This window comes from Cygnus olor, chromosome Z (assembly GCF_009769625.2).
Source record: "Cygnus olor isolate bCygOlo1 chromosome Z, bCygOlo1.pri.v2, whole genome shotgun sequence".
Lineage (NCBI taxonomy): Eukaryota > Metazoa > Chordata > Aves > Anseriformes > Anatidae > Cygnus > Cygnus olor.
The window spans coordinates 51801527-51945705 of record NC_049198.1 but is presented as its reverse complement, the minus strand read 5'-3'; the positions used below and the strand labels follow the sequence as shown (position 1 = coordinate 51945705).

At 43.1% G+C, this 144179-nt stretch overlaps 2 protein-coding genes across 5 annotated transcripts; one reads left to right on the top strand and one right to left on the bottom strand.

Annotated features, from left to right (window-relative positions):
- Positions 1-21891: 21891 nt before the first annotated feature.
- Positions 21892-26888, top strand: TMEM271 (transmembrane protein 271). Its single transcript, XM_040542174.1, has one exon. It carries the CDS (start codon positions 21931-21933, stop codon positions 23047-23049), a length of 1119 nt encoding a protein of 372 aa, XP_040398108.1. The 5' UTR covers positions 21892-21930; the 3' UTR covers positions 23050-26888.
- Positions 26889-61938: 35050 nt separating this feature from the next.
- Positions 61939-143327, bottom strand: PIGG (phosphatidylinositol glycan anchor biosynthesis class G). Of its 4 annotated transcripts, XM_040542172.1 has the most exons (10): positions 143151-143327; positions 140453-140665; positions 131202-131419; positions 128228-128509; positions 117512-117969; positions 110304-110495; positions 104950-105259; positions 94328-94491; positions 63606-63722; positions 61939-63347 (listed from the first exon to the last, which is right to left on the bottom strand). In XM_040542172.1, the coding sequence occupies exons 1-10, from the start codon at positions 143239-143241 to the stop codon at positions 63122-63124; spliced, it is 2271 nt and encodes a 756-aa protein (XP_040398106.1). In that variant the 5' UTR covers positions 143242-143327; the 3' UTR covers positions 61939-63121. The 4 variants fall into 4 exon arrangements, with proteins under 4 accessions (XP_040398106.1, XP_040398107.1, XP_040398104.1 ...); XM_040542173.1 differs by lacking the exon at positions 63606-63722; XM_040542170.1 differs by lacking the exons at positions 61939-63347; positions 63606-63722 and adding an exon at positions 88303-91927 and having other exon boundaries at positions 143151-143326.
- Positions 143328-144179: the final 852 nt, after the last annotated feature.

Here is a 144179-nt window from a genome sequence, read left to right as displayed (position 1 = left end):
TTCCTTTAGCGTAGAAGGACAAGTTTCTGGAGGTGCTCCATAATGTTGGCACTGTTCAGAAAGCGTGAAACCAGTATGATACTACAGAAATGACCGTGATATGCTGGGAAAGGGACCCCAATTAGCTACAAGCCAATACATTCCCCAACCCTTTCTTCCACTAAAGTAAAAAAATGAATAGGAAAAGCATAATCCCACCCTGACACTACACTACAGAGAACTAAATGGAAGTGCCTGCTTCTTCCACACACCAGGAAAACTTTGGCCTTCTGGTGAACTTCATGCATTGCATTAACCATGTTTCTCCATGACCAAAACAGAGCAGACTCCCATAAAACAGAGCCATTGCCCTGCTTTCCACTCACTGTGACCGCAGCACCCTTGAGGGGCAGGTGGGTGAGATTGTCTGTTCTCTTGCACCCACCACCTCTGTTTAGAGTATTATCACACCATGCAATTCCAACAAAATCCTGCTGTCTGAAAGCATGCATTTCTTTCAAACCCCCAGCCCTTTCTGTTTGAGAAGTATGTGTTTTCCCCTGCACTTTCATTATTTTGTTGTCCATAAGGAAACAAAAAGCAACAAAACTGACCCTAGAGTGGCACAAACATACATGTGGGTGTGACTGGCTAACAGGATGTACTTCATGCAAAGGCTATGAACAATGCTCTTCTGCCCAAATTGAAAAGAAAGGTGTCAGGATGGCAGCTCATTCATGTCCCAAAATTTCACATCCCCCTGCATTTCCTGCAAGAGTCACTCACAATGAAGGTAGTGAAGAGCCAACCTGACTAATTCATAGCTTTAACAGCAAAGGTGATGAAAAAATGACTGTAGAACATGGACACAAAAATACACACAGCAGAAACAACACAGTAAACCAAGGTGGCAGTGAATAGCATCACGAATAGCAACACTGGGAGGGCTGCCAGTGAAATACATCCTGATTTCTTTCAGTGGCTCTGACAGTTGTGCTTCATAAAACCACATGAAACCAAATCCTGCAGTCCCTGTTTAGCTTCTGTGGAAGCAAACTTCCCATTGACGTCAAAGACCACGTTACCTCGTAAAGGACTGCGGGGCTACTTGCAGAGACATCACTCATTACTCTCTGTGACTGCGTGCATGCTGTAAGACTAACACGTCTTCATTCTCTTCTCATGCTCTGCTGAGGAAATTAAGAGCAGCCTCCACTGATGTAAGACCAACTGTAAAATCAGTGCAGAGGTCAGGCTGCTGCAGCACACTGTTATGCTAGATTATACAGATACGTACAAATAAACACTACTTACCCTGTGAGGTAGGGAGAAATATCTTTAATTTCCAGTTACAGTGCAGGTCTCTCCTCAGATGCATTCAGGCTTCCTGCAGATTCAATAAACGCTTCTGAAGTGTGCAGCAAGCTCTGCCCACATTCCCAGTGCAGCCGGTGTGGGATGACAGCAGCTGCAGGTTGCAGGTTTCTGGCCCCTTTCCTCTGCAAGCTGACAAGGGTGGCTGAATGGGATGAGAACATGCCCAGCTGCCATGGCTTACAACTAAGATGAAGAAAGAAGGACCCACAGGGTGTCTGCAGGAGGCATGTCCTCCTTCCAACACCCCTACACTGGGGTGAAAACTGTGGCCAGTAAGCAGAGGTGGAAAGCAAGTGAGGAAGTACTCTCAGACCAGATGAAAACAAGAAGCTTAGTGCTAAATAAAATAACTTGTCAGATTCAATGAATTAGTTGTCAGCAAAATACTGGAAGAGGTCACGCAGGCAAGAAATTTCAAGCACAAGATCAAGTGCTTAAGCAAATAAACAGAGACCATATTAAAATGGTCTTATGTATCCAGTTTGACATGTCAGCAGGGCTAACATGATATTCGAGAATAAATTACAATGCATGCCAAAAATGGAGGCACCGCCAGGGTTAGGTTTAAGCAAAACCTGACTATTATCTTTCCATAATATTTGGCAAGACCATAACACCCTAATCTGTTTTTTAGCAAGCAAACAGAACTACATAAACCAAAAAAATTATTATTGAATATAAGCAAGATTGACAGACTCTGGCTTGAAACTTTATTCATCAGAGATAAACCCATCTTACATCATAGTCTGGGCTTAATATTGCAGCATTTTTTCACAGGCCATTCACAAGATATTGCTAAAATAAACAGGTGAGGATGAATTAATTCTTTTACTTAGATTTACTACTTGCAACTTTCTCTCACACCATTGACTTCCTCTGATTGACTGCAATTAGCATTCAGAAAGCAGGAGTCAGCTGAGTACATCCAGAGGTGTTACATCTTTGTTTGGTAATTCAGGTCAGTTTGCCTTTACAAGTCTTGCACCGTTTTTTCACTGTGTTCACCAGACTATGAGGACAAGGAAGGAGGCTCATGCACAGCACCAAACCAAGACCTTAACCCACAGCTATTTCCTACGAGCTTTGGCTGCTAGCTTTGGCATTTCTGGCAAAAGAATAGGCCAGTGGAAAGTGTTGGCAGATGACTCCTGCTCCGAGCTTCATATTATTTACCTCATCCACATTATACCGTGGGGTATAATATATACATAATAATATACATAGTGCAAATCCATGCAGAGTGATAAGTTATAGCTGCTGCATTTGTAACACTGGGTGTAAACACGTATTGCCACTTTCTCTATGAATTATCTTCTGACTCCATTCACAAAATTAAAAACAGAACTGACTTCTCCTCCCCCATTTTAAAAGAGCCTTTCTGGAGCTGCAGCAGCTGCACCTTCCCCTGGAAATGCACGGGCTGAGGGCTGGGGGTCTGCCAGGATCTGTGTGAGGAAAGCATCCCTTCACGCAGCAGCACAGCGCAGCTCTTCCCTGCAGGCACTCTGATCTGCAAGGCTGGTCCATGGGCTGTGCTGCAGCTGGTCCTGGTGCCGGCGGTACTCTTGGTTACACTGCTGATCCCACGCTGACTGAAATCCCTTCCTTCTGCTTCAGGAGAACTAAAATCCTGCCAGTGACAAGTTTCACTGCAGTATTCAAGCGATTTTCCTTGCTGGTCCTCAAAACACATTATTCTTTGAATAACCCTTGCCAATGTCTGAAAATAATTGGTCTAACTCTTTTATCTTTGCAGCAGCCTTTCATGTATGGGTAAACATCACCTCCTTGTCTTTCTCCCCTGACTGAGCACATCTGACTGCCGGAGCCCTTCTCTGCAAGGCACAGCTCATTTGGCAACCTCTCTCATTTCCACAGCTGAAAGACCTCCAGCTTGCTCCCCTCCGCAATGAACAGGGGCCTGAAACCTGTGCTAGGGATCTGCCCAAGGGCAGATTTTCTCGTGCCACCCTTTGGCACCCCCAGGGTAGCGATCTCACCGTATTCCCCCATTTCTCTTCTGCACCCACCAGGGAAGACCCCCATCACAGCCTGCATTTCCAAACAGTTCTCCAGATGTTTTTTTCCTATTTCCTGGGCCTAATCTGGAGAATATCACTATTTGCCTTCCCCTGCTGCAAAATACAGGCCGCCTATCTCACGCCACAGGATTTGGCATATAGTGAAAGGATCACCAAAGACAGTGGTGGAGGCCTGGGGAAGGGGGAAGATTACTGGCATTTCCATTTTTTGTAGTGGTCTCCAAACCAAAAAAGACCTAACAGTACTTGCAGCACTACCTCCCTGCCTTCCTCCACCTCATTTTCCCCCTCAATTCCCCCCAGTACAGTGTTCCTCCTCTTCTCATCACATCCCCTGCAGATGTCTTATTTCAGTTCCTAAGACCACTTGTGGTAGGAGGGTGGGGTGACAAAATGTCACAGAACATCACTCGCACAGATAGCTCTAAGCAACTCTGGACACTCCCAGCCTGTCACACAAGCAGCAGCACTGCAGTCCAGGCAAAAAAAAAAGGACTGATGGGATCAATGAAAAAAAATCCTTTTATTATTTCTCCATGTTTGTGCCAGCCTCCAAATGGACAGCATTCCCTCTGCAAGCTGAGCACACTCATCAATCAGAGGGTTTAAGTCAGCGACCATTATCACAGTGCCTGCATGAATGAGCAAGACGAATGAAAAAAAAAAAAAAAAAAAGTGGGCTTCACAGTGCCGCTAGTATATCCTGTTTCTGAAAGGGAAACAAAACTGAAAAATGTTCTCGGGGAATGCCTGCTCTGCTCCACCGAGTTGTTTGCCAGCCCCAGCTTTTGAGGAGAGGCAGTTCTGGAGATGAGATATCACCGCTCTGCTCATCGCCGCTACTGCGGCAAGAAGGCTCTTGCAAGCAGAGAGAGCAAGTGTGAGGTTCTGACATTTGTGTGGCTGCAGGATTTCATCTAAGGGAAAATAACGGCACATCTGTAGTGCCTGACAATGCTAAATACTTACAAATGGACACAGTGTGAGACAAACAACAGGAGAAAGGATGTTATCTCATTTATAAACTTCGTCTCCATTGTTGGAGCTCACTGGAGAGGAAACAACATGTAGAACACCAGCTATTGAGTAAAGCACCACAGAGATCTCCCCACCAGGGACCACAGCAAGGGAAGACCCACATGCACAGATATTAGCCCCATTCTTTACTCGCGGGTAGGCATGATCCGATCCTGCGGTGACAAACACACTAACAGCATGGAAGCAGTCCTCCTGCTGCAGGAACACAGGTTTCAAGACCAGCACCCAAACAGCAGCAGCAGCAGCCCAACAGCCACCCTATAACCTTTCTGAATGGCAAAAGGGAAACAAACAGCCCAATGCTATTTGCACTGTGCTGCTCATACGCTCCCTGAGTTACCGAGTGCTGTCTTCACCCACACACGGACGCTGCATCTCCAGCTGTCTCTGAACCACTGGGCTGCACTACTGGGAGGGGAGCCAGGTGCTGACTAATGGGCATCCAAGCAAGTCGTGGTACTGCTGCTGGTTCAGTTACCTTCATCGGTGCCACTGGTGGCTTTTGTCTTCTTGACCCGGTAAGCACATGACTCCTACTCTTGGTTGCACTTCTTTCTCCTTCAAAATCACTCTGGCAGCCTCTCTCTAACCCAGAAAGCCAGTGGGCACCTGCCAGGTGTAGGACACCAGCAGGGCATGCTGCTCACAACCCTGCAAGCACACAGACCTTAAGTCCCACTGAAGCTGTCATCCATGAGCACATCACCATCAGGAAACTGAGACTCAGCATGGTTAATGGCACCAAGATCTGCTCAGCACGGCTGGGTGGTAAGGAGCAAAGACCACTGCAAGTAAATCTTTCTTCCAGCCCCAGGAAGGGACTCTTATATCCCTTTCACTTCTGCCTATGCATGCAGCATGCAAGGACATTCATACCTCATGCTCCGATACCAAATGCCATCAAAGTAAATTAAAACAATAAATATAAGATGATGAAATGGCTAATTTCAAGACTTCAGTTAGAGTGCATGATGTTAATCTTGAGTCCTCTTTTCTGAAACCCTTTTTCCTCTCCCCTACTTCAAGTGCACGGTGTCCCTGACAGAGCCACAGGAGAAATTATTTGACTTCTGCAGGCTGCATTGCTAATGAGAAAATTGTTTGTTTTTATTGCAACTTGATGTATATAAATATCACAGCAGGATAAAACTCTTGAAAAAAAAAGTCTCATTTTCAGTGTGTCCTGGGACACAGCAGGGAGCGACAAACAAATTAATTCATAAAAATCTTGACATTTGGAAAACATTTTTACAAGAAGGCATCTCCAGTAACAATTCCAGCTGGAAAAAAGAAAAAAAAAAAAAAAAAAAAAGATCTAGACCACACAGGCATTCCCACTTCTCTTCTGAGGGAGTTATGGCACAGAAAAAATAAGAGGAGGTGCAGAGCTCCTTCCCAACAAAAAGGGTGGTTCCTGTTCTCATAATTTTGCACTTCAAGAGGAAAGGTTGGGGAAAGGAAAGAAGAGAGAGGAAATACTTCGATCATCCACCAGTCCTCCTGATAGCATGTTCATAGGTCAGGTAGATGATTTCAGGGAAACTGAATCATGCTTAGGAGTTTCCACTGAAAAAGACACCAAGGTAACTGAGGAACTGACAAATCTTACCCAGGAATCAAAGCAGGGCAAAATGGACAATGGCATGAAGTGGGATAGAGAATAAACATGTAAATGACAGAGATGTGCACTGCTTTAGTTCTGCATAATAGCAAAGATAAGACTGAGTACACTCACACCATAAGGCTTTTAAGGACTGCACTCTGTAATGATCCACCCTAGTCTATTTCAATACACTTCAATTCCAAGTAATATTTCCTGAGTTAGACTTTATCCATATTTTTGGTATCTTTCAGAAAGTGGCAATTATGCCATGCACAAGTTAGCAGTTTTCCCCCTGAGGTCTGGATGCACAAGCAACATGGCCCTGTTCACAGAGTACTCTGCACCAGTGAAGTCCCTAAAAGCCTCAGAGGGATTCTGATGCTCTCTCCCTGGACACAGAAAAGTGGTGAATTTGGCAAACGGAGTGTGCATGAAGTTCAGCTAGTCTAAAAATGTACAGCAATGCACTCGAACAAAAATAGTTCAAACATTTACGTAAGCTGATGGACTGCGAGTGAACTTTTATGTTCTGTCAAGGGAAAGCCCTCTGAGTCACTGCACAAAGTTTAACACAGTCAGATGCCCAGAAGCAGGTAAGTAAGCAGCCACGCTGTGCATATGTGCTACAAAACATGCCACCACCAAAATGATCCTAGACAAGCGGGTATTCTCTTCTATCTGCAGACATCAGCTGTGCTCGGATGCAGTCCCTAAAATGTTCCTCCCACCATAGACCAATGTGAGGCTTTCCCAGGAGATGATAGAGCAGCAGTTAGGGGCTGCTTGTCCCAGATTAGCTTTTCAACTCTTCAAGCGGATAGACAGTGCACAGACAACTGCAACAGGCTTCAGACCACAACATCTCTTTCAAAAGCGGAGCAGGGAGTGGTGGAGGAAGGGAGCATGTTTCTTCCCTCCTTCTGGAAGTCTACATCTGGTGGGAAGGCAGCGAGGCTGTGGGAATGTAGAGCACCTTGTGGCATCCTGTCCTGCTCTGACATCTCACAGTCCAATGTGCAGGTCCCATGCAGGTTGCGGTGCATGACAGGTCCAAGAGACACGTTCCAGAAATGCCAGCCCAGTTGTGCAGTTGTGCCTTTAGCATGCAGCTTAGTTGCCTACCTGTAGGATTTGTTGTCTCCGTCCCACTTGACAGCTGAGACACTTTCAACACCACCTCTGTTTGTGTTCTGTTTTTAAACAAACAAGGTTTGCTGCCCTACAGGAATAACTCGGTGAGTCCCTGCAATCTGTAGGGCACAAGCCTCCCTCCAGTCTTTCTTCCTTACCTGCTCCCATCTTGCTGAGCGGTGAATCTAAAGAAGATGCAGCCTGCACAATCCCCATTGCCTCCAATTTAAATCTAGCAGCAATTTCAGGAGCTTCATTTTTCTGCCCCGAAGCTGTTGGTGATATTTGAAACCACACAGACCAAGGTAATTAGAGGGCTTTTAATCTCCACTTTCCAATGCTGCACTGAAGGCAAGGTCTTGTGCCCTCCCTCCCAGTCTCCACAGGGTGCTACATTAAGTACCATGTGAAGGTTCCCAGGTAACAAGCAAATCCCAGAGGCTGAGGGTGCCTGTGGTTGGGAGAAATCCCCATCCATCCCCACCAGGCTCACAGCAGAGAAGGGACTTCTCATTCCTTGAAATTACCAAGCACCAGTCATATTCAATGTACAGCAGAGCACCAACCTCTCAAAAAATCTTGCTAAAGAGACACCCAGCTGGACCAGCTCTATCTGAACCACCGATAACATCTTTTGCCCACTTCATTAGATACTTCCAGTAATGTCATTTCCATATCCTCTCAAGCTATCTATTTATTCCCTGGTTCAGTCTACTGATCACTAGAGAGTTTTACCTACATCCTATGTAGAGTGACCTTGCTATCACTTAAACCTTTGACTACTAATCTTCCCAGCAGATGTGACAACAGGCAGCTCTTTTCTTCAGTATGGTAGCCTCTCTGGCCTAAAATACAAACCCTCTGAGGGTTTTAAACAAACTGTTAAAAACAAAGCCTCTGAGACATTTCTCTAAGACAGTCGGAGATTCGGCCCATTTCCAAAGGAATTAATATCAACACATCCTAGGCTACTCAGCATGTCTTTCCAACAGCAGGCTCTGCTGAGGACTGGATCAACATGGACACCAAAGTCCCTCTCCACTGTTGCACAGATTCTTTCAAGTCAGGCAAAGGCAAGGTGTATGCTGTGGAAAGAGCACTTCATTCCCCAAAATTTCAGTGAGCTGTTCATCAACAGATCTAAATTATCCTTCTTTAAAAGCCGTGAAAACAATCCTGTCCTCCCCTCAATACAAATGTGTCCACATGCATAAAGAGACTAATTCTGTCTATTTGTTGATTTGGTCTTTTTGAAAAAGAAAAGTTGCATGAGATAACAACACTGCTGCTAGCTTCACCAATTGATAGGACTTTCTAACTACCAATGTTGGCTTTGGCAAAGAACGTTTCATGTGGTCCTGACCAGGAAGAATAGAGATAGGCCAGCACAAGGTTGTTTGAAAAACCCACTTTACAAAATCAATTTTTAACACATTGGATTTCCTAGTGAGTCTTCAGAGACAAGTGTCTGACATTTGAGTATTCCTGGGTCAATATTAATTGCACATAGCTTCTCATCTGCATTTATTGCCACGTTTCTGCAATTAAATTATAAAAACTAAATGAAATCTCTAAGCTTCGTAGCTAAATCTGCATGCTAAGTTAATTAACACTGTAATGGAAACCATATAAAAACTAAGGCCTGTCTGATCCAAGGCCTATTAAAATCAGTGACAGCTTGATTACAACCTGAAGCAAATTAATACCCATGCAGCCTCAGAAAACTGGAGAGCGATGAACTGTTTCATAGACGTTGGGAAACTGTTTGGTTCAGAGGCCAGCCGAGACACCCCTTTGTGCCACTGCCAGCACTCCTGGCATCCATCGTGACTGCACTTTCTGTTTTCCATGAACAGAACACAGGGTAGACCTTGCTATACACACCAGCAGTCTTGTAGTTTCCAGCTGTTATTTAGGGGATTATATGCTAAGAAATATGTACGCCAGTCCCTAGAGGACCAAGAGAATCCTTCAAACACCAGGCTGAGCTGCAAAGGAGGACAGCAATTTTCCTTCATTGGAGATACGGGGTGCTGGACACCAGGGGTGCTGCAGTATGCTGTGGTATGCTCCTCACACATAAATGGCATTAGTATCTTTCTCCTATTGCCAAACTGAATTTGTCTTTCAATCAATCTTCTGTTTTATATAACTTCTTAACATGTCACACTTCGAAGCACCTTCTAACAGGAACAACAAAGCAACTACAAAATAATGCTAAAATGAAAACGTAGGGGGAAGCAGGTTCTTAAAAGAATAAAAGAAAAAAATTTGGCTCTGTCTTTAAATGAGCAAGGCGAAGTGTCATTCACAATATGCGATACTCAGAGCTTTGTTAAACACAGCACATCATCCCCTAACTAGCTTTCGCAAGGTAAGGAGTTAGTAAGCTGAGCACTGTAACAGTATTGTAATCAGCAGCCTCCTGGTTTTGCTATGCAAAGAGCACTGAAGGTGAACTGTAAGGATCCTGCATTCAGAGGGGAGGAATCCTCCAGGCTGCAAGTTAATTATGCAGACAACTGAACGACAAATGATTGGATTCAAAGGCACAGTACAGAAATGAAAAAGGGGACACCTGGAATACGAATGAGTTTGTAGAACTTGAACCTGCAAATGTGGGCTTGTTAGTCACAAAACCTATTAAAGCCAGCTTCAAAATATGGCAGGAGGAGTGTTGCAAAACTTAATACTGTTAATTGAAGTTAATTATACCTAATTATGGATGTGCCATATTGCAGAGAGTTATCTAGAAACAAGTATGTTTAATAGCTACAAACAGCATGTATAATATGGAGCAGTATGATGAAGATTTACAGAAAAAACACGTTAAATATGCATAAAAGTGGACAGTGTTCCTTTGCTGACAAGCCACGACTGCTCCTAACAGTCCTCCAAAAAACACCTGCCTGGGTCTGCACTGAGCTCCGTTCTGCCCCTGCACTTGTTTGATGAAGACATTTGCCACCTTCCTCCTCCCTGCCCCGTGGACAGCACCCTTCACCAGCAGCTGCCCTGGGACCTGCAGTCCCTACAAGCCAACAGAAAATGTCACTGCCAGGGTGATCAAGTGGACAAAGAGGAGTAAGGAAAGCTACTCTGTCTGTCAGCAGGTTGGTCCTGGTCTATGGCACTGAGAGAGATGTGACCAGTGACCTGATGGTCAGGTCCAGATGCTCCACAAAGCCACTGGACAATGAGCTGCTTAAGAAAAATGAAGTGTCTGGGCAGAGCTACCTGAGGATGGCAGGGGCCATTAGGAATGGTGTAACAGAAAAGAAAGAGGAAAAATCAAAGCCATGACCCAAAAGACACAATTTCTCAAAATGGTAACGGCGGGATTCTGATTTAGTGACTGCCTAAGTCTAACAGAGATCACTGAGTCTCCCCAGGCAGCTGGGAAGGTCTGGAGGCTGTTTCAGAGTCCCTTACGGCAGTTTGTATCCATGTAGTACCAACATCTCCTTGCTTAACCACCATTGGGTTTCATGCACTTCAGACCATTCCTCTTCCTCCAAGGCACAGTCGCTGTACTCCATGGACATGTAACAGTCCGTCTTCCCTATCTCTCAGCTCCAAGACTGGGTTTCCTCAGCTCCAAGCTGGGTTTTCTCCTGCACAAGAAAGCAGAATTATCTAGATGGCATTCCTCACAGACCAGCTCTGAAACCTGCAACTTTGTGTGGGGCTATTCCCATTAGAAAAGACCACTGCCTACCAAAGGAGCCAGCAAGGACATCCGTCATGTCAGTTCACTTACAGCACAGCCCTGTGTTGAAAGGCAGCAGGAACAGATCTAGGGAAAAAACAGAAATTCATTCATTCTGAGATATTGTCTAACCAGTTTCTGGTGATCGATATGGGCTTCTCTCCCCATTATAGTTCAAAGTTTAATATCACCGCCTCAACAAGAATAGACATAAACAACTTGAGCGTCCTTCAAATAATAGGAAATAGCAAATCCATACCTTCTTTATAAGGCTGACAGCATATAGCTACAAAGCCTTTGCTGTAAATGTTGATGTCCTGAGCTCTGGCACAAGAGAGACAGTAATAATAACCCAGTATTATTACCAGAAAAAAACAAGTCTTTTTCTTATTTTTTAAACTTTTTTGTTCCCTAAGATAAGCCACAAAAGAGATTCTGGGACATGGGATACCACTATGAGCGAGTGAAGCCAAAAAAAAAAGTAATATATATATATATATATTATTATTATTATTATTATTATTAATTTTTATTAATAATAATTATTATTATTAATATATATATATATGAAGGCAAGAAAGAAAAGACTGAAACGATGACAGTGATGGGAAGACCTGAAAAAATTGTAGACGTCAACAGCAGATGAGAAGGATGAGGCATTCTGAGCATCCTTTACAGCTTTCTTGTGAAATAATAATAATAATAATAATAATAATAATAATAATAATAATAATAATAAAAATCCCTGAGAAAGACACTTCAAATTGAAACAGGAATATGCAGCCATAGCAGAAGAAAAGTAAGGAAAGAAGAGGATGCATGTAAATATACAGAACAAAATAGGTCTTTAGCTTTGGTCAATGCACACGGCAACAAAGATGCAGTAAAAGAAGACTCACCTTAGATGAACAAAACTAGAGTTGAGGTACCATTTGCGTGGAGGTGAGATGGATTGAAGGAATTTTAAAAAGGAGAGGGATATAGCATGGCCAGAAAGAAGGGGGCAGCAAGTCTGACAAACAAAAGAAGGAGAAAGAGAGGCTATATAAACGGTAATGACGAATTAATGGGACTGATGAATGATAAGGGAGAGCCACCTCTAAACCAGGAAAGGGCAGATAAACACAACAGGGAACTTTCTCAAACAAACACCACAAAATAACAACAACAATAAGTAAGAAGAAAGAAGAAGGAGAAGAAGGAGAAGGAGAAGAAGGAGGAGGAGCAGAAGAAGAAGAAGAAGAAGAAGAAGCAGAAGAAGAAGAAGAAGAAGAAGAAGAAGAAGAAGAAGAAGAAGAAGGAGAAGGAGAAGGAGAAGGAGAAGGAGAAGGAGAAGGAGAAGAAGAAGAAGCAGAAGAAGAAGAAGAAGAAGAAGAAAAGAAGAAGAAGAAGAAGAGGCAGCATTAGAAGAAGAAGAAGACAAAGAAGAAAGAGAAGAAGAAGAAGAAGAAGAAGAAGAAGAAGAAGAAGAAGAAGAAGAAGAAAGAAAGAAGAAGAAGAAAAAAAGAGATCCTTAAGACAAGAGTGCTGGCAGTCAACCAGGAGTAAGCCATGATGCAGAGATGAGGATGAAATGAAGCACATGGAAGCGGAAGAGCAAGGATGGCAGAAAGCCTCACTCACAGATTTGGTCAAGAATTGGAAAGGAAAGTGAGAATTAGCAAACTGAGCAGAGCTACACTGCACAAAAGGACTCAACAAGAAAAAGCACTTGCCAGTTATGGAAATAAGAAGGTAAGAATAAGAAGATAAGGAAAGAAAACCTTGAGCTGCTGGGCAGTAAGTTAAAGAAGGGGAAAAAAAAAAAAAAAAAAAAAAAAAAAAAAAAAGCATTTTAGAGAGTATCCTGCATTGAGTCCTAGACAAGCTTTCAATAAAGATGGCACTGACTCTGGAGAAAAAGCAGGACCTGCCATAGAAGTGAAAACACTGAAGACAAGGAAGCTGACACAGTCAAAGTGTAGTCCAAACTCACAAATCTTCATATACTAAAATCAAGATGTATGGACAGCTCCAACCTAGTGTTACAGGAAGACGAGTAGAAGCAGGCATACAGGCTAGAGACACTCACTGTAAAACAAAAGATTTGAATGTGATTGAGAAAAAAAAAGTATTTTTCTTCCTTCTAAATACCATAAGAAGGCTGAGTATGTTTTTCAGACCCTTACCAGGCACCAGAACAATTTTTTTTTTTTGGGGGGGGGGTGAGGAGGGGGTAGAAGGTAATAAGAGACACATTTTAAAATAAGCAGAGATAAAACACAGTATAGGATTGGTGGAGTTTGAACACACCAATCTCCTTTGGTGATATCACTATCCTCCAGGCTGTCTCTCTCTCCAGGCTTCAGTAAAGTATGTGAAATTGCATTATGCTCTAAGCTGACTGTTAAAGTGACAAAAACAGGTACTAGAGTTGAAAAGTAAGGAGCTTCCTAAGAGGGAGACAACAGAAGGTTGTACTGAGAAAGCAACTACCAAAGTGAGTGAAGGTAACAACAGGAGTGTCATGAGGACCAGAGAGCACAAGGACATTGCCAACACAGTTGAGGTTCAAAGTACCAGAAAGACAAATGTTGAATTACCTTGAGGACTGGAATAGTTGGGGGGGAAATATCAGTCCAACAAGGGGAAAAGTCTTCAGTGAAAGGCTTCTCTCCACCAGGAACCCAACAGCTGGAAACAACAGTGGGGGACAAAGAACGAGCTGTGCTAGGTATGGATATAGCCTCCCATGGGAAGAAACTAGGCAAAAAGCAATCACAAAGTCAAAGATAATTGGGCAAGGACTCTCCGTTATCGGTAAGGAGGCTCTAATACCATCATCCAAGGCCTTGGTAAGACCATGAAAGGTGCACTGTGTTGTCCTGATTCATGCACAATGATGAATTCAAACTGCAGAGTACAGAGAGCTTTTAATGTTAAAAAAAAAAAAAAAATTGGCTTCTCTAGTCTAGCAAAATGAAAGCTCAGAGGGGGTATGTTTGCTGTCTACAGATACATCTGGAGAGCAATCATCAGAGAAGGAGAAGAGCCATTTAAGTGAAAGGACAATGTTGGCACAGAACAAATGAGTGCAAGCTGGCCATAAAATACATTTAGTGCTGAAACAGTAGGGAGTTTTCCAGCCATCGGAGCAAACAGGCTCAGTGCAGCTTTCCAAAAGGCAGTCAGAGGGGAAAGTGGATGATGTTCATGAGAGATATGATAGCAACATGATGCATGCAGGACAGCAGTCTGCATGGGCTGACTTACAAAGTCCTTTATGTTCCCTTATGCTGTCCACTATGTACTAATAGTTTCCAACCTTCTTTAACTTTAAAACATTTCCAGTGGTGCTGCAGAACCTTATACAGTAAACTTAAGCCACCTGGCAAAAGTTTGTCTACCATCAGCCCCTTACAAGCGGTCTACAAATATCCCAGGGACTCGAGAAAATTGGTGTACTGCCCTGTCATCATCCTGAAGTATTCCTAACACACAGGCCATGCAAGTCAGGATGCTAAACGCAAGATGCCAGGCTGCAATGATGGCTACTCAAGGGAATTAGGAGCACAACTCTAGCAGCAGCTGCAGTAGAGACTACCCCTGGAAGAGCCCTGTGACCCACAGGTGGAGGAGCCAGGCTGCTGCATCCATGCTGGCTGGGCAGGTGGCTTACACCTGGTCCTGGGTGGCTGAGCAGGGGGCCATGAAGGAGGCAAAAACTATTAGCCAAGAAATGCCAAGGGCAGAGCAATGAACCTGGCCCTCCCTGGGACTTGAGCAGAGTCAGATCCCCCCAGCAGCTTCTTCCATGAGTGAAAAGGACAGCGTACTCCCTGTCGTACCAACTGTGGCTCCTTCAGCTCTTCTGGCTTCTCTGCTCACTGCTCACCAACCCACACCTCTAAGTGATTTTGACTGACATGGAGAAGGATGCACTTTGATCAGGATCACTTACAGTAACAGCCTAAGGAAAAATCAGAGAAGCAGCACAGCTAGGGACAGCGACCTCTCTGAGGGACAAGGTGTGACAGGAAACTAGGACAGCAGCTTTGTTACCAGGCCAGAGCGGGAACCACAGCTCACCACAACAAGACCTCCAGGCAGCGGGGAGGTAATTCCCAGGCTGCAGATCTGGGTAGCAGAAATCTCGTGCCCTGAAAGCAGGTTCGCTGTGGCCTTTGCTTTCAAGGACTAAGCAAAATTACTCCTTGTCCCATCATGCAGCCAAAGGAACAAGCCATGATGCAAGCGAGTTACACTTTCCCACCACATTTTTTTGCTACATACCAACCCCTGACAGGAAAACGAATCCCATATTATTGGGATCAGAGGAGATCCCAAAATACACCTTGCCAGTATCACAACTCTCGCCTAAGCAGCTACCTGCTCTCTCCCCTTCCTTTCCTGTCCTGCAGTTTTGTTCTGCACAAAACTCAAGGTTGCTAAAAAAGCAGCACCAAAAAAGGGACGAGAGTTGAGCATGGCACTCACTAGATGGAGAATTTCAGCCCCTGCTTCAAGAGTAGTTTGACCTTGACAAGAAACAGTCATTGAATGAAATACGACTTAGGTGCATGGAAAGCTTTACAATTCAAAACTAAGACAAATTCTAAGGATAAATTCGTCTAGGACAAAGTAGCACCAATGTAAGGAGGTGCTATTCATCACCAATGAAGATCCCTGTGTAAAACCCAGCGCTTAAATTTGGATTGGGGAGCATGAGATTGACCAGACACCTCATTCAAAATCTGAACAGGACAAGATGACATCTGACCCATCTCATCTCACCCAAGGCCCATCTTTTCCCCCCTCAGAGGCAGAGTAGTTCTGTGCCCAGTTCACTGCAGCATACAGCACCAAACAACAGGGCACGCTGGTAAGCAGCCCTATTACCAGAGGAGGACACAGCTCCCATTCACCTGAACCTGCAGCAAGGACTGCTGGCCTCTCAAAGCTCTTGGAAGCATTCAGCAACACCTTCAACATTCGGCAGGTGCAAAAGCAGAGGAGCATGACTGATGCTCAGGTCCTGTGCTCAAGGCCTCACCAGAACTTAAGAGATGTACCAGCCTTAAGTCTTTGCATGGGGATGATTTCAAAGTTACTACCTCAAATAACTGGAAAAAAAAAAAAAAAAAAAAAAAAAAACCACTTTGAAGTAATCAAAGAGACCACAGAGAAGGATTTTGAGAGTCCTTTTGGCTGAGTGTGTTTTCAGCAATCTTTTCTCATTAACCTAGCAGTTTCCCAGAACACACACAACCAAATGCCATCCAAGCCCCACCATTAGGACAGCAGTTAGGAAAGCATCAGGTACATTTTCTGCTATTTGGTTATAATTGAACAACTCTGTGAAACTGGCAATGGAAAGAGGTCCTTAAGTAATTGGACAAATAATGCCAAATAACTGATTTTACAAATGTCACTGCAAACATTAGACTCTCTCCAGAATACCCTGTGCCCCATTTTATAGCCCTGTAAACACAGAATGTTCCTCACGTAATTACGACTTGACTGAAAAGACAAAATCCTTCTGCACAGAAGAACCACCCTTTTTCATTCCAATCCTGGATCATTTGAACTAAAACTTTGATAAAGGCCATTCACAGGCCTCTGAGCAGGTCTTCTTAGATGCCTCAGCATGGCTTGGGGCACACTTTTAAGCCAGGACAGGGGAGCAGAGACAAGAAACAAGCAAGTTCTGAAATATCTGTTGAAGTGCTCAGATTAAACAAACACTGTCAAATGCTGCTGATACAGGCTTGCACGAACCCTTTTACCATTTTGTCCTCTCTTTGAGGGAAGGCTGGGCAGAAACAGTTGTATGGCAGACATAGTGCAAATACAAATCTTGAATGGAACAATGGGTTGATGGCCACATATGATGACCACATGTCACTGAGGTGGTGGGGCTGGAGCACTGCCCTGCGAACAGGGGCTGCAGGGCCACAGCGGGTGCTACTTGGAGCTGGCATGGCTTTAGGGCTCCTAACAGCACCCCATGGCCTATGGGGTAACAAGAAGATGGGGCAGGTGTTCACAGCGGTGTGTGTTGGGATGTAATGGACAGCAGGTATAAGGTGCAATGAGAGCTTCAGACAAAATAAAAGGAAAAACTGTTCCTCCATGAAGAGAGTCAGGCAGTAGGGCAGGTGGCCCAGAGAGGCTATGCCATCTCCACTCTCGGAGTTCTTCAAGACCTGACCAAACAAAGACATGAATAATCCAGTCTGACCCCAGAGATGACCCTGCTTTGAGCAGGTCAGAATAGACACCTCTCAAGGACCCTTCCAACCTAAATTATATCCCATGGTCCTATTGTGCAAATGACGTTGTTGTGTCCATATCCCCAATTTCTTAAAACCTTGATTCAAAACTCCTAGTGTTAGCAGTTCACCAAGCAACCATACACCTCCAGCTTCAAGCATAGGATCTGCTTTCTCTGTTTTAACACCTTACATTCTCTTTCTGATCTCTCTGCTCCCTATTTTAAATGTCACCCATTGCACTACCATCTCTAGACCTTGTTGTTTCACCATTGCCAGCCAACAGTCAGCTCTAAGATTTAGGGTTCAAGCCTGATTTAGGGTCTTTCCCAAAATGTGTTCCTTAGAGTGTTTTCCATAAATTCCCTTTACGGATGAGTAAGATGATGTAAAAGTATTGTGACAGTGGGAGATGAGCAGGCTCAAGCACTTGGAAACTTGCAGGTGTATCTTGAAAATGGAAAGAAACAAGGACCAGAATGAAACACGATAGGTTCTGGTTTCGGAGTTTCAAATTTTTAATTTATAGTGTACTCCTAATAATTGGGCATAAAGCATTTTTGTACAAAGATTTCACTGTTCACAGTGTCTTCTACAGAACCAGAAAAAAAAAAAAAAAAAAAAAAGTGGTAGGCAACAGAATAAGTTACGGGAGGTTACATAGCCATCATGACTGAATAGTCAAAGCTATGACACCCATTTATCAAACTGGCATTGAAATAACAACACATACATCTTACCATAAATGCAGTGTGGGAGGAGAGGTAGACAATAAAATAATGCAATGCTTTGCACTTTGGTGCCATGAGCTAAAGATCTCCTTTTTTACAGATATACAGTTTAGCTTCCCAGCCTGGAGAACAAATAATTAATGGCTCTGTCGTCCTTTGTGCCATTGAGTCACCACTAAAAGTTAAGAGGCTGATCTGCACCCAAGTGCAAACATCCAGCTCTGCTCACACTGTGCAAAGCAAGCCTGCTTCGCCGGTCATGACGGTGCCCACCTCCCTCACCTCCCCTGTGAGCTAAACAAAATCTGGGCCCAAACTTTTCTACTCCTCTGTGGGGGCAGGATCTGACCACAAATCACCTCCTCTGTAAGACATGGAAAGCTCCATCTGTGGTTGTGAAGAGCGTCTTTGGCACACATGTCCCAGGCTGGTGTCCCACCAAAGTTTACACACATGTTCTGAAATCTACTAAAATAATGATTGAAAACAACTGTGATAATTTTTCATTTGGGAAATTAAGGAGGAGAATGTGACTAATAAAGCCTGAAGACAAAACTGATCCCCAGAGACTCATGTGGTGCCTATGATACCTTATACTCAGCAGCTCTAGCACAGCTCCACCAGATCCTACCTTTGCTGTTCACTGAGGATGACAGACCGACTCGCCAGCAGTGATTGACTTTGGTGGCAGACTGATGTAGCCAAGTGGCTCACAAACCTATCTCCTTGTGTTGTATGAAGCATCCACACACACATACTCTTTTTTTCCAGCAGTCAGACCTAGCCAACCAATCAGGCATACATAGACCAACTATGAGCAAAAAGAGGGACATCTTAACCTTGGCCTGAAGGGGCTATGAGCTGGGTGTGTTGTCAGCTGTACCCCCTGGGACCCAGAGAGCTCTGCAGTGACGTAGGCTGGAGGGACAGTCACTTTTTATAGTCATTCCAACAAATTATTCAATGTAAGATATAGATACGATACAGCATTTTGCAGAATCTCATGTTTATTATTATTAATGTAACAACTTTATTACTGTGTTTTCAAATATTTTTTTCCAAAGAGTTGGACTTGAACATGCAGAATATGCTAATGACCTTATTCTGTGTGTGTGTGTGTGCATGTGTTTAAAAAGTCTCCTCTTACTGAATATGTGCCACGTTGCAAAGTGCTAAACAACCATATGAAAAACTGTGCTAACTCAGAGTGACACTGAAACCCGGGAGGTTTATGAATAATAAATAACACGTGGGGGAGCATGTTGGTAGTGGAACTTCTAGCCTTGCATATTGAGCATAGTGCTTGGAAGCCAGAAAGTCCTTCTGGGGAGGAACAGGCAAGGAAAGGTTTGAAAAAAAGGTCAACAGTAGCAAGTTGCCCCAGAGGAGAAATAAAAAGAAGTAGCTGAATTACTAATTACCTTATTAAACTTCTTTGTTGGCCTGGCCTCTCACAACCCACAGCTTTTAGGGATGTTAGCCAAGATCAGTCTGGTAGCAAACACCAGACAGAAAAGTGCCTCTTCCTTCGGAGATGACTTTCAAGATGTGGAAGACCAAGGAGCTGGAACATGTGAATGACCATGCTGGAGAAGCCCAGCTGCCCACTTCTGACAGCTGCCGAAACAGGAGAGAGCCATCAGGTGAGTCTTTGTAGGTCAAGGGAACAAGCTGACCCCGGTGGAAGGCTTGCTTTCCCTTCCCTACCCATTGCCAACAGAGGGCTGACTAATAAGTTGACACATAAGGCTGAGATCCGTTCTTAATTTTTGGCCTATTTACTGTTAAGTGAATGTTCCCACTATTCATAATAGCTAATCCTTTTTTGAACCCCATTAAGCTCTTGACAGTAACAATGAAATGATACAAATCACATATTTCCTTCACATGTAAGTACGTTTATATTGTGTGTCAGGGAGTCAGACACTTTGCCCATTCTACATATAATTAGTTCATTAAGTGTTTACTTCCCACTAGCAAGAGCTCCTTTCCCTCCACACCCACACATGCAGTGTGTCTCCCGGGGCCCTCTGAATTGGCAGCTGGATTGAGAGTTTGTGTGCTTTCCAAGGCAATGTTTAGAGTTCAACAGAGACCTCAGGAGACAGGTGCTGTACTTTGTAAGAAGCTGCATGCCCTCTCCACGTTTACTTTTTTGGAGTCATAATGACACGCGGCAAGTTCTCTTAGATACGTCTGAAGCCCTGACCTTCCCCGGCAGCCCGGGTGCTCAGCGTGAGCAGAGCCAAATTTCCAGAAACTACAGCAAAATCTTCACATGGTCAAGGATCGTCAGACCCATGTGTCCCATTGCTCAGGAGCCAGAGATAGTCTGGGAAGGGGAAAAGCTGATAATGACTGAGGGTGCCCGCAGTGGCATGACAAGGTTGGTCCTTGTCCCATGGGACGGGATCAGGTAAAGACACCACCACGCAGCCAGAGGCCAGCCAGCCCCACAGGGAGTGCTGTTCCCTTGCACAGCTGAAAAACCATCCTGTGGGTCCTGAACAGGAGGGAGGAATCAGAATCACCTCGTCCTGGTGTTCCCCAAGGGATGACACGTCCCATGGGTGCGCCTGATGCTTTGGGTCAGTGCCACTTGGGGGGGACGGTGGGGACCATGCTTCAGAGCATCACCGAGGATGCCCCAGCAAGCAGAAGCGTCCCACGGGGAGGAGCAGCAGCACTCGGCAGCCGGGGGCCGCGGAGGGGAGCGGGCGCTGCCAGCCCCGACGGGCCGGGGGGAGCCCGCAGCGAGCGGGGCCGGCCGAGGTGCCCGGGCTGGGGGAGGCGAGCGCCAGGCCGGGACCCCCGCCCAGCCCCCGCCGCAAACAGGTGCACTGCCCCTGTTGGAAAGGGATGAGAAAACGGCTTAGAAATGGTTTTCTCTCCCTCGCTTGCTCCCCTGAATGCTAATCAGCGGCGCCGGCTAAAAATACCCAGCAAGGCTGGCGTGCGCACGGCAGAAGGGGAAAAAGGGGGGAGCGGGAGGCTGCAGCTTCCCGGAAGGAGCAGAAGGGACAGGCGTGGAAGAGCTCCCGCGAGCCCCCTCCCCGCCCGGCGCACAGCTCCGCGCCCGGTCCCGGTCCCCCGCTGCCCTGCAGAGGCTCCCACGTCCCCTTCGGGGGGCGATGCCGGGTGCTCCCGAGGGGCTGCTGGCACACTCCGTGCCCGGGTGGGAGCGGTGCCCCCCCCCCCCCCTTCCCCCCCCCCACCATCAACACCACCGCCACCGGGCGCTTTTCCCGGACGGGGCGCCCAGGGGGTGCCGTGTCGGGCAGCATCCCCCCCCGGGGCTGGCCGAGCACAAAGAAAAGGGGGCGATGGGGGTGGACGGGGGGGACGAGGGGGCTGTCGCCGGGCAGCGCAGCACCGGAGCCGCCGCCACGCTGCAGCGCAGTCACACGGAGGCACCGCGGGTCTCCTGCGGGAGCAAGCGACAGAAATAAATAATGAATGGCCGTAACACGAATGTAAACGGGTTTTTTAAAGGGAAGAGAGGGGGCGAGCACGCAGAGAAGAGGAACATCCCCCCCGTGTAGGGGCGAAAAGCCCCCCCCCGCAGCCCCGTGCCCCAAGCCGTGCGCCCCGGCGGGGAGCCGGCCGGAGGCTGCCCCCCGCACGCCCCCTCCCCGTCTCCCAGCCTCCGGCCGGGGGTCGCACAGCCCACCGCCCCCCTCCGGCAGCCGCGTCTCCCATCTCTCCCTCCCTCCATCCCTCCCTCCATCCCTCCATCCATCCATAATTAATCGCCTCCCCGCAGCCGCCGCGATAAGAGAGGGCGGGCGGGGACGAGGAGGCGGCGGCGGCCGGGAGGCGGAGGGGGGGGGGGGGGGGGAGCCGGAGGGGGGGGGGAGCCGTGTGCGCTCGCCGCGCCCGGCTCACTGCGGCCGGCGGCTGCCTGCCGTGCGGAGCGGAGCCGAGCCGAGCCGCCCCGTCCCGTCGGGGAGCGCCGCCGCCCGCATGGCCGCGCCGCGCCGCGCCGCCGCCGCCGCCGCGGGGCCGGGGGGGGCCGCGGGAGGAGGATGAGGCGGGCGGCGGGGCGGCGGCGGCGGCGGCGGCGCGGAGGATGAAGTGGAGCGTGCGGGGAGCCTGCGCCGCGCTCTCCAGCTGCCTCCTGCTCGCCTGCGCCCTCAGCGCCGCCGCCGTGGGCCTCAAGTGCTTCTCGCTGGGCTCGGAGCTCAAGGGCGAGCCGTTCCGCCTGGGCACCGCCGCCGGCGCCTTCTACTCGGGGCTGCTGCTGGCCGCCGGCCTCTCGCTGCTCGCCGCCGCGCTGCTCTGCTGCCGCCCGCCCGACGAGGCGCCCGCGGCGGCGGCACCGGCCGGCGGCGGACCCGGCGGAGCCCCCGGCGGAGCCCCCGGCGGGGGGGAGGCGGCATCGGCATCGGCTGCAGCATCGGCATCGGCGTCGGCATCGGCATCGGCATCGGCGGCGGCGGCCGCCCCGTCGGGGCCGGGGGAGAAGGCGTCGCCCGGGGGGCGGCAGAACTTCCTGCTGCTGGGGGTGCTGGTGTTCATGCTGGGCGTGCTGAGCGCCTTCGCCGGCGCCGTCATCGACGGCGACACCGTGTCGCTGGTGGAGAGGAAGTACTCGCACTACTGCCTGCTGCAGCCCGGCGGCGCGGCCCGCCCGCGGAGCGGCCCCGCGGCCCCCGACGGCTCGGCGGCGGCGCTCCGCTGCCAGAAGCTGCGGGACTACCAGCGCGGCTTGGTGCTCTCCACCGTCTTCAACGCGCTGGAGTGCCTGCTGGGCCTGCTCAACCTGCTCCTCGTCAAGAACTACAAGGCCTCGCAGCAGCGCGGGCGGCGGCGGCGGCGGCGGAGAGCGGCCCCGGCGGCGGCGGCGGCGGCGGGCGGGCGGCGGAGGCGAAGACGGGGCGGCGGCGGCGGGCGGCGGGCGCCGCGCCACAGCCAGGGCTCCCTGTTCTCCGGCGGCGAGCCCGAGCTCACCCCCGGGGATTGCCCCTTCCAGGCCGTCTCCTACATCAACGTGGGCGTCTTCCACGTCTTCGACGAGGCCGGCGTGGAGGTGCACTGCGGCGGGCACCCGTCCGTCGAGCTGCCCGGCTACTCGCCCATGGATCCCGAGCTGAACGCCTCCTACCCGTACTGCTACCCGCTGCCCAGCGAGCAGCCCCCCGCCTACGAGGAGATCTACCCCGGGGAGCCCTGCGCCCACGGCACCTAGCGCCGAGCCCGGCTCCCCGCCCGGCCGCTCCTCGCTCCGACGGCGGGCACCGGGACGGCACCGGCACGGCACCGGCAGCGCCGCGGGGCTCAGGGACAGCCGCGGCCCCCCGACGGCACGGCCCCCGACGGCACGGCCCCGCCGCCTCGGGAGCAGCGGGTGCCGCCGTGCCTCTGGCTCTGCGGAAGCTTCTCCTCCTGCCCTCTGCCCTCCCTCCTGCCCCTGCTCTCCGCAGACTCCCCCCGTTACCCCTCCCCGCCCTCCCGCACACCGACCCTCCGTCCGACCCTCCGTCCGTCCGTCCGTCCGTCCGTCCGTCCCCCTCCGACCGCCGGCGGCTGAGTTTTCCAAAGGCTGCGCGAGAAACGCCTAAGGGTTGGTTCCTCCTGCCGCCTCTCCTCCGTAGCCAAGTTTAGTTCCCTTCAAGTGATTCATCAGTCTCCAGCTTTAGCAGTCCAGAGTTACCCATTTATGATAACCAGCCAGTGTAAGGAAAAGGTGTCATGAAGCTTCTTTACCTCTCAAAAGAGCTAAATTTCTAAACAACGCAGAGACATTTGTGTCACGTTTACTAGAGGTGTATTGGGGATCTTTAACGTTTACACTACTCCTCGGGAGAATTGAGTTCTGTTTTAAGATTTAGTGAGTTAAAACATTTGTTGGTCTTGTAAGATGCACATTGAGAAAAACCTGCACTTTGAAAAAGAAACAGGAAAAAAATCAACAACGTTTTTGTACACTAACGTGCCTGCTTTTGTTGATAACTTCTTACTGTAAAAGCTTTCAGAAGTCTATAGTGAAAATGTTTGGTAAATTCACTGCAGTTTAAAATCGATGATTAGTTCCTTTACTAAAACAGCTGAGATGTTGCTAGGATGTGGCAGTTAAAAGGAAGTCCAAATGTCATACACATTCCTTTTTGTAAACAGGTTCTGTGTTTTTAATGCAAGGCAGGATTTCTTTTCGTTTTACACAGGTGAAGGTTTAATTCTATTTTGTACAACTACATGGTTTACCTTGTAAAGAATTCCATTTTACCTGTTACAATTCATCAATCTGGTAAGCTTGAATATTAAAGTTTTATTTGAAATATATATATATTGTAAAACAGCCTTAACCGGTGCAGTGGTCACAGTTTTAAAGGGAAAAAGAAGAAAAGAAAAGAAAAAAAAACATCTTGGAAGTCATCTTCCAAATGTGTTTTCAAAACGGTATTTATACTCCTATTACAAAGTAAGATTTGTCTTTTTTTTTCTTTTTTTTTTTTTTTAAGAGGCCACTGTAATTCCTGAAGAGGGGAAAAATTAACGGGATTGTATGCTGTTAACTCTTTCTGAACTTGGAGGTATTAAAAAGGCTTTCTGCAAAGAGAAAAACTGCTAGATCCTCCTTTTGGATTCTGCCGTGGAACGCCAGTATCAGATAGTATAAGAAAGTGCCAATTAAGGGAAGCAGGTATGACATATTTTTTACATCTTTTGAGAACAGGTGAAAGCTTAATTTCATGTTGCACAAAGAGCCAAAAAGCAACTCTTCAGATTGCATTTGGTTCAGTCGTCCCTCCCCCAGTTACCCTATACTGAAATGAAATATTGCAAAATAACCTTTCAGTTAATTCTGCGTTTTGAGCCTGCTGCATAATGCCAGTGTCTCAGATACCCGGAGAGAGGGAGAGTTAAGGGAATGCAAAGTTACAATGTATTTCTGTGGTCGATGCAAAATTATTTTAAAATTTTTAGCTGCAGAGAGACTGACGTAATTTACAGCCTTAGAATTGGAGAGGGAAGATTTTAGACTAAAAATAACCAAGTCTCTCTGCACCGTTTTGTTTTCTAAAGTGTTTTGACTTGCACACTTTGTATAATCTAAAATGCAGAATGCCTTAGAAGTCTTAAAATTGCAAACTGTTGTCTGTGAAGCTCACAATTAAAGCTCTCATCTAGGGAAGACAGCTAGAAGCAGCAGTTGCCAAGTTGCCGCGTAGTTCTACATTGCAGAAATGTAAAGCGCAGATCTTTTTGGCCAGCAGATTTCCTTGTGCAGAAGGCCAGCCTGAAACATTTGCCCTAGCTAAGTCTGGTTTTAGTACCGAAGACTGGCTTTGTGCTGGCTCTCTGCAGATGCAGCTCTTTAACCCCTTGCAGGGAAGTTATTGGGAAGTCCTGCAGTCTTCACCTACAGTACTAATTTAGGCACAAACCCGAATCCACAGCCTACCGTACTGCTTATGTACCCAAATATTTTGCAAAAATGAGTAATTAAAGTAACGAGGCTCAATCCTTAGACCAGTAGGTCTCCACTTAGATGAGTTGTGATACAGCGTAGTATCCTGTTACGGAATCAAATAGGAACTGCCAGAGCGATTGTGAAAGACAGACCAGCTAGGTGCCTAAATACAGAGTCAGAAGTGTAACAATAGTTGTTGGCTTTAAAAAACAAACAAAAAAATTGGCTGTATACATTGTAGTTCATGGAAGTTGTATCTTAGTTTTACTTAAGGAATTGATTTTTGACTTAAAAAGACAGTATTTTACTTAACTATTTTAGGAATTATGAACTAGACAATTCTGAAACTCCAGATGTTCCAAAGATCAGTGCTCAGGGAAATAAATGGAAAGTCAAGAAAGCTACCTATTATACTCAATTGTTTAAATGTAAACAATTTTAAACTATGAATTTTTAAGATTGTTAAATTCATAACTTTTTTTTGTGTGCGTGCGTGCGCATGTGTACGTGTGTATGTGTGTTTCGTGTTTTATTTAAATCTGTTCAGAATGCCATTGAATTAGGATATTTATTTGTGGCTCAGTTTCAGTTCCCGAATTTCTACTTTTCTTCATTTGGGCTTTTATCCCCTGTAATATTTTAGTTTAGTGATGGACAGATTGCCAGAACAATGTCCAAGTTGGACTCCCACAGAAGCCAGTAGGCATCATTTCATTGACTTCAGTGGGTCTGGGCACAAACAATATGTAACACCTACTCTAAATAATCTCTAAAGTAATATTGATCTTCTGGCATGACAGGATGCAGCAGAGGCATATTATTTCTCAGTTATTTATTATTTGTATGGATAGCGGTATTAAGGGAGGTCACCTATGGTATTATACATATTAAAAAAAAGAAAAAAGAAAAAAGAAAAAATTGGCAGGCAAATTGACCAAACAAGCCATGTTTTCTTAAAAGATGGTATACAAGTGTTTCAGGTATCTGGTGACAAACTTTTCTGATAAAACACTACACGTATTTATTTCTCAGTGAGAAGAAACTTATAAATACAGGATTCAAGATGAAGCTTCACAAGCATGATTGCAGTATTGTGAAGCCATTTTTAGTAAACCTGAATCATCACTCTCTCTTCTGAGCAATAATGTTAGAGTGTATAAACTGTACTGTGCCGAAATTGAAAATAGGCTGGTGTGGGAAGCATTGGAGCGTAGGTTAATTACCTGAGAGGACTCATACCATCCCTCTGTTTTCCATTCCCTGTCACATGATTGTCAAGGCAAATGCAAACCTGATCGATTCATGTCACTGGAGGATGCTAATTACAAGGCTTTTTCCTTAAATAGCAAAACCAGGGAGAACGGAAGAGAGACATCGTGTATGTGCTATCAAATCTCCATTTTGCTTAGCTGAAGTAATGACAAGACTGCTTTTTGCCCCACGGCTTGTAGTTTTAATTTGCTCACAGCTTTACTCACATCTGTTCAAAGGGAGGGAAGAATAGACGCAATACTGCTCTTTTGGTGACAGTGGAGTACTGATTTGGTAGCAGACTGCTCCCAGCTTTCCAGTCCCTTTTACAGGTAATAGCGGCTAGTCAAGGGATGAAACAGTGGAAAATCAAATCTGCTGTCTTTGATGCAACGCGATTTGCCTTCATGTGGAAAAAATGTATTCCCACTAGCCTATTAGCAATTCACATGAATTATTTTCACACTCCAACATCCTTGCTTAAATCTGTTACTTATACTTTGCATTGTAATTGACAGAATATATGTGAATCTAAAAACAGGAAAAAATGATGCTAGAAGGAAATCGTATTCAAATAGTACAGATTTTACTCAAAAGTTTGATTTCACTGTAGGACTTCTTTGGTTCACCAAAAAGCGCTATGGTGGCTGGTATAACTTAGATATATTTCAGACATAACGTTTAATCATCAGAAAAGGTTTCTGAATGTTCACATGAGGAGGGCAATCTGTTTCTGCTTTTGGACATAGTACATATGAAAACCTTTTCTCCATTTTGCCATTTAATCCAAGATTGATCCTCAACAAAATGTCAATAATTGATCTTGTAATTTTAGGATCAATAAAATACGTTTTAAAGCACAGCATATCCTATAAGAAAAGCCTAATGCTCTTCATTTAATAACCTCCATTGTCTTAGACTGATGTCTAATAGCACAACTGAAATTAGGGGTTTAATTACCATTTTCATTACAGAACGTGTTTTCCAGGCACTTACAACTTGTATGAGTGGAACCCTGGCATAAAGTCCCAAGTTTTGCCACAAAGTTGAGTCTGTTTCAGTAAGTTTAATATTTCCTGGTTACAGGATGTTCTAGTATTCTAGATAAATTCCCTTGGTAGAAAGATCTAGATCTGCTAATTGTATATGATAGCAGTCTTTAAGTGTGCTAAAGTTACCTCTCCTTAATACAGGCTTATATTTCCCATTAAAGTGTGTAAGAGTAAGATTGAATTCCTCATGGTCACTGTTCACTTCTTGAATTTTTTAGTTTTATTTCTTAATGACATGTGACTAGTTCTCAGTATATATTCCAGAGTCAGTAACAGCTGATTTAAGAACAGTTTACCAGATAAAAGGTGGTCTCCAGGAAGCCTGCAGTGCTGTGGGAAAATCTTCAAATACACGCTGCAACAACTCGGTGTATGGCGTGTTCTGCCCAAAGGGAGGCACTACCCGCAGAAAGCAACTACAGGAGATCTATCTGCGTGCTTAAGTTACAGGCAGACCTTTTGTATGTTCTTCCTATTACAATACCAATACTGAAACTCCTCCCCTACATGGATTTCTAAGAGTGAAATCCTGGCCAGGCCAGATGCCCTACAAAAAAGCTGCACACAAATCGCACTTCCCCAAATTTGGTTCAAATAACAGCCACTCTTTCTGCTGGCCAGCTGTGCTATGTCTTTCCATCCAATGTCTGGGCACCTGGTGAAGTTTTGCTTAAGTTTACCAATATGTCACCCTGACGTCATCCTAGATAACCTGAAACTGAAGATCAAGTCATTTAAGAAGTCATAAGACTCTCTTAATAAGAGCATATTCTCCTGTACAGAGGAAAACAGAAACAAAAATTGATGTCCTTTTTCATTCTTCCTTCAGACGCAGCTGCCTTTGACTTCAGTGAGTTTATCCTGAGGTAAGGAGTGGAGATGACATTGCAGACTGCTGCTACTCCTTCACTCACTGAGTTTTAGAAGTCTGGAAGACCTCCATATGCTTTATGGAATGAAAATGCTTTTAGTAAAAAATGCATACAAAATGGGTCTGGCCCATCAACAGACCACAGAAAATTCAATATCCTGAGTGAAACTATCCAGTAGATCTATCCTGGTAGCGATATAATCTAGCACAAGTTCCTATCGTTTCACCTCTGGATTTCTGGACCTGGCTTGGTTCCATCTAACAGGGACATTAGGAAGTTTGTTTCATGATCTTGGAAAGTGAATCATTTGTTTCAGTACAGTACGTAGGGATTAAACACCTAAATACCACAAGCATCCTCACCAGTTGTTCTCCTCTGTGGCCATTGTTAGCAAAGGATAAAGTGAAGTGTGGGAGGAGGGAAAGTTTATTGTGATCCTCTTAATGGGTTTGGAGGACTAAACGTTCCAAAGCATTCGTTTTATATTAAGACACTGGACTAGGGGATAGAAGAATACCTATAATATCTAAAAGCATTATCGCCAGGAATATATTTTTGGAAATCTAATACTTGGGTTTAGAGAAGGTTCTTTCAGAAGTTTCTTTTTCTCCCAGGTTCTACATTCTAAATGAAAGCTGATCTCGCTAAAATACTCAGTGAAATCTCCAGGATTTAAATTATTAAATTTAGGGAAATTGAGTAGAGCTCTCTCCTACAAATTACCAAGTGCCACTAATTCCTATAGAGGTCATACAAGGCATCTGGCACATGTGTAAACATCCATATTTTGGCTTTCCCTCACAAATGAAGAGGGAAACAGCACCAAGTTGTGTTATGGAAAGAGAAGCTCCAAATGACCATATCCCGTCCCAGGCAACTAACCAGTCACGGATTTTGCACAAGCTACATACAGTCTTAAAGTATATGAATTACCACGCATTCATGGCTAAAATGAATGCCCTCACAAAGACTTCCAAAAGGTATTGTCAGTGGCAGATCTAAGTAGAGGCCTATTCTTTCTATCTCTAGGCCAAAAATCTTCTAGAAACATGGAAAAGTTCTGCCAGAAGGAGTTCATGCTTGTACCCAAAAGCAGAAAGCCACCAAGAAATTTCTGCTTTGCTGCAATTTGGAATAACTATCTCTTCTTTCTGAATGACCCAGAAGCTACCATCATATGTGTCATGGTTTAACACTGATAGGCAGCCAAGTACCACGCAGGTCATCTGAACTACATTCCCAGGAAAACACAGGAAACTGAAATGCGAGGGCTGAAAACTGCTAAATCTGTCCAAAATTTTACAATGTGTAATCGAGACCTGTGTTTATTACAGGAGAAGTACTTCCTGACCTTTTTAAGAATACACTGAGATGCTGCGGAGGGTGAAAGCCCTTTTTATGCAACACTGCGCAGTCAAAATCATTAGTAACCAAAAAAAAAAAAAAAAAGACTACTACCAAAATAAGACTGGGAGAACATCATATACTGCCTTCTGATTCTTCTCTTGCTCTAAATCAAAACGAAAGAAACTCAGATACAGCTCTTCGTGTACCAGTTCCAAAAAAAGGACCCAATCCAGAAAAGGGAAGGATTCACACTGTCAAGGCTATTCTAAAAAGCAGCTACTGGAAATGCAACTTGAAGCTGTTGCTAAGAAATATTGTTTGTTACGCTGAACAGAATAGAAGGGTGCTTCTTTCAGCATTTTGGGAGTGGATTGCTGCTCAGAACAGCATTTGGCTGGCAGAGAGCCTTCCTTTTCAGTAAAGTCTTTGGAGAGCTACCAGAAAATACTGAAGGACACCATCATCACCCAGCCTTGGGTGGACCATTGCTTGGTGCATTGAGCTTCATGTTCCTGTATACTGTGGACTACATACAGTCTTATCTTGCCTGTGGTCACAAGTAGTTGTCTCTTGTGGCACCACTAAGCGAGCACCTTCTGGATAGGTGCACTGAGCTCCTGAAGCCCCAGAAATGTGCACGCTGTGGCACTACTGGGAGAAGGTAAGCCAGGATATGCTGCAGCCCATAGGAAACACTGTCCTGTGCTACAGGCTGGGGGAGGCTTGTTGCTGTCGTGATGCCAAGGCTCTGGACTTGCTGCAGTATTCCTGGGTGCACAGAGGTCGGTCTGGGCTGTGAGTGAACTGCTCCATGGTCACTTTTGCAAAAGCAAAATGGCCAAGCCAAGTGGAATGGGGTCTGTCTTTATTTTCCCCTGAACAAATCGAAAGTGGTCAAGTTACAGACCTTTAAGGGAGAGGTGTTAAGTGCTGTCTGGGGTTCACTTTTCATCCTTTGCTCCCCGCAGCAGCTTCTGCAAAGGAAGAGTGTGCACATAGATTTAGGATGGCAAAATGCATGCTCGCTGCTGCCTCTCTGCTTAGGGGGAGCAACAACTAATGGTGGGCCAGATTATTCCATCAGTTAATGAGGCAATAAATAGAAATGAGTGACAAAATATGAAAAACTTTTGCCCATGCCCTATGTTTGTCACATTACAAGAGCTACATGACACCCTGGGTTATCCTTCACTGAAGGTTGTGGTGGTAGTTAGCTGCCTAAGGTCTGCAAGATCTAGAGCTCTAAGAACAAACATTTCTGTTGGAGGTTTCCCTCCACAAATTTATCTCAAAAGTCAAAAAGCAACTCTTGTCCTGTTTCAGTAAATGCATCTCTGCATCCAAGCATGAAAAGAAAAGGCATCAACAGGGCAGAACTGTTCATTCATTCATAGTTCATTTCTTTTTCATCAAGGGCAGCAAAAAGACAAACATTAGTGTTAGCATCTCGGATGCGGAGAATTACTTCATTGTAAGAGGTTTTGAAGCTGCTTGATAAAGAAACAGCAGAAGTTATTTACACCACAGGAAGATGGATATCTCACAATTCTGCTGTCAGCAAAGACTAACAATAACAGGAATTTCAACTTGTCTTACATATGCAGCTGGAAATGCTTCAAATCTCCAGATGACTATTCAAAAACTATTTTATATGTGACTAGACTAGACTTGCAGTCCAGTACCAACTGTGTGCACAGCTGCATGTTGGTACTTTTTAGTCTTGCATGTGCACAGCCAGAATAAGTATGCTGGCTGTGGACAGATGGCCACTTCCATTAGCCAAGTAACCGCCACTGGTGAGGCAAGCTAGCCATTCTGTTTGGCAGTACAGCAGAGCAGGAGAGAGCCCTTACTCAGCCACCACATTTCCACATCTCAGTGTCCACACAGCTGCTCCCAGCACCATGGAGCCACACACGGGGAAGTAGAGGGGAAAAGAGTGAGAATCGTGCATTTAGCCAGTTAATCTGAGCACTGGGGTACCAGCTGAGGAGCAATTTATGGACATAAAACGCACAGAGGGAACCGGGAATCACATCCCCATCCTGACCAGTGAACAAACCTAGAGAACCTTGGGTGTGGGCGGGAGGGGAGGAGGGGTGACTCTTAACAGTGGAAAAGTGGAAATGTCCACATATTTCCACAAAAATGTCCTCATGGACAGTAGGTTAACCATGAGCCAGCAATGCACCCTTGAAGAAGGCCAATGGTATCCTGGGGTGCATTAGGGAGAGCGTAGCCAGCAAGCCGATGGAGGTGATCCTGCCCCTCTGCTCAGCCCTGGTGAGGCCACACCTGGAGTATTGTGTCCAGTTCTGGGCTCCCCAGTACAAGAGGGACATGGAGCTACTGGAGTGAGTCCAGTGGAGGGCTACTAAGATGATTAGAGGATTGGAGCACCTGTCGTACGAGGACAGGCTGAGAAAGCTGGGCCTGGTTAGCCTGGAAAAGAGAAGATTGACGGGAGACCTTGTCCATGTGTACAAATATCTGAGGGGAGGGTGTCAAGAGGATGGGGACAGTCTCTTTTCAGTGGAGCCCAGCAACAGGCAGAGCATGACAGAGCACTGGAACAGGCTGCCCAGAGAGGCTGTGGAGTCTCCTTCTCTGGAGATATTCAAAACCTGCCTGGATGCCATCCTATGCAACATGCTCTAGGTGATCCTGCTCAGCACGGGGGTTGGACTAGAAGATTTCCAGGGGTCCTTTCTAGCCTCGACCGTTCTGTGATTCTGTGAAAAATGTTTATCTTATCACACAGCAAAATGGAAACCCACAAGAAATTCCCAAGAAAAGGGAGTTCAAGAGGAGAAATCCAACACAAATAGGATAGAAACTGATCTCTCAAAATTTCACACCTCTTCTTTCCTTTAGAACAGGCATGTCAATTTGTTCTTTACATTTTCAGCTCCAGCTCTCAGGCAAGAGAGAAGCTGGTAGGAGGCAGACACTGATAAAGGCTCTACTGGCAATGTGTCAGGTAAAGGGAAACCATTTTTACATTTCTGCTCTGACAAGAGAGGACAATATATTCTAGCCTGGAAGCTTAGATGGCAGAAGCAGCAGTGATTAATTGCTCTAATTAGGGCTCCAAATAGGAAAGAGCGAGTTTCCTGAGCTATTGCGTGCTAAATTTCCTCACTTCTATGAATAACTGTATTGCTCAGAGGGAAAGGGAACAAACATTTACCCACTTTAACTTAGAAATACAACCAGGACCTCAACACAAATAACTAATACAAGGAGACAACAGGCTATTTCAGCACCTGGGAGGCAGCATACTAGCCTGGTTCAACTGCTTCCTGAAGGAGCATGATAAATCCTTGCATGAGCAACTGTGCTGAAAATGTGTGTGTGAGTTGCTGGTCTGTCACCACCATGTCTTTGTTTCAGAGAAATACCAATTTCTTCTGGCAGCATCAGCACCAACGGGACACAAACTAAGACATCTCTACAACAGGGCTGTTACCTTGATCCTTTTGTTTTCTGCACTGAGGCTTGTTTTTCCCTTCTGCCCCCACACACCTTTCATCCAGCACTGAACTTTGTGACATCACTGGGCAAATACCAGGTCCTGGTTTTGAACTCTATGATGAGTACAAATGGAAATAAATCACTGTAGTCAATGGCATTACACCAAAATCTGTCTCTTTTCACCAGAAAAAAATCAGAGCATGTAAAATGCTGACTATCAGCTTTGCCCAATGCCTTATGGGAAATTCTGAATTCATTTCTTAAAAAAAAAAAAAAAAAAAAAAAAAAAGCTTAGCAAAAAAGAAGAAAAAAAAAAAACTTTAGTTGGAATATATCCTACGCAGTCCGGGAGTCAGCCAACTTTAGCAACACTCTTCTGTCATATGCAGAAAATGCTTTTGCTTCAGCTGAGTCAAGCTGCCTCTTATTGACAATCAGATGTACTGGCACAGAGCATCTAATCTGGATTGTGGCCATCTACAAGTAGCTAGAAGCGCACAAATAATAAGGATTCATCACTGCACACTGATTTATATGAGAAGGGCAGTGAGATGCGTATGTCCCATTTTTTGGGTGTTTCTTTGAGCTGCTCAGTTGGCTCAGCAAGTTTGGGTTTTAGTAGGAATCAGCAACAGAGGCCATCAGGAGAGGAGGCACTGAGCATAGGTGCATGCCAGCAGTACTTCGTGTGCAGTAAGTACAAAACTCCTGCCACTGCTTGTGCATATCACAGGAGTCTACAGCACTACATCCCCAGAGAGCAGGTCCTCAGGGCTGCACAGGACTGCAGGCTGGTCCTAGAAATGTTCCTGCTGGTGAAGCAAAGTAGAGCAGAAATGCGCAAAACAAGCTCCACTGCTGATTGTACCCTCTCATTTGTATGCTCAGCACCCTTCCAGTAATGAATCATCAGCCCAAGTTCTGCTCAGCTCATCATGGCTGCAAACACTGCAATAGCACTACAGGGAGGGGGGGAGGGGAGGGTGCAGATTCATCCCCAAATCACCGAGCATGGGGGACACTGGATGCCCATGGAGCTGGCAAAATTCCCTAGCTTTTCAGCCTGCCGATGTGCAAAGAGGCATAGCATACAGACACCCATAGCACAGCTCAGTAAAGGAGAGAAAAACCATGGCTAGTTCTCTGCAGTGCAATGTGCATCACTGGTACAGCAATTTTATTCCCCTTTAGTCAGGGTGATTAAGGAAACAGCAAAATTACCCAGCTATGGATATGCCTCCTTTCATCAGGAAAACTGTTCACTTGAAGACAGAGGAAGTATATGCTTCCTTTGGGGAAAGGGTTCTCCAGCCCTTTCCAATCATTAGGACAGTCTAGGTGAAAACCACTGAGCTTTGGAAAAAATGCTACCAGTTCCACAGGCACCTGGGACCAGATATGAACTCTTTCCCAGGGATGCCATCTCTGGAAGAAGACACGCCTGTGCCTGCCAAGAGCAGAGGATACATGTGGAGATAACAGTGCAACACGGTGTTTTTTCAAGACTTTATGTGGAAGGAGTGAGATTTTTTGTTAACAGCTCAGTTTTGGTTACAGATGTTTATGTGTCAGTCCAGCCAAATGAAACAAAGCATAGTGCTTGAAGAACTGGAGGGAAGCTACCAAATGTCACATTTGCACTTGGTGATCTTAGAGGCCTTTTCCAACCTGAATGATTTTATGATTCAGTAAATCTCAGATGCTACCTTTAGCTGAAGATGAACATTTGCAAAGTGCACCTCATCATGATGCCTTTTGGAGGAACTGCGTCAGGCGAACATATCCCAGATGCAGAGGAATTTAAAGATGTACCAGTGACTTAGATGATATGGGGAGAAATACCTAAATACAATTAAAAACCTGAAATCAAATTTGTAAGGTGACTTTTGCACATGGAACCATTTGTGTTCATCGTTAGTGGTTTGCATGTTGTTTTTGAAAGATTTACCATCAAGGAAATTGGGGATCTTTTATAAAGCCAGTCCTGAGACAACTGAGAGGACATTTTCCCATCTTGTCATAGTGACCCACTTACAGCCAAGCAGGAAGAGAGACAATGACTAGATGAAGTAAACAGAGACAGGAACAACAGGAAACAGGAAAACTCTAAATTTGGATGAAGGGTCAGCTAAAGGGAGTTAGCAAATAAGGTAAGGAACTAGAAGAAGTGGAATTCTGTGAGAGCAGAGAAAATGGAGAGGTCGCACCAGCTACACTCTATGTGGTGTGCAGGTGGAACACATGTCCCAGCTAATGACTAGAGAATAATTTCCTCATGGAGCAACCAAATGGTCCCTTAGACCACAACTACTCATATTCCTCTTTCTCAGTAAAAGGAATTGCAGCCTTTGTCATTTTTGCTGTCTAGCACTGCCACGGAAGGAGGTAGCACCTCTCGATTCCACCACAACTGAGCCAGACAGCACCCTTGGGCCCATATCCCTGCACAAACACACTCATTCCAGGATTTAAAACACTTCCTTTTCCTTCTGCATGGTTGCTAGGGAGCTCCTGAGGTTCCCCTGGATACTGTGAAAGGGATAATAAAACACTCATCTGCCTGAGCTGAACAGTAGCTGCTATCAGCAATTCATCTTGCCTCTTTTCCTTTTGGCTTTGTTTGATTTACACCATAATATCCTCCAAAAACTATGATATTGACTGGGGTTGGCACAGGCAAGAGGTCATTAAGCCCATGCACATCAAACCTCATTGAACTGAATCTGTTATGCATGTCAGCATGTTAATCTTAGTCTGCTGGGAGAGACAGGGAGGTGTTCGAGGCTGTGATCAAACATTTATATCAAGCTCAGTCCTCCACAGTGACGTATCAGATGAGCAGCATTCCCAGGGTGCATCCATGGCACATCTTTGCCTCTTAGGCACCCTTCTTTGTTGCCTGAGGTATCTGATGCCATTCTCCTCAAAATGTGGGTGGTGAATTAGTTTTTGAGATGGAGCCAAAGAGCTACATATCTTCTTATGAACCACCACAAGCCATGCGCTCCCTGGGAGGACTCAAACTGGAGAACAGCAGAAGAGGAAAGGCCATAGGAAACATCTTGGCTGAAATTACGAAGTAATACCAGAAAAGGGAAAATATTCCAGATACATCTGTAATTCCTCTCCCAGCAAAATTTGGAAAATATGGTTTCATCTGTAGTATTTCCAAATGACCCAAAAGTCAAACATGCAGTATCACTGAGGTCCCGTTCATGTATCCTTCAGCTTACCGGAAATCTCAGTGTTTTTCTGTACCCATAATAACTAATGTTCAAATCACACCACAGATCTTATCTGCAGAAACCACACAATGGAAAAATCTGCAGGACCAGAACAGCAGGTACAGACAGTCACTGCATCAGATCTAGCTGAGATCAGGTACCAATGGTGATTCATTAACTTATCTAGTCTTAAGCAATAATAAAAAGCTGTCTATCCAAGGCTCTAACACATCACAGGTATCCTAAAATCCCAGCAATATTAAAATAATTGTACTAGCCAGCTCCAAAAACTCTTCAGTACTCTTCCATTGTTCCAGGGGCCACCCAGAGCCCTTTTGTCAAGGCAGTCAAGCACATCTCCAGCCACTCAACAGGAGGCACTCTGCTTACCCTCAAAGCCTGTGACACTGTGAAAATTAGTTTACTGGCTCCCTGCCAGGAGACATGAACTTTCTTGTGGTCCTTAAGATGGGGAGAGGTGGGTGGTGGCCAAGGTGGTGTGACCCCCTCTCTCAAAGTGTGCTGCTAGGCCAGGACAGAGATGCTGAGTGACTGCTGCTTGAGTCTCCATAATCCTTCAGTGAAAACCTGTGACAGGAGCTTTCTGCTTACTTATTCAATGTGGGACATGACACCCACAGAGGTCTTGTTGGCACTCCAGATGGAGCAGGCTGGCTTGCCTCTGCACTGAAAGGAAGGGGTTGCGAGGTCTCAGCTCCTGGTGGGTTCTGAACCACCAGGTACCACCTGAAGCCCAGTGGTGTCTTGCTGCAGTAAGAGGCAGCCTCTAAGGCCAGATCATGTTTCCAGCAAGCTCAGAAGGGAGAGTAGGTTGCAGCCCTTCCTCTCTGGGCTGGGCAGGAGCCGTGTGCCCACTGCTGCCAGGTCCACTTCAGGCTCTGGCAATGGATTAACCAGCTGATAGACCCAGAGTGGCAACTGGGCTGAATTGCCCAAATTCAGCCAGCCCAACAGAGTCCTTCAAAACCCAAGCCCGACTGAAACAGCTTTTCACACAGCCCTTGTAAAGACTATGCATACGCATGTCAAGGTAATTTCTTTGCTTCCAAGCTTTCCTCCATTCCTAACAATCTTTTCATCCAGATCAGCAGCCAGAGTAGTCAGGTAAAGCAGCAGCAGTAACGTCATTAGCAGCAGCATGAAGGGTGATAGGACTCCCAGCCCCACGGGCAAAGGCGAAACATACCAAGAAATGCCCAGACAGCATCCCAGAAGGTGCCCAGGTGCAGGTCTCTGGGGAGCACCTCATGGTCCTCATACATGCTCTTTGCTAGGATGAGGACATGGGGGGCTGCTGGGTGAGACCACCCATGGGGCATAATACATGCTGGTGACAACGCTCATCGGCCACTCCAGGCCAGGCTAATTAGAGGCAGAAAAGCACCATGTTACCAATATCTTGCTTCTACAAAACATCTGGGGCAGGAAAGGATTCACCAGACCTACGCCAGCAAAGCATAGCAACATCACAGAATCACAGAAAGGTTTGTAGAAATCGCTGCGTCCTGAATGACCCAAAGTAGATAAATGTCAGGCAGAAATTAGCACTGAGTGCTCCCATTGTCCCCAATTCTTCAACACACTGATCTGAGATGCTTCGGCAAACTAATGACCCACACACACCGTCACACGGTGTCTTAAAATGTCTCGACCAATTTCAGAACAGACACAGACTTAACGCTCAGCTTGCCAGAGCTTTGCACTTCCACAAAGAAGAGGAAGGGAAGGTGGGTGCCTGCAGCACAGCTGCTGCTCCCTGTAGCTCAGTGCCAGCTCATCCTTCTTCCCTGCAGCCAGCTTCTTCCCAGAGATCCTGTCCTCCTTGCCATAAGCAATACATACCCACAGGCATAAGCATAAACTGAGCAAGGATAGCAGATATAGCAGGACATGGCAATAATGATTGTGATGCTGACAGGGCCCCCTTTTTATAAGGCTCTGTTCCTCTGGGTTACGGCCACCATACGTGTGCTGCTCTTAAACTACTGGGGACAAATCAGTCCTGCCTCTTCCTGGGGCCCCTCCAGCAGCAATACAGCAAGACATGCTGTTGGATGCATTCAGCAAACCTCACAGCCCCAGCAAAGCCCAGGTTTTCACCAGCAGCAAGCAGACCTGCAAGGGATTACCGCAGTGGACAAGCACAAGAAACCCATCCATTGCGGCCCTTTTGCACCCACCATTTATGGATAATAACTCAAAACTGTAAAACATAAACTAAACCTGGTGGCCACTTACTGCATAAATGATATAAACCTGTGAGTGGTGAAGTACCTGGTGAATTTTGTCTCCTCTTCTCTTCACAGACCTTATCAGGACGAAAAGGTGATGTCCATTCATTTCTTCTCCAAATACCATTTTCAGACTTACAAAAAGTTAGAAAAAAAGTTGCAGTAAAAATAAATAAATAAATACATAAATAAAAAATCCCCACAATTAACAGATTTTTGGTACTTCCCTGTAGCCCAGCACTGATGAAAATGGTGCATAAAATACTTTACCAAGATTTCCCTGTAAAGAAGGAAATCAAGGCAGGTCTTTGCAAGTGTGACTAACACTCATGTCAGCATGGCCCTGATCCTTTGATCTCCCTTGTCACCCTCAGCTTTCCACATCCCATCCATACCCCTCCTAGACCTCTGTTTCTGAGAGGATGTCCCCCACAAGGCCAGCGACACATGGTTCCTGTTTCCAGGCACAGACCAGGGGAGGAGACCCGTAGCACATATATCCAGCATCACCTAACTCAAGTGTGTGAGCTGGAAGCATGTGCTGGAGAAAGGTTATTAGAGAAAAGGTCTTGCAAAGCACAAAGCAAGGCAGGAACCTGACTTATACCGCACTGAATCGCCCTCTGGAGAAGCACTGTGGTGCTTGCTGACAGGATAGGAAGACAATCTCCCTATATAGTTAAGGGTTTGCCAAAGAGACCTGAAATTATATTTTGTGAAAGCTCACAGGCACCAGGAATGCCACAAGTGCTGGAAGCAGGATCCAGCCCGGCTCCATCACGGCTGCCCCCCACGCGCTGCAAGAGCTGCACATGCACGGCTGTCCCTGGCTTCAGACCACTTTCCAGCTTTCTGAGTGCCAGCTTAGAGGAGGTCTGCATTGCCACAGGCTCCGAAATCAGCTGTGCCTGCAGGCAAAATGCAGCCCTGCCCCATGGCTGCTCAGAGGGTGGCTTCCATTACCGCCAACCCCCCGGGGCAGGAGACAGGAGCGTTTCAGCTGCTTGGCTAAAAATAGAAGGAGATGCCTCCTTTTTTGCCTTTGGCCTGCTCAATGAAAGCACTGTGTGCTGACTCAAGACACATGAACAGCTCTGTGCTGATTTCCCTCCCCAGCCTTTCCCAGCTGCCCCTTCCTCCTCTGACCTGCAATTCTCTGCCCCCAATTTCATGACCAGCCTCTCCATCTCCTCCCTGCCATGCCCTTTCAGCCTCTTGCTACATTTCCTTGCTTCCCCAGTTGCCTCCTACCCTTGCAAGTTCCTCTTCTTCCCTAGCAGGACAGTTTAGGGCATCACAGGTGTGATGACTAGGACTAATTTTGCCTAAATTCTTGGATTTGCTCCATATTAAAATGAATCCAAAGGACATCAGGATCTGCCCCTATTTTCAGGTTTTGCCACGTGCTATTGTGCGGCTCATTCCAGAAGACTTTGCTTTCATCTGTAAACACAGAATCTGTGATAGTAGGCAATTACAGTGGCATATCCAGCTAAAATTCTTTGCCCAGAGCCAGCTGCTCCATGGAAAGACATGAGAGTCTTGGGCACTGCTTTATTACCAGCTGAACTGCTTGTGGGAGGTTCCTTTCCAGCCTCCACTGAAGCTAGAGGCTGGTCTATGCCTCAAAGCAACTACACAGCACTGAACGTGCTGACTACTTCCATAAAGCTCCTCCTTTTTGTAATCCAAGGTGAATACCCATTTTGGTGCTGCTTATAAAACTTGTGGGCTTTAGCCCACGAATGAGCGCTTGGGAATGCAGCCATCAGCTCGGAAAGGGCCATGCTCGCCAGCTCTCCGAGTGCCACAAAGAAGCCATTGTGGCATTCCACATGAAAATTCATAGGTAAAGACATACCTTCAGGAGACATTTGTATTCTGCTCCCAAAGCTACCACATCATGCTTATATAAGAACTGGAGTGCTGACCATTTTTTCAGAAATTAATTCACTCCTTTAATGTTTTTGAAAACTCAGTCCTGTCATAACTGTGCTATACAAAAAAATGACAAGTTTATTATAGTAACATTGGCATAAATCAGGAATTATTCTACTGAAAATATGAATCACTGCATATTTATTCTAGATAAACATAGCAGAATCTGTCCCATCCTCTGCAAAAAAAAAAGTGCAGTGAAAAGCAGAATTTACACTAGCTGAAGCAAAGCATCCTTGGTGTAGGAGATACATAATTACATTGAAAATATATCTCCCAAAGGGAAAAAAATGTCCTACAACTTCTCATTAGGTAATTGCAGATACTGTCATGAGACACATGTTATCTACCCAGTGACTAAATGGCTCTCATCCCTCCCCAAGGTGTGAGGGCAGAGTCACAGTTCAGAGCTGCTTAATAGATTACCACCTCTCAGAGGAACATGAAACACCAGCCCTGAGTGGGACGTTCGGTGCCAGCTCATTAAGGCAGCTTTCTGGAGTCACCCATGAAAGCTCTCCCTCTTTACACAGCCCAGTAGCCACACGGTGGACTCGCGCTAAACACGTAAATATGCAACAGGTTTCTGCTGATTTTGAAAGAAGGAGTGGTGCTTGCTTCTTTTTGAGGGCGGGAGGAGTTACCGGTTGGTTTGCTGTTCATCTCTTGTGTGAATTAGGGTAAATGAGAGTAGGAACTAAGCGTTTGGTAACAAGATGCTTCACATTGCTGCAGAAAACAGACATGCTGACTGCTATAGACACAAGTGTGGCACTCTCACAAAGCAAGCAGTAGACACGGTCAACCTTCAGGCCCTATTTTGTCCTCCACTCCCTGATAGCACCTCCTTATTTCCATCAGGTGGGACAGCATGGGCAGTGCAGATCCTTCTTACAGGAACAGAAAGAGCACCAACAGGAGGCTATCAACCTTTTACCAACCAACACTATCACTCTTCACCACCGAGACTGGAAAAGAGTGATGTTCTTTTCCAGCTGAAAAGTCAGTGAAATCCAACCAAGGCTTCTCTTGAGCAACTAGAGCTGTAGCAAACAACAGTCTCTCCACCTAGAAAACCATAGCATTAGGAAGCAAAGGAAATACAGAGGAAAAGACAGACAACCCCTACCAATGGAGACAATGGAGACTGCAACATCCTGGTAAGGGGACAAGCAGGTTTTCTCTCCCTGCTTTGGTCATGCCTTTGCAGCAAATGCAGCTCTGAGCTGGCTATCTAACACTGCATCATAGGAAGCACGATCTGAAAAACCTCAGGTGTTTGGCATATGAAAGCCAGATTTCTGATCCAGGAGAGCTATCAAGCAACACTCCCAAGCTCTTGGTTGAACAACTGGGAGCCTGAAGAAAAAAAAATATACATATATATATATGTATATATATACATATATAAATATATATATATATATTTAATGAAGGGTATGTTATTAACCCAGGGCTTTTTTAATTTCTTAGTTTAAGCAGAACAAAATATTTTTGGAAATTCCAATATGAGGCCCACCTTCAAAAAAGAAGCATTTTTACTGCCAACCCCATAAATCTTGGGATCTTGTCAAAAGAAGGATTGTTTCCCTTGATAGTCTGAAATTCTGGAATCACACAGGTACAGCTTTTAAGTTTCTAAACCATGTTCTGCTACACAAAAATTTGAGAAGCTTCATAAATACTCTTACCTGACCCTTGTCTTCCTTGACCCCACCAAGAAAAAAAGAATAAAAAGGAGCCCACTATGAACTTCACATCTCTTTCACAATATATAGGGGGTCATTTTAACAATGCTTGTCGGTGGGAAATTTATAAAACTTTGTTGCTACCGCTAAATTTACATTCCCTGATAATAATCTAGGCTATTAAAAGAGATTTTTCCTTACATAAAAGAGACTGGAGCATTTAAATTAGTCTTAAAGGATTAGATTGAGATAATTTTCTCTAATTAACCATTCCAATTTCTTCCTAAATTACTTCCCCCAGTAAGTCAAAGATACTTCCCTTCTTAATTCTGCTACTACCGCGTCCAAAATAGGTCTATACTCAGCTTTATATTCTATTTTCTGCTATGGTGAACCTAACAAATCACCTAATTTACAGAACGCGTGGTGTCCATTGGCTTCAGAGGGTAATTTAAGTTTTCTCTGTCACCTTCATGTCTCGGAGTATCAGGGGCGTTTTGCAAGCTCACTTCCCAAAAGTCAGCAAAGAGACTGACAACTGGAGGTAGCAAAAGGGTGCTTGATGTGCTGTGCTACCATGAGCAGAGTTTCAGATCTGGGATAGAGGGTGGGACACAGCCATGCTTGCACAAGTGACCTGCCACCTTGTGCTTCTGTCCCTGGCACAGGGACCCAAAGCAGGCAGCAGGGCCAGGGAAGGGCCAGGTCCTCAGGAGGGACGGCTGGGGAAAGTGAGGACAGGCATGGGGCAATGGTGATTAAACTGCTGACCCACACCACCAAACAACAGCCATCCATAAACACTGCAGGTGCCTGCCCCCAAAACAGGCAAAAGCATTTTTCTCATCACAGTCAGTAACACAGCTGGTGCAGGTGCCAAGACCGGGATGTTAGGTAAGTTGCCATAGTGTCACCAAATATAGCTCCCATTTTGTGTTTGTCTACTAGAGCATATGTCACTGGTCCTAGTCTGAGAATGGGCACTGGATCAGGATGGTCTGTGGTCCCACATCCAACACATGTCCCACCATGGACAAGCTTGTACAACAATCCCTTGGCATCCTGCGCACACATTCCTCTATGCACCACGTACAACAAGTTCAGCACATTCATTTCAGCGTGGAGAAAATCAGTCACCTGCACAGAACACACCAGTTCATTTGCAGCGCCTGGGCTCTGAATTTCTGCTCAACAGCTCTAACCAGGCCACCGAACATCTGGAATTACTGGCAGGCACCCAAAGGCTGTAAATTTCAGCCAAACATCATTTCCAGCAAAGATGGCATATCTGGAAAAGCTGGGAGCATAACAGCTTTACAAACCCTCAGCCAGCCCATCCTGTCAGAACTGAAGTCTCCTACTCACTCATTAGAAAACCTGTTTTCCTTACAACAGAAAACAAATTCTTTTTGGCTTTTATTAAGGAATTTCATACAAAGGAGAAGAGTGGTCCAGTCATTCTTTTCTCTCCCCTCTCCTGCTCAGGTGTGAGCTCCCTACTTTTCCTAGCCTTCCCCACTGACCCATCTCTTTCAAAGCCAGTGGAGCCACTAAAACTTTTTCTTTCCATTCAAGCCCTGAGCACACACGCAGTCTCTGTAGAGTTTGTCGGTGCAGGATTTGCCTTTATCTGGTCCAAAGCCATTAAACTGCGTACTCCAGGGAGGCCTCTGAGTCAACTAAAGGAAGCTCCCTGTGTCCCCTAAGGCTCACTTTGTTCCTGCACCTGCAGCCTGGTGTGGAAGTACAAGCACCAGCAGGCCCATAGGGAAAACTAGCTGCCACCAAGGAAAACGCCAGGAGTAAAGAAAAAGGAGAGAAATCGCAAGAGCTGCAGACAAGCCCCCCAGAGCCCATGCCCCAGGAGGAACCTGGAAAACAGGGACCACGTTTCTGCTGGTGGCTGTAGCCTCCAGAATGACTGTGGGGTCACTGGTGGTGCACATCATGCGGGTCTGCAGCTCCTAGTCTGAACTGTGTACGCCACAGGCAGAGACAGCATTAGACCTCTGGTGGGAGGAGCATTGCAGCTTTGGGCAATAAGTAGCCCCCTCATGTTATATAGCAGAAATGTGTTCAGAAAGGAAAGAAAATTGGGTGTAAAAGCAACTCCTATCATGCATGCAGTATTCCTCTCAGCTCCCTCCAAGGGAGAAAGGTTGAATCCAACTGATTTTTGATGCTCTTCCCTTGCAAGCAGAAAATGTCTTCTTTACAGGACTTCAATGTTACAGCACACATTTCACTAAGAAGAGCAGAACATCCTCTCCTAAGGAGCAGGAGTCTGCCATGAACAAATAGCATATTTTACTGAGTAGTGGAGCGGAGCAGCTCACAGAAGAATTCTGAGCTTTCCCTTTTTGTTCAGGAAGTCACACAGTGCTTCAGAGACAGTATCAGCTACTCCCATAGCTAGGAAAGAAAACAGTGCAGGCATCTGAGCACTAGAGTTAATCTTTGAGATAGCAATGAAAATTTTGCCACTTGTCTAGAAAGGAAAACCCTGCTGAGATTTTGTGCAAGGTCTTATAAAACACAGCCGGGCGCAGCAATAGCTGTGAAGCAGTGCTTCTATGCAGCCACAGACAAAGCCATGCCAAAAGCCCAAGCCTAGGTGCTCAGCTTGTTTCACTCCCAGACTCTGATCCCAGGCTGGCAGCAGTGATTTCATGCCATCTGACTCCCTCTCAGAAGAAACTCACACACAGCTACCAGGGCATTTTTTTTCCATTATCCTCTCCAGACAGACAGACTCTCTCGGGAGCCTTGTGTCCAGGGTTGCTCCCCATGATCATCCTGCATATTACTAACCCAAAAGGTTTTCTTGGTTTAGGGGCATGAGGACAGTGCATGGGATCCAGAGGACATGAGAGCCACCTGCCGTGAAGCATAGGTGTCCTAGTCCCCAGCAGGACAGACATGGGCCATCCACACTCATGTGCTAGTGCTCTGGTTTGGTGAACTATAACTTGCACATCACCTGCAGCACCTCAGGGTCCCGGTGACTAAAGCAAACCCCCCCAGCCTTCCCCCACATGCATGCAAAGCAGGGGGTGCTCCCCCACTGACTGCCCCTCCCTGCTGGCAGGAGCACATGCAGGTTCAAGAGCAACCTCTGGAGCAAGGCTGAGACCCCACCATGGTCCTCAATTAACCTCGCTGGTAAAAGCTGCTCTTCACTTCTGCTTTGAATTTGTTTTCTTTTAACCTGCAGCTGCTGGGTCTTGCCTTCTGTCTGCCTGCTTGACCGACGAGCCCTCTGTCATCACATCCCTGCTCCCAGCAGCTACTTACAGACTGGGCTGAAGCCAGCACTTGGCTTCCTGGCTGATAAGTCAAACAAATTGAACTCCCAGCTCTTTCATTACAAAGGCAAGTTTTCTGGTCTCCTAATTGTTCCCATTGTTCTTCTCAGAGCCTCCTCCAAATTATCAGTGTGTTTGTGAACTGCAGGCTCCAGGGCTGGGCACAGCACTTCTGCTACAGTCCCTGCAGCAGCAAGTCCAGAGGTAACACCCCAGTGTTAGTGCTTTAATTTTCTCTGTGGGTGTCCCAAGGAAGCCAAGTGTTACCACAAAAGCTACCTTTCAAACACAGGGGGGCCGCTGCCATTCAGAGCCACAAGAGCAACCACATCCCTTCTCAGAAACACTCTCAGAGTGTCCATCCTCGCCCAACAAAAATCCCTGACCGTCGGCAGCAGGCTTTCCCCTTTTCCTAACAAGAAGGGCAAATCTATCCAGCAATGAGCAATGGGCTGTTGCTCATCCCAGGCCACCTCAGCAGCTTGGTCCATTCAGCTGTCTGTCTGCTGCAGGGGATTTCTGGCACCATGCTCATTTTTCTTCCTCATTATGTGTTTCCTCCAGTGTGCCCATCTGAGCAGCTACAGCAGATTTAAAGATTGTGCTGTGCACAAGTGCGAGCCCAAAATGCTCTGAGGCACTGGGGCAGGGAGAGCACTGAGAGGGTAAACAAGAAAACACTTGTTTAGTGTCTTTTTGTTTAAAGACATTTTGATGGAAAGTTCCACTGGGGTCTATTTAAAACAACTTCTCATGGTCCATTTAGCATGGTCCAGCTAAGGTATGAGCACAATGGATTTCATTTTTATTTGAATTATTTTTACTGCATTTCCAGTAGGTGCCGATAACCAGTGCTTCTGTTTGTTAACAAATTTCTGCTGTATGAACCTGTCAAACTAGAAAAGTATTTTAATACCTTCCAGAAGCTGTCTGCCTCCACTGTTACTCAAGACATTCTAAAAAAAAATAAATAAATTAGTATTTAATTTGCCAAAAACAGAGACACTGTTACAGGGCACTACACAAAACACAAAGAAGTTTGAAGGGTGAGGCAATTTGGGGTCAGAAGAAAACCCCAAGTGCAGACCTTATCTTTTGTTTCTAACAGCATAGCTGTTGGCTTAGTGTGTAAGGAAAACAAATCATTAAATTTGATGTGCTCAGGGTCATTTTTTAGAGTAAATCCATATTTTATTTTGTGGGGTTGTGTTTTTTTGTTTGTTTGTTTGTTTTCTTTTTTTTTTTTTTTTTTTTTTTTTTGGGGGGGGGAGATGAAGAACCACCAAGAGCTGTCAGATTTGCCTGTTTGTGTATGTGTCTGTGATGTGTGTTTGTGTTAAATTCCCTGGTTATGTAATGGCAACTTCGGTAACAAGGTGGACTTACGAAGAGGTGCAGCAGTGGCACAAATCCAGCCACTTCAGTCCTTCAGGACTGCACAGTTACAGAGATATGCATGAACCACTGGATCCAACCAGCAGGAGAAGAAAAATAAAGTGCATGAGATTTTTACCATGCTGTGACTTCAGCCAACCTCTTTGTCATTCTCCATTTAATGTGTTTTGGGGAATTACTGTCTTTATGAACACAATCTGACAAAGTGCCAGAAATGGGGATGTGCTCACACAAATAAAGGGAGGTCCACCCTACACACTGAAAGCAGGGCTGCAGGGACGTCCACCCAGGGACTTAGCAGGGAAATGGACACTGGTTTTACCATCCCTACAGGCTGTCCATACTCTGTAGTACTTCTTTCTTTTTAGACTACCCCCAGAAAATTGCAAAAATGTGCTTGCAACATGCTGCTGCTCCTCACCACACCATCTGAGGTGTGGGTCTCTCCTCCTCTGCACCAAAGCCAGCCCAGGGGACAGCAGGCAGGAGGTCGCCAGGTTCAGCTGCTTCCCCATGGCATCACTGTCCTTTTCCTGAAGGACACAGGACGAAATGCTTTTGCTACTGCATTGGGTGTGGCTGGGATGGAGTTAGCTTTCCCCACAGCAGCCCATACAGTGCTGTGCTCTGCACCTGTAGCTAGAACAGCACGGGTATCACACCGGTGTGCTGTCTACTGCTGAGCAGTGCTGGCACAGCACCAGGACTCCCTCCAACCCCCCAGAGCCAGCAGGCTGGGGGTGGGCAGGAGGTGGGGAGGGGATACCACCAGGGCAGCTGACCTAAACCGACCAAAGGGATATTCCCTAGTGTGGTGTCACACTCAGCAATAAGAGGTGGGGAAGGGAAAGGAGAAGGAGAAGGAGAAGGAGAAGGAGAAGGAGAAGGAGAAGGAGAAGGAGAAGGAGAAGGAGAAGGAGAAGGAGAAGGAGAAGGAGAAGGAGAAGGAGAAGGAGAAGGAGAAGGAGAGAAGGAGAAGAGAAGGAGAAGGAGAAGGAGAAGGAGAAGGAGAAGGAGAAGGAGAAGGAGAAGGAGAAGGAGAAGGAGAAGGAGAAGGAGAAGGAGAAGGAGAAGGAGAAGGAGAAGGAGAAGGAGAAGGAGAAGGAGAAGGAGAAGGAGAAGGAGAAGGAGAAGGAGAAGGAGAAGGAGAAGGAGAAGGAGAAGGAGAAGGAGAAGGAGAAGGAGAAGGAGAAGGAGAAGGAGAAGGAGAAGGAGAAGGAGAAGGAGAAGGAGAAGGAGAAGGAGAAGGAGAAGGAGAAGGAGAAGGAGAAGGAGAAGGAGAAGGAGAAGGAGAAGGAGAAGGAGAAGGAGAAGGAGAGAAGGAGAAGAGAAGGAGAGAAGGAGAAGGAGAAGGAGAAGGAGAAGGAGAAGGAGAAGGAGAAGGAGAAGGAGAAGGAGAAGGAGAAGGAGAAGGAGAAGGAGAAGGAGAAGGAGAAGGAGAAGGAGAAGGAGAAGGAGAAGGAGAAGGAGAAGGAGAAGGAGAAGGAGAAGGAGAAGGAGAAGGAGAAGGAGAAGGAGAAGGAGAAGGAGAAGGAGAAGGAGAAGGAGAAGGAGAAGGAGAAGGAGAAGGAGAAGGAGAAGGAGAAGGAGAAGAAAAGGAGAAGGAGAAGGAGAAGGAGAAGGAGAAGGAGAAGGAGAAGGAGAAGGAGAAGGAGAAGGAGAAGGAGAAGGAGAAGGAGAAGGAGAAGGAGAAGGAGAAGGAGAAGGAGAAGGAGAAGGAGAAGGAGAAGGAGAAGGAGAGAAGGAGAAGAGAAGGAGAGAAGGAGAAGGGAGGGTTCTAGTCATGAAGATGTCTGCCCTCCCAGACAACCGCTATGTGTGTTGAGGCCCTGCTTCCTGGGATGTGGCCAAACATCACTCATTGGTGGGAAGTAGAAATTATACAGTATAAATGTTTTTTCTTCCCTCTGTGCTTCCTCACAACCTTTCCTTGCTTGTTGTGTTGTTGTTGTTAGTTTTGTTGTTGTTGCTTTTTTTTTTTCCTCTTTCTTTTCCCTTTAATTAAATTATCCTTATCTCAGGACAGGGATAATTTTAAAAAAATATCCTTAATTAAAAAAAAAAAAAAGCCTGCGAGCTTTTTTTTCTTTACAGAATACTTTCTTCTCCCTCCCTTTGAGGAGGGGGAGTGAGAGAATGGTTGTGGTGTTCAGCTGCCCAGCTGTGTAAAACCACCACAGCCACCTCCTCATGACTGCAGGCTGGAGAAATAAGGTCACAGCCGAAAGATGTAAATACAGGTGCCAGTGGGGTTCCTGTTCTAGGCTGGCTGGATCCTAAAACTCTATGGGGCTTCCAGAGGGAAGTAAATATGAAAAAAAAATCTCCAAAATCATATGGCTCCCAAGGGACTACAATGAAGCCAAAGCTGTGCCTGGCAGAAGCTCACTTCTGCATCATGTGGCATTGGCACATGCCTCTCCAAACAGTGTGAAGACCCAAGCACATGGTTGTTCTCTCCACTGTGGCAGTGGTCATTATATTCCCACTGAAAATAAAATCTCTTGCTACATACAGTAAAAGGAAATAATAAAACCTGCTATACAATAACAAATTACAACATTATTTGCTTTAAATTAGCTGAGAGTAGTAGTTCTGTATGAAGTTCTCAGATCACAGAAACTGACTCTTAGAGTGAGTAGCTTTTAAACCAATTATATGTGGATGGATATTAATAATACCATTGCAATGGGCTGAGAGAGTGCACACATAAACACTTAATACTAATTCAGAGCACATACACACTGCCAGCTCGCTGCATTTCCTACTCTATGTCTTTCAACTGCTGAAGTCACATTATGATCATTTCCAACTCTAGGTATCTTAATTTGGAAATAATCACTTCAAACTATGTTAAAGCTTTAAGCATCCCACACAGAACTGATTGCTCTGAGATCTCCATTATTCTTTTTAGCATAGTGAATGCACACTTAATATTTCCTAATAGGTACTAAGAAGCTCAAGGCAGAAGAGACTTCTAAAATAGCTCCTGCTATTTTAAGATAATCCAATTTAAACAAGTGCCAGCTAAAATATTTCTAGATTGAAAAGTTTTCTGTAGTAACTTGTAAATGCAAAATCAGTCACCAGACCAATTCTATCTGCCATCTCTTTTTATCACAGAGTTACACTTCAGTCCAGTTAAAAATTCCCCATTTGAAAATAGGAAGGTGTGGGTTGAGCACTGGATTTTTATCTAAATATTTCAAAAACATACTAATGAGTTTAAACCACAGCTTGCAGGGAGGTTGAAGAATACCGGAGTTAGCTCAGGAGCTAGCGCACTCCTGCTCCAGCAGCCACCAGAGGAAGCAGAGCCATGGTCTCCAAACACAGGCTCCCTGTTCAGGCTCCTGTCGATGTCTAGCCTGCAAGTTCACAGCTCCCAGGGCCAAACACTGCCTTCTCTGGGGCGCTCACATTGGGCTGTAACATCCCAGACAAGTGCATTAGCATGAGCAAAAACAGTAGGCCCAACATATCTACTTGATTTTTCATCCTGGCTCCTCATCTAAATCCCCACTGCAAAACAAGAAAAGGCTTGTTTATTGTTAAACAGAGAGAGAGAAAAAGGAAGGAAGGAAGGAAGGAAGGAAGGAAGGAAGGAAGGAAGGAAGGAAGGAAGGAAGGAAGGAAGGAAGGAAGGAAGGAAGGAAGGAAGGAAGGAAGGAAGGGAGAAAAAGAAATTAGACTGGGACACAAAAGGAGGTGAAAACTTAATGTCAGGCACGCAGGCGATACATCTGCTGGGTAGTTTTGTTGTTTTGTTGCTGCTAAAGCCTGTGGGAGATGTTGTGTTTTCTGCCTGTTTGAATGCTAGGCTGCACATCATGTGTTTTCAAGTGCCTGCCTTCCAGTGGGTGGTTTTCAGGCTCTGCCCTGCAGCCTGCCATGACCCCATCCCTTCCAAAGCCACGAGGTGTTGTCCATGCCCAGACAGCCACAGATTGAAACCAAGCACCCAAGAATGAGGTTGAGGGATTTCTAAACAGTGGGATGTCAAAAGCTCAGGTCTCTGAGGGTGCTGCTTTGGGTTTCTCCCAGTTTGCCCTTGAAGGACACCTCCCACCAGCTGCTGCAGCCTGTGTCAAGAAGAGAGCAGGAAATAACAGGCACTTGAACCCCCAGAGAAGCAGCTGCCAGACAGCAACACTCCACCCTGGGTGGATCCAGGCTCTACATGACCTGCCAGAGAGCAGGGCCCAGTGGAAGAGAACATCTGAAAACTTGTGGCCTGATGCTGGAAACCCCTTGAGATCAATCCCACCAGGCACAGAAGAGCCAAAGCAGAGCTGCAGAGCAGTGAACTGCAGGCTTGTGCCCACATGCCATGATTCTGCTCAGCATGTCGGTGTGAGACTTCTCTGTGGGACACCGCAAAGACCTGCTGAAATCAGCCTGCCAGGAGACCTCACCAGTTCAGGCCGTGTTTCCAGGCCCAGCGCTGCAGCTTCTCACCCTCGGACAGTCACAGCATGGCTGTCTGGGCACAAGCACAGCAGCCTCAGCCTGGCCATCCATGTCTGCAGAGCTTGGCCATATCACCAAGGACCTTCAGAAGTTTCCATGACCTTCCAGCCAGGTTCAAGCCAACGTTATTCATCCTACACAGTGCTATGTGAGGCCTTCAGGGCAGATTGCTGGGAGACGAGGCAGCAGCGCTGGTGCCCAGCATCACAGATACAGGCCTTCTGTCTTCCCTCAACATCCACCTGTGCTAAAGCTTCACACTCAGAAAAATAACATCTTCCAAGACAGCACTTACATGCCTGGAGAAGCAGTGGTGACTTTCTGTACTGCAGGAGACAGCCGCGCAAATTAAGAGCTCTCCACCTGCTATTTCAGTTACCAAGTCTCATCCTTTGGCACTCTGGGGACCTCCAAGCAAGGTCCCTGGTGTACTGCACTCTCACCTGTCAGCATCTCATCAGCCAACTTCCTGCTTTCATGGGCTGTGCCCTGGGGAGCAGCATGCCTGGCAGCACCCTCACCACCGGGTTAGACACCAGAGGTCTGGACGTACCTTCAGATAACTCTATTTTTAACAGGCCACGAGTCTCTTGTAACACTGCACAGTTTTTCTTTCAGGCTTTCCCTCTGCTTCAGACATACGCCTGCTCATTCAATACAGTTAGAGAAAAACTTTTGCCTTTTCTTCGCAAATCTTGTATGAAATCATGAAAACACTTGGTCTTGGTATCAGGAAAGTCTTCGGCAGTTGAAAGGAACCATCACAGTGTCACCTGTAACACACTAGAACAGCAGACACACCGAAGAGCTTACTTACATGAGCACGGACATTCACAAGTCAGGGTGGGACTGATGAGCCCTGACTCAAGTGCCACCAGCCTAAATCTACCGCCTAGATCACAGAGGTCTTCCCTGCCTCATGCCAAATGGCAGGGACTGCTCCCTAGGGTGATGTTTCCAGGCTTTGTCCAGCCCACCTGCATGCTCTTGCAGAAGGCCACACATCAGGAGACATCATTAGCCAAGGTTTCTGGGAGGCTGCAGGTGTTTTCCTTTGGCTCTGCCCCCTACCCCTTTTACTACTGCTGTACCCCTCAGATGCATAGCCTTTGTGCACACATGCATACCAGAAAAACTTGCCTGATTTTTACGTTACCTAATAAAATATGTGCTTTCTCCCTGCAAGCCTTGATTCATTCCTCTCAGACGCATTACCATGAGTTGTGACATTTCCTGCCAATGCTGTCCTTGTGCACATGGGCATTTCATCCGAATCCCTGCAGCTCACACTGCAAGCTCTGCTGATGGCAGCTCCCCTTGACTTCCCACAAAGCTTTCAGCTTGCAGAAGTCCATGCAGTAGCCCTAACTGGTGGAGAGGGACCTCAGTTCCAGTGGCCTCTTTTCTTACTGCCCTCATCTCTCCTCATGCAGGGCCACAGCCTGGACACTGGAATGCTGTGCTTGCCAGGCAGAAATGTTCCCCCTGCCTCATCAGTTACCAGCCTCAAATATCCAAGTTTTCATAAATCTTGTCTCACATGAAAACCAGCAGTAATGAGGAAGCATGCAAAAGAGGCCGGTCTCTGTTGTTTGCTTTGCTGAAACAGGATCCCAGCACCCCATGTGTGTACATACCCACAAGGCAGTAATTACCAAGTGGAGGTAGGGGCACAAGACTGCTATCCAAAAGAGCTTTTCCCCTCCTTGAGACCAACCTGGGTGTCTTTCAACATAGGTATGTGAAATGCAAACACACACACACAGAAAGACATGGACAAGGCTGTGAGATGGAGCTCAGAAGAGGTACATGGTAGTGGTATTCTCACAAGCTGGCTTGTATGCAGCTGACTAGTGCAGAACCCTGCACCTGCAGTAGGTACAGCAAGAGAGAGTAGAAGACACATGAGAGATACAAGAGTTGTCGAAGAAATAGAAAATGCAAGCCAATACGTACGCTGTCTTCCATTTGCAGTCATCTTGTATATTCCTGTAAGAGGGCATGTTCAGAAAAGATGAGATTTCCCAGATGTAATACCTCCTTGTAGTTACCTGTTGTTTTCTCACCAGCAAAACTCTCTCTCTCTCTTTAAAACAAAGAAATTCCCAGCCACTTTCAAGACTTTGGGCTTGGTCCTTCTTAAAACAAGCCTCCCTCCTTTATTCACAACCTGTTAGAGGGCCTTTCTTCAGGGAGCAAGCAACTCAGTGAAATAAGAGCCATCAAATTGCTGTTCTGTAAAACATTCATGCATGAAAAAGGAAATTGTTCTGTACTATTAACTCTAGCAATACTCAGGATGTAATTTCTATGGATATTTGTACATTATATTTACAGCTTTCCCAGCCCCTCCTTGTTTTTCTGCTTCCACTGCACCAAGACACAGTGCTCTGAACACATCTGTAGCTGTGAGGGTGACCACGATAGGATCCCACGCAGCGCTGGCTGGTCAGCAAACAAAGATGAAGATTAATAGGCAACCCAAAACACTATGGATTATCAGATTTCACCACACTAAGATAGTAATATGAGAGAATGCTCATGAGAAAACATGCAATATAGAAATGAGTGAATGTTTCTCAAAATGGAGAGGAAGGGTAGGGTGTGCAATAAAAGCAGGCAGTCTGGACTGGCAACTCTCATACATGTTACTGATCTTCAGACTGGACTCTATTTTCCAGGACTTCATATTGTCCTTAAGCTACCTTTCCAAATCCCCTTTCTTTTCTTGATATTTCAGTTCAGCAAGACACTCTAGTGAAGGTAATCACAGCAAACCCTCCACAAAAATCTTGAAAACAGATTTGAACCTAATGTTTTCATGTTACCACCAGTAAGCTGAAGACCACTGTCCACTCAAACCTAAGATTCATACATTCCCCAGTCTTCCTTTCTACTTTCTCTGCATTTGGCTTCCTGGCATCTTCTGTGCCCCATCTGGCTATTTCCATCTGATTCCAAACACTCCTTCCCCTCTGCTCTTCTCCTTCCTGCACTTGTCCTCATAAGTCCTTCTCCTTCCCTTCTGCACAGCCTCTCCCTACAACAACCAGTGCTGCTCAGGGAGGACAAGCTGCGTGCTTCTGCTAGATTCAGTCTGCTAAATATGGAGCAGAGCCTTGAACACAAGAGTATCTGGATGCCTGCATCATCTCTTGAGAGGGCTTTCTCCACATGCTTAAGCATTTGCAGGATTTGGATCTTTGATTCTCAGACCCTTGAGTCAGAGAATGCATCATTCTCTTTGCATGATCAACAGCACTTAAGGCAATTACACTCAGAAAATAATACTCAATATGCATATGCCTACATAAAAGCAGCATGACACTGACATTTCAAATGCAGAATTAAACTGATTTGGCCTTTATTTTCTAAGAGTACTTAAGACATTTTAAACAATAGAGCATCAGGCAAGCAAAAGATTTCAGTGATGGGAACTGGAAACGATTTGCATGTTAGGGCTCTCTTGGCAGCATGAGCAAAGCTCCCTTGATTTCAGTAGCAATGGAGCAAGGCCATTAAGCAATAACATTAAAAACACCATTCCAGACAAATGGTATCTCTAGAGGGTTTCAGGAGGATGACACATGTATAAAGAAAATAAGACGATCTAATTGATCTGAAGAAGAGGATCCAACAATTTATGTTAAGCATCCAACAATAGGTAAACACTACCAGAGAAGTTACGCTTGCTCTGTATTCAGTGAAGGCATTTTCAAACCATCACATACAGAAATGCGAACTAATTATAATCTTTGCATCAAACAGGAAAACTGCCCAATCTCTGTGCTTTTGTTTCAGCTAATCTACGTTCACAGCACTCTTCATGCAAATGAGTACATTTGTTGCAAATGGAGTAAAATTACTTTGCTAATCATCTAGTATTTTATCATCAGAGTTTCAGGCTTTAAATAGCTTGTTTGTGCTATACCTGTGTGCTAGCCATGCTCCCTTTTGGTGTCTCACATTGGCTCTGCCAAATTCACCATGGGGCAAGCAAGTAGTCTCTGCAACGAGTTTTCCAGGGAAAGATAGATTGGCCTTTCTTCAACCGTGTCTGTGCTTATCCACGAGGTGGGAGAGCACTGTGTGTCCCTGCTGGTAGCAGACAGCCCTCAGGCACGTCCTCACAACACTTTGTAGAGGGAAAGAGGCTTTCACTGCAACTCACAGTCCAAGTCCCTGACTAGAAGTGTGGCTCTACAGGGCTCCCTTTTTGAGGTGAGTCTAGTGCAAATGGTTTCTCATATAATGATAGATACAGGAATGCAGAGAAAGATGGAAATGGTGTCTCAGCTCTTATCTTTCACCTGTACTCAGAAGCCAAAACAGGTAACAGCTATCCAAAATTCACCACAAGGGTGCTAGGGCAGAGCTGTACGCATTGACTAAGGAGCCTACATAAAAAGCCCAATAAAGCTCTGTTACAGAGGCACATTTGCCAGAGGACTCCTGCTGCTACTCTCTTTCTGGAGTGAACATAGAAGAGCTTGCAGGATTTTCTTCAGTATGCATTTAAAGCAAGCTGTTCCAGGGACAGGGGAACCAGCAAAGCTTGGTTGCAACATCCATCCTTTGCTCAAGGCATACTTGCATGGACGTGTCTGGACCAATAGCTTCTTTTGCATTGCCCGGACACTAGCTAAGTCATGATTGTCTAGTCCTTAGCAGGGCCTTGCCCTGAGGTCCTTCAGAGGTACAGGAGCTCAGAGTGATCCTAAGACACCTGCTTTTCTCCAGGTTTGGCTGAAACGTGTCAGCAGTTTGATTTAGATTGCATATGTTTTGTTTCCTCATGTCCCCTCCCCTGCCCACACACTCCAGTAAAACTATTTCTCTGAGTAAGATGTTGGGACAAAGGCATGCTGGAAGGCAGCTATTGTGAGCTTATGTATAAATGAATTATTGCTCACAGTCAAAGAACTGTCATGATTTCATGTGGTTTTTGTTTGTTTGGTTGGTTGGTTTGTGATTGTTTGTTTTTTTTTTCCTGGGATTTTCATAAAATGGCTTAATCTGGCTCACTAGAGATGCTGCATGTGTTACGAGTGCAGATGGGATTTACTGCACTCCTCAGTGGCCTTGCCCACCCTGCAGAAACTGCCACAAAACAGGCAACTTCCTCCCTGTTTCCTCCAGACTCTTTCCCCACACCTTCCTCACCACATCTGTACCTTCCCTGAAGTGCTCTTCCCATCCCCCTCAGGGATCATCTCAGCCCTCTACTGAAAGGCCAACAAGGAGCTCCAGTGCCCTCACAGGACTTCCCCAGAGCCATGTCCCTTGCTGCTCTTCAAGGAAGGATTGTACCCGGCACAGGCCCACAGAGATTATAGTCAAGCCAGAACTTTCACTTCAGGCTTGATATGCAAGATGAACATGCTGGGGAATCGTCTGTATCATAACAACAGAAGCAATGGGAAAATGGGACCCTTCATCACTGAATCTGAGAACCCTCAAGCTACAGAGGCACTGTAGGTGGCACAGCTAAGGGCAGATGGCATAAAACCTCTATTTCTTTTGTGACTCTTACTTCTTGGGTCTAATGCATAAATATATGGCTAGATAAAATAAAAAATAAAATCAAACACAAATCACCAGCTTTAAGCTGCAATGTATACTTTATTTCTTGTTGGCTACATTTTTTTTATTATTATTTTTGTCACGAAATCAATGACAAATCTTTGACTTCAGGAAATAGCCTGTAAAACAGTCCATAAAAATGTCAGAGCTAACATTAAATGTAACAAAACCTCAGAATCCTTGGAAATGCTGGCTGGAAGAGCCTCTGCAGCACACCCAGTACAACCTCCTGCCCGCAGCAGGGCCAGCTCAATGAAGCAGCTCCAGGGTGGAAAGGTCTCTGAGTGTGGAGGTGCCCCAGCCCAGGCAGTAGGCATTCTCCTATGAAAACAGGTTCTTCTGGCCTCCTGGCAGCGCCTGCTGCCACTTGTGCCTGTTGCTTTGGGGCCTGTCCCCTCTGAGAAGAGTCTGCCTCCATCGCCTCTGTGCCCTCTCTCCTGGGAGCTGATGGTGGCCGAAGGAGTTCCCTCCTGCTTCCTCCCCCCCTTCCCAAAGAAAGGCACTGATCACCGTGTACTTACGTGATGAAAGTCTGTTCATGGTTAACATTAGGGATAGAGAGGCTAAGGCAAACAAGGACATGGTGAGGATCTCTACTGACCTCATTGCTTAATCATTAATTTCATTAGACTAACTACTAAGCAGTCATTCACTAAGCAATTAGACACTTGCACCTGATGTGAAACCCACCAGGCTGACTCAACCAAGGAAACGCCTCTCCTGCAATACCTGGCATACAGAAGGAGGTTACTGCCTGAAGGACCACATGACAGGATGCAGGGGGAAGAGAGTCTAGGGACTCTGTAAAACTTATTATGGGGTCTTTTAAGGGGATTGAGAGAATATGCAAGAGTTATAATGTAATGCTTAGGGAAAGGACCCAAAAGACGAAAAGATTGCTCAGCAAGGAACAAACATGGGAAAACAGAAGATAAAGTGGACAAAAGAGCTGGCTGAGTGTAAACAGGTTAGTAGCACATTTTACAACAGAGTCCATCATTTGATTATTGCTGTGCATCTGCATTGGGTTTATTTGGCAAGGGTTTGGCAGCAGGGGCTGCAGGGACAGCCTCTGTGAGCAGAGCCCAGCAGCTGCCCCATGTCAGAGCAGAGCCAGCTCCAGACAGCTCCAAAGAGACCTGCTGCTGGCCAGAGCTGAGCCAGGGAGCGACGCTGGGTGGGCCTTTGGGAGAGCAGATTTAAGGAAGGGGGAAAAAAAAAACAGAGACGAAGCATCAGGGACTGACCACAGCCCCATTGCCCCTTCCCTTGTGCTGCCTGGGGGGAGGAGGTAGAGGAGGGTGGATGAGAGGTGAGGGGAGCTTTAGTTTTAGTGGTGGTTTTAGTTTTAGTTCTCTTTGTTCTAGTCTGTTGGTGATAGGTAATAAATTAATCTACCAATGCTGAGTCTGTTTTGCCCATGACGATAATTGTTGAGTGATCTCCCTGTCCTTATCTCAACCTTTGAGCCCTTCCCATCGTATTTTCTCCTCTGTTTCCTTTGGGGAGGGGGAGTGAGAGAGCGGTTGTGGTGGAGTTCAGCTGCTCAGCAGGGTAAAACCACCACAGTACTGCATCCTCTCATTAAAACCTATTTCTAAGTATATTCTGTGAGTGCAGACTATTCTTAGTGGCTATGTGTGAATTCAGCAGGTATGTCTAGTGAATTCCAGCTGGGCTCACCAGTCAAATGAGAGCTGTGTATACCAGCAAGCAGAGCATGGCTGCAAACCTCTGCAGTTCCTCTGTTCAGGTGCCAGCAGCAGGGGAGGACACTGGGATTTAAGCCAGATGATGGATAAATTGAGTGTCTGTGCAAATGTATATGCGCATACGTATGTAGCTGTACACATGTGTTCCTTGTTTCCTGATCAGCTGGACAAGAACAGGATTGGGCTGCCAGAGCTGCTCAAGGTTTTGTGAGTGCTGTGCATTTATGTGAGCACTGGAAAAGCACTCTTTCCTGTATTGGTCATGCGTGGTTGTGTGCAGTGTGATGCTGTGTGTCTGCGAGTGCGGATGTGTGCCTAGCAGGAATACATGCTCCGTCTCACTGCTGGGATGTGTCATGTGTCATACTCCAGCTCCTCCTCATCCTGGTGGCTTCTGCCATGCTTACTCCACTCAGTCACAGTCTTGTCTGAGGAACCCAAACTGCACGCAGGGCTCCCCGTGGCACGTTTGGGCTCGCTGGTGTCTGTCTATAGAACAGAAAGGATCTCTCCCATCTATCATCTGCCCACACCCTTGAAAGAGCAGCCCAAGCCATTGTGGGCCCCTGAGGCTGCAGGTCCCGTGGACTCCTTGCTGCCCACCAGGACCCTGGCGCTGGTCCCCAGCCCGTGGGCCCCCATCCTGCACCACTACCACCCAGGGGCTGGGCCAGCATTTGCCCAGGCTGTGCTCCAGGAGGATCCCAGCAGCCCATTCCTCCAGCACGCAGAAGCCCCTCCAAAGGGTGGCCCTCCCCTCCCGTGTACCTACTGCTCCCCCAATTCAGTACCACCTGCAGACTTGCCCAAAGTGCCCTCCATCTCCTCATCCAGCTTGTTAAAAAAGACCGAGGTCCCCAACCACGGGACCTCTGTCCACTGCAGACAACACTTGGATCCCAGATATTCACCCCACCTTCCAGCCAGTGCCCCACAGCTCACTGCTTGGGCACCACGTAGGCCATACTAAAAGCCTGGTTAAAGTTGAGTTGTCTAACATTAAGTGCTCTTCCCCTTCTCCACAGCCTGCCGTTGCTTCAGTGGGCCAGGCACAAGTTGCTTTGGTGAGTCCCCTCCATCCTGTCCTTGGAAACTCCTCTGCCAGCCTTTCACCAGGCATCAGAAGCCTCCCCCACTGTCAGCCTTTACTTAAGAAGGAGGGCAGCCTTCAGGCACATTGACCAAGTCCTTCCCCTGCCCCACTGAGCACCGGGACTGCTGTTTCCCCCCTCTCCCTGCATTGCTGAGGCCCTCAGGGGAGCCTTGGTTTTTCAGAGGAAGCTCTTCGTGGCAACTTGCATCTGTTGCATCCTGTGACTCTATGACTCTGTGGTTGTGGAGGCAAATCTCATTCAATTTGCAAATGTTTTATGTATGGAATTCCAAAAAGCCGTGCTCTGACCTTTATAGGCAGCACCACACAGGAGCAGTGGCTTAGCACCTGCCCATCACCTGCACCAAAGGCTGGGATGCACTGGGTGGATGTTCTGCTGGCTTATGTGGAGCAATGAAAAGCTTGGTTTTGTCTACAGGGGAGAAATATGGATATATAGTACCTGAATAGGAGTAGATAGAATTTTCTTATTTATTAATTTTTGTTTGCTTCTGAAACCTAAATGCCTTCACGAGAGTCTCTTCTTAGCTTGAGCTTCATCATGCTCTGGATCTTTAGGACTGTACCATAAATATGTTAGAAACTTTGAGTGGAGTGAGCTGCACTGACCATGGTGATCCAGTGAAACTGAGGAAGTTACAGGCCACTGTTAATTGGCTGAACCCAGCTCTGACCAGCAGTGAAGACGGTGAGTGGAAAAAGCTACCTTGGGCCAAAACTTCATCCAAGCAGAGAAGTACACAACATCCCTGCTTCAGAACATATTTTAGGAGAAGGCTATCTATCCCCATGCACATGTACTCCTGTCTTCAGTCCTGTCTTTCAGTTTCAGAGGAGAAAGGGGACACTGTGATTATTTAACTAAGTAATCCAAAGAAGTTCAACCATAAAACATATACGCCAAATCAGATTCCACTATTAGATAGGCAGGCTAGAAACAGCAAACAAAATCATTAGTAAGGAATACAAGACACTGTGGAGGTAACCAAGAAATCCTACACTGCTTTAGCATTCTGCACCCCAGAAGCAACTTTTCCCCAACCCCTTCCATCTCTTCATTAGCAACCTTTCTGTCTGAGGCAAATCTCTTAGAAACATATTCTGTATTAACACCAGGGCGGATTGTTCAGGAATTAACCAAGTAAGCAAACAGAGATGTCAATAATCCACATACTGTTGCTAGGCAACAGGTAACCAGAAAAACATTGAGAATTATGAAAATGGTAAAAGTGTAGGACATGCACAAACTATTTTAAATATTCCTTAAGTGAACTGAAAAATAACAATTTATTAGAGGTACTTAATCCTCAAGCTTCTAATGGGTCACAGTGAATGGCATTCAATATCCAGTAGTCTCTTCTCCAGGTGAACAGCAAAACACAGCCAGGATACTCAAATTTTTGTTGTTACACAGTTCAAAAAATGTCATTATTAGTGGCCAAGATGCCTTATTGTTAACATAGGTACCATGTATAAAAAACAAAGGCCTACTTTTGAGATTTGCTGAAATAGGACATGGAAAGCATGTAAGTGATCCTAACAAATGTGCTGTCACCTACATATGGCTTATAAGCGTTTTATTTTCAAACTCTTAAACAAATTTCAAATTTCCCTATGTGCTCCTCTTCAGATACACCTGTAATAAATACATATTAAATCCTAATGGTTGCCAATGTGGACATTGGCAAAACTGATGCTCAGGATGGTCATCATTGTATAATCTTCTCAATTCGAACAAGGAAAACGTCGTTGTTAGGAGTGTGATGTAGTGCCCTGTCTAGCCACCACACCTTCCCTTAAACACACCTCTAATGCTGCTGGTATCTTAGCCCACTAAACTACTTCTGTGCTCATGGCTCATAACTCTCTACCTTAGTGTGGGAAAATTGATCCAATGTTCAGTACAGCGGCAACCAACCTGATTTAACATTTAAAAATTCATAACAAGAAACACACGATCTTAGCAGAGGGAAATCCATCAGTTAATGATTACACTCAGGAAGGAAATACTGCCTTTAATAGAAATGCTGCTTATTAAAAGAAAACAAAAAAACACCCCTTACCTGGGATATTTGTACAATTATATTATTTAATGATACATTCAACACACACATAAGAAACAAACAAAAAAAGTCAAGATTAATGATTATAAGACCTTGTGAACAGCAACAAGAAATCCTGCATATTGCAGGATGCTGTAAAAAAAAAAAAAAAAAAAAAAAAAGATTTTTTCAGTGCCCACAAGAAACTGATCTGTACTTACATTGAGATCTGTATTTTTAAATTCAAATTGCATTTATATGTATGTAATTATTTTAATCAAACCAAAACCATTGAAGTATCGCCTTTTTTCAAGTTTCAATAAGTAAACCAACACTAGGCTTGGTTTTGCCTAAGCTTACTGCCTTTACTAGTGTCTTCTTCCTTACAGTGGTTTGTTACATAGATGTGTCAAACAAAAGCTTTCCCAGCACAATAAACTGATTAAAATGGGCTGTCTCTTGTGTTTTCTCATTATCTCTGTGCTAAAAAAAATAATAAATCACATTTGCAAACATATACAGGTAAGTTGATATAACTTTACATAAGGTTACAAGTTACTACAAGATTCTGTTTTGGGGGGACTGCATTTAACGAACTTTTATTTCTTCATCTTCTAAAAAAAAAAAAAAGTCAGACATAAAAGTGAATGTGAAAAAGCCAGAGCTCAAGAATGCCTGAATATGAGACATAAAGTGTTCAACTCTTCTCCAAAGTATTTTTGTTTGAAACTCAAGAATGTTAATTTCAATCAAGCCTCCAAATTCATTTAAAAATTGGAAAAAAAGCAGTCTTTGATATCTAAGTTACATATTAAAAATACAACTTTGTATTTGGCATACAGTGAAATTCACTGTCATGTAACATTGTGACTCAGTTATTCAGGGATTGTCATAATGACAGCTATAGAATAAAAGTTACCTATGAAAAAAGTTTATTTCAATTCAACAGTTTTAAGTAAGTGCAGTTTAACACAGGACAAGCCCTTCAGACCCTAAGTGATACCAGCTAAAATACACAAGGTTACTCTTCCAATTCTACCCAACAGTATTAAGCCACTGTTTTCTTTCTTCCATTCCAGTGACACACAGGGTGTCTCAGCGCAGAACTGTGTACTGCACACTTATTTTCAGTCTTGCACTTTCTGAGAGTGGTTCTGATCCATGGCTGTGAAGAACAAGCAGATCACGGCTGTGATGAACACATGCACTCCCTCATAGAGCAGCTTTGGCGAGAAGACGCTCCATATGAACAGGTGGTAACGCAGGCCTGTTACCAAAACGACGTAGATGGCAACTGGAATTGAACGCATTAGAGCGTAGCAGAAACAGCCATGGCCCACTGCTGCTGCATTCCTGTAACAAAAACAGAGGAGTTCCTTCTCAGGCAAACTTAGCAAACGTCCTGGTTTACCCACTCATTAGTATTAGTTCACGTCAGGAAAAATATGCAGATGATGTCCACTTGGTGTTAGAAGACTGGTTACCGATGCAGTGATGCAGCTAAGAACACGCTTTTCCTTATCACCTCCTCTATCCTACGGAGTGTGTAAGTATGTTAAGTATTCGCATAGCAACTGCAACCTCAGTAAAGGTAGACACCCAGTAGTTCACCTCAGATGGAGAAGTTTCTGTGTTTTAATACATTTTTCTCTAATTGCTAAAGCCTCCTTTAAGCAGTTTCCAGACAGCTTCATCCCTTGTTGGCCTTCCAGTGCCCTTGCACAGAATCTGGATGGTGACAGGCAGAGAAGAAAGACTTCAGTACCCCTTCACAAAGAGCCTAGCCTGTACCTAGCATCTGATAATCCGATGGAGCCTGCTCCCCTTGTAAAAGGCACAGAACTTGTCAGAGCACACTACTGCTCAGAACTAGTAATGTATAAAAAGCAACATAAAAATTGAGCTATTATAAAACCTTGCAAAGCTAGCTTAACCACTCTCCAGAGAACACCATGTTCTTAGGCTTACATGAGCAAAACATCGTGTTCCTGTCACAGGAGCTTAGCTTAGCTGAGCCCACTGTATTACAAGAAATGTCCACCCCATACACAACCTACATGGTCCAAATCTGCCACACTAAGTATTTTTGTGGTTGTCAGGAGTCAGGTGAAAATGGAAGTGAAAGGGTTTTCTGCACTATGACTGTTCTCCCTTCTCTGAAGTGTCAGCACGTCAGCAAAGATACTGGGCTGATATATGTTCCCTTTCCCCAAACCACATCTGCAGAGACTAATTCACACCAAATTCAGATGTTTACCTGTTTGGACAAAAGGAAGGAACAATGCTATTTCACTGTAATAATGTGCAGAACCTTTTCCTCTCCTCATCAAAATGTTTTACTTCATCAGTTCCCAAAAGAACACACTGGCAAAATGATTTACACTGAAATTCTCTTATGAGAATCTGTTCTGCTCCTCCTGGTTTTTAATTATGATCGTGTTCCAAATAATAAAAATTTAAGATGACTAGCACTTCTGTGAGATGTAAATTAGTCACTTATGACTAAGTAAGCTACAGAATACAGTGTTTTACATGAACCACTAAACCTCTTATTCTTTAAATCAAAATAATTAGGATACAGTCCTGTTTTCCAGTGAAAGCAAGAGCAAAATTCCCAAGGCTTTCAGTGGAAGGAAAGAACAGGTCACGAAAGCAGAGCTGAAAAATGAACTAAGAACAGCAGGTGCGAATGACCGAAAAACATACATTCAATTCACAGGTAACTATTTCCCTAGCTGCTTAGCCAGAGACAGTGACTTGGGAGTGAACTAGGCTCCTCCCTCCTTCTGTACCACTTAGCTTTCAGTGAGTTTGTGCAAATAACTAGCTTTATGTCTAATAAGCGATTTTGTTGATAAAGATTAAACAAGACGCAGTTCATTCAGTCTTAGCTGTCTTCATGCTGCTATGAGTAAAAACAGTATTTGTAGTAGTTAGATAATAGAATTGAATAAGCAGAAGAAATGTGTTTTTGTGTTGTTTTTTTTTTTTAAATGCGACAGGCAAACAGGCAATTTTTAAGCCATTTTTTAGAACAGATCATCTAGATGAAGATTATTGGTACCCTCAACACCAATAATAGGATTTTATAGCTCCATAAAAGGATTTTCAATTGAATCATAAAAGAGAGGAGTGTCCATGAAGTTATAAATCTAGGTCTTGCAAGAACCCTGCTTTTTAAATTTAATTTTCAGTTCATCTCTTTTTCCCAAGTTCATGCTCACGTAACAACACAGTTAGAGAAAGCTCCTAGCTGTAAATCAATTATATTCCTTTTTTTTTTTAACGGCTAATTTTTAATTTAATTTAACAAGAAACTGGTTGTAAGACTATTTTGAATGGAATCCATGTGTGTTTACTTCTTTGGCTCAAAAATTGGGCAGACGTAATATTTCAGATACATTTTATACTGGAATAAGAGCACACAATAATCTTCATCATTAACATTTAAATTCTCTATTTCTGCATTATGCGTTCTAGCAAACAATCCCCAAATCAGAGAGCAAATGGTACCATTCTTTCTCTAACCTGATATAGTAAAAATAATGAACTGTTTTCTGTTTGTGTAATACACATTTACTTGCAAAAGATTTCAGCACTCACTTCGTCTCCGAACAAAATATAGTCACCTACCTGCAGAGGGAAATCTCGGACAGTTTCACAGTACAATGCAGCGGTGCAATTTAGAGAAGGCAACAGAAGCACCCTGTTTCCAAGTTAAATTGTTAGTGGGGCTCAACAGCAGGATAGTTAGGTATGTTTTGGAGCTGGTATAGCAGTTCACACGCCTGTTGTTGCAGAAACAGCACTGGAATGACTGAGCACAAGCAGTTAGCACTACTCTGCTACCCTGACGCTAAGGCAGCACCTTAGTTCTTCTAGCACAGCACCTTTCTGTGTGCTTCTGCTGGGAACCCAGTTTGCTGAGCATCTAAGCATAATGGCTTTGTACGCTTCTTCTCCTTGCTCTACACACACAGAAGGACCACGGTGTAGAGGGCTTAGCAAGGCCACAAGGAAAGCAGTTGCCAGGGCTCAGGCTGCTGCTGTTAACGTGACCAAGTTTGACCACCCAGTTGGTTCAGCTGGTTCCTCAGTTACTCCAAAAGAGCCACTAGGAGAGCAGGCCACACACCTACCCTTACCATTTATCAGCTGCATCAGCCACAAATTAATAATCATGTAATCCTTCAGCACTCCTTCAGTGAAAACAAAGGAAGATGACAGGGCACATCTAAAGCATCGACCTGCAACTACTCCATACTGAATTATCTCTGCAGAAGCTAATTCCTTTTCATGTTTAAAGGGGAAAAAGCAGAAATAGAGGGAGGTACACTATACATATTACTCCAATGTTCTAACAGAACCAGCCCAACATTCAGACATCTGCATAATGGAGTTTAAAAGGAGTATATATATACATATATATATATATATATATACATATATATATATATATAAATATAAAGAAAAGTACCCAACCTCTAATAGTGAGCTCATTTAGCAAGCTGACTTCTGGAGACTCCACTGAGAAATCCAGATGGAGTAAAGGTGATAACGTGTAACCAACCTTTATGCGAGATTTATGTTGAAGATTGCTAGATCCAGAAAAATAAATGCTTTCAGAGACTTCTACAGTGCATACTATCCGCCAACAAAACCCCTCTCTTTTAGTTGAATATTTAATACACGGGGAAAAAAATGGCCAAGGACTTGTACTATTAATGGCTTTTCTGTTTCTTTGGATCTCCTAAAAACCAATTGCCAATGTGCTGCCAAGAAAGCTTTCACCTCTCATTCCCTGTTTAATATCATACTCATGATATTAAAATGGGTTACACATCACAATACAAAGTTTGTAAAATAAAAAAATTACAGTGCCAAAAACATGAAAGAAAAAACACTCTTTTCTTGTAAAAGCATGTCTTCCATTTATACAGAATACCTGGCAGATGGCGGCACAAATTTTGTACTTTTAAATCAAGCTAAAAAGCTCCACAGACAGCCCTACAAATGCTTCCACATGAAATTCAGAAATGCACCACTTCACATAGTTCTCATCTTTGATCACAAAATTAAATAGATACCTTAGAAAAATGCACACATACAAGTGAGGAATACCACAGGGTTGTCATTTTGCTGGGACTGGGGAATATATTTCTGGAGGTTTTCAGTATGAAATCTACTAAATACTTTGAACAGAAGTTATCCATCCTCTAGCATTTCTGTCCTTCCAGCTCCTGGTTTTCTAGCTGTGTTTCACTGCCTAGACTACATCTTATTGGGGACACTGAATTTACATACTTGAAGACAATTTTTACTGCCTTTTTTTGGTTTTTTTTGTATTAGTGACACTTTTCTTTCTAGGCTTTCTTCCTATTTCCGTTTAAATATCTCCCTGTTTAGTGCTCTCTGAAAAATAGTTGGCACTTTGTTAATCTGTCTTCTACTTATAAAAGGTTGCAGTCAGAAATAAACCCTGTAGCACTCCAAGTATCTATCTGCAACATCTGAAGAGTATCTGTAATCCAAAAGAAAATCCTCAGATCTAAGCAAATATCAATTAGTTCTGCAAGCAAGAACAAATTTGCTATGTCTCTCCCACCTGCCCTGTTCTCAGCCAGAATGATTCTTACAGTGCTATTTTAGATTACAGAATACAATCCTCCATTGTCATGGAAAAAAATATTGTATTTTTTGCATATCCAAAGGAACCAAGAGCCCTTTGGAAATTTACTTGATCAAACCTGGTATAGACTATCAATCTGAACACACTTTTTCAATTATTTCAGTATTAATTCTACAGAGTCACAACTTTTGACATCAAACCCTGTCAAACGAACAGGTATCAAAAAGAGCAGTTGCTAACAAGTCAAAAGGGGATATGAAGTCTATTCTGCAACCACAGAAGTGAAAGAACTTGGAGATGACCATCGGTTTTCCTGTCCATCCCCTCTCCCAGTAAGAAGCCACAACAACCCGAGCAAGGTCTAGCATCTGCGGTAGTAACTTCAGTGATTGTGGTATTTAGTATTTAGTACAGCATGGGTGAACTGCAGAATAGGGTTCAGCAGTTTCTCATAAGGGCTTAGCTGTGAAGGGCTATTAAGCCCTGAAACTTCAATTATCTTCATTTCAGCACCAAGAGCAGGAAAGCCCACTTTCGCTGCTGACATAATCAGTTGTTCTGGGAGCCTTCTGTCAGAGAGAGAAGTCTCAGTCACCCAAGCAGACGTAACTCCTTTCACCAGCATCCACTCATCCCTAACCTGCTTAGAAAAAAACACTGTCTAAAAAATGGGGTGTGTATCAATTAAGTTGCAGGTTCTTTTTTCCCTTCTTCAGTCAGGCTTGGCCCTAGAATAGAGCTACAGAGGAAATCCCTAAATAGGATACCCAACAAAGACTTACATGAGATCCAGTTAAGATCCAGTAGGAATCCAGTTATCCTGGCATTGCACCACATCTGAATGGCTACTGTCGTTATTTAACTGTTAGGGCAAGAGACAAACTGTACCTTTAACAGAGGCTACAAAAGTCCTTCTAAAAACTTAGCAACCTAGCCAGACAGACGCCCGTAAGACCCAATTCATCGCCTGCATGTGCTCATTTTCCCAAATACCGATCCTGTGGCAATCAATTTGCAAAGGACTGGACTGCTTTCCAACTTCACTGGATCAGTCCCCACCTCCCCTTAGAGAAAAGAGAAAGCACTTTACTAGCTCAATTACCCTTATCTATTTCAGGATTGCAGGCAAAGAGATAGCTAAACTGCACTCTAGGCAACACTGCAATATAATCTCTAGATTTCTTCACCACAAAGAAGCCACTCCTTTCCAGTAGGTACTTTTGACTCTCTGATCCACCCTTCTCCACCTAAGCTACAATAGCTAATGATGAGTTCCATCCCTCCTTTAAAGACAGGATTCCCATGAAACCCTGAGTGCTCTGCTCGATATGTTTTTCCTCACGCACTACTTCTGTGCAAGAGCACAATGGTATATACGTAGTGACTGTACAGCCTGCTGTCAGTGCCTCAAGCTTTCCCATCAGACTCCGCTAAGGCTAATCCTTAGCAAGTGCTACCCTGTTCAGCTCCGAGAAAACCAACAAAGTTTAATCAGTCTGCTCTTGTTGACACTGGTCCAGACTTTAAAGCAGTAAGGTATAGCCAAATCATTAAAATTCCTAACAAGCATAACACAAATCATAATTATTTCAAAGCCCAGCATTAGTCAATTTTCTGCAAGTATTCTCCCAAAACCCACTTAGCATTTCTGAAGACTTCCAGTAGAAAAAGGCCTGAAGCATTTTACATCAGCATCATACATGCAAGCAATAACAAGGAAACTTTTAGCTTGGTTTTCTGCTAAGGTGCATCTACAGGCTTTCCTGCCCCCCTTGTAAACAAACTGCTCTTCATCATCCCAGCTAAAGGTGTAACCAAGCATTCCAGCCAAAGATCGGTCCAGATAGGCAGGCTATGCAGAGACTTAAAAAAGGTTGTTACTATTTTATTTAGTTAAAATCAAACTGACCGGTTTAGAATATACTGGTCTAACAGGGCAAATGAACAGTGTCACAAGAAATTTCTGGAGAGGGGAGGCACAAATTATTTAAGAAATACTTGCTCTTCAGCACTGAGGGCAGAGTCAGTTCTTTCTTGTATTTTTCCATTACAGTAGCTATTTTTAATCTTGTGACTTAACTAATATAACAGCTCTCTCTTCAAATTACTCCTGCAATCCCAATAACAACATACACGTTTGAGAAGAACTTGTGCACTTTAAGAAACGATGTGAGGAAAAGCAGATAGAAAAATTCTGAATAAAAGCAGAAGGACAGCATCCCACGTACAGTCCTATCCACAGCTGCCTGAACCAAGAAGACTGTTTATGTTGACCACAGCACAGAAAAGGAATAAAAACTAATGGCAAAAAAGAAAATAAGCAAGTCAGAACTGAAATAATTCTGCTCAAATATAGACAAAAAATCTCATCCTCTTTATAGTTCACGTTTCCTGCTGCCCAAAATCTGCAGACCAAACCAGAAGAAAATATCACTTTAATCAGCTCTGCAAGACCAAAGATTGTGAAAGCGAACAGTGCTCAGCTGGTGTTATGCAGATGGGCACACCAATACCTCTTTACAGATCGTCACTGTTCTCTGGAATTTGTGTTTTTAGTGAAAGGAAATTCAGCCCAGACCTCTAACCATCAGCCACCACAACAAAGGAGAAAACCTTCAACAACATGGAGTAGTGTGGACCTCTGAGGATGTGAATGTATCCACAAATGTGATCCATAGGCAGGAGCTGCAATTAGCCAACTTAGCTTACCACTGTCAATATGCATCATGAGGTGCTAAAGCTGCCCATTTCCAACTACATTCCGATGCCTACCGCACGATATTGATTAGACGTGTCTGAAAGCCTCCAAAACATTAATTATGTAGCCTGCTAAGTGTCAAACTGTCTGCAGCTAGCCAAATGGGCAATAATAGGCACAAGGATTTTCTAAGTTCCAAATCAAACCATTTTCATTTACCATATTGCTTCAAGTACCGCTTATAGCATGTATGACTAACTCATTATACATGATCTGGATAAGTAACTAGAACACTGGAGACAAAAAAGCATAAGCATTTCCAATACATTTCATTTTAACACTACTCACAAATGAGCAGTACACACACTTGTTCTCCCATGACTACAAAGAAGGTTTATCTGCTTTTGGTTTCATCTTGGGTATGCCATATTTAATTTTAATATTTCAATGTGAGAGCTGAATTCCATTTTCAACTTAGATTTCAAGGTTCTTCCTGAACATGAACCACTTAAAGAGAGATGTGTGAAACATTCTCTCCTTGTCTGCTTTTTGCTTTGTTATAAACATTGTTTCATTCGTCCAATACATCTGAGAATTAAGAACAAAATTTTAATACCTGTTCTATTAGGAAAACAAATAATTCTTCAGAACAATCATCAGATCCAGTAACAACTTGAGATCATATTATGACAGAAACTCTTCTCAAGAAAAACGAGAGAAATATGGTAAGATGCTACATACAGTCCACTTAGAAATTCTTGGATCCTACTAGACTAACCATGCCTGAAAACATTAAGCCTTGTAAAGACTGTAATTTTAACAGTTTCTGAACTCAAATCCCAAAGTCTCAAAAAGTACTGTGACATTGTATAGCAGTTTTGCTGCTCATAACCTATGCATTGGACAAGCAAAGACAAGGAAAATGGATTACAGCAGGATATGTAAACCCACGCCATACTACCTCTGCAAAGGATGAGACAACTCAAATACCATGGAGCACAAAAGGAATAGTAAACAGAAATTCACATAGGCAAGAAATCAGCTGGCAGAGCACTTTGATATTTTTTTTTTTGGATCATATCAGCTACAAAGACAACGGACCAGAAGCAAACAGTGCCAACTATACTGACCTGTCATGTGTACATGCCAGCAAAACTGGTAAGAAAAGGAGACAAGAACTCAAAGTCTTTCTTCCATATGGTTTCATGTAAATAGCAAGCATAAATAGATCCTTATTTTCTTAAAGAACCTCACCAGACTACTTGAATACATGCAAAAAACTTGACAGTGTTTTCCATTAGGATGATTTCACCTTTCACAATAGTTAATGACAATAATCTGACAGATACACAGTTTAAGGCCTCCACCTGATTGTAAGCATAGGTTGAATTCTTGCAATGTGGTTTTAAAATTTCAGCAAAATTCCCAGAAATATACTTAAGGATTCAGGAAACCAGCATGACATGGCCATGTAAAAGTACAGGTTACACCTAGGAACATTTCTACAATAAAAATGTAAGCAAGAGTACAAATATGGTCCTTTATTTCCAGAAGCATCTTTCTGAATAAAGCTGTTCCTGCTTCAGCACTAATATAAACCACTGAGATCATTATCATACAGCCCTTGCTAATTGTAGAGGAGAAATAAAGTTGGTATGATGTTTCAACCTGAATATTCTATTTCAGAGTTAAGAGGATGGTATTTCCAAAGTATTGAAGAGAAAGGGGAGATGATTCTTTGAGTGAAACATGCATACTGAATACTGCTACCAACTTTCTTCACAGTTGTGTCTTTGGTACAATGCGCAGTGGATTCCTCTTCGGAGGCTCATTGTTCCATGTGGAGCAATGTGATAAACTTGTGGGATTATGCAAGGATACCATTATTAAGTCCAAGTATCACATACTTTCTCCTTTGGCAAGTTTACAGGAGTGTTGGAGTTATGAATAACTTTCATTAAGTTGAATAATTAAAAACAATACTAAACATTAGCATAAAGGCTGTAGAGCTCCACACACTTGCCCTTGCAAGCAGAACAGATTACAGCAGGATCTGTACATCCATGCCCTACTATCTCTGCAAAGGATGAGACAACTCTAATACCATGGGGCACAGACGGAATAGCAAACAGAAATGGATTCACCTAGGCAAGAAATCAGGTAGCAGAGCACTTTGATTTTTGAGGAAGATGCCTTGTGTAGTGCCTACACTAGTTACAGAGCCTCCTACTCAATGGACTCATGCTGAGGAGAATGCAGAAAAAACAGCACAGGATTTCTCATGCCATAGCTTTGGTGACACTGCGAAGCTCACCTTGGAGTCCAACACAGAAAATATGAAGTAAACAGGACAGAGATGTTACTTTGAAGTCTGAGTATGTTCCGTGGCGAAGGAACCTGAAGAAACAGCTCTGAGGAAAATAAGAACATCACCTGACAGACAGAGAGGGAGAAAGAGAAATGGGGATAGGAAGAACGAGAGTGATAGCAGGGGAAAGAGGAGGGGGAGAGACAGCAAGAGAGGTGAGAGTGCAAGAGGGGAGGGGTGGAGACGGTGGAAGCAGGAGGAGCGAGAGGGCGAGAAAATGGGAGAGTGAGAGGGGGCCTGTGCTGCATATGGCAGTGAGACACAGGGAGCAGGCAGGACGAAGGAAGGGGAAGGGGGGAGAGAAGGAAGCAGAGACTGGGAGAGAGGGAAAGAGGGAGGAAGCGGGAGAGACACAGAGAGAAGCAGAGGCGCAGAGATGGAGCAAGGGACTGAAATGAAGGAAGGGAGAGGAAATGAGTGAGAGGTGCCAGGGCCAGGAGGGAATGCGAGGGAGAGCAGGGGATACCAAGGGAGGAAGAGCGGGGAGGGGTAGGATGAAGACAGGGAGGGAGGGCAAGAGACCTGGGGGGCTTCACGGTGGGTGTGAGAGTGGAAGTGAGGAGGGAGGAGAGGGCAGTTAATGGCTGGGGGGAGAAGGGGCGGGAAACGGAGTAAAGGGCCAAGGAAGTGGCAGAGGGAGGAAGAAGAGAAGGGGCTGAGGAAAGGCAGGGAAGAGAGGCTCAAAAGTCCTCAGAGGGGAATACAGAGAAAGAGATGAAGGGGGACTGGCAGCAACTGGGGACTGGAACAGAAAAGGAGAAAAGAAAGGGAAAAAGGAAGAGCAGGTGGAGACAGAGACTGTCAGGAAAGGAGGACAGCAACAGAGGGGGAAGAGAGTGTCAGAGAAAAGGAGCAAGACTGGGAAAGGAGGAGGGTGGAGGAGAGAGACAAAGAGGACAGAAAAAGAGGGAGGGGAATGGGGTGGGATGATGGGGGAGAGAGTTGTCAGGGATGACAGAGAATGGAGAACAAGGACGGGGGGAGAGGAAAGGCCAGAGAGAGGGGAGGAGACAAGAGAGGCCCAGCAATGGGAAGGGGCCATCAGAGAGCAGAGAGAGGGAGAGAGCAGTAGGGGAGGGCGAGGGACAGGAGGGAAGCAAGAAGCAGAGCTGTCCACAGAGCAGAGAGAGGGAGAATAGGGATGGGGGTGAGGAAAATAGACTGAGGAGGGGAGAGAAGGTGCATGGAGGGTGCTGCGTGTGCAGGGGAGTGGGCTGTGGGGAGAAAGAAGGAAAGGCAGCAGAAGAGCATGCACTGACATGAGGGAGAAAGACAACGTGGAGAGAGGGGGTGAGAGGGAAGGGAGATGAAAGGGCAAAGTCGAGGTAGTGGTGGTGGGGAGATGGGAGGCAAAGAAAGAAAGGGGAAGAAGGAAAAAGAGCACACAATGGGAAGGGTGACATGGGAAGAGACAAAGAGGGGAGAGTGGGGAGGAGTGACAGGTGAGGGGAGTGAGTGGGAAGGGAGAGAGAAAATGGCTGGGGGAGAGGAAGAGATAACGCTGGGAGAAGCCAGAGAGGCAGGGGAGAAATGCAAGCAGGAAGGAAAGGAAGTGGGAAGGCTGAGGAAGAAGTCCAAGGAAGGAAAAAGAAGGCAAACAAGAGGAAGAGACCACAGGGAAGTGTAAGCAAATGGCAAAAAGGCAGAAAGAATGAGTGAGCAAGGCAAAAAAACAGGGAAGAGCAAGTAAGAAGGAGAGGGACTTGGAAAGGAGCACACACAGACAACTGAGTGAAACAAATAGAAGCAGAGGCAAAGAAAGCAGAGTGTGACACGGGAAAGAGCAAACAGAAGAGTCAGGCAGAAAGAAAGAAAAGCAAAGGTGAGACAGCAAGCAAAAAGAAAGAAGAGGGAGAGGGAAATAGCAAGCATAGACAGGAGGGGCAGAAAGTGAGGCAAAGGAAGGAGACAAGCAAAGAGGAAGCACAAGAGACTGAGCAACAGGTAGAAGGATCAGAAGGGAAGGAGATGTGGTGGGACAGATTTAGGATGGCAGGGGAAAGCAGGGACAAGAAGAAGGACAGAATAGGAGCAAAAATGATGCAGACAGGGTGTAGGGGAGTAAAAGGGAGAGTGAATAAGGGGGCAGAAGGAGAGGGGATGGGAGTAAGGGAAAGAACAGGAGAGAAGGGAAAGGGACTGAGTCTGGGAAAGAGTGAGTAGTAGAGAAAGAAAATGAAGGGGAAGGAAAGACAGCAACAGGTGAAGAGAGAACAGAGAGGAAAAGACTGAATGGAAAAGAGCAAATGAGAGCAGGAGATCACGGCAGGGGGAACAAATGGCAGAGGGAAGAGTATGAGGCAAGGGAAGAGCAAGAGGGAAAGAGCACGAGAGAGGACAGGGAAAGAGCTACTGGGAGAGGAGCAAGAGAGCAAGCCTTCTGTACAGCAGTCTCTGATTTCTCCCTTGGGAGCTTCTGGCAGCAGGGCCCAGTAACACCGGGGGGCTCCTGGGAACCCTCCAGGAACTCTGAAGGTGCCCACTCCTGCCAGGCATGGACACACCAAGGGGAGCCACAGGGCATGGGCCTGAGGAAGCTCCAGCAGACTCTAACAAGTTCAGTCAGTTGCCTTCGACTGAGGGTACCTGAAGCGTTTGTTAAAGGTGCTATCTGGTATCGGTCTGTCAAGAATCTTTACACCTGTTGACAGGGAGGGCTCTAAAGACCCAGGCACAGGGCACAGCTAAGGGACAGCAGTTTGTCCAGAAGGGTGCAATGAACAGATCCTCAACTCAGCTCTGACGAGCCTAAACCTTCTCAGGAATGGTCTTTACACACCAGTGCACAGCTTCCAGCAGCTCCAGTGGTGGATGCAGGCCTGCAAGTCCCCAGGCACAGAGATTGCTCAGGGCCTCTCCCTGATGAAAGAGGGACAGGATCTTCACAGAGACCCTACAGCTTCAGGAGTTGCAGACCCGAACTGCAGTGCAGACACCAACAAAGTCTGTTCCTAGCAGAATGGTAAGTGGAAATACTTCGGAAGGCCAAGGCTGGAAGATGGTGTCTTCTGGCAACAAGAGAAGCTCCTGCTCTACCATGAGGCTTTTGAGTACAGAACGAGTTCACTGTCTTTGGAGCTGCAGAGGACCTGGGCGTGCTTTTGAGTGAGGCATCTGGGCCAGCTGACCCTGAGACATGCAGGAGCACCAGGAGGAAGCATCAAGGGGCAGTACTGGGTGACTCTGCTGCCGGGCATGGACGCACGCCTCTGCTCACTTGATACGGTATGTAGAGAAATTTGCTGCTTGCCAGGGGCTGGGATCCAGGATGTTGTGGAGAGATTGTCAGCCCCTGCCCAACCTTCTGACTGTTGCTGTTGTCCTATGTGGGCACCAATGACACCATCAAGGAAAGCAGGAGAGTAACAAAAATGAACTACAGAGCTCTGGGGAGAACAGGGATCCAAGTGGCAATCCCAACCCTGGCAGTAAGAGGAAAAGATGCGATGAGGAGGTGACTGACACTACGTGCCAAAATTGTCTATAGAAGTGGCATTCGCAACAGAGCTTTGATTTCTGTGACCAGGGGATCTGTCTAAGGATCAACATCTGCTTGGGCAAGATGGGATCAACCTCAAAAAGCAGCACAAAGGTATTTTTACCAGGACGATGGTGACCTCCTAGGAATGGCTTTAAACTAGGAATGACAGGTGAGGGAGAGAATTGTCAGTAGCTCTGTGAGGGTGTGGTGGATCGGGAAGACAAGCAAGGAGCCTGGGATGATGTAAGTGTAAGAAAGCACAAAATCAACAAAGCAGGGCTTAAGCAGCGTCACTTCAAGCATTTGCATGTACGCAAGGAAGTGGTTCCAACGCACTGTTATGGGAAAATCCCCTAGATTTCCCCATGAACAGAGATCAATAGGAAAAGAGAAAAAGAAAGAGGGAAAGAGCAAAAAAAAGGAAATAGGAGAGCAAGAAGGAAGATAGAAGAGGCACACAGAAGAAGAGGGGAACATGTGAGTAAGGGAAAGCATGCAGGAAAGAGAAGAGGAAAGCATAGAGGGAGATTGAGAGAGAAGTGTATGCAAGTAAGAGAGGAGAAGACCCAGAACTCAACAAAAATGTTAAGAGGAAGATAGAGAAGAGAGACAGCACAAGAGAACAACCAAGATAAGAGGGAAAGAACAAAATGGTGTGAAGAAGCATACGAGAGAGTGGAAATGCACATGAGAATTTCTGAGAGACAAAGCATGAGAGAGGGTATATGGGCTCTGGCCGGGGTGGAGTTAACTTTCTTCATAGCATCTCCTATGCTGTTGTTTTGGATTTGTGACTAAAATAGTGTTGACAATACACCTGTGTTCTAACTGTTGTTGAACAGTGTTTGCACAGCATCAATGCCCTCTCTGTTTTGCATGCTGCCCCCCTGCGAGGAAGCTGGGGGTGCACAAGAAGTTGGGAGCAGGCACAGCCAGGACAGCTGGCCCAGACTGACCGAAGGTATATTCTGTGCTATGTCACACGCTCAGCAATAAAAGCTAGGGGGAAAAAGGAAGAGGTCCTGCTCATGGTTACAGTGCTCATCTTCCCAGGTAATCATCGCATGTGATGGAGGCCTGCTTTCCAGGAGTGGCTAAACATCTGCTTGATGATCTAAAGCAGTGAATAAATTCCTTATTTTGCTTTGTTTGCATGCACAGCTTTGCTTCACTTATTAAACTCTTTTATCTCAACCCACAACTTTTCTCACTTTTGACCTTCTGATTCTCTCCCCATTCCATTGGGAGGGGAGAAAGCAAGTAGCTGTATGGCGCTTAGCTGCCTACAGGCGTTAGCCCACAACAGAGGGAAGGTATGTAAGGGAGGGAAAGCCTACACTAAAGAGAGGAAAAGAATGACAGAGACAGACACATGCCAAGAGACAGAAAGAACAAGCAATAAGATGGAAAGTGCACAACAGAAGGAAGTGGAACACACAACAGAGGAAAAGCACTGACTGGAGGGATGGCATGCAAGAGAGCAAAAACATGCCCCAGAAAAACTTGAGAAAGTGTGACAAGAGAGAAAGAGCACACAATAGGGGAAATCACACAGGAGAGAGAGGGGAAGCTCTAGAGAGCACAAAACAGCATGCAAGAGACAGAAAGCACATGAGAGGGGGGGAAGGCCCACATGCAAGACAGAGGGAAAGAGCACGGCAAGGAGAAGGGATATGCACAACAGAGGGGAAGCATAAGGAGAGCAAGGAAAAGTGTCTGGGAGAGAATGGGACAGTACGTGAGACAGGGATAGAGAGGAGAGTACCCAGGATGATGGGGGGGGAGCATGCAAGAGAGGTAAACTGCACACAGTCTGGAAGGGAAGAAGACACAAGGGAGAGAGGTGACAACAGCATGTGTGCAGGGGGAAGCACGTAAGAAAGAAAGTATACGAGAGGGTAAGAATGAGATGCTGACAAAGCCTGAGACAGAGGAAGTGTGTAAGATAGGGGTGAAAAGTGAGAACACACACAAAGGAAAGAGCAAGGCAGACAAAGCAGAAGAGAGAGAAAAATGCCTGTGAGATGTAGGGGAAGTGTAGACAGAGAGCAAGAAAACAGGCAAGGGAGACACAGAATGCACAAAGACAGAAAAAGCACTTGTCAAGAAACACGTGACAGAGAGGGGAGGTTTGCCTGAGAGGGGACGAAGGCACAGGCAATACAGGGAAAGAGAGTGCATGACACAGAAGTAAAGCAGAAGGGAATGAGAGGAGAAGAGATATCAAGAAAGAACAGAAAACTGTGAGGACGTTTCAAGGCAGAGGAACACATGCATGGGACAGACGTACAGCACATAACAGAAAGAAGAAAGCCTTATGAGAAGGGGAGAAAGAGAAAGCATCTGGGAAGGAGTGAAAGAAAATGACAGACAACATTCAAATAAGAAGGAAGGTATTTGAGAGGGAGACACCATGGGCCTGTGTTAAGTTGGAGTACTCAGGAGAGCACGAGAGAGTGAAAAACACTGACAGTCGAGGCAGGGGAAGCTTGAGAGAACAAGAAAGGCAGCCTGCATGCATTGTAAAGTGAATGGGCATATGCACCAGAAATGAGCAAAAGGAAAGACGCCAGAGAAAGGAAAGCCATGCAAAAAAGAGGAAAGGCATGATAAAAAGATGAAAGCTATGAGGCAATGTATGAGAGAAGAAGGGATGTTCATTAGAGGTGGAATGCACTATGTGAAAGGGGATGGAAAAGTGCACAAAGAGAGAAAGTATGCAAGACAGGGCAAGCAAGAGACAAAAAGTGTGCAAGGGGCAGCAAAGAGTAAGCATGTGAGAGGGAGGGAGAGCATGAGCAAAAGAGAGTCCAGAAGAGAGTGAGAGGAAAGGTGTGTGCCAGAGAAGAAGGGCATGAGAGAATGAAAGAGGAAACGCAGCAGACCATGGAGTGGGAAGCTGTGCTAGAGAGGGAAAGAATGTGGCTGAAGGAATGCATGCCAAGGTGGGGGGTACATGCACAAGAAGAAACAGAAGGGCTTGGGCATGAAAAAGCACATGAGAAAGAAAGCACAAGTGTGAGAAAGGGAGAACACATAAAGGGGAAGCATGCAAGAAAAGGAAACCAAGCAGAACAAAGGGGGAATGTGTGTGGGAAAAATGGAGTGTAAGAGAGGGGATGGAAGCAAGAGTAAAGGTATGAAACTGTGAGAGAGAGCAGATGCAAGAGAGTAAAAGCAAATATGAGAAGGGGCAACATGCAAGATTGTGGGCAAGGGAAAGTGCACAGAGGAAGAAGGGAAAGTATGGGGGAATGAGTGCAAGAAAGAGGGACCGCATGGAGGACAGCAAAAGCAAGGAAAGGAAAGGGCTGCATATGAGAGGGAAAGTGTGTCCAGGAGAGAGAAAACGAGCAATGGAAAGGAGGTAAAAGAGTGAGAGAGGGGAAGCACACAGTAGAGAGAGAGAGAAGGAAAGCATGTGTGTGAGAGACAGAAAGAAATGAGAGAGTGAGATAGAAAAACACATCCATGAACATGAGAAATGTATGCAAGAAAGAGCAAGGAATACTGCCTGACAGACAGAGGGGAAAGCTCATGCGAAATAAAAGCATGTACGAGAGAGGAAGCATGCTAGAAATGGAGAACATGCAAGAAAAGGAAAGCACAAGTAAAAGTGAGAGAAGGAGGGAAAGTGTGACAAGGAGAGAAAGCATGAGCTGGGGGGGAAGAGCAAGTGAAGAAAGAGGGAATTAAGAGAGAATGCATGGAGGTGGAAGAGTACAAGCAGGAGAAAGGTTGTGAGAGAATAATGTGTGAGAGGGAGCGTGCAAGAAAAGGGCAAGACAGAGTGGGAAAGGGCACATTAGGGAGGGAAGGGGTGCAGTGGAGATAATGGTGAGTACATGCAGAAGAGTGAAAGGACACATGAGAAGGAAAGCATGCTAGAAAGGGAAGTCATGGGGAAAGCATGGGAGAGTGTGTGAAAGTGAGAGGAAAAATGTGTGTGAGAGAGAGACAAGGGAAAGCATGAACAAGAGAGGGGAAGCACAAACATAGGGAGCGTGCCAGGAAGAGCACAGAAAAGGGAGGAAGGAACAGGAGCCCACGATGTGCAAAAGAGGGAGGGAGGGCAAGAGGGGGGTACAGAGGGAAAAGCACATGCACGGGAGAGAAGTAATTAATGCATGGAGAATGCAGGGAGAAGTACAGCATCACGGAAGGACTTCTCAACAGGACATATGAGTCAGTAGGTAGGAAAGCACATGCAACTGAGGTAAAGTGCATGTAGAGTCAAGGAATAGTTTGGGTTGGAAGGGAACTTAAAGATCACCTGGTTCCACACCCCCTGCCATGGGCAGGACACCTCCCACCAGACCAGGTTGCTCAAAGTCCCATCCAGCCTGGCCTTGAACACCTCCAGGGGTGGGGCATCCACAGCTTCTCTGGGCAACCTGTGCCAGTGCCTCACTGCCCTCACAGCAAAGGATTTCTTCCTTATGTCTAATCCAAATCTACCCCCTTTTAGTTTAAAACTATTACCTAGCACTACACTCCCTGACAGAGTCCCTCTCCATGGGAGAACTACATGTAAGAGAGGGAAAGTCCATGCATCCAAGAGAAAAAGAAAACACAGATACAAGGGGAAGAAAGCACACCCATGAGAGGCAAAGCACAAGAAAAAGAAAGCACTAGAGAGATGGCACAAGAAAGGGAAATGACATGAGATGGGTTGCATAAATGAGTGGGATAGTGGATAAGAGGGATAGTCCACAAGCCAGGGCAAATGTGACAGTGAGGCTGCAGAAGTGAGAAGAAAAGGATTACAGAGGGCAGGACAGCCCAAAATCCGTCACTACTATTAAGAACCGAGGAAAAAGGCATTAAATACCTCTGCTTTTTCCTCATCCTTACTTGCTAGGTAACCATCTGCAGCAAGTGAGAGAGGGGAAACAGGTATGAGAGATGGTAAAGCATGTAGGAAAGAGTGCAAAAGCAGAGGAAAGCAACAGAGAAAGAGAGAGAAGAGCAAGAGAAAGCTGTACAAGAGTGCAAGTGCATGACAAAGTGGGGAACGCGTGTGACTGAAAGTATGAGAGGAAGAATGCATGCAAGGAAGGGAAAACGTGTCAGGTTTGGAAAAGCATGTGAGATAGGGAAAGCAAGAGAGCACCAGAGCAGGGTGGGATCAAGAAAATAAGGGAGGGAAGTGGAAGAGAGAAAGCAGCACAAAACAGATGCAGTGCACATGGTTTTGAGAAACAGAACATGTGAGGGAGAGGCAAAAGATGCAAAAGGGAAAACAGTAAGCACACTGGGTCAGGGAGAGAGGAAAGCACATCAGACTCTCTCTCTTGTGTTTCAAGAAGAAATCCCTAAGAGAGTTAAACCCACAAGAGACAAAATGAAAGAACGAGAGAGGGGCAATGCATGTGTGAGAAGTTAAGCGTATGTGAGAGAGTGAATGTGTACCAGAGGGGGATAGTAAGTGCTGGGCAATAGAGAGGGGTAACAAGTGGCAGAGGGGGATAAGCACGAGCAGGAGGCTGACAGCCTAAATGAGGGAAAGTGCATGCAAGAAAGAGGAAATCTTTCAGAGGGGAAAGTATGCAGTTGGTGGGGAAAACAAAAGAGTGGCGAAGTGGAAGAGGGAAAGGAGAAGAGAGACAGAACCACACAGGGAAGTGCAAAAGGCAGGAAATCAGGCGTGAGAGCCAGGCCAGCTGTGTGAGGGGGGTGCGAAGAGTGTCCATGAGAGAAGGGGTGCTGGGGGTGCACTGGGGAGAGAGGAGAAACACACCTTGAGAGGCAGACCGTGTGAGAGAGGGGGCAGGCCATGTGAGAGGCAAAGAGCTGCTGCAGAGAAGCAAAGCAGGGGAGACAGAGGTGGCGAGAGGGAGAGGGGGAAGGGGAAGGGGAAGGGGAAGGGGAAGGGGAAGGGGAAGGGGAAGGGGAAGGGGAAGGGGAAGGGGAAGGGGAAGGGGAAGGGGAAGGGGAAGGGGAAGGGGAAGGGGAAGGGGAAGGGGAAGGGGAAGGGGAAGGGGAAGGGGAAGGGGAAGGGGAAGGGGAAGGGGAAGGGGAGAAAGAAGAAAAAGAGAGAAAAAGGCAGGGAGGGAGGGAAGGGAAAGGGAAAGGGACACATGAGACGAACGGAAAGCAAAAGAAATAAAACATGTCATAGGGTAAGCACTTTAAGAGGACACATGTCAGAGAGGTGAAGGAAGTATGTAAGATGTAATAATGCAGTGGGTAAGTGTTTCAGAGAGACAGGAAGAAAGAGGGACCATTCAAGGCAGAAAGGGGGGTGAAAGGGGAAGAGAGAAGGAAGAAGGGTGGGGAGAGCAAGAAAGGGAACGAGAGAAGCAGGGAAAGCATGCATGAAAGAGAGAGAGAGCACTTGATAGAGGTGGATGGCAAGAAAAGGATGGAGTTAGGGAAAAGGAAAGTACAAGACAGCACAGGAGAGGACTGTGCAAGCAAAAAAGGAAATGTCAGAGGAGAAAGTCTGCAATATAGGGAAAGGAAGAGGGAGATAGGAAAAGCAAGAGGCTGGGAGAGGGAATCATAAGAGGAAAGAAAACAGAAGAGAGCAAAAGTGCACAAGTATTTTTTTTGCACAAAGGAAATGATGAGAAATAGGCAGAACACTTCACAGAGAGAGAGGGAGCATGTCAGGTGGGAAGTACTTCAACGAGTCAAATTACATGAGAGAACAAAAGTGCATAAGACTGAGGAGAAGGAAAAAAAAACGTGTCAGAGGCAAAGCACATGATAGAGACCAGGAAAACACATGCGAGAGAGAGGGAAAGCAAGAGGAAGAAACTACATCCGAGTGGGAAGGGAAATGGGGGGTAGGGGTGGGGTGGGGATGGAGCAGAGAGAGAGAAGGGCAGAGGAGAGGATCAGGGGGGCAGCAGTAAAGAGGGGCTGGAAAAGCACCAGTAGGATGCCAAAGAGTTGGTAGGGAAAGTGCAAGCAAAAGCAGAAGATCGTGCAAGAGAGGGAGCAAGCAAGCAACACCAGTAAAAAGCAACAAAGGGGAAAGTGCAACGCTGTAAGGGAAAGAAGAAACATGTGAGAGCACAAGTGTGTGAGATGAGAGATGACATGCAAGAGAGAGGCAGGATGGAAATGTGTGTAAGGGGGAGGGAAGGCAGAGAAGCATGGAGGGGTGTGTGAGGCAAGTGCGGGAGCAGACGGAGGGAAGAGAGGGAAAGGAGGGAGGGAGGATGAGGTGGTGAGGAGGTAGGAAAGAGAGGAAAGGTGGGACAGAAAGTAATAGAGGAGTCCCAAACAATGGAGGGAGAGCACAAGCAAGGGACTGAAAGCATGACCAAGAGGGAGAGTGCATGCAGGAGCGTGTTAGAGTTGGCAAAGTATGCAAGGGATGTGGGAAGTGAACGAGGAAGCGTGCAAAGCAAGAGAGGATGAAAAAGGCACGCACAAAAGGGAAAAGAACCCACGAGAAGCAAAGTGTGTGAGAAAGGCTGGGATGCACAACTGAGAAAGAGAAGGCACTGAGCGAGAAGGAAGGGTGGAGAGACTGAGACGAAGGGAGACAGAGGCAGCAAAGGAGAGCAGACAGAGGAAGCCAGTGGGGCAGGGCACGGGAAAGAGTGAGCAGGAGACACAGGAAGTTCAGGACAGAGGGGGGAATGGTTTTAGAGAGCACAGGAGTAATTGAGAAGGGGGTGACAAGCACTGGGAGGATGTAGAGCATGACAGAGAGAGGGGTGGTGAGCAGGACAGGGAAGGGCAGTGAGTGAGAAACTGGAAGCCTGAATGAGACAAAGTGCAAATACGAGGAAAAACCTATGACAGATGGAAATGCATGCTATGGGGGAAGTTATGTTAGACAGGAAAGCAAGAGAGAATAAGAGTGAAGTGTGAAAAGAAAGCCAACACGGCAGCAGCAAAGCACGTAGGACAAAGCAGCACAGTGCACAAGAGAGGAAGAGTGCATGACAGGGAAAGTGGACGTGTAAGAGGCTAAGCATGTGTGGGAAAGGCAATGTGCACACATGCCCGAGGGCATCAGTGTGCAAGAAAGAGGCAACACATGCGAGTGGGCAGAGCTCAGAAGAGGGAGGCAGGGTACAAAAGGGAGAGCAACAAAGCTGAAGCGAGCACAGCAATACATGCAGGAGAGAGCTGCAGAGTACTCAAGGTGGGGTCAGAGCATTAAGGCAGAGGCAAAGTGAGAAGGAGCAAGGGCAAAGACAAGGAGCAGAGAGAGGGGAGGCATGTGCACACAAGATTTAGGGGGGGGAATGCACGGGCACGCTTGAGACAAAGCACAAAGCAGAAAGAAGCAACACGTGAGAGAGGTATAATGTCTGTCAGAGGTGAAGTGCGAAGCAGAGAGGCAGAGCATGCGACAGAGAGGAGACACGTGAAGTAGAACAAGGCGTAAGTGAGGGAAGCAGGCAAAGTCCATGTGAGAAAAATGCATTGCGTGCAAGAGGGGGAAGTGGTGTCAGAGCGGGAAAGTGCAAGGGGAGGCACGCATAAGAGCGAGACAAAGCAGGAGAATGAGAGAGAAGTGCAAGAAGCAAAGGGTGCTTGAGAGGCACAGCACATGAGACAGGCGGGACGCATGCGGGAGAGGCAAAGCACACAGGATAGAAATATACAGGTATCGGAGAGAGGAAAATGGGGGGGGGAGGGGAGGGCTACAGTGAGAGGGAGACAGAGAGAAAAGAGGAAAGCAAGGGACAATGCGAGAGAGGAAGCACCCCAGGAGAGTGAAGATGCACAAGAGAGAGCCAAAGCACATGCAAGAGGCAAAGTATGTCCAAGGGAGAGGGAAAGCAAGGGTGGTGGGGCTCAAGAAAGCTTCAGGGACATCCAAGAGATGGGAAATGCAAATCTAAGCGGGAGGGAAAGCACGCCCAAGGCAAGCAGAAAGGGATGTGATGAGGGAACACTTATATAGACTGAGAGGGAAACCTAAACAAAGACAGGCTGCAAGCAAAAGAGCAGAGGGAAACATGAGTGAGAGACTGCAAGCATGCAAGAGAAAAAGTGCATGCAAGGAAGGGAAGGTCTGTGAGAGATGGGAAAGCAAACAAGGCAGAGAGAAAGCAAGAGAGAGGCAACGTGAGAATGTGGGAGGGGAATGCAAGAGAAAGGGAAGACATGCAAGAAAGGGAAGGCAGGAGAGGGAAGGGGAGGCCTGGGTTAAGAGACTGAACAAGTGAGAGAGGGGGAAGGAGCAAGAAAAGTGGATCTGCAGGGATTGAAGAATGTGTGAGAGAGACAGGAAAGCATATGAGAGAGGAGAAAAATTGAGAAAGGGGAAAGGAAGACAGAAAGGAAAAGCAAGGGGCGGAGGGAGAGAAGACAAAGACACAAGAGAGGGCAGAAGTGCACAAGAGGAAAGGACCGTGAATGAGAAGCGAAGCACATGTATGAGGTGAGGTGCGAGAGAGGGAGAGTGTGCACAAGGAGAGGGAGCAGAGCACATGCTTGAGAAGGATGGTACATGCAAGAGGGGGAAAAGTGCACAGAGGGAGCTTGAGAGAGCAGGAAGCACGATTGTCAGAGGCAGGAAGCACAAGAGAGAGACACGGGGAAAGGGGGAAGCCCACACACAAGAAAGATGGGGACAAACCACGTGAGAGATGGGGAAAGCATGCAGTGCGGGGGAGCATCTGAGAGAGGGTGGGAAAGCAAGAGAGAAGAGGAATAGCTGTGTGGGGAGGCATATGTACAGCAAGGCAGAGAGCAAGGCAGGGGGAGAGCAAGGGAGAAAAGGGAAAGTACGAGCAAAAGCATGACCAAAGGAGAAAGCATGACTGAGAGGGAAAATGCAAGCAAGAGAGAAAAGAGTCAGGAAAGCATGCAAGAGGGCATGTGAAAGCCAGAGAGCTGGGACATGAAAGAAAAATGCAGGAGAGGCAGAGCACCTTGCAGAGAGAGACAAAGCATGTGAGAAAGAGAGAATGTGCACGGAGAGCAAGGAGGGCCGCTCTCAAGAGAAAGGGAAAGTACGAGGGAGGCAGGGATGGTGAGAAGGAGAGAGGAGAGGATGGGATAGAGCAAGGCAGGGAGAGAAGGTGGGAGCAAGGGCAGAGTAAGCACACACAAGGAACACAAGGAACATTTGCGCAGCACGAACGAGCACTAGAGGGAAGTATGAGTGGAAAGCAGGGGAGAGGGGAAGGTGGGAGAGTAGGGGAGGCAAGAAAGCAAGAGAAGGGGGAAGGCAAGGGAGGGGTAGGGGTGAGAAGGAACTCACGTGCACAAGAGGAGCACGAGCGCACAATGCCGTGAACACAACGCATCTGAGAGGAAAGCAAGGGCACACAAGGAAAGTGAGCACGACAGCGCACGAGAAGAAAGAACAGTGAGGGGAAAGCAAGAGCAACAGTAGGGTAGGAAGGGATAAAGAGGGACAGCAAAGAGATGGAGGGAAAGCACAAGTCAGTGACAAAGTGTGAGCAATAGGGAAAGTGCAAGTGAGGGGAACATTGTGTCAGAGAGCAGGAAAGCATGCAAAAGAGAGGAAAAAGAAAAAGCACATGAAAGGCAAAGTGCACAAGGGGTAAGAAAAGCACAAAAGAGAGAGAGGAAACACGACAGAGAGGAAAAGGGTATGTGGGAGGGAATTCATTTCAGGGAGAGAGGGATTCCTCAAGGAGGGAAGAGAGAGAGAAAGCTTACGGCAGGGGAAAGGAGCCAAGAGAGGGAAGCCTCGAGGGACATCGGGAAAGTTCAGGAGATTCAGGGGATGCTGAGAGGGATGGGAATAGTGTATGAGAGAAACAGAAAGCATGAGAATGAGAGAAGGGAGCACAGGAGAGCAAATGCACAAGAGAAAAGGCACGTAAGGCAGGCAGAGAGACAAAGCACATGCCAGTGAGAGAAATGACACACCAGAGGGGCATAAAACAGGCCCAGGAGAGAAGGAAAACTAGAACGGAGGGAGCAGGGGATCCACAAGAGGAAGACAGGGACAGCAAGAGAAAGAGAGGGACAGGGATACCAAGGTAGAGAGAAGAATACCATGCAAGTGAGAGGGAGGGCTACCAAGCAAGAGAGTGCAGCAGACAGTGAGTGAGAGAGGGCTGCTGATGCCCAGCGTTGTAACCCTTGAGTCTTCTAATAGATCCAGGTGTGGATTACTGCAGGTGCGTATTAAATTTAATGAACTGTTTTGCATAAGAAGCATTTCTAAACCTAGCTATACAGGATGTCAGAAAAATATTGTCTTATGATGGAGAGGTTCCAAACAAGAACAAAGGTTCTGCACCCTCTTGTACAACAAAGTGACACTGCACACCTGCACCCTAGGTGGAGTAAGAACCAGCTAGCCAGCTGAGCTATGTGCTTTCGAACACACTTCTATAGGTCAGACGGACACCCCAAGATCAAGAGGAGGAAGACAGTCTAACCCTAAAACCACCAAATTAGAGCAGAAACAAGAAACATCATCACAGAACCCTTTCCTTTCAATTCAAGACTACCCACCAAAAAAAGGTGGTAGACCATGTAGAAATTAAAAAGCATGTCTGATATGCTTACTTAAAGTAGCCTCTATCTAAGCAATCAGTTCTGTCAATGACAACAATCTCACAGTAATGACAATACACAGCATTGGTAAGACTATTTAAAAGCTGTGTGATCAACTCTACAATGCACTTGTGCAGTACATTAGTACACTGGAGCACGAGTTCTCAGTTAAGGTCAGTAGTCATTATAAGAAAACAGACCTCATGCTTAATATGCCAATTCTACCAAATATTAAATCACTTTTCTATTTTTTTTTTTAAGTTCCAAACCTGTTAGATGCTTCCTTCTATCCCCATAAAGCAAAAATAACTCAACCCACCCCAAATCTGTGTGCTTTAAATTCTGTGCTCACTACTTCCTTTAACATTTACATAGAAAGTGTTTCAGCTCCTAAAACACAGCTGCATAGCTGGTCCGTAGAGGAAGAGGATGACATTTATTTTGCAAATGGCTTTGAAGCAACTGCCATTTGTTTGCAACAGAGGCAACTGATGAAGAGGTCTCCATCACAGAACATTAATGACGTGTACAACAAATCTCCAGCTCGTCACTGCGATGACAGCACGTCAGGAGATACCAAAGTGAGTAGAATATTCTTCCAGCCTGTGGCAAAAAAGCCACATTCCCAGTTTTAAATCACTTCCAGATTTCCATACACACCAAGGAACTAGTAGATACCTTATTCTACACATTTCATTTCAGTCAGAGAGCTGGATTGCTGGCAAACACAGTATAGAGCAGGTATTACCATTCTAGAGAACATAGCTGCAGTATATTCTTAGCTGTAAACATTTCTTCATCTTTAATTAACCTAAAGGAGAGAGAATGAAGTGAAACCAGAGGAATTAAAAACTACTTATGTAAAACACTGAAAGGTTTGGAAAAAAAGATATGGAGTGCTCCTTTGTCTTTATCAGGGACTGCAATTTCTGCCTGGGACTCAGAAAATATATTGAAACACTCGCTGCATGGCCAGCTTACATTAGAAAGAGAAATGATCAATGTAATAACATGAATTATGAATGGAGGAATCCATAAATGAAATACATTAGCTTGAAGATGGCAAAAGCTGGTGTTAAATGCTGAAATTCCTGTAACAAGCATGCTTTCCTTCTTCTTCTTAAATCAGCATTATAAAAGAATTCACAGCAAAAATGTAAATTTGCTGTGCAAGCATTCTACACTAACGAAGTCCCAGCACAACATTAAAGGTTTTGCAACCAATACCCTCCCCTCTCATTGGGCACAACTTATGTTTTCAATACCTGAAAGCTATTTGCTAACAGGAAAGCATTACTAAAACTTATGATTACTAGGAAAGAGAAGTCAACAGACATGCAGCTTTTTTCTAATGCTAGGAGACATCCAGCATTCATCCTGAAACCTGACTCATTATACCAATTAAAACACAGATTCCAATGTGCAAGGAAGCTGAAAACTACCATGCTGCCTACCTAAAGAGTGGTAATTACACAACACCGTGACTGTCACCCACGAGACGATTTTTTGGGGTAGGAACTTAAAAATTGAATCCATCCGGAGTGTACTGTACAGTGAGGTCATATAACACAGGTCTGGTTATCCAATAACATGGCCCTTTTTTCAGATCATAAGGATCCCCAAATGTGAAGTTCTAATTCAGATCAGAGCGATACAGTGAGCACTCTAAAAGCCACCCTTTACATGACTCATATGCTCTCTGGAATTTATGCCAGTCACACACAGAATACTTGGTTAAGTTTAGGCATCTGTTTAATCATTGTTCCCTGTCTCAAAAGTATTTTCAAGAGTTATTGCAGTTTCCATGGAGACTAAAGCAGAAGAGTTCTTACTATTTCTGTCTGTGAAAATCCCATCACATTCCAGCTGCCAAGTTTCTTATGAGAGCATGAAGGACTAAAAGTGGCAGTAATATCCATGTTACTGTCTATCACATGCCGTTAGTTATTTTAGAAATATATTTACCTTTGCATATGAGGAGAAGATTTTATAGTTCCATGTGCCTGATTAGATGGATGCAAATGGTTTAACCACTTACAACCACAATTCCAGAGCAAACACATTATTTCAAGAAGTCCTTATTTTCTATTCTTTTTTCATCTTAGTGGTCTGAAAATACATGGACTACAGGTATCTAATGCACTTTTACTTCACAAGGAGGCTTTTAACACTGTCTCCTGTAACACCCTCACAGGTAAACTGATGCAGTCGGGTTGAGAGAAGTGGACAGAGAGGCAGACTGAAAACTGCCTCAGCTATCCAGCTCACAGGCTTCTCATCAGCACCACAAAATCCACCTGGAGGCCACTCACTAGCTGTTGAACACAGAGCTTCACAGCGGGGACAATGCTCTTGAGCATCTTCGTTAACGACCTGCATGACAGGACAGAGAGCACCCTCAGCAAGTCTGCACGCGATGCAAAATGGGAAGAGCAGCTGGTACACCACAAGATGGGTGTGCTGTCATTCAGGGGGCCTCAACATGCTGCAGAAAGGGCCCGACAACAAACCCATGAAGGCAAATGCCAAATCCTGCACCTCAGAAGAAGTAAACCCAGGCACCAGGATGGGCTGGAGGCTGACCACTGGGAAAGCAGCTTGGCAGAGAAGGACATACATAGGTTGTCCTGACGGACACCACGCTGTCTACCAGCCAGCCATTTGTGCTTCTGGCACAGAAGACCAACAGCACCTGGGGCTGTGCTGGGGAGAGCATCGCTAGCTGGTTGGTGATGATGCTCTATTCCCTCTTCAGCAGTATTGAAATTACGCTCGGGGTCCTGAGTCCAGTTCTGGGTTCCACAGTGCAAGAAAGGCATGGATGTACTGGAGCAAGAGCACTGAAGGACCACAGAAATGATGTTGGGAATAAAGCATCTCACAGAAGAGGAGAAGCTGAGACAGATGGAGCTGTTTAGGCTTGATAAGAGAAGGCTCAGCAGGAATCTTATCCATACATATGAACATCTCATGGGCAAGAATAAAGAAGACAAAAAAGACAAACTCATCTCCGTGGTGCCCAGCAAAATGACAGAAACAATGGGCACAAACTGAAACAGAATAAATTCCACTTAAAACATCAGAAAACAACTTTTTTACTGTCAGGGTTATCATGCACAGTTTGCCCAAGGAGACTATTGAGTGTCCATCCTTGGAGATAATTAATACCTGACTGGACATGGCCCTGAGGAACCTGCTCTGGTTGACCCTCCTTTGGACAGCAGACTTGACACAGATGATCTCCAGAGATACCTTCCAGGCTCAAGTATGCCATGATTTCATGAATGCAAAGTGCAGAGAGACCACAGGTTATGCTTACATATTTGCCCCTTGGAACTGAGGGCCCCAGTGGAGTTCTGCTTCTAAGAACGCCACCATGAAGTTCTGGTAAGCAAAGTCAGCTGATGCAGCTATAAATTACATGGGGCTCGGCTGAGTGGCTGCAATAGACAACGACAGCTAGCACTGAGGTCAGACTTCTCTGTTCAAGTCACCTTCCTCAGATGCAAGCAGCTCTGAAACAGGCTGCAGGATGCTAGAAACTGCATTAAGAATGGCATTGCTGTGCTGTTCTGAACACATCCGTTCAGCTGTGACTGTATCAGGATGGGCCAGCAATCCTGATGGCATTCTGTGGCAATCTAACGGGACCTACTCAGCACGCTCCACAAAACTATGGCAGCTGGGTTCTTTTAGACCCTCCTATCTAGTGGAAGCATGTAAAGGATCTTCATCTTGCATTCAGGACCACAAAAGAAAGGAGAGGGTTTGAATTTCATTGACAAAGGCATATTTGCATATAAAAAAATAAGAAGCTTTTATAAAGAACAATCTAAAGCATCCAGCACTTAAAAAAAAAAAAAAAAAGGAAAAGGAAAAGAAAAAAGAAAAAAGAAAAACTCCATCTTCCATACATTTAAAGAAACCACATGGCACAGCTGACCTGTGTCTTCTATAGTTTGACCTTTTGGTTCAAGGAATAATGACAAAGAAATGTGGCAACCATTTGGCCAGCAACAGAAGTAAAATCAAAAGTGTATAGACGACAGTTCTGAGCACCATTACATACCAATTTAAATAAGCTCCAGGGGCTAGAGAGATTCCAGTCCAGGGTTATTCACTGTTTAGTGGAGGAAACAACCTTACCAGTTGACACAAACGAACCTTAAAACTTCTACAGACACAAGTTGTTTGATGGAATCTACTTACATAAGTGACGTGGGTATTACAGGTCACAACTACCCACCTGAGAGCAGTTTAAAACAGCACTGTACCTGGCAACACTACTAGTTGAGCTTTTAATCTGAAAAAATTCAATCAAGAAAACATCAGAACAACCAACACTACTATAGACACACATTATTTGAAACAATACTAAACATCTATAGGTCTTCAAAGGTTTTGTTGCAGAGTTTTTCATTATTTTGTTAGATGATCTTTAAAAATACATGTTACATGGTATCATTTTCTCTTCATTGTATGTTAGTGCAGATCACAGTCTGCTGTCTAGGGTTTAAACAACATTAAAACTTCAGCTCTTTAAACACATTACAGAACTTCTGTTCTTTTCCTCTCCCTCTTCACACAATGGCACTGAGGCTGTTTACATCTCTATGCTCAGAATCTTCTAAGCACAAGTGAAAATTTCCAGTTCCAAAGCACCTACAATGTAATGAAGATCAGAAAGTAGAACTGCTAAAAAAAAAAAAAAAAAACAGGAACACAGATATGACCAGTGGAACTGTCTAGCACTAATTTAAACACAGCACAGTAGAGGTAAACAGAGGTACACAGGAATTATGAAAAACGGTAGATTAATAGAACGTAAGTAATAGCCAGGGTCATGGGTCACATATTTACTAGACGACAAGAAGCAGGGGGCTTTATATGTACATGGTAACTCATTTTAAAGAGAGTAGAAAGAATGGAATTCAAGAGCTTGAAGAGCTTGGATATTCGGAAGATGAAGCACAGCAGTAAATAAAGCTAAACGGAGGAGCTTTAGAAACGGAGTTAAAGTTGAGTTTGGTGTCAAGACATCAAGTAGTAGGGAAAACTCAGGAAAGGTGTTTGTGTGGTTATACAAATACAGACATCAATAATTACTGTATTACACATCTTCTCCTCCCAAAGCAAAAAAATATCAGAATGAACAGAAAAAAGATGTATTAAACATAAAGACCAGTGTTTAGACAGTATCAACCTACATAAGACCAAATATGATTTCAGGGTAACCAGCCTTAAACTAAGAGGAAATGTTCTACAGTAAGTCTCAATCTACATTACTGGTGCAATACAATTATCCAGCACTAGGCTATGCAATTCCACTAAAACAAAGTACAGAGGGTCAGGTATCTTTAAAAGAAGCATGGTAGATAGGCAGATCAGTGAATAAGGTGCTATCTCTGTCTGTTAAAGGTGCTTGTTAATGCACAGCAATGGACACAATGACTGTGCAGGAATTTAGCCCGTTAGAACGGCTCCTTCCCAGCACAAAAACCTCCACTACTCTATGCAGCTAGGTGAGTTGGGGATACCCTCTCCTTATGCCTTTGACAAACCCATATGTGCCGACACAAGTTCACAGTGTACATACAGCCCAAGACAAGGAAGCAAAAGGAGAAGAGAGAAGCCAGATAACACAAAGCACAGACAGGATGAGACTGGATGACACTCTGTAGATAAAGGAAGATGTGTTTACAGAGGATGACTACGCATAAGGCAAAGAGTTGTAACAAACTAAATAATGTCTAAAATCCCAATCCCACTCACCAGCCCTGCTGCAATGTTAAGTTTCCCATTAAAAAAAAAAAAAAGAGTAAATTTAAATTCCAAAGATAATAAAGACAAGTAGTTGACTAAGAAAAGCTGGGAGGCGCTGGGAGGCTCTGGGATGGTAAGAATTTTGTCACTGTCAAATGTTATTTCAGTGAAAATATATGTCAAGTTTCTGTGTTTGTGGATCAATAGGATACTGAATTTACAGCTCCTTCCTGCTAGTATATTGCATCTCTCAGTTTGAGTGCCCTGAACAATGACTTAAATGCAGTAGCAAAGAGTCCAATCATATTTTACGTGCACACTAAGTTACATAAACATTTTCCAACTACCTCTTCTTGAAATTCCACATTCATTAATTTATTTTACATTCCTTAATTCCTCTGCTACACAAGATATCCAAAAGCACAAACATTTTAGCTAAAAGTAACAGCAATAACCATGAACATACAATAAAATAAGCTTATTTTATTTATCTGAGGTTGAATGCCACTTCGCCAAGCAAGGACAGCTTGTCAAAGAACAGCACATTGGTTAAGTTTGAATTCTATGTCATTATTTTGAAAAGGCCTTCTCAGGCCTCCTACTTAATAGATTCCAAGAAGAATGTTTTTAGGTAGGACACCCTGTTAAAACAAAATATAATAACATTTTAGATAATTTAGCACAGCAAACTGAGATCTCATTAAGAAAAAAATAGTAAAACACACACATATCTTCCCAATACAAAATTTCTGCAGATAAAATGAAACTGGAAGAGTGAGGTGATACAAACTCATATCAGAAACACAGTATGTATTTTCTTAATGGAAAACTAACTTTTAAGGAAAATAATTATGTAAATAAAACTGTTTGTACATTATATAGATGGCATTTATATCTGCAATACATAAAGGAGCATTAGTTTAGTTTAAAACTTGATTACCTGCTAACTTCAGAACTCAAGTAGCACAGCAGATGAATGGCCCAAAGCAAAGGTCCTGCATATGTTGCAAATGCTGTAAGGAAGATTGCTGGTATCTCCACATAGCTTTCTAGTCCCACAAACCCTGCTGAAACATCCACAGTAGCAATGCCATTTGAATTTCCCTGAAAACAGGAATAAAACCCAAAAGATTCAAATACGTTCAAAGAAACATTTATGATACATTAGAATATAATTAATTATTGTACCAGTTAAAGGCTTACTCTTTGAGACACTTTACAGTAAAGACATATTCTTTACATTCTTTACACTGGAATTTCAATACAGCGGCTAACCAAGCAGGAGCTTCTGTTTAGGATTTACAGACTGCTTAGGACATGAACAGCATCTTTTGCTTGTCTTATTTTGTCAGCAAATACATATACCTGTTTAATACATTACATCATAAAAACACATTAAAACAGGCAACTACACTTCCTGATTTCATCTAGTGACCAAAAAAAAAAATAAATTTTTCACCACACAAGGTTCAAAAACAAGACTTTAAGGCTGTGGCTGAAATTATACTGAGAAATAAATATTTCTTGTCGTTAGAGATAGCGGGGCTCCAATTTAGAGCTGTAGTGGAACATGTACCAGCCCCCTCCCTGCCCACGACACAAGCTACTGCATGTAACTACATTAAGACTTGCAAATTCAGAGAGGTTCCTGCTTCCCAAGTCTCTTCACCACAACAGATTGCACTGAAATGGACAAAAAGCCTAGACAGCTTGAATCATCAATAAAAGGCATTTCAAGAAAAACTTGAAAGCGAAGTATCAAGAGTTAAGACTGGCATGCTTTATCTAGCTTTCTTTTTCAGTGACTAAGACACTAAATAACAAGGAATAACATAACACTGAAGGAAATGTCTTCCTCTGAAGACGCCCTATTATTTAGCTTTACTCAAATATATAAAGCAGCAAACGCCCTGTGAATTAAGGCAGAATATTTCTTAGTATAGCAGGCCACAGTTAGATTTCCTCAGACTCAGTAGGTCAGTTTCCACATCACTGGTATTCCAGCAGCCATCAAACTCTCCTTTCCTCTCTGCAGTATCCCAGAACAACCCAAATATAAGGGCCATCAACACCGACGGCCCCAGGCACGGTCCTAGTGGAGTACATACTCAGTACATACTGAGGACATGGTAAGAGCAGAAAGGTCAGGTGCAGCACTTTGAAAGCTGTGCAGGGCGCTGCAGCTCAGCAAGCAAAAGCATGACAGGAACAGGTAGGGAGAGAACCTGTTCTCTTTTCCCCTAGTCATGGCACACAGCAACAGGTCTTTTCCTCCCCACTACTTATTTTCTCTCCCCTGTATGACGTGTGTAGAGGGAAAGCTGACAATCATACTCATCTCATGAAGAGCTGTAAGGTGTCTTCATGCTATTTGCCCCACCTGCATGAACACAAGGTTGATCCACAGCTCCTCAGGACAACGTCCTGTTCCACTGCATGTGGGAAGGAGCAAGAAGAAACAGTGCGTGGAAGTACATGTCACTGGTCTCAGTGCACAACAGGGCAAAAAATGTACTCTCCTCTAGAAGGTGGAGAGGACAGAGGAAGGGACAGTACTCTCTCTCTTCCATCTCTTTCCACACTCCCTGTGGTTTCTTTTGCACAGAGCTCATCTCAGTTATCTTTGACTTTGAAGTGTTGTTGTAGGATAAGGAGAGCACTGTGAGAAATAGGCTACAGTATATGGATCAAACAACAGCTGAAGTCTGAAGAGGCTTCTGGAGGTTATCTGCTCCAACCACCCCGCTAAAGCAGGGTCACCCAGCAGGTCGCCACGTCCACGCAGCTTTTGAAGATCTCCAAGGAGACTTCACAACCTCCCTGGGAAACCCATGCCAGTGCTCAGCACCCACAGAGCACAGAAGTGCTTCCTGTGTTCAGAGGGAACTTCCTGTGTTCCAGCGTGTGCCCACTGCCTCTTGTCTTGTAACTGGGCACCACTGAAAAGAGCCTGGCTATATCCTCTTTGAACCATCCCTTCAAGTATTTACACACGCTGATGAGATCCCCTCTGAGCCAACGCTGAACAGTCTACGCTCTCAGCCCTTCCTCATGTGAGAGATGCTCCAGTCCCTCAGGTATCTGATTTGGACTTTGTTTGGACTTTTTTGGACTCTATCCAGCGTGCCCAAGCCTCTCTTGTACTGGGGAGCCCAGAACTAGACACAGCAGTCCACCTGGGGTCTCACAAGTGCTGAGTAGATGGAAAGGATCACCTTCCTTGATCTGCCGGCAACACTTTGCCTAATGCAGCCCAGGACACCATTAGCTTTCTTTGTATAAAGGGCACACTGCTGGCTTATGTTCAACTTGGTGTCCACCAAGACCCCCAGGTCCTTTTCTGCAAAGCTGCCTTCCAGCTGGCTGACCCCCAGCACATACTGGTGCTAGGCTTTGCACTTTACCTTACTAAACTTCACAAGGTTCAGGAAGTACACACATACAACTCCTACCACACTGGATGTTAAGTGTTCAACCACTCCAGTCTCACCAGGAGCTCACTGAGCCTCGTGGATGGCTCCTCAGATACTACTGGAAGAGCCCCAATGAAGCATTTGTTCTTCATGGCAGGTATCTCTCACCAAGACTAGTTCATATGTTCCACACAATATATAAATAACTGACAATTCAGAGTATCTGCTCTTATCTTATAGTACCACTGAAATATTTCAAACAGTGCCATAGCTTGTTGTTGTAATGGCAGAAAGTGACAGGACACAATTCAATTTCACATAAAAGCATTCCATAGTAATCCATCATGATCCAAATCAAGGAGGCACAAATATAAAAACACTGGTTAGAGACACTAACAGAGAAGGAGGCCTCTACAGACATTAATGAAAACTATCAAAAACTCTCCCCAAAGTCGCAGTGATTTTTCTGGGAAATTTTCAGATACCACATCACTCATCACATATGAGCTACTAACTGCAGTACCTCAATGACTCTCACTGAACTGAGAAGTACAGAGGTGAAATACAAAAGTGACATGCTTCTGGCTAAAGTACCCATTTGACACAGCACACCGTTACTATACTTCCACTGAGCCTTTCCCACAACTTCCTAGTAACTATTAAAAAACACAGAATGAGAGGAATTTAATTACTTGAACCAAATAATTTGAAGTGGAAAAAATAAGTAATTGGAGCAGGTTGCCCAGAAAGGTTCTGCAACCTCCATTCTTGGATGTTTCAAGACCTAATCAGACAAAGCCCTGATCAACCTTGTCTGACCTCACAGCTGACTGTGCTCTGAGAACGGGATTCAACTACAGGCCTCCTGAGGTCCTCTCCAATGTAACTTATCCTATAATGCTTGGAAACCCAAGCAAGACAAGCTATAAACCACTTTATAATGTCTCCCAGTCCATCTTTCTACCAAAAGGCAAGACCAATTAGATAGATTACGAAAAGATACAAGTCTGTGCTGTTCTCCTTCAGTGATAAAAAATAACTGGACTATAAACAAGTCTCAAAGGTTTTAAAGACTGTATTTCCTTTCCCTCCTACTGCAGATATACTGTTCTAAGGATAGAAATAAAATAAATAAACACAAGACCAATAATGAAATATATTAATTTTTTCTTCATTTATGAGCTTTCACCCAAGGCAACTAAAATATCTTAAGAAATATTTACAGCAACATATTTTTTTTTGGAAGCTGCTACAGTTAAAGGAGACAACCAAGATTTATTTCTATTGTCACTGCATGTTGAAGAGCAAGGAGCAATGATGAAGATACAGGATGTTTCCACGAAGTAAGTGACAAGTTAAAAGATGTGAACAAGTCAGGGCTTTAAAGTAAACAATCCATCATTCAAGCTTGTTGACAAAATCATCAAATTTGCAATAATATCCAATATAAGTAACTAGGGGGCATACTTTTTGTATATTTGTCAAAACTGGAGTATTATTAACTTTGCTTCTCTTCATCAACTTGCACAATACAATAAATAAGGCAATGATCCTAACTACTAAAACAAGGTAGTTCACATAAATAACATATGATCATGAGAACGTAAGATAATTCAGGCTGGAAGGGAACTCAAAAGTCATCTAGTACTACCTCCTGCTGAAAGCAAGTTCAGATACAAACGAAAAGACCTGGTTGCTCAGGACTTTATCCAGTCAGGATCTGGACACCTCCAAGGACAAAGACTGCAAAACTTACCTAAGTAATTTTTTCCCATGCTTACTACTCACAATCTTGGTAATGGGCCAGGAAAAAAAGTGTGTCATGTAAGCAAGTCCCATGTAAGTTGCGAGTTTAATAAATTAGCCTTTTATGTTCACATTGTCAGAGACCTGGAGGGGCCAGCTGCTCTGTAAAGGAACGTAAGCTGGGAAAACAAGGCAGGTGAGAGCAGTGAATTCACCAGCAAAGAGTCAGGTTGGCAAGCAGTAAGTCTGGGTCAGGACTGGATCTGGATATAGTGAACAGGGTCAGATGCAGTCCATTGATCAGCCAGCAAATCCATAGTGACAAGACAGATACAAGAACAGGCCAGGAAGCTCAAACAAGAGGTTCAGGTCCAGGTCAGGACTGAGATGGAACACAGACATATCTGCTTACACAGCTGTGACATAGCACTGACAGGAGTCAACAGTAAAGCATCACATTAAAAGCAGCTCCCAAAGGAAAGAAGGGACAGGCCCTTGCTTCTAGCTTTTCTCACAACAGTTCCCCTTAGCACAGATGACTTTGAACTCCACTAAACTGAACTCTTAGACAGGAGATGCACTCAGGGTCCTGACACAGTTAAGGTGCAGTATGAAAAAACAAGTGTAAGCTCAAAGTATATGTTTTCAAATACTTTTTTTTCTATTGCTATTCAAGATCAAAATATTAGCTTTCACACTCAGCAATGTGATCTTTTTCACCCCCTTTCTTGAACTATACTGACTGATTAATGAAAAAAAAATCTGTTCCTCTGAACTTTGCTTATACTGTACACTTATGATTTTCATTGCAATTGCTCCATAAAGTCTTTAAAGACCCTATAATATTTTTCAAAAGAATTCTGCCTCATTCATTAAATATGCTATCCTGAAAAAAGCTATTTTTACTCACTATCCTATTCAAAAGGCCATCACTTACATTCCATACTTGGTGAGACAGAGTTCCTGCTTTTCTCATTACATATCATCTTGTCTACCAAGATTTAATAAAGACTCAGAAACACGGACAAGAAATCTCATTCTTCTTATAATCACACCAGGACATGTGCAAAAAGTAGTTCTCCAAATTTCTCTCCTATTTCCAGATGGAAGGGTTTTATATTTAGTTTATATTTCCCTTTTCCTGCCTCATTTAGCTAGCACAGTTTAAATTTAGTATCCAATCTGATCAACACCAACAGCAACTTTCAGTGTTTTTCAATTCCTGTATTTCAACCATAAATGTACTAACATTTTTGTATGCTACATTAGATCTTTATGTCTGCCTGGAAATTAAAAATCTAGCACCACACTGAACCCAGACAGTTTAATAGTGGTAGTTCTTGTAATCACAAAATTTGAGGAAGGAAAATGAGAGAAGACACTTAATTCTGTGCCAGCAGTGGACATCATACCTACATAACACAGTTCTGCTTCCTTCCCATCTCTTCCCCAGCATCCAAGCATAGATATTGATCAGTACAGAGGTTGCAAATGAATGATTTGCTTGTACCAAGGCAGGCTGATCACAGATCAATACTGAAGCTGAGAACTGGAGAGACTTCTCTTGCAGGAACAGCCCTGTTGTACTTCCTTAATGCTTATTTTCGAGAATTATTCTATGTCTGAAAAATTATTCTCTGTTTGAAACACAACCCTTTCCTAAGTCAGTCAAAATCTAAGACCTTAGTGTTGATGGTACGGCCAAGACAGGCAGTTGCTAAAACTGGAACACCTGCAGTTTGCTTAACATGAACAGAGTATCTTCACTGGAAGTGTAGAAAGGAAGGGAACTAACTGAAAGCTGTCACCAAACATAGTTCTTTCTCTTTCCCTAAAAAGTTAATGAAAAAGATTAAGTGCTTACAGGAAAAAAAAAGTAATAAAAAAAAAAAAGTCTGCTACTAAAACAGAAAGCTACATCAAGAAAAGCATAGGCACTTTCAGAGTTATGCCTTTCATCATTCAGGTAAGAAAGAGCTGGGAAGTGTACATAACAACCCACCCACAGCTTCTCTTGAGGCCTCTCATCCAAGGTACTCTTTAGATATACCTCAACAGCTAAAGATGAGCTGTGAGTAAACAGGGAAACCTGCATGGAAATGAAGAGAGAGTCTTTGTAATGCATACCTGAAAGGGAAAATGTAACTTTAAGTGTTTTGGGGTAAGTGTTGCTGAGAGGCATGTTAGACCCTTTTCAGATTTGGTGTACAAAATTGCATAGAAATCCATGCGTGTTCATCTGTTGTTTATCTGGTTGGGCCCTGATTCTGCAGTTTAGTGATAGCCAATTAATTAAGTGCTGTTAACAGATGACTGACAGCTAATTATTTGTCACTAATATAACAACAAAAAACTTCAATCCTGATTTTAAGCTAAACTGACCAATTTTTCCTTGCAACAGGTAGTTTCTGCTCTGGACTCTAAACTCAAAGGAAAGGGAAGGAGAAATTTAAACATATCTAAGAAAAAATAGTTAATGAAGAAGTGGGTTTTCTCCGTTGTCAGGTTTTTAATTTTTCCTGATAGTGCAGATCAGAATACTACGTAACAAGCAAACTTGCCCTATCCAAACTGTTGGAAGAAGTTTCTTCCATCCCTGGAGCTGCAGCCCAAGACGAGAAAGCTTGTTCTCAACAAACTGGGAGCTACTTACCAACTGAAGAAAAAGCTTTGACTAGATTTTGAGGGATGTTTGTAGCCTCTGTAATTTTACGAGCTACCATCAATTCTGTTCTGCTTTTCTACGGTAATAGTTTGCACATCAAATAACTGCCTTCAACTGTGAAGGTGCAAAAAAAAAACCCACCTTTTAGCCTTGTATGATTCAGTTTGTTCCTTCCCGTAGCTGCAGAACGGTTTCTTCACCAGAGAATAAATGAACCAAGCTAACAACTGAAGAGGATTATTTTGGTCAAACACTTCATCTCCATCGTATAAAGGTAATCTAATGTAAATGTAAGTACAGCACTTTTTAAAGATAACTGAAAACTTGCTCTGAAAGAGTGAGGGAGAAGAATTCCACCTACCTTGAATTTTAAAACACTTTTTTCCTTAGCAGAACTGATTTCTCTATTTTCAAAATATCTCTAGGATTATAAAGGCCATAATAAAAACAGTTCTTTCTAAAAAGATCTCCTGTTCTATTCCAATTCACTTGTCATTTCATTATGTCTTGGACATACTGAAAAGGTAAGTACACACTTTGGTTTTCTGAGTAGACAACAAAAAAGTCTGCAAGATACTGCTGGCAAGATCTTCTGACATGGGTATATTTTTAAAGGGCTAAAGAGAATAGGAATTAATAAAAAAATTGCTAAGCAGTTGCTAAGCTCAGAAGAACCTCTTCAGACCTGGAGTTTACAGACAGTGATTGGACACAAGGTAGCTCCTTATCTGTATTTGCTCTTTTCATATAGTGAACTTAATAATAAACCAGCCTGGGAAAGAAAACAGGGTGGGGGGTGAGGGCGGGAAGCTTTGCTCTGCCTCTACGCGAAGCTTTGAGAATTAACTATCACCTTTCGTTCTCCAGATCTTGAGTGACAGGGGATACACAAGAACAGTCAAGCAACAGAGATCACAACAAAGCAATAGAGAACTACACCCTTCTGAGCTCTGGATGCTGTGATTCAGCAGCATCACTTGTACACAGAGGCTCCTTCATCAAAGCCAATTTTTAAAATATCCTTAAGTTTGCTGAAATCTGTATCACACCAGATGTTACTACTCCCAAAGAAAAAACATCCAGTAGAAATGTCAAAGTTGCCAAGAGGGTGGTAGGCTGTGGGGGGAAGCCTTGCAAGTTCAAGATATCCAACACTACAACATGCAGCTAATTAAAGTGGAAGTCACTTTTTCCAGTCTTCCAAAAACTATTAAGCTCCCCAACTGCAATGGTCGTAGAAAGTGAAAAGAAAAGAAAAACAGACACTAGGGTAAGAAGAAAAATCTTAAAACATATTTACATCTTCTCAATGACACCAGTATAAAATCAATAAAAAAAAAAAAAAGCTACGTAACACCCCATAACACCCTCACAAGCGAACTGAAACTGATGCAGTAGGGTTGAGATAAGTGGACAGAGAGGCAGACTGAAAACTGCCTCAGCTATCCAGCTCACAGGCTTCTCATCAGCACCACAAAATCCACCTGGAGGCCACTCACTAGCTGTTGAACACAGAGCTTCACAGCGGGGACAATGCTCTTGAGCATCTTCGTTAACGACCTGCATGACAGGACAGAGAGCACCCTCAGCAAGTCTGCACGCGATGCAAAATGGGAAGAGCAGCTGGTACACCACAAGATGGGTGTGCTGTCATTCAGGGGGCCTCAACACGCTGCAGAAAGGGCCTGACGACAAACCCATGAAGTTCAGCAAAGGCAAATGCCAAATCCTGCACCTCAGAAGAAGTAAACCCAGGCACCAGGATGGGCTGGAGGCTGACCACTGGGAAAGCAGCTTGGCAGAGAAGGACATACATAGGTTGTCCTGACGGACACCACGCTGTCTACCAGCCAGCCATTTGTGCTTCTGGCACAGAAGACCAACAGCACCTGGGGCTGTGCTGGGGAGAGCATCGCTAGCTGGTTGAAGATGACGTTCCATCCCCTCTTCAGCCGTGATGAGATCACGCTTGGGGTCCTGAGTCTAGTTCTGGGCTCCCTAGTGCAAGAAAGCCATGGATGTATTGGAGCAAGTCCACTGAGGGACCACAGAAAGGATGTTGTGAACAAAGCATCTGTCATACAAACATTATCTGAAAGAGCTGGGTCTGTTTACTTTTGCAAAGAGAAAGCTAAGCAAGGATCGTAACAGTGTCTATAAATACCTGATGAGGGGGAGTAAAGAAGGTGTAGCCAGACTTTTCTCAGTACAGCCTGCTGAAAGGATGAAAGGCGATGGGCACAAATTGAAATGTAAGTTGTTACATTTAAATATCAGAAAAAGCTTTTTTACTGGTTAAGGTGTTCATACGCTGGGAGACATTGCCCAGAGAGGTTGTAGAGCCTCCAACCTTGCAAGTATTTAAAATCAGACCGGACACTGCCCTGCACAACCTAATCTGGTTGACTAACAGAGGTTGGACTGAATGATAACTAGAGGTGCCTTCCAGCCTCAACTATTCCGTGACTTGGTGGTTCTGTGAAATTCTCAGCCAACTCCACCAAGAATTCATCATCACTGAAAATAGATGCTTTGTGAAAACATTCAGACAATTCTTTATTAGTCTCTTTTCTGCAAGCAAGATTTTCTTGTCAGCCTACCCACTATTACACTTCTGGCAGCCGATTTTGCTCAGTACCTTAGCGTGCAGAGGGTTCTGCCTTCAGCCTTTTTCCGACCCCACTAAGGGCTGCTCTCAAAAGGAGAGCAAAAGGAGAGCAAAAAATCAGAGTTGGCTGTCTGAACTGTAACATTCAAGACATACAAAACCTATTCAACCAAAAAATGTTACCTCCTCAGAGGAGGAGGCATAAGGAAAACTGGGTAGGAAGGGGTGAATCATGATGATCATATGTCCATCAGCAATTCTCTGTCCTGAGATGCACTCTCAGCAAAGTGAAGCCAATCCTCAAACAGTACTAACAGGATCAGAAACCATTTAAGGTATCCTCAGCTTGACCACGGTTTAACATCCATGCCTCAAAATTAAAGCCCGTACAGGCTGTACCTTGAAATTTTGCAGAAAATCAAAAAGCCTCTCCTCATAATCCAGAACCTAACAACCTGATTCCCGACAAATGCTTTTTTGAGATAGTTTGCTACACTACGTTTCCAACACTATTAGAAGTGGAAAGAACCTCTCCAGCTTTGATGAAAAGAAAAGATTTTGTTGAACTGCAACCTTGTATGTGATGAACAATGTTGCTGAAATTAGTAAGACTCCCCAGGAAAGATGGTACCATTCCTTAAAATAAGAATGTCAGTTAGTTTTGATTCTCATAAAGATATATTATTTTGTCATAGAGCTTCGCTTCAGTCTTAAACTGTATATAGACCTATTGTTATGTTACCAAATGTTTTGGAAGCCTCAAGAATCAAGCACAAAAATGCATGTGCCTGTTACTGGTATTTAACAACTCAGCTCATATTTTTCAATTTACTATCACCGTAGTGGTGGTTAGGTAGTCCACAAACAGACCAAACTTCCATAGCATAGGTCTCTGATACTCCTGACAGTTGTGGAAGTCTGCATTGAGGCTAGCAAGTTATCAAGGTATGTATCTTTCCCTGATTCTGAGATAGAAAAGTTAATAGTATACTTAGAAACAAAATACTTCCGAGAACTCAGAGAACTCTCCCACTACAAGGTTTAGTTGGCACTTCACTTACCATGAACAACATTTCATCAAAAAACTATTCCCCCTCCCAGCCCCATAGTAGGGAGAATACTTAGCTTACCTGAAAATAGAAGAAAGCTTGGCCAAACCAGTAGTGCATGATAGTAATCTGTGCTGCATCAAATTTCAAAGGTCTCCAGATATATTTTGTCATCATTGTCTGAATCAGCAGACAAAACACCAACACTGGCAAATTGTGAGGTCTAAATAGAAGGGCTGCTAGTAGAACCAATCCACTGTACACTTCCCATAATCCTGTACTCTTCACGCTGGAGTCTGCAGAAATAACCTGCGACTTTAGTAAATCTTTAGTGCCAGTGAAGACTATGCCAAGAACAAAGACATAAACAAAACGAGCTTCAGTAATCCCCCTAAAGAAGAAATAAAATAGAATATATACATGTATACGTGAATAAGCAAATAAAACGGAAAGATAAGCTACTACTATCTACTTCACAGGTCAAAAAAAAATCTTTTTCAAAAGAGGTGCAAAACCTCTCTTAAGTCCTGCCAAATAGGCCAAATTCTAAGGTTAGTACTGGACATTTTTATAAGAGGGCTTTCTCAATTATAAAAACTCTAAAACTAGTTCACATTTAAATAACAACACCTCCAAAGCAACTTTAAGAAAAACAGATTGAGCTAAAAAACTAAACAAACCTAAAATATAAAAATAAATGTCAATTAATGCAACCAAAATAAATTCACATTATTACTATTCAAGGTCTAGATCCATAAATACATTCATGTAATTATTCCATTTATATAACATAATGAACTTCCCCCAAAATATTCTTTAGGGTAACATGGAATGTTTATGTCAAGAAATAAAATGATTCAAAAACGATTATTCTTTTAAGCTGTTCAGTGATTTTTCAGAACTCATTAACATAAACAGACATTTCATTTTAGCCAATCAAAACAGACTAAAAAAACAAACAGCAATAGCATTTGAAGATCCTTATTTCAGTCTGCATTCCTCAGATATTTTCTCACCTTACACAGTTGCACACGTATACTACAAATCAGCACATTTTTTCCTTGAAATCACATACATTTTTCAAATCCCAAAACAAAATGAATGCTCTAAAGTGTAATTAGTATCTACTGCTGTTCATTGCAACCATAAATTGATTTGCCTCTCCATTTCCTGTGGAAGTCAGCTTTTGGAGAAAGCACAGTATCTCATCCAAAAAGCTGACAAAGACAAGGGCCAGTAGGCTTTAAAATTATATTCTAAAAGAATATATTATTTTTCCCACTACTCTAAAAGAGCAAAGCCCAAGGCACAAAGAAAAGTAAGTGTATATATATCCATAGAATTTTTAATATATATATGTGTATCTTAATCTTGGAAAAGACAAGAAAATACACATTATCCACACATCTTATCCACAATTTAATACATTATCTCCTCAGGGAATTTTAGTCCCTTTATACATGAATGGTGAATGAACATGTTCTCCTGCAAAGGTAAGACAATTCATCCAGAAGTGATGATTCCTGAGTCTCTTAGACTTAAAAAAAATATATGGAGAATTAGACCATAGCACTAAAAACAGTAAGAGTACAGTTACACTTGGTGTAACTGGTATAACTATCTGGCCACAGAAATCATTGCTAGGTAAAATTTCCAAAATTTCTCCTTTTAAGTTTATATAACCTTTCAACCTTTAGAAGGTCAATTTCCTTCTTTAACAATTACCAACAAAAGAACTTGAATTCAATCTTTCTTTTCCATATCGGTGAAAGAGAACCAAAAAGCAAGAGAGAAAATAATAGTATTTTGTTCCCTGAAGTAGCAAGCCTTTTAAATTCTTTTGTAAAGCACAGAGACTTGTTTCTTCATGGAACAAAACAGTAAAGATTACAGAGTTCCTGTGTTTCTGGCTCATGCGGAAATTAAGTGCCCTATTTCAATATCTCTAATAATTCTGATGTAATTATTACCAATAAGAATTCAAATACATTCATGCAATGTTGGAGAGAGACTATCAGGAAGTACAGCAGTAGGACAAGGGGTAACAGTTGCAGATTTAGATTAGACATAAGGAAGAAATTCTTCATTGTGAAGGTGGTGAGGCACTGGCACAGGCTGCCCAGAGAAGCTGTGGATGCCCCAACCCTGGAGGTGCTCAAGGCCAGGCTGGATGGGGCTTTGGGCAACCTGGTCTGGTGGGAGGTGTCCCTGCCCATGGCAAGGGGGGGTCGAATTAGATGGTCTGTAAGGTCCCTTCCAACCCAAACTATTCTATGGTTCTGTGAACTTAGAAGTAAAATTTTGGGAAACAGCTTTGGATATTTGTCATTATTAAAACAGTTAAGTGAAAACTGAGATTAATGGGTTCATGGAAATTCAAACTAAAAAAGAACAGTTTCTCAGCAAAAGCACTTACTTTGTTTGTGTCAGCATGGTATATCCTCATCTTGTTCACAGCACAAACTATCATTACATAAAAGAGCTCAGAAAAATTGAAGGCCAAATTACTTCCTTGCATTTTTTATTTTAGAGGTTATTTTAGTGAGAGCCACAGAGGAAGGGACACTCTTCAATTTTCTCTTCTCATCCACCTCCCAACAGCTGTCACATTCAGAGATAACACTTGTTTTCAGTAAAGGGGAGAGGGAGAGTTTCAGAGCAGAGATCCTCTGTCTTAAATAAACAAGCACTGCCCATGCGGTAGCTATGTACAGCCTTTTTTTGTCTTAGACAAAGGTACCTGTACTTTGCACCTGGATCTAGCTCCACTTTATATCATGAATATGCTAAAGATACCTCCAGACACATATAAAGGACAGTCCTGGTTTCATTCCTGATGGCATTTTAAGTAGACTTTTACCATTTATCACCTCAGCCGTCTAATCATGGTGAGCTAGAACCACTATATTGACACATCAGCTAACGTCTGAAATCTGCTAACTTGTCTACCATCCTTTTTGGCATGCTGTACTGAGACCCTTGCTGAAGACACTGTGTCTGAAGAGTTAGTCATTTTGGACAAACCCTGCCTGCTCTATTAGGCCTTTTACTTTGGGTTTAAGAAGCCCCTATGTTAGCATGAGTTGCTTCTGTAAGAGACTGGGATCCCTGTTACGGCCTGTGCTGTGTGCTGTTGGGTGTTACCACAGTGATAACACTCCAGCCTGTCAGGAGATGACACAGGTTTTGTTATTTTATGCAAGATAAACAGCACCACAGCATGGGAGGAGATGGGACCTGCATGGCGTATCATGTGAAAATTCTGCTGCTCCATGAAAGAAGTGTTCCCAACACTTGAAGAGACTGCAGGCTTGCTTATCTACATTCCACTTTTTAGTCTACTTTATTAAAGCAGCGACTTAATTACACCATTTGTTGTTGGATCTTTCTTGTTGAGGAACAGGAAAAGTCCAACACTGCAATTCTTAGGACAAGCACAGAACACATGCCATCAACAGAGGTAGGAACCTCATTTTGCTAGCCCTGTGAGCTTTTATTCAACAGTTTATGCAGTGGGTCTAAAGGGTATAACTCACTGGGTAGGGAACATCAAGTATTAATAAAAACACACAAGAAGGATTTTTCAGGCTGCTTAGAAGTGCACAAAATGCACCAGCTAGTATACAAAAATCCAAAAATGCGAAGTGTCTTTAGTAGTATCAGGGTTGCACAGTGAATGCCACAACCCTTGGCCAATTTTTCAAGTAAGATCATGTGGCACTTAGCGTCTTGGAATATCCAGTTCTACTTCTTAAGCCATACATGACAAGTGTCTGGAGTCTTGTAGGGTATCTGTACTCACTCACATAAGCACAAAGATATTTCAATTAAATAATAATAATAATAATAATAATAAATTGCTCCCAGATAAACAGGCACTTAATTTCAAGCTGAGCTTTAAGTATAAGACCACTATACTTGACAATAAAGCTTGTTCTTTAAAGCTTTGTTTCAAGAATTTTGAGAGTAACTTCCAAATAACTATATAACCAGAGATATATAAACGTCTGACATAATTTAAGCAAATCATCATATTCACCATTTGTTTAAGGTGAAATAATAGAAAAACCCTTTATCTTTCTTCTTGTAATTAAAATCAATACGCTGACTACAGAATGAGTAAGTTCTCAATAAAGGCTTTTGTCTTAAATACTCCACTTATTTCTCTAATTGCATTTCATTTGTAGCTCAATTGCTATACTTAATGTTCTGTCCCACACTGTAGGTGTTTTTTTTTCTTTTATTGCAAGGATATTATTCTTCTCCAAAGACTTTACACAAACACAAACAAAACCAGAGGTTGCACCCAGAGATCAGACATGCTTCCAGAAACACTTTCAAACACAGAGCCAAATCTTGCAGACTAAGAAAAGATTACCATTACTTTTGCGTCCAGCAAAAGCAGCACACAATGTTAACACTGGTATAGAACTAGAATTATCTTCAATATTTGGAAAGATGGGACATATGTAAATACATCCGGATATATACACATGTAAATATAGTTTATAAAAATATCTTGTTAGGAAATCTGATCTTCTGTATGTCCTAAGATCTTTTCCTGCAAGTCTTTTTCACATCTTGTGAAACTCTGGTCCCCAGTTAAGAAGCTCCAAAAGAAACCACCTACCCAATTTAAAATGAGTGTGAGAGAAAGTTTAATTCCATCCATAAGACAACTGTTCTATGACTTCTCTTCTATTATTCCTTCTCCTCCTCATTGAATGCTCTACCTAATTCTGGAAGTTTTCCACAGCTTTGACATACCAGAAAACTTGAAGCTTGCAGAGCCAGGTACAATGCAATGATAAAAAGTATTATGAGAAAACTAAAGCCACTTAGCTATGTTCCAAAAGTAGTCACTGCTAAAAATGCTAATAGATTCCACACAGCTACAGCAACTACTTCTGTAAGATATCTACCATCCACATAAAAATCCTTAGTATATATTGTGCAGCACAGCCTAGGTCTTATGAAGGATTTTGTTACATCTTGAAAAGCCACACGCTACAGAACACTCAACTGCAAAAGGAAGATACAGAAAACCAACTCTCCCAATCACTGTATAAGTATTTTTCAAAGCTATGAAATAGCTAAATGAATTTGGCATACTCTCTGCTAAATGTGGCAAATCCACCTAAAACAAGAAGAGATGGTGTGTTTGGAGTTTCTTTATAGTAAAAATACTGACAATGACTATTGGATTTTCTTCAGATTAGTTCTTATCTGACAGATTCCTAATTTGACAGTTGCATGACACTTCATGAGGTTCAAAATTATGCACATTCCACAAAAACTGAGTGCTTACCATCTAAAAAATAGTTTTATTCATAAGAATCTGATTCCAGCCTAGACATAACATCCTTTTTCACCCTGATATTGAAAGAGTTAACAACTTTCTAGAAATAGATTTACATATCTGTTGATTAACTTACTTTGAAATATCTTTGCTGTCATGTTGCCATGGAAATACAACATTTCCAATGGCTGCCCGGTAACTGTAGACTCCCAGGAGCCCAAGTGCCATAGCAATTTTTGAAACCAGGGAACATCTTCTTTGAACCAGAAAGAAGATCATAACTAGGGAAACTGCAGCCAAGAAGGAGAGTTCAGACTTATGTTCAGAACTGGAGAAAACAAACAAACAAACAAAAAAAAAACAGACAAAAAAACTTCAAACTACTGCAATTACTGATAAACACATTTGACAAAGCCTTAGCTAAAGCACTGTATTTCCAAATTAATCACTGCACTGACATCTGTTATAAACTTTCCAAGAGGTATGGTAAAATATTTTAGTAGTTTCAAAAAAATGTTGTTATTAATGAGGTTTTATATTCAAGTATGCATGCTTAAAGTGTAATTATTGTTCTGCCACATGATAGCTATTCTCTTAATTATATAAAAACTGAGCTGCTTATTGCATAAAGGAAAAGGGTCCAAGGCTTTTAAACTAGGATTTTGTTACACATTTTGAAAAAGCACATTTTGCTTATACCATATGATTTCATTTTCTAGGAGAAGGCATAGAATATTTTTGCATTATGAACATTTTGAATTCGAACTACTTTCCCTTTTTATAAAACCGCACATGTATTTGATTTGTTTAATTTTCAACATGCAAAATACTGCCTAGCCAGAATGACCAGAAATATATAGCTTAAAACATACACACAGATAAATACACTAGCACAATATGATTTTTATACAACATCACCTTGTAGTGAATCAATACATTCAAGTGATAGAAACTGAGAATTTGCATCATGGCCAAGAGTACAGATACAGTGTGCTCCCTCTCATCCTAAATATATAACGGTCATTACAGAACCAAGAGCATTTCATTAAGCACGTTGCCAAAAGCTGTGTATTTAAATCTACAGTGATATCACTTAGTACTGCAAAATTTAAGGGGGTCAGGTAAAGATCTGCACTTAATCCCTACTATAGTTAGCTACGTAATTTCAGAAAGCCCCTTATAATCCAAAAGTCGCTAAAATTTGCCTACTGCAAATATTCCCAGCATCCAAATGACCCAGAAACACTAATTTTATTAATTTACCTTCTGCTAAGAACATCATTTAGACCATTAGAACTAAGTGCTCCATCTCTGTCTTCCACACTTCAAAATGCCATGATAAAAGATTATCAACTCTAGCAGACCAATACTGAGCCTGTGCTATTATCTGCATTAACTCTGATCACATTTATGAAATTCCAGTTTTATCTTTGATTTAATCAAAATTACAGTACTTCAAACAGGTTTACTTTCCTATGTGCTGGTACATGCTTCATGGGATTTTGACCAATAGTTTTATCAGCTGTTGCATGAAAAAGTCACAGAGGAAAGAATAAGGGGCAGAAAAGTTGCCCTGTTAGTCTTCCATGCAGGACTCAGTCAAACATTTCATATGACTTAGAAGGACTCTCAGGAGATGTACTGCTCTCTGCAGGATAGTAGAGAAAAGGGAGAAATAGAACACTATAGAACATATAATGTGCTCTTAACGTTTTTCCTTGGTAATACCCTTCTCCTACAGGAAGAGATGGCAGAAAGAATGAATGGACTGCTGCAGCAACCTGTGAACATAGTGAACACATAATTTCTTATGATCTATACATAAAGAACTAATTTAGTAGCCAGTGCATCTTACAAATGAACACTTGTGTTAGATTTTAAAAGCTTTCAGGATATATTCTGCTTAGCTATTCATTGTATGAGAGTGAGATAAATCAAATCGGATATAAACAACAGCACATCACCATCAACTTAGTCTTCATCCCTTTATCAATGCAATTCTGTTAAGAGACTCTTGTAAGTAAAATTAACGTAGTAACAAAAAAAAAAAAAAAAAGAGAAAAAAGCACTCTTACCTGAAAGAAATAATAACCTGTGCTATATCAAGCAAGACATTCAATAACATCTGCAATTTCCTACAGTGAACACTTGAAATCATACTCTATCCCTCCAAAAAATAATGAAAAATCCTCATAGAAGGCCCAATGTAAAGCAAGGGTATGTTCAAAGACACGCGCACACCAGTCACAAATGGCATATTCTTGACTGCTAGCATAGGGGTTTATATCCAGCCTTTGTCCACATTTTCTGATAATCTTCTGTTACTTCAGTTTAGGACTTTTTTGAACCAAGTAAATTTGTTGCAAAAAACTAACAACAACAAAAAAATTACTCCAGTGTTTCAAAGAGTTTGCTGAAGAAACAAATAAAAAGGATTTATAGCAAGCGAAGTCACGTCAGCATAAACCACCTACAGATTCCAAGTTTTCCAACCACAGTACTTACAGTAAGGCAGCTAAGTACATATTACATTAGCATGCAGTTTGAAACAGGACTGTAGTTGTTCAACACAGAGTTCAGCCATTTAGCAAAATTCTAAATGACTCTGATAATCCCACCCAGAAAATCAGGCAGGAACATACTGCTGTTATCTTAGATGAAACGTAGTGGTGTTTGCCTAAGCCGCAAAATGAACACTGAAGTACCAAGAGTTCCATGAGAAACAACCTGAGAACGTGAAGGGGGGGGGGGGGGGGAGGAAAGGGAAAGAAAGAAAAACTTTGTCTTTTATGCTCTTAATGTAACAGCTGGTGGTCTACACTTTCATATTTCTGGTATCAGAATGAAGATTGAAGACATTTCCTTCCACTGGTCTGACCTCACCTCACTTCTGCAAGTACTAGTGGAGTGAAAGGAGTTACAAATGTGCATAGAACCACATTTTAGGTGGATAAAGCCTTTTTATTTTTTTTTCTTTCATACTACTAGCATACAACAGAATACACAGTATTCACATTGCATGCTAGTTTTTAGGGGGTGGCACTTGGCGTGGGAGTTAAGTACATTACTGAAAGAAAACATAATCCTTTTCCCATGCTGTTGTGCTTCTGGAAACTTCTCTGCAAGCTGGTGCTCCAGCTAACACCTTCACCCCTTCTACAGTGAGGCATGCAGCATCTGACAACTTCTAAGTATGAGCTCTTACCAGGATTAAACACGTGAACAAAACTATCTGAATACCAAGTAATTAAAAAGTAAACCTTACTTCTGGCAAGGGAATTGTTAGGGATTGAATGGTCTCTTCTGCTTCATCTACTGTCTTTTTTTCTATTGTGCATTTTCTCACTGAAGCATGTCTTTTCTTTGCAGCAGTTTTTGCAGAGTCTCTCTGCAAATAACATAGAACAATTCCCTAATTTCAGCACTGTTGAATGAATCCCTAATAAAATAATAAATAAATAATAATGATAATATTTCAAGATGCTATAAGTAAACTGAATTTCTGCTTCTGACATTTTCCCGTGTACAAACCTGTTCAATAATCCCTTTGTCTCAAATGAATGCTCAGCCACTTAAGCACTATCCGGGTATGCAAAGTATTGGTCCAAGAATGACTACAGGTATGTAAAGAGTAAATAAAAGGAAAAATAAAAGGAAGACTGTTCATCAGCTTATCTTAAAAACACAAAATAATAGAATCCTGGCTAGAAAAAGCCTGAGCAGCTTTAACTCAAACTAACAAGATACACATGATCTGAGTACGGTTCTAATTTCTTATTACTAGAAAATGTGCTATTAAGACATATCTATGCAAATTATACACATGCTAAAAATAGAATGACAATCAACCTTACAGGCTCGCAGTGCATTTTGGGAAGGGGAATAAGTGCTTTATGCAACTCAGCTTATCACCAACTTTTAATTTATGCTATAAGGAAAACACATCATCTGAATCCTGATCAAAACATTAGGGAAACAGACACCTCTACCACACTGTTCTCCTGTGAAGGAGAAGCAACAAAGAATTTAAAAACTCCAAACAAAAAAAATGTAAGCATGCTCACCAAATAGGAGTTTGGACCCCCACAAACCAGAGGACATACAAAGATTTAGTTGATTCATTGACTAATCTTTCCAAAGCTCATCCTATGAACCACTTCAGACCCAAGAAAGGATTTACCCCACCTACATCCTATCACTCAAGTCCAAAAACTGTGCACTTTAAATGCTGCTATTAATGTAAACTTTTAACCATATAAAGCAACTGAAGTACATGTCACCATGGTGACATATCCTGTATTTTCCTGGTAGGCTAAAAGCTGCTCCTGTGATTTAAGTCAGGATGTAGCTTCACAGCATCCTGAGCCAACCTATGCCAGGGTTCTGCTGTTTTTTGAGCTTTCTGAACGCTGCAGAAGCAGCTTTCTGAAAAGAAAAAGGCAGAGCTGTGGCAGCCCCAATTACACATCATCTCAGCCTGCCACGGTATTGCACTCTGGACTGTTCCAAAACTTTTTTTCTTAAAGCCCAAAAAAGTATATTTTTGAAAAATCATTAATTCTTTCCCATCCACATTTGACAGGCAAGTGGGTCTTTTTAAACAATTCTTTGACAATGACAGAAAGAAAAAAAAAAGTTTATGTCTGCATCAATTCAGAAGATGCACATACTTATTTTGCTTCAACGTGAATTTCAACAGCAGCAGTGCTGGCTTGCACAGTCGTCCATTCTTGCAATCCTGTTACTAAGCCAGCCCATGTACTGTGCCAGAACATGTGCCTGTTAATCTGTATGGTAAATCAGAGTGGGACGTGATCCATCTGAAAGACAAGAGCTTCCTACACCAAATTTGGTTATTTTTCCAGCCACATCAGTTCACCACACTGACAAAGTAACAGCTGTGCTGGTAAAATAAAGGGTCTGTGATGGGAACAGCATGGCAGTAGGTACCTTGAGTGGTAAGGAAAGAGCTCTTTAATATACCACTACTGCCAAAAAAAGCAATCATAGCCTAAGACTATAGCTGCAGGACCTTTGCTTTAAGATCCAAGCAAATACACCCAATTTGAATCTATAACTAGAAGGGAAACACAGAGAACAGTTTACCAGTGACATTCTTAAGTTTCAGCTCTGGTATCTAGCTGCCAGTACTTCAGCTTTTCTGATGGGGGAGGCAAACAGCTTTAATAACAGGATTGTTCTGGCTTTATGAAAGGGAAGTAATACTTAATCAACCTGATAGAATTCTGTGAGGAGATGACTAGCTCGGTGGAAGAGTGGAGCACAGGCAGTGGTGTTTATCTCAGCTTTAACAAGGCTTTTAAGTCTCCTGCAACACACTCACGGGCAAACTGATGCAGTAGGGTTGAGATAAGTGGACAGAGAGGTGGACTGAAAACTGGCTCAGCTGCCCAGCTCACAGGCTTCTTCTGATCCGTACCACAAAGTCATTCATGACCTGCATGACAGGACAGACCAGCAAGTCTGCACACAATGCAAAACAGGAAGAGCAGCTGGGATACCACAAGATGGGTGTGCAGTCATTCAGGGGGGCCTCAGCACACTGCAGAAATAGCCTGACAACAAACCCGTGAAGTTCAACAAAGGGAAATGCCAAATCCTGCACCTCAGATGGAAGAGCCACACAGAGCAGGATGGGCTGGGGGCTGACCAGGCATACAGCATATTTTCAGAGATGGCTCTGAGCACTGTAGTGGACACCAAGTTGTGCCCTTGCTACGAAGACTGTATTCAGCATTTGGGGTTGAATTAGGAAAAATGTTACCAGCAGGTCGAGCAAGGCATTTCTTCCTCTCTGTTCAGTCCTGCGTCCAGTTCCGGGCTCCCCAGTACAAAGAAAGACGTGCAGTAAAGGACAATGAAAATGATGATGGGATTGGAGAATCTGTCATACATGGAGAAGCTGAAAGCACTGGGACTGTTGAGCATCAAGAGGAGAAGGCTCAGCGCAGATCTCACCAAACACGAGGGGGGTTTAAGGGTGTTATAAGATGAATCCAGGCACTTCTTAGTGGTGCCCAGCAAAAGCACAAGAGACAACGGATCAATATATTCAAGGGAGACAAACGCAGCTTTTCAGCTCCAAGAATATCAAGTCCTTCTTCCATAGTGCTGTGGTATGAGTACAGTCCAAGAAAAGGGCTGCCAGTCTGAAGAAGATGTCTGGCCCAGGAAGTTATTGGGCAAATAAATCTTTGGAAGATGTTGAGGATTCATCTTTTAAAAAATCATCCCAGTCACAACAAATCACAGCTAATCCTGTATTTACAATAGGACTGGTCACACACTGGCTTAGCTCATTACGGAGTTCTCTGTGACGTGGACTTAGGCCTGGGAATATGACATTCCATCCTCAATCCCTCACCTCATCACACAAGGGAAGCATGGTGAAAGCTCTGGAATAAGGCAACTACTGTAAAGCAGTAAACTTCCTCATAAGTCATGTCTCTCAGCACTCATGCTTGTCACAGCAATTAGCATTTTACCTGTGAGGCTGCCAGTATGTAACTAGTCTCATATTAGTTCATTTACTCATGTCGCTATTAATGAATGATGAATGACATGTCATCAACATGTTGTAAGATACTGGCAAGAAGAATCTTTATCTTACACAGCAAAGCCTCCCCATCTGCTGTCTGTAAAACACTGACTAGTCAGTTGCAAGGTGCTGCTTCTCCATCCACCAGCTGACATTCAGAAAACAATTCAAATATTAAGTACTTTTTATCACTGAATAATGGCTCTAGTTCTTCACAATACTAAAAGGCAGTAAGAGTAAAAGCCTTTCTCAGAGTACTTCAAGTTGTAAGAAATTCCCTTTCTCTGTTTATCATACTACATTTGAAAAATTCCTTCAGTTTTCCACCCACACATGAAATGATTGTGACAGACAAGGAAGAACTTTATGTGCAGCACCTTCTCGAGCAACTTCATAAAGTCTGAAATTGAGCAGAACCTTCTGCTTTAAAATTAATGGTTTAATTCTATTAAGTGATTTTTATTTTCCCAAACCAGCCACTGTTGACTTACACAAGGAAAATATTTACTTTTTGCCTCTGATAAACCTATCGTGTGTAATTGACATTAATTAGATAAGTCATGGTGCAGGGCTAAGATTATAATCTATTGATAGTACACAAGGAATTACACTCACATGAAGCAGCTCTGAAAAATTCCTTATGTTGTTTCACTGTTTATGCCATTTGCATGCTTACAGCGCTTTCTGTATAGAGATTGTATAGAAATGTATACATATTTCACCAAGCAAAACATAGATTAATTTATAAATAAGACAGAAAGCATGATAATAAATCAGATACCCACCTTGTCAACCAGTGCCCAAAGTCTGGCCGATGAGCCCATTGGACTCCCGTCTGATTCAAGGATCGAAGTAGTCGACAGCAAATAAGAATGATCCATGGACTCGCTAAGCTTAACCACTTATCTGATCCTTTAATGAATTCAGTTGAAGATGCAACCTTGTCCAGTTTTGAATTACCTGATGCTGGTACATCTATATTCTTGCAATCAGAGGCTTCCCTGATACCATCAAAATTTTGTTTCAAACTGGTGCCATGCTGAGGGTCACATTCTTTCAGAAGAAAATGGTTTCTACAGAGTTCCTGACACAGTGCCAAACAGAGGGTATTGATAAGAAAATACCAGGTTTGATGTTCCTCTTCTATAAAACTGCTTGCCCCCAAACTCAAAACATGGCCAATTGTTCCAGCCAGCATCAGCACATCTACTTCTGACCAGCTGGAACTGGACACAGCTGGATTCTGCAAACAAGAACACATAACAGTGGTGAAAGCTGTATAAAAACTTCACTTGTTTAAGCATTCAAAGCGTGCTTACAGCAATTTCCTCTCAGGAAACAAAATAAACAGCAAGACAAGTTATTTCCACCTTGACAAATCCTGCGAATTTCTGAAAGGTTCATTTTATGGTAGCCTATTTAGTTAGCACCGCAGTATAATCATACTGTTTAGAATGACATTCTGTTTAAGGTAAGAAACTTCATGCATAATCTCAGCTGAACAGATTCAAATTCCCTACCACCCTGTGACAAAAGGTCTGAAACAAGCTCTCTTCTTGCTGCATATTTGTAGAAGTAAAAACAGAAGTCTTTCAGAAAGCAAACTTGCAATACAAATAACAGGTACTTTTCTAATAGGTTAAATCTGTACTGTCCTCAATGCGGTACAGTGACAACCTTCATTACTCAAATTAACAGAAGTTACTTGCAGACATTCTGATGTACCTCTTGTCCTTGCTTGGCTTGAAATGCGTCTGTCATCATAAAATCCGTTATAAATCTTATCCACCTATTATTTACTTCACATGCTGAGTCTATCTAAAGCCACAAAATTCGTTGTCTGATGCCGCCATTAGCTCGATTTCTTGCTCACAGCAGCTACTCAAAGTGCTCCATCATCATGATACGGCTAAAAAGAGAGTGTAAGGGTATGGGGAAGGTGGGACCATCTGGTTCATTCACGTTATCAAGTCAAGGAGCTTTTCACCTCATGGGGAAGGGGAAGTAACAGGGAAAGCCATAAGCAAAACACAGACAGGCCCCTGATAAGTAAGCACTAAAGGAGACAGTAAAGAGGACCAAAACTCCTCAGCCGTTAATTGATGGGCCATTAAGAAACCACATGCATACATCTGAAGAGCATCAGCCTGGACTTTGTAACAGATAAGGGGAAATGACAGCATCGGTATTACCAGTGTGAGGGGGTCTGTGGAGCTACGCAGACTTATCAAGGAACGCTTCAGGGAAGTGACAGAGCTGGGGGAGAGGGGCTGCAGAGGAACAGGCTGGCAGGATGGGGAAGGTGAGAGGAGGAAAGACAAAGGGGGCCAGCCACACACCAGCAGGCGCCGGCCACCACACTGATTCAACTGACAGCCCTGCACCTCACTGTTGTGGCGTATTCTCGCTTGTCAAAGCCCCTCTTCCCGGTCTTTCTGCGCAACTTCACTCTCTGTCCCACATCTGGGCACTGCAAGGTCTCACGGCAAGCAAGGCCTTCAGCCACAAAGCTCGAGGGCCTCATGTCAGGAGCAAGAGGGTCTGGAGATTATACGGCTGCATGAGAGGGAGGTCAAAGGGACAGTGACTGAAGGGACCTCAGTGTGTGTATCTTTCCCTCTGCTGAATTTAATCCACTGTGTTACGAGTGTCTACATTTAATTTGCCAGAAAATTCCAAGTCCAACTAAATGTGAGTAGGAGGAAAACCATGGGAAGATTCAAAGTCTGAGCTGGGGAAGTCCTCACCTTCCTGAACTGTTTAAATAGTTTATATTAGAAGAATACGGAAACTCACTAATCTGGGAGCAGGTAAAAAAAAAAGTGGATATAAACATACTGATAACCCTGAACATCCAGATGCAATTCTGAAGTCTCACTCTTAAGACTGACTGACAGCAGCACATGTATTTGTGTTCAATATTCAAGTACATGCAACATGGAGAGGACAATAGCTACACCTGACCCAAGAAGCTTGTTAACACTACTGTGATTTTGCTTTGAGGAAAACAACTTTTGCAGAATTGAGACTGAATAAGATGTATGAGACTGAATGCAGAAGGTATAATTAAAGTTATCACCTTTTCATATCACCTTCATTTATTGTGCTGTTAAAGAAATACACTAAAGTCACTGCACTTAAGAAAAAAAACTAAACAAACGAACAACAAAAAGGCTACAATCACTGTAATAAAGAAAAAAAAGCCACTACAAATTTATCACAGGAATAGTCACTATCTCAAAAACAGCACAAGCTCACAATCTAAATTGATTAACATTTGAAATTTCTTTGGTGCCCTACAGATTACTCCTTTTTCTTTAGTCCTCTGCTTTGCCAATCACAAACCATAAACCACATTTTGGAACAAAAAGACCTGGTAGAATTGTAGTCAGTGCAGAGACTAAAGACCATGAAATTCACAAAGACTAATACATGAAGAATACATCACTGAACTGTGGAAAGCTTAAACTCCAACGCTGGCCTTAAAGGTTTTGGCTGACACTAAATGGTGACAGAGTGCATAAGCATCATCTGCTTGCAGAGACAAAGGAATGTGAGATTCTCAACAAATGAGAATACAATACAATTTCTTGTATGTCTTCAAATGTCTTCAATACAATTCGTCTCCTTTATGAGACATAAAATCTACATAAGGATTGCTCTCTTGTATCAGTTGGTTGTCAGCACTGACAGGAAAATAAGTTCATTGGGCTGAACAGTAGGTTCATTAACTGAAAAAATTATTATCAAAGGGGAACATGCAACAACCTCATAAAAATGGTGGCATTAGTGTGAAACATCCCCGTGTTAGAAGTTCATATTTCATGCATGCTTGTCTGACTAACAATTCCGGTGAAGATAACAAAATTTACTCCTCTGTTCACTTCAAAGGGTTAAGTCCAATGGCATTTATTGATAAGCCACATTTCAGACCAGAGTTATTCACTCGAGCAAATCTATGCAAGATGAAAAATTATGCAGCAAATTATAATCTCCTGGGCCTTCACGGTCTAAGAAATACTGAAAATAGCTTCATCAAGGTTTTCTAAATTTACTGGTAATCCCTCATATGAGCTGTGCCATATTAGGAATGTTATCATTACAGTTTTTTATGCAGCCTGACCTTAGATTACTTGGATTGTTCTTAGTTTTCAGATCTGTTTTACAGGCACAAAACTGTTGGACCTACTCTATCCACTGCTCTGACTTCCTAGCTGCTGAACACCTCCAGTCCTCAAGAACCCAGAAGGCATTCCAGATACTAAAAAACTTGTAGGACTTGCACCACTATCTTGACACACAAATTTAGCACAGTATCTTTGGTTTATGAGATTTCTATATGCCAGACTTTAAATTTAAACCTCTAATTTGCCATGCCTGGGTAGCTTTAATATTTGATATACAAGCAGTAGTTATTGAATAATACAGAAACAGATCTGTTTGCCAGATCTCTGACATCTTTTACTTGCTTGCACAGTTGCGAATAAACAAACAATAGAATCTATGTACCCCTGCCCATGAAAATCACATTTTCTTCACTTTGAGATAAAACATCCTGCACCTTATCTTCCAAGTCCAATTCCAGTTATGGCCCTTCTGTCCAGTTGAAAGTGAAGCTCTTTTTCACAAAAATTAATCATCCATATTTAATGCCTAGGGAATTATACAAGCAACCTGGTCTAGTGGGAGGTGTCCCTGCCCATGGCAGGCGGGTTGGAATTAGATGGTCTTTCAGGTCTTTTCCAACCCAAATCATTCTCTGATTCTATGATGTTATGTGGAACATTTTGTTTTTCATGCCCAACTATCACCTAAAATTTAAATACTTCTCATTCGATTCACTTCTGATACTTAAGCTCCCTACATCAAATCTTTATCTCCAATAATGCTAACTTCCTTACAATAAAATATTACAAATCACTTTTGCTCCTCGCACATTTTCACAGCAGTTTTGGATCATTTTCGAGAGCTACCCAGTCAGGGCATCTTCTAATCACCTTTATTTCTTCCCACCAAATCAAAAAAAGTAAATATTTTTAGGTTCAATTGTATAAAATATTTTTACCATTCAGGTCAGTAAGGAATACTGCACTGAAGAGGAAAAGATATTTTAAAATGAATAGAGTATTTCAAAATAAAAAGGGGGCATTTTGTTTAAGTAATAAAAAAAAACACTACAATTGTGCACAATGAAGCTTCTCAAAAACTGCATTTGAAAATATTTAGCTTACAGGTTCTATTCTCAAAAAAACTACTGATTCTGATTTCTATCAGAAATAGGAAAAAAACTGCAACTAGTAGCAGTAGTAAATACTGTACTTAAGAACTGGCATTCATTAGAATGAAGCTATGAACAAGAAGTTAACATTTTTGAATATCTTCTGGAAATCATAAAGGGCTGCAGAACTATTTAAAACCTGAAGCGCCATTAAAAGAAGGGACTGGTGCTGCTAGAAACATAGTAATCAGAACCTATAAATAACAGTCAGGAAGCAGATGCTAACACTGCCTGCACTGGTCTTCAGAAAATTCATGAACTTGGTAATCAGCTTCTATATACAGTCACAGTAGAAAAAAAAAAAAAAAGTAAAAAAAAAGCATTACAAATGAGAAGCTCTTGAAAGAAATCTTTAGATGTGAACGGAAACAATTTAAAGAAAAAAAAAGCTCTGAAGTCATTAAAAGGAGAGCTTATCTTAATTACTTTTAAAATACCTGCATTTTATCATATAGCATAAGCTTAGAGAAGGCTTTTAGACTTTTTAACTGGCAAGATTCAGGATTCTTCTCGTGACATCAGAAAAGCAGGATTTCAGAGCTCTTTCAGATGTGGAGCACACATGCAGACTATGGAGAAGCACAGGTCACGGTCACTTGGATTCAGACATATTTTAGTGTAATAGCACTCCTAATTTTAACAGCAGGCACTTTAAGATCAACAGAGTATATACAATCGGTTTCTCCCCCGAAGTCTAAGTGTTCTGCTGGAAAAGGGGATAGAACCGGGGACACAACTGTGTGCATATTTCACTGCTTGTGCTTCAATTACCAGTAAATAATCTTTCACACCCACAATGCAGGCAACACCAAACTGTTCTCTGCTCCCTTTCACATTTCGCAGGCTCTATCTTCATATAAGCAGCTACCCGCGAGAAGCCACAATATCCTTCTGCAACAGCCCTGAGACTGGTGAAAATGTAAATCCAATCCAGGTCACTGCTTTTACACGTCAGGAATGGAGGCACTAACCAAACATTCAACATATTTCAGGCTTGCTCTGGAACTTGAACAGGAACAGCAAAGCTTATTTGACTACAAGATGAGATATGGATCCACCAATCCAGTCATTTATGGAGTAGGATGAAGATGGTTTGATGAAAATGGATTTCTACAGGTCTCGATACAAAGTCACGTCTGCTTCGTAAGACATACTTCAGCTTCCCACATCTTCAAATATGCCTCGAGTACAGGAATAGAGACACAGCACCAGAATCGAGAATCTAGTACTTTTCACTTGTACCAACCCCAACTTTTGGAGGGGGTGGTGAGTGAGGTAGATCTTGGAAACATTGCTGAAAACATCCTCGTTCATGTATTATCAACTTGAAGCAGCTGATCTGATCATCTGCTGGTATGCCCTGACCTCCCAGCTGTGTAAAGCTCCAGAATATATTTCTGATTCATGATGCACCAATTTCATACATTCCCCCTTCTTTCCAGTTCAAGCAGGAAACACTTGAATTGATAACTGTCCCATTACAGCCAAATGGAGATATTTTCCAAGGTGACATAAAAATAAGCATTGTCGTGTCCAAGAGACACTATCTGATCACTTTCCTAAAATGACAGAGGTGTTACTGCCTGTGACACAAAACTGCATGTGTAAATAAAGGTTTTCTTCTCCATTTCTTACATTCCAGATGGGTCTCAATAGCTGGTACCAAAGAAGAAAAAACAACACATTGCTGCTGAAACATCTTTCTTCAAGCAACATGGAACTGGGTTTATAGTGCTACATCAAGTGGGGAGAAAGCTCTAACTGCTGTGGCCTCTTATAAGCAGAACGTGGGGTGCTGTAGACAAAGATACAAAACTGGGTATGATCATAGAATCATTATGGTTGGAAAAGACCTCCAAGATGGCCCAACCATCCCCTACCACCAATGTCACCCACTAAACCAGGTTCCTAAGCACCACGTCCAACCTTTCCTTGAACACCCCCAGGGACGGTGACGCCACCACCTCCCTGGGCAACCCGTCCCAATGCCTGATTCCCAACCTGAACCTCCCCTGGCACAACTTGAGGCCATCCCCTCTAATCCTATACAGGATGTCATTTCTAATCAGTCTATTTTTGCTCAATTTGTTCTCAAAGGCAAATGTGCAGAAAAAGCAGGGGTAGGGAAGGAAAAAAAAAGAAATAGAATAGATAGATAAAGACTTCTCACATATACTCCTCACTGCATTTCCTAGGCATAGCTGACTAGGTGGAATCATCAGAAATGGCCAACAGTTTATGGTTACGGAAGTTCCTCACAATGATTGATTCTAAAAGTGGAACAGCATAGATTATGTGTGTGCTTCTTTTAATGTCTTCCTTGATGGAATTATCTGCATCCATCAGGGAGGCAGCAATTAATTCATATCATAAGGAAAGCCATTTCACCCAACTCAAAGTTTTGAACACTAGGAGACATTTTGCAATTGCTGCTGCGATCACTGTTAGAGTAGCTGTATTAGCAACACATAAGCCACCTGCAGGAAGTTGTTCACACCAGCAGCTGCCTCTCACCAGCAAGGATGTAAAAGTGACAAGAACAGGTGGGAATGAAACCCCTAGACTCAGGCCAAACTAAAAAGGCAGACCCCATACCTGTAAAACAATACATGGTAACAGCCTGTTCTAAACTTAGAACTCAGAGAAAAAACAACTAATGTTGGGGGAGGAAAAAAGACTGAAGCTCTAACCTTTGCTCCAGATTTACTGAAGCACAACCACAACCTGGGAAGCCCCCAAAAATCTGGGCCAAAGCCCACTCAAAGGAGGACTCAATGAGCTCCCTGAAGCTTCCTGGGCAAGAGCAGATACCAAAAGGCCAACAGAGGTGAAAGATCTGCACTATGTTCACATACGCTTTCTTTGATATGCTCAGTGTGTTGCTAGTTCGGGCACCAGAATTTGGGTGCATGAAGCTGGAGGGCTCTCTCTGGTGTTGAGTCTGCAGTTCATGAGTGCTTTTTTTTCAATGAGGTGCTCTACTCAGAGAGAAACCAGACGGTTCCCCAAAAGAGAGAAAGCAGGAGTGGGAAATGTAACAGAAATACAAAACACCCAGCCAAGACACTGCCTTCTTTAGCTAGCAGTTAGCAATGGCCGCTGTCAACTTCAAGTACACATTTGGAATGGTTGGCTGATAGACAATCAGTGATCAGAAAAACAAAACTCCCCAAGAAAATACAAGCCTTTGCCTATCACAAGACAAAACACAATTCAAACCCAACCACATAAAACGTCATCCCATACGAAGAATAATGAGTAAATCACTGGGGAAAGAAAAAAAAAAAAAAAAAAACAACACAGGGGAGACCAGATCAACCTGCCTAAAGGCAGAACACTCAGAAAGGAATCATCAGAAATACAGACAAACAATGCAGAGCTAACAGCCCTTGAGTTCTTGAGTTCAGCCTCATGTCAAAGCAAAAAATAAATTAATTAATTAATCAATTTTAAAAATTTAAAAAATAAAAAATAAAAAATGAACCAAAATGAAGGAATGACAAATGAAAAGGAGCTGCCCTATTAAAGAGTTAAAAGGCTTTCCCTGAGGAAATACTGAACAAAAACTTTGAAACACATCTTAAGCAGAGGCTGGTTTATAACAACTTTGCATGATACTTCCAGCCGACACGCTGTACGTCGAGTAGGAAGGAAGGAAGATGCACAAAAATCAGAAGACAGAAGGTCTCCAGGCATCTGCGCTAAAGGCACAGGCAGAGAGCAAGCCTCCGTGTAGCTTATCACTTTAAAGTAAAGAACATGATGCTTTGCATCACCTCCTATTCTATAGAGGCTTCAAGCTCTGATCTTAGACATGCAAGAAAAGTATCTACTCATTTTCTCAACTGACCTCACGGATAGGTGTAATAGTCAGAAGTGCAGTACTTATGTTTGAAGGCTAGTCTTTTATCTTTAATGAGACTAAAGATAAGTGCCCATTAATGCCCATTACTCCTACAGTGGTGGGTGTCACAAAGGATTAACTCATCTCTTGGCATGTAAGGAAGATTTCAGGTCAAAAACAGACCGAGTTGCTCTGAGACTATCATTCTAGAGGACAAAGCTAAAATCCACTGTCATCATTCTCAACCCAATTGAAGTAGAATTGTCTGTAAATTATATGTAGGTCTAGATCATCATCACTTACTGTTGTTAAAATCGGAAAAAAATATTAAGTTAAGATGAAAAATAAGCTTGTTTCCCATAGTTACTTGGTTTTGTTTACTATTTTTTCTTTTTTTTAACTATTTTTATTTACTTTTTATTTGCTATAAAATATTTTAAATATATATGTAATTTTTACTATTTTCCTTTGTTTACTACTGCATAGAAGTAAATCTTAAGATTCTACGCAATACACTGCATCATTAATTATGATTTCAAGGCCATATTCTTTTACATTCTACAAATAAGAATTTCTACCTCATTGTCCTGGTTTCAGGTAGGACAGAGTTAATTTTCCTCCTAGTAGCTGGCAGGGTGCTATGTTTTGGATTAGGATGAGAAGAGCGCTGATAACATGCTGATGTTTTAATTGTTGTAGAGCAGTGCTTACACCAAGCCATGGACTTTTCAGCTTCTCTCTCTGTCCTGCTAGCGAGCAGGCTAGGGATGCAGCAGGAGCTGGGAGGGGACAGACCCAGGACAGCTGACCCAAACTGGCCAAAGGGGTATTCCATACCATCTGACGTCATGCTGAACAATATATAGGGGTGGCTAGCTGGGGTGGAGGGGGGGGCCGGCTGCTCGGGGATAGGCTGGGCATCGGTCAACGGGTGGTGAGCAATTGCATTGTGCATCACTTATTTCGTACACATTATTACTATTAATACTATTATTATTATTATTATTGTTGTTGTTGTTGTTGTTATTATTTTCCCTGTCTTAATAAACTGTCTTTATCTCAACTCACAGACTTCACTTTCCCGTTTCTCTCCCCCATCCCGGAGAGGGAGGGGGGAGGGTGAGCGAACGGCTGTGTGGTGTTTGGCTGCCAGCCGGGCTAAACCACAACACTCATTTATGCTTAAATAAATAAAGGCTATAAGTAGTACAACTCAGAAAAGGCTGAAATGAACTGAGTCCATTTAAAGACCAATGCATCCCTAAGTACTAACAGTGTTAAACTGTACAACTACACGTCTTATTCGGCAGATTTGCCCATTCACATTGATTAATTTTTCTTTCTTCTTTCATTTGCCCTTAAAAATAATCCACAATAGCATCACTAGGTTTTGTAACAAAACATTAAACCTAGTTTGACACAAAATTTTCAGTACCAAAAGCAAACTGTGATCTACACTTAGAAAGACTGTTCTGCCAGCAGTTACGCTTGAGATGAAACTTCTTTCCCTGATATCATTAAGCAAAAGTGATAGCTGACTTTTTACACTGCTTTAGCCTAAGTGATCAACATACACACATAAATCTTATGTTACCAATAAACATAAGCATGAAACAACACGATCTATTCAAACTCTTTTTTCAATCACTTTTAATACACTAGAATGAATTGCACCAAAGAAGACTGAAATGGGGGGGAGCTGCCTTCTGGAGAAAATGGCATTACTTTTAGTCCAAGGCTTCTCTCGGAAAAACAGTATTTCCAAGAAGGAATGACACGCATTCAGAAATTACAGAAACAGAATGATAAAGTATAACTGGTATAGCTTTAATAATAAACATTAGCAGCCTTACTCAAAACAATTTAAATATATAGTTAAGCTCAGGAATTCCAGCGTATAGTTCCACTGACTGCAATGTTAACCTCTGCTCAGTAGTGACTTTTCTAAATTCCATTGAGCAGAGCTGTTATTACACAGTTCTGCAAGTCAAAAAGTCTGCTTTTTAGCTTGAAAAACTGTTACTGCAAAATATCATACATCTTGCATTAATTGCAGCTGTGAAACATCAATGTGTAACAGCATAAAATTAGTACACAGAACTGTTTCTAACCTCATAAATTCAACTGTAAAATAATGTACACTAATTAGAACATTTCTTAAAGTAATTTGAAAATAAGCACTCTTATGATTTTCTTTACAGGAACCTGTTATCATGCCACAATGAACATACCACATTTCAACACTAATTTTAAATTACACTAATTACATTACAAATTACAGTTCCTTTAAGCACACACACAAAACCTTTACAAAACTTTATTAGAAAGTATGCCATGAAGAGCAAAACATTTTGAACCATAATTAATGCACGGTCTCACCTTCACTGGAAGTCGGGAATTCTCAAGGATCTTTCCAATGGCAGATAAAATACCACACATGAGTGCAGAAATCAGCATCATCACTCCAAGTGCTGTTAACCAGGACATACTGCAGAAATAGCATAAACTTTCTGCTGATGTGCATACAATGACGTGAACCGCACACAGCACCAGACACATCAAGTAAAAGAGCAGAGAGAAGAGCGAAGGGGAGAGGGGCACTTCAAATTCTGCCCGGCTGCTCAGAGCTTTTGGAACACTGAGCAAAAGCATCAGCAGAACCTAGGGAAAAAAATAAAACAGAGAATTAACACTTAAAGAATCAGGATTAGCTAAAGCATGCAGTGAGAATTCACACAAAAATCATACTGGTGTCATCCATGTCACTCTGGTATGATCTAGTATGATCACTTGATCTAAAAAACACTGTGAAACAATATACTGGATGGTTTGACTTGCGTAAGTTATCACCATATAAAGAGGAGAAACAAAGATTGTGTTTTCATTTATTGATTTAAGGGCTTGGGTGCATGATTCATCAGGGTTTAATATATTACCATGTGCCTCCTGACTTGCTGTAACTGACCATCTGCATTATCTTCATTCACTGTAAGAGTTTTAACTCTCTACAAAATTGTTTTAATTCTCAATACTGAAATAGCTCCTAAGCAAACAAATTCGACTCATTTATAACTCGTAAATAAAAAGTTAACTGCATGCTCTACCAAAGGCCATTTATCTCACAAGTTATAGACTTCTTGCTGAGTTAAATAGCTTCCCAGGCCAGGAAAAGTTCTCACGCTATCACGTAAGCGTATGCTGTTTTTCAAGCTTATGAATTCTGGTATTTAGTTTTGTCCCTCTCCTTGTCTTAATTCGATTTACCAGCTTCACTTCTGCTTTGCTATAATCCGCACACAGACGAAGCAGAATGTCAGATTTCCTCTCAGGTAACTGTAGCAGTGGAGTTAATTTGAGTAATTTCTGCTACCCATGAACAAATAAAGAAAAATTCATCCACACGCTAAGACATTTTGCAAGGGACACAGATGGACTAAAGAGAGCTCAGTATGCTTGCTGTAGGGCATGATTAAGACAAATTTTTAAAAAGCAGTTATATCAGAGCACTGCCAACCTATAATCTTTCCCTTGTGAAGACCTCTACCTAAAACTTACCAATCCATACAGCAAGATATAGTAAAATACATCAAACTAATTGCAATGCATTGCAGTAGTCCATTCTTATTCATATTATACTTTCCACAATTCACTCAGTTATGAAAGCATGAGGTTTCACACTATCATACTGGCTCATTTTTTGCTTTTTAACACAGGACTTAGAACAAAGCACTAATGATACTAAAATGCTCAAATCGTAGTTACCTATAAATCTAAATTTAACTCTCCGAGCAAATAGTTATTAGCTCATGTTCCAGAGGTATTCTCCTCACAAGATAAATAGCATTTATAGAATCATGTAGCCTGTAGTCACCTGTGAGATTCCCTGCCTTTATTTCTATGGTTGAGGGTGGAAAATACATATAAAACTAAACAATTTTAGAAAGCACGGCAGTTTCTTGAGTGTTGCACTGGGAAAAAATAAATCCAGATGTTTTGTACAGTCTTCTAGTGACACTGTGCAAGCTCTTGTTAACCACACTTTCAAAGCTAATTAGTAGCTGCACGTTTCTGTTGATAAAGGCCCATTGACTAAAATACCTGAGATCTGTTTTGTTGAAAAAGTAAATACCAACAACTGCATTCCAGAAAAAAACATAATTCCAGTGCTTCAGGTACAAACTGTCAGGAGTTTGAATCCTTAGGTTCCCAAAACAAAGGAACAAGAAAGGACTATAAGCACTTCAGTTTCATCGCGGGCACTGTCCATCTCCAGATTTGCTATCTGTAGATTGGTAACAGAACCTACCATCTCGTCTCCTACAGGGACTGTGGAACTGACTCCTGAGAAGTGGTCAGCAGAATGATAAAGCACACCAAGCAGTCCATCAGAAAGCCATTTCCAATGTGTTCTGTACACAGAGAACAAGGCGTACAAGATGAGGCCTTGCATGCAGCCCACAAGGACTGAGGAAGCTCAAACACAAAACAGCTGCTCATCTACTGACCATTCCAGACACTGAACAGAACCGCAGGTACAGCTATTATATAGCCTTGTAGGTTACAGCACTGCTCACAGGCTAGGACTAAATCAAGATGGTAGTGGGTATTTCCATCCTAGGGAACAATGCTTTTTCTCACAAAAGCTGACAGTGATGTTACCTAAAAGGTAGGTGCAAGTTTCTGTATACAAAGTTCAGTATGCAGGCATAGTATCCCTTCAGCATTCTTCCCAAAGCATTACACTGCGGTATTTGAGATTTCCAACACTTGAGATTTCCCCAAAATATCAATTGCAAATAACCACTTAAAATTCCAGACGTGGGATATCTTATCTTTATTCCTTAGTGTGATATGGAATGGTGACCCAGCACCTTTCAGCAAGTACCTATTTTGGGGCTCTAGGCCTGTCAGTAAAAAGAGTAATTCTTGGAATGGTAAAAAAAAAAAAAAAAACAAAACAGCCACACAGGGTCTCGCTTGTTCTAAATAGCTGTAATTGTTGTTAGATAAAGAGGAAAAAATAGGAATTTACTTGCAGATGTTTTCTGTTTTAATGCAGGAAATCTCCTTAAAGAGTAGAAGGCTAACTGATATGGGAGTAATGTAAGTTGTAGCACATCTACATATTTACTACACCTATTTACACCAATACATAACCATCTTATATCAAAAGCTCTCTTGAATAATTTTAAATGCTAAGTTATTCTTTAAAAATAATATTATGCTCATCCTTCAAATACAATCAGTAAACCCTAGAAGAGTTAATTCTGAAGAATATACACTAAGTAGTCAAAAAATAGGAACCTTCATGTCTTGCACTTAGCTTCTTTCCCAGAAAGATGTATTTTCATACCTCCATAATGATAACAGTCCCCACCATCATCGAATACATATCATATTGTGCCACTTGTTTGCTTAGTGAAGAACTCAAAGTCTTCAGGGCCTCCAAATATTGCTTCAGGACCTTTTTGCCAAGATTCATGAGTATTTCTGAATTATTCCCCTCTAAGTACAGTTTGATCCAGTTACCATGGGATTTCTCTGCTATCTTAAATTGCTCATAACCGGGATCTAATGGGAAAAAAAAAACAAACAAACAAACAAAAAACAAAACACAGGTAAGAGGATCCATGAACAAAGGAGGATAATAGGAAACCTAATCATACTTTTGTACTTCCTTGTATGATCTGAAGAAAACTTGCTATAGGAGTTGAAACTTCTTTCATACACAGAAAGTTACATTATCTTCCTGCAGCAAGGCCATAATGAGACAGTTACTCAGAATAAAACCAATTAATCCCTAATCAGATAGAATGTCAAGGACTCGATATGTGACAAACGTATTAAAATAGCCATTTACTTTTACAAAAGGTTTCCAGAATAAACGTATCCAAATGCTTTAAATCCTGAAAAAGCCATGTTTCCCACTGGAACCGCTCATTATCCAGACTGTATTGCACAAGCCAAGTGGGAAATCACCAAACTGCTGATCTCTGGAGAAAACATCAAAGGACATCCACACAACATATTAGGAGCCCTGATTTTGCTACAAAGATAATGAGAATCAGTTGGTAACACAAACAGAAACACAAAATAAGCCAAATTTTGAAACAGTAATCGAAAAGTTAAAAGCCGAAGTGCGCAGTTTGTCTTCAGGTGTTTGGATTACAAAGCTGGTGCAAAGCAATGCTCTCCAGTGAAATTCAGTATTTTGGCTATATTGTAAGGGTTGACTATAGTCGAACCTATTAAAAAAAAAAAAAAAAGAGAAAACCTGGTGCTGCCACCAACCTACAGAAGCAAGAGGCTTGCAGTAGAAGGTGATTTCATGATGTCCTATCCACATCTAAAGGAATTCTGACCAGAAGAAAAACCTAGTGGGAGGGTTAGGTGGAGGGGAGTGACGACACAACTCTTACTTTACAGTGAGTGTTCTGGTTGATACATGACGGAGGTTGGGTGTGGAAGGACAACGATACAAGTCAATTCAAAGAATACAAAAGAGGACTCTACTATTTTTCTCTACTAACGTTGATTTTCATTGTTAACTTTCCCTTTAGCTAAACATCAACACAAAAAGCTGCAGCACACAAAGAATGAGCCGTAGCATTTTTACTTCCCAAAAAGATTTATTCAGCTATGACAATAACCTGATTGTGCAGGCGTACACAGAAGAGACATCAATTTGTGGAAAAAAAAATAGAATAATTTATCATTATAAGCATAAAGGTTAAAAAAAAATAAATTCTGCCAAAATCATTAGTCTGGGTTGTACATCCACTTGATGAGTATTCTATTCACTTCATATAAGTTTAATTTCAAGAGCATGTATTAGCAACACAGCAAATTAGATCAGTTGCTGTATTTTATTGTGAATGTTGACAGTAGTATTGTTTCTAAAAGCATTTAAAAGCATGCTTTCCTTTTTCATTTTATAGGTGCATCATCCCATACTCCAGTATGCCATGTGGTATTTAAAAATCAGTCACTGAGTAGAGTATGTAATCACAACATAAACTCAATCAACAACAGAAGGAACTTCTGTTTTACTGGACATTATGCCGTGTGAGCATTCACATGCATCTGCATTTTTTGCTAGAAATAAATGCTTAGTTTCCCTTTACATCAATAACTATCATAAAATATCCCAAGTTGGAAGGGATCTGAGGATTAAGGACAAGGATCACTGAGTTCAAATTACAGCTCCACACAGGATACTTATTATTTCCATGCTATTTCACTCTAAAGTTAATAACTTAAGGGTAAAATGGCCAACTCGGAAATTGTTATATAAAAACATCACCCTCTTATCTTGAAATCCTTAACTTCTTAGCTAAAACTAGGGCAAAAGATTTGCTGTGTAGTTTCAGAAGCCAAGAGTTAAAGCAGTGACTGAAATAAGTTTGGTGTCACAAAGACTTAAATTACAGGTAGTTTTTACTCCTGATAGATCAACAATGGATCAGATTTGGTAGAAACCATTATGTTGTTTGTGAGACCTTTTCAGCAAAAGAGGATGTACGTTATTAAATTCAGACACATTTTTCATTTTATTTCGAGTAAGTGAAGGTAAATGCAGTATTTCTTCTCACAATTCTTGTGCAGTTATGAAGGAATTGTGTTTAAGGTTTGTAAGTCTCTTATCACTACAAAACAGTGATCTACTACAGGCTGAATCAACATGAGAATTTTACAAAGTAACGTTTAACTCAGAATGTCAAGTCTTCTTTTCTACAACTTCTAACCTATTAACGCACATTTTAGTAAGGCTTTTGACAGTATCCTTCTGGACAGATTGCTCTACTGTGAGATGAACAGGTTCACATTATGCTGGGTGATGAACTGGCTGATCAGCGAAGCTCAGTGGGTCGTAGTGGATGGGGCAACATCTGTCTGGCAGTCACTAGCAATGTTCCCCACGGCTCAGTTCCAGGGCAAGCTCTGCACAATATTTTTATTAATGATGTGGATGCAGGAGTTGAATGCACCCTTAGCGAGTTTGCTGACAGTACTAAACTGGGAGGTGCTGTTAACTCTTCGGAGGGACAAGAGGAGTTGCAGAGGCTTCTAGATACACTGAAGCATTGGGCAATCATGAGTGTGATGTTTAACAAAGGAAAATGCACCTGGGACGGAGTAATGCCAGGCACAGACTGGGAGACAAGTGCCTGGAGAGCAGCTCAGCAGAAAGGGACCCAGCGGCACTGGTGACAGCAGGCTCAGCGTGAGCCAGCAGAGTGCCCTGGCAGACAAGAGGGCAAACTGCATTTTGGGGTGTGTTAAACACAGCATTGCCAGCCAGTGTCTGAAGAGGTGATGCTCCCACTACATTCAGTGTTTGTACAGTCTCACCTTTAACATTGTATACATTTGGGGGCTCCACAATGTGAAAAGGATGTTAATGTCTTGGAATTCATCCAGAGGAGGGCAACAAAGCTGGTAAAAGGGCTGGCAGACGTCCTGTGAGGAGAGGCTGAGGACACTTGGGCTGTCCATCCTGGAGAAAAGGAGGCTAAGAGGCGACCTCATGGCTCTCTGCAGCTCCCTGAGGAGGAGAAGCACAGAGGCAGGTGCTGGTCTCTGCTCCCTGGGCACTGATGTCAGGACAGGAGGGAACAGCACAAATCTGCACCAGGAGAAGTTCAGACCGGGCATTAGGAAGAAATTCTGTACCGTGAGGGTGGGCAAACGCTGGAACAGGCTTTCTAGCGAGGTGGTTGGTGCCCCATGCCTGTTGGTCAGGCAGCTGGGCCTGATGATCTCTGATCCTATTATGCAGGAGGCTTACAGGTATTCACTGGTGAGTACTATTCAACCACCAGCAAGCACTTGTGTATCAAGATAGCTGCCAGTGTGCAACTGAGACTTTCCACCATTCACTGCTCTTGAACAGTGGATTCCCTAGGAAGTTCCTCATCCAGTATTAGAAATTCAAAAAACTCTTATTTCAAATAAAAAAGTTAAATATTCATACCTCTGAGGAAATCCAGAAATCCAGAAAGGATCATCCAAAATGAGCTTTAATTAAACTGAGATTTGACGTGACGCTACTTTATTACACAGAACATTGAAACTTGTTCAAGTTGTATTTTGAAATCTAAATAAATTCTTTCCACATCTTGTTCCTGCTTCAATCCCTTCTCAGTTTTTTTTGCCCCATCTCCCTCTTTCTTCCTTTTAGCATTTTTTTCCCCATCTCATTTACCTCTCTCCAAGCTACTGCCTACCAAACACATTCTATCCATGTTGCCAAAGATAACTGTTTTAGTCTAACTGCATTTACATTTCTGAAATACATTAAGGGAATGATAACAGAAACTTGCAGAAAGAAATGAGGGACTGGGAACTTTTCTCTGAGAACTCCAATGTGTTCAATGGCATATCTGTATGCAGGAAGTATAAAACAAGGAAGGCCATAGACTGCACTGTTGAATAAACGTTTTGGTAACTGGTGGATAACATTTGCAGGTCAGTCTTGCATGGCATACACACAAGAGAAGCTAAACTTGAGGCCAAATCCAAACCAAGCTTGCCCTGCTACAGGTTTCCCAAAGTACCGGGAATGGATTGCTTGCACAGAATTATACCAGCATTTCCTGCCTCAACCTTCTTCCAAAGCTATCGCAGCAAACGGCTCTGCTTCCCAAGCATATGGTTCATAACAGTTTCATTTAGTTACAATCACAAGCAGCAATCATTTAAAAAACTGATAAATACACAAAAAGAATGTATCATGTAGAAATGACTCCTCCAGTTTCAGTATATAAATCTCTCAGAAATACCAAATTATTTCATTCAATACATACACCTAATGCAAGTTCAGTATTACTTCCAAACTAAAAAGTGGACATTCATTTTATTAACATCCAGCTTTCACTCAAAAAGTGTCAAAAAAGTGTCTTTTACAGAAACAAGACTAGTTCATCATTCAGATGAATGTTCTGAATTTCTGAGCAGGAAGGAAGCAGTACTAGCTAACTATAGTTGACTGCCTTACAGTGAGGTATGAACACATTAAGAAACCCAAAGTGCTTTTCTAGGTGCAGTGAGAAAAATAAATCACTGGAACAACCTCACCAGTGATGTGGTAGAATCCCAGTCACTGGAGGTTTTCAAGATGTGATTGGATGTGTAAGCTCCTTTTTCCCACGAGAGGTTGGGCCTGATAATACTTTGAGGACACTTCCAACCTGGGCTGTTCTATGATTCTATAAATAATTTTTAATTTTTTTTTTTTAAAGGCAGCAAGGTTTAGACCATCCCTACAAGTATCAGTCCCTTTAAACTGCAGCTCCACTCATAGCAGTTTTACTTTGCATTCAACTGAAGTTTCACGATCTACCAGTTGTTACTAATTGAGAATCTGAATGAGAACGTTTCAACTTGCAGTTGGCAAATGAGCGAGATGTCTAATTGGGTTTCTTCCAGGGATTTCTTACCTTTACAAAACAGCACACTTCATCTATGGAATTCAGAAACGGTACAGCCCAAGACTCGTCAGCACAACTCTGATGAGTGTGCAGATGATCCACAAGTAAGAGCCAAAGGCTTAGAGCAGGGCGAGCTAGAACATATTGTTCACAACCTTGCCCGGTCAGGTCTTGAATGTCTACAAGTACGGAAACTCCACAAACTCTCTGGGCAACTCATTCCAGTGTTTTACTTCCCTTACAGAAAAAACTTTCCTTCATTTAAACAAACATTCCCATATTCCAGTTTATGTCCTCTGCCTCTTAGCCATTTGCCAGGCACCACCAAGCACAGTCTGGTTCAACCTTCTTTTTCCCTTCCATCAGGTATTATATACATTGATAAGGTCCCTGCTGAGTCTTCTCTTCAAGTACCCTCAGTCTCTCTCCTTGTATAACAAATGTTCCAACCCTTTCATCACCTGCATGGCCATTCACTGTGCTCACTACACCATATCCATGTCTTCCTTACACCAGGAAGCCCAGAATGAGGCCCAGGACCACACATCATCTCACCATAACTGAGAAAAGAAAAAGGAGGGACCTGCTAATGACTGCCTTCCTAATGAAACCCTGCGTGCCACTGGCCTTCTTTCCACAAGGTGTATTGCTGCTTTATGTTAAACTTGACATACTACAGGACCCTTTGTCTTTCTCCACCAAGCTGCTCTCCAGCCAGTCAGTACATGACCTGTACTGTTGCATGGGATTTTCTCTAACATTCCTCTTTGCTGAACTTCACGCAGTTCCTGTCAGTCCGTTTCTCCAGTCTGTTTTAATGGCAGCAAGCTCACCTGGTGTATCATTCTCCTAGTTCTGTATCATCTTCAGACCTGCTGACAAGTGCTCTCTCGCACCCTCCAGGTCATTAATGAAGATGTTAAACAGTACTGGCCCCAGTGTCAACCCCTGGGGCCTGCCCCTAGGGACTTGCACCAGCCGGGCTTTGTCACTGATCACAACCCCCATGCCTGGCAGCTCTGCCACCTTTCAGTCCACTGCATTTACCAGTCATTTATCTAATCTACACCATATCAGTTTGTCTTTGAGCACCTTACGGGAGACAAACACATTAGCAAAACTTTTAACAAGCTGAAGAACATGCAATTCTCTCCACTTAACCACCAAACCGGACAACTTGTTGTAGAAAGAAGGTTCCAGTTGGACAAAGCACCATTTCCACTTCATAAATCCATGCTGACTACTCCCAATCACCTTCTTATCCTTCATAAATTTGGAATTGCTTTCCAGGAATATTTGTTCCATCATTTTCCCTAGGATCAAGGTAAAGCTGACTAGCCTGTAGTTCACTGGATTCTCCTGCTTGTCCTTCCTGAACTTGGGAGCTACATTTGCTTTATTCCGGTCTTCAGGAAGTTCCCCTTATCACCAAAGCCTGTCAAAAATTTTCAAGAATGCTTTGCAATAACGTTGCCTGGTTCCTTCAGCACTGTGGCTGTATCTCACCAGGCCCCACAGACTTCTGTATATTCAGTTTGTTTAAATGTTTCCTAACTTGGTTCTCCTCCAGTAAGGGTAAGTTTTCCTTTCTCCACGCTTTCCCATAGGTCTCAGAAGCTTAGCATTCCTGAGGCCTGGTCTTACCAGTAAAGGCTGAGGCAAAGAAGGCATTGACTACCTCAGCTTTTTGCATGTCCTTTATCATCAGGTCCACTACCCGCCAAGCACCAGGCCCACATTCTCCCAGGTCTTTATTTTGCTACTAATGTACCCGTGGAAGCACTTATTGCTTCCCTCTCCAATAGACTCCAGATAGGCTTTGACATTCCTAATCTCATCCCTGCATATTCAGACAACATGTATAATGTTCCCAGACTACCCAACCCTCCTGCTTCTTGTGTGTTTCTTTTTCATATCCAAGTTTCATACCCATCCACACGTGCCTCCTGCCACCTCTGTTTGATTTGCTCCATGTGGAGATTTCCTCCAGATGGTGACATTGCTTTTCAGCTTGGAGGAGGTGATCCTTGAAGGAGAAAAAAAATACAATAACCAGAGCTTCAAAGCCTCCTTCTCTTCATGACTGTATTCCATGGCATTCCTTCGGGTAGATCTCTGAGCAAGTCTGCTCTCCTAAGTCTAGGGTTGTGATCCTGCTTTTTGCCTTGTTATATCCTTTCACAACCCATAGTTGCTGAAGATGAGGCTGACCCTGACCTTCATATCCCTGACCATTTCCTTGTAAGTATCAAATCCAGCATGGTACCCTTCCCTTGTAAGCTTGTGCCCTTTTGTGTTCTCCTTCCAAGTAAATATCAAGACAGATGAAGTACCACATATCCACTGTCTGTGGTACACGAGGCTTCCGCAAGTTTCTGAAGATCTCTTCTACTTCTTCCCAATAAGACTGTCCATAGCAACATAGTCCATGTCGGTCTGCCTATTAACCCCATCCCATAGGTTCTCAATTGGCTAATCATCTATTCCTAGGCAGAGCTCCATTTGTTGCCATTTATCCATGCTTATGAACTACAGGCAGCACTAGTCACTGACTTGGTGACTTTCCCTTTAATATTTTTAGGTCCTGAAGTATCCACAACAACAAAACTTCAAACTAAACAAACAGCAAGGCACCTCTCTTCCCTGCCAATCTTAATGGTCTTAAGCAAAGCTTCCTATGGTGTGTATTAAGCTACAGGCTTACACATCTAGGACCCTGTAAGAACAAGGCCCCCTAAGAATTGTACAGCACACAAAGAATTCACCCTAAGAAAGAATTCACCCTAAGACTCTGCACAAAAAGGACTTGGATTTGATTCAATTTTACTGAGACCCTGTTACTGGAAGGATAGGAGGTCGTCATGGGCGCTTTTCAGCAGAGTAGCACCTCTAATAGCAGTTCACAGTCACAAGCAAGTAGCATAAAATTCTTCACATTTTCATCTTGAGCTATTTTAACTTCACTTTCAAATGACAGCTACAAGTTGAAATAAAGCTATTGCTAGACAAAAATATAGATGATATAAAACAGAAGCTTCAGTCTCCTTCACCAACTCTTGCAGCAATAGATGGAGCTTTGTGCCAGAATTTTCAATTCTGAACCCCACCAACACGGTGAGTCTACTCACTTGAACTACTCGCAGAGGCCAAAGTATCAGAACAGAGGGAGCATGTGTCCTACTGTTAACACTTCACTACCATTGGCAGTACTTGTTTTGTTAGACACCCAGTTGGGGTTTAACTATGATTAGAAGCCGTGATGCTGAAAGATAATTCATTTTTGATCTACAACGGCCATCCTGCTGAACTTAATATTGTTTTCTACTTTACGTACTCATAGCCATAACGACACAGCTTTACACTCCCATGCAGTTATTTCTTTGATTCAACAGATTGGAAGTCAAATGACAAGAACTTCAAGTTTCACAGTCACTTGAATCCGACAATATTTTCTAATGTCCATAGTAAAGTATTCACTTTGACCTCTGACTACTCTCTAAATTTTATTCATATAATGACACTAACTTGCTTATTTATGTTACAGTTTGCAATATGGTTCTTAAACAAATACTACAGTTTGCTAGAGCAGAGCCACTGTGTTTTTTTTTTAAACCTTGTTTTTTTATTCCTTCCTCCTAACACATACAAATACATATGTACACAGCTATGCTTGTTTGTATTAGCAATTTTGCAGTAAACTAGGTTCTCACTCCAAGTAAATTTACACAGAAGAAAGAACTGGAAAGAAACTCATGCTAAATTATATCCCAGTATTACCTGAGGCATATTTTCTAAACCTGAAAATTCATTCCATTGTGTTTTTCTTTCAAACAGTGCTCAGGATAAGTGCCTTATGTTGGATACCTCACAAATAGCACATATGAAAACAATGAGATTTAACTATACCGACAGTTTTACTTTAATCTTACTCCATCATTATTTCTGCTCCTTCATCTACTAGTAAGAGTAATGGCCATTAAAAAACTTTATTCAGAAGCAGTGTGCCAGAGTAGATAAAGAGTGAACTCAGCACAATTCCTTTGAATACTGCTCTCAATTAGAAAGCTAATTTGAATACTATACTCTTGAACTTAAAAGCTCAAACTGTGTTATAAATAATATCATATTATGAGTTAAACATCCTCTTGTATACTGTTTTTTTAAGATGATTTACCTTTTTCATAGGCAGGTGTATTTTCTTCCAGCAGCCTGCTAAGCTGGAACCCATTCAAGTGCAAGAAACGTAGTTGTTCCCTCATTGTCTTGCCTCCTACAACTGGCAATATCAGGTTCCCAACACTGTTTCTTGAAATGGGTAGGCCAAGACCTACTGCCAGTGTACTAGCCAAATCAGTTTGTTGTACAAGTTCAGGTTGTGTTAGAGGACCTAAAATCAACAAGATAAAAAATAAAATAGAAAGGAAAAAGTATTTCAATTACAGGCCTATCTATTTCTATAGCAAGAGAGACATTTTTTTAGTTTAAAAATATGTTCACTGCCATTAGATCAACTAGTTCAAGTGATCTACAGAGTGTTCTTCTTTGTTGTAAAACCAAAACTTACTCAATTTTCAACAAGTACCACTCTTCAATGTAAGCAATTACCGTAAACACAATGTGAACGTTACACAAGTACAAATATTGGAAGAGATTGTCCAAGATACAACCTTAATAATATCAAGTTGTAGTTTACATCCTGAGAGGGTTTGGTAACTTACATTAGAAAGAATAGAAAATACTACAGTAGGCAGATTTTATGCATGAATGAAGAATGAGAATCTAAAATAATGCTTGCAGCATTCTAGAAGCTTTGTGATATAATTAAATCTCCACCAGGCTGCTAGGCAAACAGAATCAGAGGTCAGGTAAAGGAATGCTGAGGCCCAAATCCTGGAGCTCCACACAGGCAAACCCTGTGATTTTAAAATGTTCTGTGCAGGATCCCATTACAGAATCACAGAATCATCTAGGTTACCTGACTGCTGTTTCCAGGATTAGCCTTCAGTTCCACGGACTTCTATCTATCCATGTGAGATATTTCACAAACGTAAGCAAACATTTAAGATTGCAATGACAATTGTTGCCTCCTGTGCCTTACTGGTTACTTAACAGTTTTTTTTTTTACTGTGTTTACTTAGTTCTCTTTGCAAATCTAGGCATTAAGTGTTTTGATTTAAGTACGCAGACAAAAAATGATATACAGCATTTATTACTCTCAAGGCTCCCTTTAAGAGCATTAGAACTTCATCTCTCATTTCTCATCTAGTTGTAATTAATCCCATCCTTGTTTAGAATGCCATCTATAATCCCTAACTACTCTTTACATGAGTGCCTGTACATCAGCAATTTTCAGATTTCATCTTTAAAGGCAAGTTTTTAACTAGTCAAAAAAGCCCAACTACCAACTACATTTAGTCAACCATGGGTAACATCTCTGTATAAGGCTACGCAAGTAATATTCTGACCGCATTTTAAATACAAAAACCCATGGGATTACTATTTTGAGGTCTACCATATTAATGGCAATACATTTTGTTTACAGTAGGATCATAAGGAGCGATCGTAAGAATTTTGACTGGTACAGCAATAAGAAGCAACCTGCTGAGTATTTACATGGTTATCATTACAAATCACAGACTTGATCCCCAAAAAACAGTTGACTAGATATTTTTCATTATATTGTAAAAAATTGCATGTTCAGATTAACCACCACAGAAACTAAAACAATCAACTAACAGTTTTCATTTACAGAATCAACACTCTCCTGGCCTGGTTGTCAACACATACCAGTGACATTTATAAAGCAAAAACTTATGAGAGCTCCAGTAAGCTCTTGACTTTGTTTTGTTTTTAAATCTGAGGAGTTCAAGGACTCCTCAAGCAGTCCTTTCTATTCCAGCTGGATACAGTTTCACAAATGATAGACAGATAAGTGTACTTTCACTGTGCTTCAGGAACATCCAGCAAAATAAGCAAGGCAAGGTTCAGCAAGCAGGAAATCGAATGAAAATGGGCAAGAGGCAGAAAGGCAGGGGAAGTATTATTTAGAAGAAAACGTTCACTCCTATAACTACATTTCACTGATTCACTCAGTCAAGGAGTTTGTTTAAGCCAGATGCTGTAAGCTAGGCTAAAGGTTGTGCTGGACACACCAATCCCTTCTTTCCTCTTACCTTAAGCTATATTATACAAGTAGAAAATGAGCTTCAGAAGCAGACAACCTCACATTAATGATTTAAAATGAACTGTCTGGCCAATACAGTAAATATACTTGTGCTCCATGTTCTTTCCTTAGATACTTATTAATCAGTGGTCCTGTTTTCTCTGCTTCATCTCTCTTCCTTTCTTAAGAGCAATCCTTCCTCTTTCCTGTTATTCTCAGCATAAGAAATTGGCATTTATTCTTTACTCATGGACATCTGAGAGGGAAGAATGGAGGCCAGGGAAATATTCTGACCAAGACAGATAAAGCTTAAAACTCACTTCAAACAACATTTCAGTTCTAATTTATCTGTTTACCAGTATCCCATGATCCTGACAACAACAGATCTCATTAGCTCTGAACACTCAAGTAGGACAGTTCTGCAAAAGGTAATCTGAGAAATACCTAGTTCTGTCCGTGGTTACACAGTCTAAGCCACAGTTTCAGCATGACACAGATGCAAACTCCAGCTAAACACAGAGGTCACACAGAACATGTGGTATCTTGCCAGACACATGTACAATGAACCGTGAGCTAAATTCCAGCACCACCAGGGTGATAGCACAATACAACCACAGTACTTTTCAGGAAAAAATCTAGAGCTAATATAAATTAAACATGAAAAAGTGTTCTAAAAAGTTCAGCTAACCAATTTTTTTTTGATTCTTACCACTTCTCTTTTCAAAAGCAGAGCTGATAAACAGCAGTGGTGTGTGCACTTCACCTTCTGAAGAACCACCATGACTCCCTGTTTCAGACATCCCATGATCCCCACAAACAACCAGCAAACTCGGCAGAGAAGCCTCTCCTTCCTGCAAACCACAGAAATTTAAGTTACTGTAAGAAGAGTATGTATATATATAATGCCCCATTATCTTTATCCATTTCATGAATAAATATTTGTTGAAATTAATTCAGTTTTCAAGATTGGCTCATAACACACAGAGCAGATTACCAGAGATGTCCACAGCTAAATGTTATGCAGCAGTATTTGTTTTTAAAACTTAAGGCATACATATGTGTCATTATATAACAAACACTACAAAGAAGCTTTCTAAAATAAATAAAAAAACCAACCCATTTACAGAGTCAGAAGAACCTGACAGAGATTAAACAAAGGTTCTCATACTTTGTGAAAAAAAACAGGAGCACAGGAGCAGTAGCACTGACAGAGAAATTTGTTTTCCCCAGCTGAAGAATGTCTTCAGCTTCATTGAGATTTTAATAAAATATAAATTTAAAAATATTAATATATTAATTTGATAAACCTATTTTATAAATCTTACAATAATCAATGGGTTAAAGAAGATTTGAGCAAGGTCAAAGAAAATAAGCTACATTAGTAAAACAGAAAACTAGTTATATGTTTCCATTTCAGATTGTGAGTTTTAAACTCAAACATGGTCTAGAGAAATGTTAGAAAAAAGTTAAATTTGTATTTCTTCTCCAATCTTTCAGGTGTCTTTGGAGTAGAAAACTGATGTGACTGATGTCAAATCATGTCTATATTTCTGAAGACAGACAAACAGAAGCATAAGCGAGGCCTGTCCAACAGCTCTGAGGCAAAAAATCGAAGACCACAGAAAAATATCGTCATTCCATAACAAAATCATTAGTGATTACCAGTACCCGTTATACACAAAAGTGCCTGCATTCTTTCCATATTCTGGAACTAACATAAAGCCTTGCGTATGTTGGC

Bases quoted from the DNA above. Each gene is read 5' to 3' on its own strand.
- TMEM271 (XM_040542174.1), top strand. From the start codon at position 21,931: ATGAAGTGGAGCGTGCGGGGAGCCTGCGCCGCGCTCTCCAGCTGCCTC.
- PIGG (XM_040542172.1), bottom strand. From the start codon at position 143,241: ATGTCTGAAACAGGGAGTCATGGTGGTTCTTCAGAAGGTGAAGTGCAC. The intron at 140,666-143,150 runs GTAAGAATCAAA...TGTTGATTTTAG, and splicing joins TGCTTTTGAAAAGAGAAGTG to GTCCTCTAACACAACCTGAA. The intron at 94,492-104,949 runs GTAAGCTAAGTA...TCCTGTTTTCAG, and splicing joins AAGCTTTCTTCTATTTTCAG to GGAAATTCAAATGGCATTGC.